The 144,179-nt window shown below is 38.0% G+C and overlaps 12 protein-coding genes and 1 long non-coding RNA gene across 15 annotated transcripts; 6 read left to right on the top strand and 7 right to left on the bottom strand.

Moving 5' to 3' along the window:
• Positions 1-41,878: 41,878 nt before the first annotated feature.
• On the bottom strand, positions 41,879-43,105 carry LOC117792289. The gene is made up of 2 exons (XR_004618155.1): positions 42,999-43,105; positions 41,879-42,948 (listed from the first exon to the last, which is right to left on the bottom strand). It is a non-coding gene; the product is annotated as an uncharacterized LOC117792289 (long non-coding RNA).
• A 19,720-nt stretch (positions 43,106-62,825) lies between these two features.
• On the top strand, positions 62,826-66,365 carry LOC117790299 (neuromedin-U receptor 1-like). The gene is given in 10 exon segments (XM_034629707.1): positions 62,826-62,845; positions 62,847-62,905; positions 62,964-63,129; positions 63,184-63,257; positions 63,260-63,315; positions 64,161-64,203; positions 64,206-64,358; positions 64,426-64,640; positions 65,127-65,237; positions 65,315-66,365. Coding segments are annotated over 10 exon segments (1,668 nt in total). The 5' UTR covers positions 62,826-62,840; the 3' UTR covers positions 66,101-66,365.
• Positions 66,366-77,710: 11,345 nt separating this feature from the next.
• On the bottom strand, positions 77,711-95,574 carry LOC117792548. Its single transcript, XM_034632728.1, has 23 exons — positions 94,329-95,574; positions 94,178-94,275; positions 93,795-94,112; positions 93,611-93,729; positions 93,460-93,545; positions 92,990-93,395; positions 91,702-92,341; positions 90,715-91,070; positions 90,497-90,644; positions 89,703-90,236; positions 88,572-89,509; positions 87,829-88,503; positions 87,354-87,421; positions 86,877-87,253; positions 85,799-86,169; positions 81,533-81,888; positions 80,586-81,075; positions 80,316-80,463; positions 79,735-80,256; positions 79,384-79,676; positions 79,170-79,313; positions 78,614-79,105; positions 77,711-78,553 (listed from the first exon to the last, which is right to left on the bottom strand). The coding sequence occupies exons 1-23, from the start codon at positions 95,512-95,514 to the stop codon at positions 77,878-77,880; spliced, it is 9,441 nt and encodes a 3,146-aa protein (XP_034488619.1). The 5' UTR covers positions 95,515-95,574; the 3' UTR covers positions 77,711-77,877.
• On the bottom strand, positions 86,252-87,386 carry LOC117789904 (leucine-rich repeat extensin-like protein 5). 2 transcript variants are annotated; one of them, XM_034629080.1, is made up of 3 exons: positions 86,877-86,937; positions 86,592-86,678; positions 86,252-86,533 (listed from the first exon to the last, which is right to left on the bottom strand). In XM_034629080.1, the coding sequence occupies exons 2-3, from the start codon at positions 86,617-86,619 to the stop codon at positions 86,331-86,333; spliced, it is 231 nt and encodes a 76-aa protein (XP_034484971.1). In that variant the 5' UTR covers positions 86,620-86,678; positions 86,877-86,937; the 3' UTR covers positions 86,252-86,330. The 2 variants fall into 2 exon arrangements, with proteins under 2 accessions (XP_034484971.1, XP_034484970.1); XM_034629079.1 differs by lacking the exon at positions 86,252-86,533 and adding an exon at positions 87,310-87,386 and having other exon boundaries at positions 86,658-86,678; positions 86,877-87,253.
• Positions 95,575-96,577: 1,003 nt separating the features above from the next.
• LOC117789901 (wnt inhibitor of Dorsal protein) lies at positions 96,578-98,164 on the top strand. The gene has a single exon (XM_034629075.1). It carries the CDS (start codon positions 97,089-97,091, stop codon positions 98,022-98,024), a length of 936 nt encoding a protein of 311 aa, XP_034484966.1. The 5' UTR covers positions 96,578-97,088; the 3' UTR covers positions 98,025-98,164.
• Positions 98,165-99,391: 1,227 nt separating this feature from the next.
• Positions 99,392-100,621, bottom strand: LOC117789900. The gene is made up of 2 exons (XM_034629074.1): positions 99,895-100,621; positions 99,392-99,825 (listed from the first exon to the last, which is right to left on the bottom strand). Exons 1-2 carry the CDS (start codon positions 100,619-100,621, stop codon positions 99,497-99,499), a joined length of 1,056 nt encoding a protein of 351 aa, XP_034484965.1. The 3' UTR covers positions 99,392-99,496.
• A 2,627-nt stretch (positions 100,622-103,248) lies between these two features.
• Positions 103,249-103,890, top strand: LOC117789903 (protein apnoia). The gene is made up of 2 exons (XM_034629078.1): positions 103,249-103,372; positions 103,447-103,890. Exons 1-2 carry the CDS (start codon positions 103,249-103,251, stop codon positions 103,731-103,733), a joined length of 411 nt encoding a protein of 136 aa, XP_034484969.1. The 3' UTR covers positions 103,734-103,890.
• A 1,231-nt stretch (positions 103,891-105,121) lies between these two features.
• On the top strand, positions 105,122-106,091 carry LOC117789902. Its single transcript, XM_034629076.1, has 2 exons — positions 105,122-105,483; positions 105,542-106,091. The coding sequence occupies exons 1-2, from the start codon at positions 105,123-105,125 to the stop codon at positions 106,009-106,011; spliced, it is 831 nt and encodes a 276-aa protein (XP_034484967.1). The 5' UTR covers position 105,122; the 3' UTR covers positions 106,012-106,091.
• A 639-nt stretch (positions 106,092-106,730) lies between these two features.
• On the bottom strand, positions 106,731-112,656 carry LOC117789898 (stearoyl-CoA desaturase 5). The gene is made up of 5 exons (XM_034629073.1): positions 112,284-112,656; positions 108,535-108,844; positions 108,131-108,467; positions 107,713-108,059; positions 106,731-107,644 (listed from the first exon to the last, which is right to left on the bottom strand). Exons 2-5 carry the CDS (start codon positions 108,842-108,844, stop codon positions 107,388-107,390), a joined length of 1,251 nt encoding a protein of 416 aa, XP_034484964.1. The 5' UTR covers positions 112,284-112,656; the 3' UTR covers positions 106,731-107,387.
• A 7,347-nt stretch (positions 112,657-120,003) lies between these two features.
• Positions 120,004-122,612, top strand: LOC117790114 (TBC1 domain family member 5). Its single transcript, XM_034629398.1, has 7 exons — positions 120,004-120,489; positions 120,555-120,959; positions 121,014-121,116; positions 121,178-121,323; positions 121,379-121,521; positions 121,575-121,948; positions 122,006-122,612. The coding sequence occupies exons 1-7, from the start codon at positions 120,143-120,145 to the stop codon at positions 122,513-122,515; spliced, it is 2,028 nt and encodes a 675-aa protein (XP_034485289.1). The 5' UTR covers positions 120,004-120,142; the 3' UTR covers positions 122,516-122,612.
• Positions 122,613-122,747: 135 nt separating this feature from the next.
• On the bottom strand, positions 122,748-127,531 carry LOC117790112 (protein suppressor of variegation 3-7). 2 transcript variants are annotated; one of them, XM_034629396.1, is made up of 5 exons: positions 126,676-127,531; positions 126,051-126,617; positions 125,655-125,993; positions 124,654-125,601; positions 122,748-124,607 (listed from the first exon to the last, which is right to left on the bottom strand). In XM_034629396.1, exons 1-5 carry the CDS (start codon positions 127,386-127,388, stop codon positions 123,233-123,235), a joined length of 3,942 nt encoding a protein of 1,313 aa, XP_034485287.1. In that variant the 5' UTR covers positions 127,389-127,531; the 3' UTR covers positions 122,748-123,232. The 2 variants fall into 2 exon arrangements, with proteins under 2 accessions (XP_034485287.1, XP_034485288.1); XM_034629397.1 differs by having other exon boundaries at positions 122,748-124,592.
• Positions 127,532-128,270: 739 nt separating this feature from the next.
• Positions 128,271-129,154, top strand: LOC117790404 (trafficking protein particle complex subunit 1). Its single transcript, XM_034629846.1, has 3 exons — positions 128,271-128,426; positions 128,505-128,647; positions 128,883-129,154. Exons 1-3 carry the CDS (start codon positions 128,328-128,330, stop codon positions 129,076-129,078), a joined length of 438 nt encoding a protein of 145 aa, XP_034485737.1. The 5' UTR covers positions 128,271-128,327; the 3' UTR covers positions 129,079-129,154.
• A 5,461-nt stretch (positions 129,155-134,615) lies between these two features.
• LOC117792365 (acyl-CoA Delta(11) desaturase) lies at positions 134,616-141,379 on the bottom strand. The gene is made up of 4 exons (XM_034632475.1): positions 140,506-141,379; positions 136,894-137,024; positions 135,666-136,057; positions 134,616-135,598 (listed from the first exon to the last, which is right to left on the bottom strand). Exons 1-4 carry the CDS (start codon positions 140,933-140,935, stop codon positions 135,160-135,162), a joined length of 1,392 nt encoding a protein of 463 aa, XP_034488366.1. The 5' UTR covers positions 140,936-141,379; the 3' UTR covers positions 134,616-135,159.
• Between the last annotated feature and the right edge of the window lie 2,800 nt (positions 141,380-144,179).

The following is a 144,179-nucleotide window of genomic DNA, read 5'->3' as shown; positions in this document are numbered from 1 at the left end:
TCGATGTTGATTCAGAAGAATTGGCATTCCCAAGCATATAAGCAGGTGTCAAAAAAAAAGTCTTCTGAAACATTTACAAAGATTGTTATAGGCTATTTTCACGACCACTCACATTTGCCACACTTGCTCACATTTGAATGTGCCTCATATTTGGCTTTTCACGACCAAATGTGAAGCTGTTAAGACACCCAAAGCAAATCAGCTGTTCGGCTTCTGTGCACAATTTATAAAAAGCAGACAATAACAACAGTTTAATATTTATTATGATATTATAATTGGCGCAAATTTAATGCCTACCGATTTTATTGATGAAAACAGCTGGTTAAGGTGATAATTGTTTTTTTTTTACGAGCTTATCGATAAAAAAATTACTGAAATTCACCGGGGCGAATGGCAAAAAATCGGCCCATTCATCATGAATGAGCCAAAATGATCATTCGGATTTTGTACTGAAATGAAGTCCACATTTGGGCCAAATGATGAAAATGGCGTCGAATGAGCCAAATGTGCTATCGTGGAAATAGGCTATTAGATCAGAGCTTCGCAATGCGTCTGCAGACGAGGTTGTAGAACAGACAAATTGTTCTTCAACTAAAAGAACTTAGAGCTGATTAAAATTCAAAATAATATTTCAACCTGCTTACGCAAGCGGAGCGCCTCCAGCTCAATCACAGCTGCTAATGTCTTAAATGAAGACTTTATGGGCAACTTAATTTGTCATGACGACGGATAAAGAGTGCTTCGAGATATTCTTTCATTGCCTGCTCATTGGGAAGAAGAAAAGAAGAAAGTTATGGCCATGATTTGGCAGTTTGGCCTACCGACTTTCTTCTTAACTCTATCTACTGCTGAAACCAAGTGGACAGAGCTCTTTGTATTGCTTAAGAAAAATGTAGATAGGATTACTATTACTGAAGACACAGCATCAGCCATGCAGTTTTCAGAAAAAGCCCGCTTAATTAGAACTGATCCAGTTACTTGCGCAAGGTACTTTGACTATAAGTATCGGGAGGTCTTAAAACATATGAAAAAGGAAGGTGGAGTCTTTGGATCCAATTGTGTTATTAAGTATTATTGGCGAGTTTAATTTCAACACAGAGGATCGCCTCATATACACGGTATGTTTTAGCTGAAAGATGCTCCGACAGTGGACTTGCACAATGATAAGTCTATTCAAACTGTAGTCACTTTCATTGATCAGTTTGTTACAGTGAATTCAACGGAAACTGAACTAGCTGATTATGTCGAATACCAAAAGCATAGGCACGGACATTCATGTTATAGACAAGTGCGAGGGGAGTCCATATGCCGATTTGGTATTGCATATCCGCCTATGCCTCATACCAATATTTTAATGCCACTGCCCGAAGAAACTCTAAATCTTCCTCTTCAAAAGGAATATTTAAAGAAAATTCGCAGCATATTAGCTCAAGAGCATTCAAATGAAACTATTACCAACTTAAGCATATTTGAAAACTTTCTATCACACGAACAAGTGAACCTCTCTTACGAGGAGTACACATTTGCTTTAAGATCTTGTTTGAAAAAACCTCAAATTTTTCTAAAGAGGACATTTGCAAAAATTAATGTGAATGCCTCCAATAAGCACCTTCTTTCTATGCAAAGGGCAAATATGGATATTCAATTTATAATGGATCCATATAATGTTATATAATCAATTATTATAACAAATCACAGAGGGGCATTTCAAAACTGATGCGTGAAGCCGTTAATGAAATTAAAAGAGGCAATTTGACCATCAGACAAAAACTTCAATTTATTGGTAATAAATTCATTTCTGGCCCTGAGATATCTGCTCAGGAAGCTGTTTATTGTTGCCTAGGAAGGGCTTTGTCTGAAAGCAGCAATAAATGCAAGCATATTAATACGTTTCCACCAGATCTACGTGTCCGTATGCTCTTACCGCTTATATCCTTCAAAATATGCCTCAGGACTCAACTGACATATTTTTAAAAGGATTACACGAAAAATATATACAAGGACCAGATTTCCTTGAAAGTCTGTGCTTAGCCGTAGGCTGTAGTTGATGAGGAATTTAGGGCATTGGCAATACCAGAGATATCTTTGCAAGTGAATGTTGTTAATTTAGTTGACAACAATCAAATTGAAGAACCGGATGGTAATCTCCGAATTGTGAAGATGCCGCCAATTGTTTCTCCTGAAACTCAAGCAAATTAAGTTACATCTTTAAATTTAAAGCAAAAAACTTTTTAAGCCCATGTCCTTCATAATGTAAGAAATATCCATAATTTTTATGAGTTCGTAAGCGGTGGAGCAGGGGTCGGTAAAAGTATACTTATAGCGCCATTATATCAGTCTCTTTCATTAGAATATAATCGTAATCAAGCTGGATCGGCGTTTAAGAGCTTTGCTCCGGATTTGTTAAACAACATTCGTTTTAGATTAATGGATCTCAAAGTTCTAATAATCGACGAAATTTTTATGTTCGGAGCGAAAATGTTTTCCCATTTGGATTGTCGCCTTAAACAAATATTATCCAATAATGACATTGCATTTAGAGGCATTTCTATAATCGTGTCTGGCGATCTCAGACAACTGCGACCAGTTGGTGATCGATGGATTTTTCAATCCATCACAGCATCCCATAATCCATATAGTGCTATTGTTGGGTCTACTTTGTGGGATAATTTTAGATACTTTGAACTGACAGAAATAATGCGCCAGCGAGATGACCAACCATTTGCAATTGCACTCAATAACATGGCATCCGGTCAAGTGTCGTCAGACGACATTGTTCTACTTAGAACCCGCATTTGCGACGCAAGTCAAGTTCCAGGTGATGCAATTCCCCTATTTTCAAGTAATCAGGAGACTGATTCTTATAATAGAGAAAAACTATCATAAATTCCTACTGAGAAATATATGTCGGAAGCAATAGATTCTGATAAAGCCACTCATCTTAACTCAGAGACTAGGAACAGATGTCTAGCGTCTGCTAAGAATTTCAAAACATCTGATACACAAGGATTGTGTACTTCATTGATTTTGAAAACCACAGCCAAATATATGGTAACTGTGAATACAGACACTTCCGATGGCCTTGTGAATGGAGCTTCTGGCGTTCTAAAAGAGATTGGATTCAGTTCAACTAATACTCCAGATGTTCTATGGATCTCTTTTCTTGATGATAGCGTAGGTGTTAGTGCACGGGCTCAGTGCAGTCATCGAGTGGAAAACTTATGGACCCCTATTCATAAAACTATTAAAAGTTTTCAATTTCGCTCCAACGAGCAGATTACGATCGATCGAAAGCAGTTTCCGGTTGTACCAGCCGAGGCAATAACGATCCACAAGAGTCAAGGAGCTACATATAGCCAAGTTGTGGTTCACACTAGTCCGGAATGCGAAGAGAAGCATTATATGTGGCCTGTAATAGAGCGACAAGTGCTTCTGGTCTTTTTATAGTTGGACAATTCAATCCACCAAGATCTAATCAGCAATCAGCTTCGGAAAGAGCGCTTCGAGAACTACGATCCGAATAATTACTTCAAACGCACTTCAACTGTTTATTTAATACTTCAAGTTTGAATATTTTCTTTCATAATACTGAAAGTTTGCACTGCCACATAAACGATGTGTGTGCAGATCTGCTAATGCTCCAATCTTCTATTTTGTGTTTTGTTGAGGCTTCTACATACTCAAACGAAACATACAATATTCCTGGCTTAAATACAGCAGTGCGACTAGATGGCCAGTTTTTAGCTCACGGAAATCGACCAAAGAGAGGCGTTCTCATATTTAATCAAACTGATCTCTTAGAGAATATTAGTTTTTCTACTAGTGATCGCATTTATGCTAATAGTAGGAACTTGACTTCTCCAGTGTTTGAACATGCCATTTTCAAATACAGGTCATTTGGATTTCTTATAGTCTACAAAAGTCCAAACTATCCGTGACTTAAACTCGAAAGGGAGTTTAAAGAGCTATTTGAAACGCATTCCCTTTTAAACACAGACATATTAGTGTTAGGAGATTTCAATTTATGTCTTCACTCGATTACAGGTTGTTGTGAAAGAATTTTTGATTTCTTAGTGAATTCCAAAGGCTGTACTTCGTTGTTAGACATTGCAACATCCACAACAAATGGTAATTCAAATACCTCCGACAGCAGTGCCCGCACTTTTGAAACTACATATAGTTATCATAGCGGAATTATAGTCACTGCAACTGAGCAAGTACAATACGTATTCATATACATCTGAATAATTTTCTCGACGGTGTATTTATTATTATTAGATGGTTATTTTTGGGCAAACTTTTTTATTTATTATTATTAGATGGTTATTTTATTAAGAGGAAGGATGGGGAATATCATACAAGGTAAAATGACTTAGTGCATTTGACTTGGTTAATGCCACATGATTATTGTCCCTGCTATTCTCAAGTCAACGCACTACCTCCACGTGTTTCCTCCTGGATTGTCACCTAGTACTCGCTGGGTGGCAAACAAAAGCGCGCGGAGAGGAAGCAAATTGAACATAAAAGCCATGCCCCAATAGGCGATTTAGACAATATAAAATAATAACAATATCCTTTTTCTGAAAAAAAAATCTTAAAAAAATACTTTTATACATATTTTAGTTTAGTAACGGGTATCCTATAGTCGGAATCTCGACTATAGCCTTTCCCACTTGTTTTTTATTATTACTATCTGTCTATTTTTTAAGTTTGGACTGTCCTTTTTCAACTTGAATCGTTGTTGCAACTTTACCGGGTATTCATCTTTCCATTTTCGCCAGAATTGATTTTTCATAGGTGTCAGTATTTTTGTCAGCTCATTGCCATTATCGATTGAATATAATGGTCTCGAATTTAATACTGCTTCAACTTTTGACAGTAACGTACTTATGTCTTCAAAGGTTAATGTACTATCCCCTATAACTCTTTTCAAATGGTACTTTACCGATTTTACCCCAGCTTCCCATATTCCTCCGAAGTAAGGACTTGCCGGGGGAATAAAATGCCATTGAACACCTTCATTAGCCCATACGTCGTTTGTGCTATTGTTGTAAAGTGCTTTCAGAAAATCAGCATGAAGCTTTCTTTCAGCACCCACGAAATTTGTACCATTATCCGATCATGCGTGCAAGCATTTTCTTCTTCTTGCTACAAATCTTTTAAATGCTGCAAGAATTTTTTAACGTTTCCCTGTGCGACTTGTTTAAAACAACTGGATGCTTCTGGTTATAACTTATGTCGGCATATTTTAGTCTACCTCCTATTCTTAGTATACCCTTGTCATCTGGGGATGGATAAAGTTAAGCTAACTTGCTTTTTGAGCTAAAATTTCGGTCGTTCTGCAAGTCGCAGGTCTCCTGGGCAAACTTAGACCGTTGGTGTATTTTAAAAAAAATATTCACTGCTTCGTCTATTTCCTCTTTTCCTAATTTTCTTCATGTGAGTTTTCTTTGACAATATTTTGAAAATAATAAAATATATCCTATTATTCGCGTTAGTTTTCCAAAAGAGCTACACTCCTCCACTAACTCTTGAATTAAGTCTTCCCTTACTTCTATCTGCAAGCTAATGTGGCTATCTAGCTTATCCCCTATTGTCCATTTTACTTTACTATTTACCAACCATTCTGGCCCATTCCACCATAACTGATTTTCCTTGAGTTTGTCTGCTGAGAATCCTATAGAGTCTATGTCGGCATGATTATCTTTTGACCCTACATGTCTCCAGTTTATAGCAGGTCCCATCTTGTTTATATAATCGACCCTTGCTCTCACAAATCTATCCTTACTTTTGTTGTTCTTAATCCAACATAAAGTTATTGTTGAATCACTCCACGCATATATTGATGCGCTTTTTTCTATTGTTGCACTAATTTTTTCTAAAAGACTTGCTAACAAATGAGCTGCACAAAGTTCTAGTTTTGGTAGTGTTTTTCTGTTCTTTATTGGATTTACTTTAGTTTTGCTCGCTAATATTATTACTCCTTTCGATGTTTTTGCGTACACTACTGCTGCGTAAGCTAATTCTGATGCTACAGCAAACCCATGAATTTCTAATTGTTCGTCCTCAGTTGCGTTGACCCATCTGGGAATTTGTATTTGTATTTGAAGATCGGGTAATTTTCCGAGAATCCCGTTCTACTCACCAATTGTGCACTAAGATTTTCGTCCCATTTGTATTCCGTTGCCAAATTCGTTGAATAAATAACTTTCCCACCACAGTTACAGGGTAGAGCCAACCCAATGGATCAAAAATTTTTGCTAATGCTGACAATGCTTTTCGCTTCGTTGCATTGGCCATTTCGCTTGCATTTATCTGAAAACTGAACTCATCTCTTAGTGGATTCCATTTCAGCCCAAGAGTCTTTACCGATTCTTCGTCGTTGGTTTCAAGCAACTTATATTCTGCCAATGGTAATGCGGCTTTAATTAATTTGTTGTTAGATGTTCATTTTCGCAAGTGTAGCCCGTATTTTTCTAGCTCATTACCTATCTCTTTTTCTATTTGTATACATTGGCTTAAGTCATCGGCATCCGTCATAAAATCGTCCATACAGCGCCGTTGCGAAAACTTATAACATGATAATTAGCTCGTTACATAAAAATGGGTATACCATGGTGCCCCAGTGATAGTCCTCAGGATTTTTGATTGTGCTCGTTGAATGACATCAATATTGCTACTGCACGCGTTTCCCCAAAGCTGCGAGCCGTAGGTCCACACTGGTTTTATGGTGGAATTGTAGAGTAGAACCTTGTAGTCTAAGCTGAGAGGAGATCAGATTCAAAAGCCAATAGAGGTTGTTGGCTTTCAGTTTAATCTGCGTTTTTTTTGCTTCAAGGTGCCGACGCCAGGTGAGCCGCCTATCAAGATGAACGCCAAGGTACGTTACTTCTTTGGCTTGTGGGAGTTGTGTATTAGACAGTGCTAACGGAGGACATGTTTGCATGTTGAGAGTAAACGTGATATGCTTACACTTTGTTCATTTATTTTAATACGCCAGTCGGCTAGCCATTCTCTACTACCGCCAAATGTTCAGCTAGACGTGCTGATGCTTCAATGGGGCATCTGGAACGACTAAGAATTGCGGTGTCGTCGGCAAACGTAGATGTTGTTAGCCGCTCGTTTATGGGGATGTCCGCTGTGTAAATTACGTATAGTGTTGGTCCCAATACACTTCCCTGGGGAACTCCAGCTTCTATAATATGATCATCGGATGTAGTGGTGTTGCATCTCACTGCGAAGACTCTATTGTAGAGGTACGACTCGAGAAGCCTATGAGTGTACACTGGGAGCGTCGATTTGATTTTATGCATGAGACCTTCAAGCCACACTCGATCGAAGGCCTGGGAGACGTCGAGGAATATTGCGCTGCAGTATTCCCGATGTTCGTATACTACGTATTTCTGATGTTATTCGGTTAACTTGCTCGATAGTTCCATGCTTTTCTCGGAAGCCAAATTGATGTGTTGGGATTGTGTTGTGTGTTCTGAGATGAGGAATTATGCGCGTCAAGAGGCATTTTTCAAAAAGCTTAGACAAGCACGGTAGTAGGCTAATTGGTCTGTACGATGATGGTATTGTATGGTCTTTTCCTGGTTTGGGAATCATTATAATGACCGATTTCTTCCATTTTTTGGGAAGTAGCCGATGGTTGTAATCGCGTTGAAAAGTTTACAGATGAGGAAATAGCACAGTTTGGAAGCTCAATGATCATTTTTGAGTTATTAGATCGCTGCCTGGAGCTTTCTTTGGTTTCATCTGTTCTTTTATGACTTTTACAATTTCATTTGGACGAAATTCAGGTGGTTCGCCAGGACTATCAGATACACAGGATGATAGTAAAAACGAATTTGTTGCGGGATTTGGTTGGAATACATGACGTAGGTGAGCAGCAAATGTGTTAGCTCTGTCTTTGTCGCTACGGGCCCAGCAGCCTGAGGAGTTTCTTATAGGCGTTACTGTTTCGATCGGCGCACTTAGCGTAGGGTGAGCCCTCCACAAAGGATGCTTGGTACTGGTTGGTGATAATTGCTCTATGTAGCGGCGTTGGGCATCTGCTTCTTCATGCTTAAGAGCTTTGCTGAGTCTGCGTGAAGCATCTTTAAAGTGTTGTTTTGTAGATGGCGACCGTTGAGACTGCCATTCACGTCGCGATCGCCGCTTTTCCAGAACAAGTTGTTCTATTTGATGATTAGTTTGGCGTTGATTGGTCTGCATATGCGCGCGTTGTGGAGTAGAGCTCTTAGCTGCTGCAACAAGTACTGATTCTAATAAGTCCGCAGAGCAGTCGATGTCCGCTTCGATGTTGAACTGCGGAGCAAGATCGAGGTGAGAGCTAACGTATTTCTTGTACTTGAGCCAGTTGGTTCTGTGTGTTGTGAGTCTATTAGAATATTCCACATATTCCGGGATTGGAGTAGATTTAATAACACGGGGGAGTGGTCGGATGAAAGATCCGAAAGTTCTACGGCGCTTATCAGATTGCGTGGGATGTTTTTTGTCACAGCAAAATCTATTAAGTCTGGTTGTTTGTTGGGGTCTGCTGGCCAGCATGTAGGACTACCCGGGGAAACATAGTTGAGTTTGTTGCTTGGCTTTATGATTGCGTTGTATAGCTGCCTTCCTTTTGCGGTCACAAGGCGAGAGCCCCAGTGCGGGTGTTTCGCATTATAGTCTCCTGCTGCTATAAATCGCTGTCCCAGTGAATTGTAGAATTGCATGAATTGATCTTCAGAGATTGAAAAGCGGGGAGGACAATATACAGCGGCGATAGTAAGATTGCTGATGTCCGATTGTACAATTATAGATGTGGCTTGTAGATAGTTTGCCGCAAACCTTTTGTGGAATTCGTGTTTGATGCGGTTTCTTATTAGAATACCGGTTCCGCCGTGTGCTTTTCCATCCGGATGATCTGTGCCGTAGAATATGTATCCACGTATTTGAAAGTTATATTTGTTAGTAAGGTGCGTCTCAGACAGCAGCATTACATCAATGTGATTGTCGTATAGGAATTGGGTAAGTTCAAGTTTATGCCGTGAAACACCTTTTGCGTTCCACAGAGATATTCGTAGAGGCGCCATTGATTATTTGGATTGTTGAGATGCAAGCATCTGTATCAAGGTGTTTTGATTTTGCATAAGATTTTGCATAGTTGATCTCATAAACGACATGAACTCCATCATACTTTGTTGTAGGGTGAAAATCATCGTTTCAATAGGGCTTTGTGACTGCTGCATGGGCTGCTGCGTTATTCATACTGAATCTTCTTGTATTACCCTTGGGGGCACTGCTGAGGAGCTGATTTTGAAGGCCAGATTTTAAAACATTGGCGAAAGATATGCCGTTGACAGTGTTTGCGGGACCAAATGAGGACCTGGCTGCTTTGGCGAAGAAGACGTCGGGTGTAGTTTGGGAAGCTATAGTTGCACCTGGCAGGTGCGGATGGCGTGCTGTTGGTACACGTCGGATGCGGCTTTTTAGTTCCTTGTACACTGGACAGCCTCTGTAATTAGTGATTTCCACCGCAGTTTCCGCACTTTTTGTACTAGGGTCATTCTTGTTGACTTGGCAGGAATCAGGGCCATGGGAGTCTCCACAAGCTACACATACCGAACGCAGCGTGCAGTACGTCCTGGTATGTCCATATTCCTGGCAGTTTGAGCATTGAACTGGACCCTTCCGTTTGTGTGGTTCCTCAACAGTGATCCGGCGATGCAGCAGGAGCTGTAGTTTGTAGATCGGGTGCACTTCATTTTTCTTTGGAGCTTTACTATCTGGCTCCAGCTCAACTTTGAAGAGAGGTTGCGGTATTTTGCTTTTGTTTAAAATATTTGTAACTCTCTTAGCGAGAAAGCCCTTCTCTTTTAACGCACTTGCGACCTCGGAAGGGGTTACATCCGGTTCAATACCTTTAAGTACAACCTGCAGGCCCTTGCTGCTTTTTAGTTGATAAGTGTAGAAGTTTTTCTTAGCTTCATTTAGATACTTAGAGATTTTACGGAAATGCTCCTCGTCTTTTGATTGAAGCTTGACTTCGTGAATGTTCCCTTTAATTAAAGGAACGACATGAAAATTGTTGTTTCCAACTAGGTCAACGATCTTGTTCACCAATGCGTTGGATATCTTTTCTCGAATGAATATTGGTGGGGGCTTTGGTTTTTTTGGTCCATTTCCAGCTTCGGTAGGCTGATCGTTGACAGTATCAGCCAGCGGTGCAAATCTATTGATGGTGTTTACTGGGTCCCCAGCAGTTTGGTTTGAGTTACCGCGGTTAATTTTTGATTTATTTTCCCGTGTTTTTTGTGGGCTAAGTTTTCGCTTTATTTGAATGTAGCGATCCATTCCGGTCTGCCTAGCCGGACCCGTTGCTTTTGACGCTGCGCTTGCAATCGAAGCAGTAGTTGAAAGAGCTTGCGCTTGGTCAGCAAAAGATGGTACGACGACTGTTGACACAGTTAACGTTGTTGTTGCCGTAGCGTTAGCAGCAGCGACTTGTACGGGCAAGTTTGGTGGTGATAGTGGATTCCGCGGTGAGGGAGTCGGTAATGGAGAGGCACACTCTTCGCTCCAGGTTTTTGGAGTTGTAGTTGGTAAAATCGGAGAGCAAGAACGCGCTCTCACATCTTCTACGGCTAAGAGGTTCTGCTTTGATTTTTCGGCTGTTGTGTGTTGCGTTGGTGGTTTTGCTTCTGAGACAAAGCTAAAGTAAGCGTTATTTTTGGCCAAAGAGAGTCGCCGCTCGTTTCGCGCTGACGTTGGGCACGGGTATCGTAGTGACTCATTGAAGTTAACACTTGCTCAATTCAAATTCTATTTGATTTGCTTAAAGTTTATATATTTGTTTAATTACACTTTCAAAACTGATGATCGTTAGTGGTTCAAATTTATTTGAAGTTTGCTAAATAAACGGTGTGCTAATGCTGATGTGATGTAAAGGATGTGATGTGAATCGTTAAAACATCGTTGTCAAATTCATTGTATGCTTATCAAGTTCACTGTCCAATTTGGATTTAGTGTTAAAGTCCTGTTTATAAGTTCAAATCATCAGAAAGAATAAAAAGTGCCTCAAATATCAATTTTAGTTGCTAAATGATGGGGTCGATTGATTCTTAAAATGGAATTCTGAAATGTAGTTTCTGGTATGTTTTTGCTATCATCTGCAGCCACATATTAAAATTGTTTTCGCACTTTTCGCTGTTTGACTTATTTAATCTCAGGCTCAACCCTTTAAAATATTTTCTAAGCTCAAACTCTTTTTGAAATATCGGCGCCCCTAATATCTTAGTTTAAGATTTGGGTTTATTAATCTAGCTAAAATTAACAAAAATGAGATAAGAATTTGACTGTTTACAGAGGACTAAAGTTGTGTGAGTTAAAAACAATCTTAAATCAGAACTCCTATCAACAGTGCCTCTAAAACTGTCTTAAAAGTAGTTCAAGGGAGATAAGAATTTAAACTGGTTGCAATGAAATTAGATTTGTGTGAGTTGAAAAACCATCAAACCTATCAACTGTCCCTCTAAAACTGTGCTAAGAGTAGTTAAAATGAGATGAGAATTTAATTCATTGATTTTGAAAACCACAGCCAAATATATGGTAACTGTGAATACAGACACTTCCGATGGCCTTGTGAATGGAGCTTCTGGCGTTCTAAAGAGATTGATTCAGTTCAACTAATACTCCAGATGTTCTATGGATCTCTTTTCTTGATGATAGCGTAGGTGTTAGTGCACGGGCTCAGTGCAGTCATCGAGTGGAAAACTTATGGACCCCTATTCATAAAACTATTAAAAGTTTTCAATTTCGCTCCAACGAGCAGATTACAATCGATCGAAAGCAGCTTCCGGTTGTACCAGCCGAGGCAATAACGATCCACAAGAGTCAAGGAGCTACATATAGCCAAGTTGTGGTTCACACTAGTCCGGAATGAGAAGAGAAGCATTATATGTGGCCTGTAATAGAGCGACAAGTGCTTCTGGTCTTTTATAGTTGGACAATTCAATCCACCAAGATCTAATCAGCAATCAGCTTCGGAAAGAGCGCTTCGAGAACTACGATCCGAATAATTACTTCAAACGCACTTCAACTGTTTATTTAATACTTCAAGTTTGAATATTTTCTTTCATAATACTGAAAGTTTGCACTGCCACATAAACGATGTGTGTGCAGATCTGCTAATGCTCCAATCTTCTATTTTGTGTTTTGTTGAGGCTTCTACATACTCAAACGAAACATACAATATTCCTGGCTTAAATACAGCGACTAGATGGCCAGTTTTTAGCTCACGGAAATCGACCAAGAGAGGCGTTCTCATATTTAATCAAACTGATCTCTTAGAGAATATTAGTTTTCTACTAGTGATCGCATTTATGCTAATAGTAGGAACTTGACTTCTCCAGTGTTTGAACATGCCATTTTCAAATACAGGTCATTTGGATTTCTTATAGTCTACAAAAGTCCAAACTATCCGTGACTTAAACTCGAAAGGAGTTTAAAGAGCTATTTGAAACGCATTCCCTTTTAAACACAGACATATTAGTGTTAGGAGATTTCAATTTATGTCTTCACTCGATTACAGGTTGTTGTGAAAGAATTTTTGATTTCTTAGTGAATTCCAAAGGCTGTACTTCGTTGTTAGACATTGCAACATCCACAACAAATGGTAATTCAAATACCTCCGACAGCAGTGCCCGCACTTTTGAAACTACATATAGTTATCATAGCGGAATTATAGTCACTGCAACTGAGCAAGTACAATACGTATTCATATACATCTGAATAATTTTCTCGACGGTGTATTTATTATTATTAGATGGTTATTTTTGGGCAAACTTTTTTATTTATTATTATTAGATGGTTATTTTATTAAGAGGAAGGATGGGGAATATCATACAAGGTAAAATGACTTAGTGCATTTGACTTGGTTAATGCCACATGATTATTGTCCCTGCTATTCTCAAGTCAACGCACTACCTCCACGTGTTTCCTCCTGGATTGTCACCTAGTACTCGCTGGGTGGCAAACAAAAGCGCGCGGAGAGGAAGCAAATTGAACATAAAGCCATGCCCCAATAGGGATTTAGACAATATAAAATAATAACAATATCCTTTTTCTGAAAAAAAAAATCTTAAAAAAATACTTTTATACATATTTTAGTTTAGTAACGGGTATCCTATAGTCGGAATCTCGACTATAGCCTTTCCCACTTGTTTTTTATTATTACTATCTGTCTATTTTTTAAGTTTGGACTGTCCTTTTTCAATTTGAATCGTTGTTGCAACGTTACCGGGTATTCATCTTTCCATTTTCGCCAGAATTGATTTTTCATAGGTGTCAGTATTTTTCACCTGTCCAGCGATGATTCTGCTCTGTCGTCAATTGGTTCAGGTATATCTAACATTGGTTTGCCAATTAAAATGTCCTGGTGTCAGTATGTCGTCGAGCTCATTGCCATTATCGATTGAATATAATGGTCTCGAATTTAATACTGCTTCAACTTTTGACAGTAACGTACTTATGTCTTCAAAGGTTAATGTACTATCCCCTATAACTCTTTTCAAATGGTACTTTACCGATTTTACCCAGCTTCCCATATTCCTCCAGTAAGGACTTGCCGGGGAATAAAATGCCATTGAACACCTTCATTAGCCCATACGTCGTTTGTGCTATTGTTGTAAAGTGCTTTCAGAAAATCAGCATGAAGCTTTCTTTCAGCACCCACGAAATTTGTACCATTATCCGATCATGCGTGCAAGCATTTTCTTCTTCTTGCTACAAATCTTTTAAATGCTGCAAGAATTTTTTAACGTTTCCCTGTGCGACTTGTTTAAAACAACTGGATGCTTCTGGTTATAACTTATGTCGGCATATTTTAGTCTACCTCCTATTCTTAGTATACCCTTGTCATCTGGGGATGGATAAAGTTAAGCTAACTTGCTTTTTGAGCTAAAATTTCGGTCGTTCTGCAAGTCGCAGGTCTCCTGGGCAAACTTAGACCGTTGGTGTATTTTAAAAAAAATATTCACTGCTTCGTCTATTTCCTCTTTTCCTAATTTTCTTCATGTGAGTTTTCTTTGACAATATTTTGAAAATAATAAAATATATCCTATTATTCGCGTTAGTTTTCCAAAGAGCTACACTTCTCCACTAACTCTTGAATTAAGTCTTCCTTACTTCTATCTGCAAGCTAATGTGGCTATCTAGCTTATCCCTATTGTCCATTTTACTTTACTATTTACCAACCATTCTGGCCCATTCCACCATAACTGATTTTCCTTGAGTTTGTCTGCTGAGAATCCTATAGAGTCTATGTCGGCATGATTATCTTTTGACCCTACATGTCTCCAGTTTATAGCAGGTCCCATCTTGTTTATATAATCGACCCTTGCTCTCACAAATCTATCCTTACTTTTGTTGTTCTTAATCCAACATAAAGCTATTGTTGAATCACCACGCATATATTGATGCGCTTTTTCTATTGTTGCACTAATTTTTTCTAAAAGACTTGCTAACAAATGAGCTGCACAAAGTTCTAGTTTTGGTAGTGTTTTTCTGTTCTTTATTGGATTTACTTTAGTTTTGCTCGCTAATATTATTACTCCTTTCGATGTTTTTGCACTACTGCTGCGTAAGCTAATTCTGATGCTACAGCAAACCCATGAATTTCTAATTGTTCGTCCTCAGTTGCGTTGACCCATCTGGGAATTTGTATTTGTATTTGAAGATCGGGTAATTTTCCGAGAATCCCGTTCTACTCACCAATTGTGCACTAAGATTTTCGTCCCATTTGTATTCCGTTGCCAAATTCGTTGAATAAATAACTTTCCCACCACAGTTACAGGGTAGAGCCAACCCAATGGATCAAAAATTTTTGCTAATGCTGACAATGCTTTTCGCTTCGTTGCATTGGCCATTTCGCTTGCATTTATCTGAAAACTGAACTCATCTCTTAGTGGATTCCATTTCAGCCCAAGAGTCTTTACCGATTCTTCGTCGTTGGTTTCAAGCAACTTATATTCTGCCAATGGTAATGCGGCTTTAATTAATTTGTTGTTAGATGTTCATTTTCGCAAGTGTAGCCCGTATTTTCTAGCTCATTACCTATCTCTTTTCTATTTGTATACATTGGCTTAAGTCATCGGCATCCGTCATAAAATCGTCCATACAGCGCCGTTGCGAAAACTTATAACATGATAATTAGCTCGTTACATAAAAATGGGTATTATTAGATTCGTGACAGATTATGGTATACCAGTTTGAACACTTTTATCTCCGAGACTATTCAAGTTAGAGGAACCAAATTGGGTGACAATACTCTTAGGATGTTAACCTACCGGAAGTTAATTTTAAAATTTGGCCAGACCCACGTCAGCCCATGTTATTTTTAGTTAAATCAAATATTTTAGACGTCTTAGATTTTTAAAATGCTGAGTCGTTGCCATTTTGTCCGCATATTGTCTGAATTTAACAATACATACTTTAAAAATACATGGTAAAATAAAGAATTTTAAACTTTAATTTTATAATGGTTTGTTATTTCTAAAATTGTAAATTTAAGGTCCCCCAAATTGAGGTGTTAATTGTTAGCTTTTATGAAAGCAAACTCATAAATTACTTTGCCCATATTTGGAGATATTCGATTGATAGCAAACGGAGACTGCTCAGTTATCTTGTCCAATTGATGATCGTTAGTGGTTCAAATTTATTTGAAGTTTGCTAAATAAACGGTGTGCTAATGCTGATGTGATGTAAAGGATGTGATGTGAATCGTTAAAACATCGTTGTCAAATTCATTGTATGCTTATCAAGTTCACTGTCCAATTTGGATTTAGTGTTAAAGTCCTGTTTATAAGTTCAAATCATCAGAAACAATAAAAAGTGCCTCAAATATCAATTTTAGTTGCTAAATGATGGGGTCGATTGATTCTTAAAATGGAATTCGAAATGTAGCAGTTTCTGGTATGTTTTTGCTATCATCTGCAGCCACATATTAAAATTGTTTTCGCACTTTTCGCTGTTTGACTTATTTAATATCAGGCTCAACCCTTTAAAATATTTTCTAAGCTCAAACTCTTTTTGAAATATCGGCGCCCCTAATATCTTAGTTTAAGATTTGGGTTTATTAATCTAGCTAAAATTAACAAAAATGAGATAAGAATTTGACTGGTTACAGAGGACTAAAGTTGTGTGAGTTAAAAACAATCTTAAATCAGAACTCCTATCAACAGTGCCTCTAAAACTGTCTTAAAAGTAGTTCAAGGGAGATGAGAATTTAAACTGGTTGCAATGAAATTAGATTTGTGTGAGTTGAAAAACCATCAAACCTATCAACTGTCCCTCTAAAACTGTGCTAAGAGTAGTTAAAATGAGATGAGAATTTAACTGGTTACAAAGGACTAGATTTGTGTGGCCTAACAAACATCCCAAGCCGGAACTCTTGTCAATTGTCATTCTAAAACTGTCTTTAAAGTAGTTAAAATGATATGACAATTCAACTGGTTGCAATGCAACCAGTACCGGATTGATTAGAAAAGCCAGTATGGCAACTAGTAATAAAAAGGGAGCATATATTTCTGTAATCAACTAGTTCCGATCTATAAAATTTTCAATTAGTTAACACAAAGAAAAAAGACCGAAAAATATCAAGCAACATTTGGTTATGATTCGTGACCGAATTGCTCTTATATTTTATTTGACAAAACAACTACATTTGTTTTCAAACGGTGACCCCATTATCTAAATACATAAAATAAGATTCATGAAGCATAATATTCGTTAGATATTTAACAACATTACATTGACATAAAAAACGAATGATGCTCCAACGGCTCTCTGGGTAGAGTCACTGCTTCAGTTTCGGAGAACCCGGGTCGTTTCCCACTGTGGTCAAGGACAGTTTTTAAAATTAATAACTAAAATTTGTGAGTACAAACAATTTAATTTTTTATAATTCTTACATTATTCGCTATTATTTCATTTAAGATGCTATCTCTGATTAAGTCTTATTAATTCGGACCACCAGAGCAGAAGCTTGCGTAAATGGGGCTTGGCCGTCGTTCAACTGCTGGACATGATTGAAAGCTCTTAAAAAGCTTTATTTTTCATTTTGAATGTTATTTCGTTCTTAGAACAAACAAAACAATACCCATAGGTTCAAAAAATTTCAATTTGTACAACCGTTCATGAACTATGAGCAAAAGATGTCACGCTGTTTTTGACTACGTTTGGGATCGATTTTCGACCGTTTAGACTGGATTTTTTAGACCCCGTACTTAAAAAAAAGTACAGGGGTCTATTGGGTTTGTTTTAACGAATATGTGCGTAACAGGCAGAAGGAGGCGGGGCAGACCCTATAAAGTATATATATTCTTGATCAGCATCAATAGCCAAGTCGATATATCAATGTCCGTCCGTCTGTATGAACACCTATATCTCAGAGACTATAAGAGCTAGAAACGCCAAACTTGTTATGTAGGTTCCTTTATATTGCAAGCAGATCAAGTTTATTTCAAAATTCGGCCACGCCCCATTTACCGCCCACAAATCGAAAAAAAAATTTTATATCCAAATTGTAAGAAGAATTTAAAAGCTAGTGACACCAAATTTGGTAATTTGGTCGAAAATCAAGTTTTGGTTTGAAAAACTTTTTTGTTTAATGAGATATTGTAACCAAACTGATGCAATAAGCATATAACTTGGTTTTATATATCCTTTCCAAAGCTGGTTCAAATCAGATCACTATATCATATAGCTGTAATAGGACCGATCGGACGTAAATCAAGTCGTAGTAAGAAAAACTTTTTTGTTTTTTAGGATATCGTAACCAAACTAATAGAATATGCATTAAACTTGGTTTTATATATTCTCTCCAAAGTTGGTTCGAATCGGACCACTATATCATAAAGCGCCCACAGGAACAATCGGGCGAAAAGCAAGTCTTAGTATGAAAATCGTTTATGTTTTATGAGACATCGTAACCAATCTAATAGAATATGGATTTAAGTTAACTAAATATTTTTAATTTTTCCATTATTAGTTTTGCCATAGTAAGTACGAAGAAGCAACTACTTCAGGCCCATAAAACATGTTGAGAATCTAGTTGAGAATGGACTAGTTGGAGGCCCAGGACAAGCCTTTGTTAAATGGACGACTCCAGTACATGGGTTTGGATTAGATAGTTAACCAGTTGCTCACCCTTCCCCAACTAGTTTTGTACTAGTAAAAAAACTGGTCGTTTAGACTGCAGAATTGATAAAACTATTACCCAATGCACCTCGAACCTTAGAGAAAATATCACTTGCACAAATAATTTCCAAATAAAAAAAAAACTGAAAAATCTACTACAGGAATTTTACTTGGAAGAAGTTTTACCTTATTTAGATGGTAAGTACAATAACGAAAATTAATATGTATAAAATAGTTGAAGTGGTATGAAGAGAGGAGACCAATACCGCTCCGGTAGTACGGCGATAAGGCCGATGAAATCTCTTAAAGAAAAAATTCACAATGGAGATGTGCAAAAAAATTTCCTTGTACATTTTGATTTTGATTAATACATCCAGCTGCTGAGGTTACATATCGGAGATAAAGTACATGAATGCCGATGATATAAAAGAAGCAATCCCGGCTCTTGGACTGTGCATGGAATTTCGAGAAAAATTGTTTCTGGGGAAAAAGCCAGAAGTATTTTTTTTGAGACATGAAATATAGAAAAATATTGACAAATTTTAACTACATTGAAATAAACAGTTTGGAGAAGACGTTAATGCTACATCAGCTTCAACAAAGTTTGTTAGCCTAATTGATTCAACTCAGCAAGCATACTGTAGACAGCAAGTTCTTAAACAAAGCTTAATATTCTTACTTAATGCATCATACAAAGGTAAAAAAATAATTGAGTACGAGAAGAAAGCTAAGACGCTGACCCAAGTTCTTAGAGATAATTTGATAAATATTATTGAAGAAGTGTTGGCCCGAAACATTGTGATAAGCGTCCCTGATTTTTCACTATTGGTAGATGAAATTTGTTTTGTGTTTCCTGCTGAGGCAAACGTAAAGGTAATTATGGATTTTAGTATTATAAAACTTTTTTCAAAATATAAAAATCGGCGAAGCAAATAAGCTAAATTTAACAACTCAGAAGCAGTGTGCCAAAATTATGAACAAAATGATGCTTCTGCAGCAAGTCAAGGAGTAGAAATTGATGAATCGGTCTCCTATGCTTATAAATTGTCGCTTAATCGAGATGGTGCCGACTGGAACGACGTTCTAGAAAAGTTGCTGATAACTTTTCATTTGAGACAAAAGGAATTGAAACCTTCCGACAGTGTGGAATTTCTTCGCTCCTGGTCAAAGCTTGCACATGCAAAAGCATATGAATTGGTAAGAAAAAAAAAGCCCTGTTTTTATTTGGTTTAAGAAAAATTATATTAATATTTTTATCATTTAAATTTAATTAATGATTTAAATAGATTTTAATTTTCTATATCCTGGAAAAAGTCTGCTACTCTTAGCAAAATGAAAAATTTTTAAGAAGAAAATTTTTAACTTTTATGAACATAATAGCACATAGCTTACGCTTCGACCTAATGCATGATGTATTTGAAGGAGTTTGTAAATATGACATTTGCAATGTACTCCTAGCGTTAGTGAACAAAAAGTTGTATCTCTTAATCAGATCAATAGTCGCAAAGATTTGTTTCAATATGGTGAAAATTAAATTGGAAATCAATCAAACTCTTTAGACTTAGTTCGTATTAGAAATTATGATTAAAAATGACAGCAAGTGAAATTAGCTGTCTTACTCATTTTTTGACCTTGATTATTGGTGACTTAATTCCGACTAATGATCCTGATTGTGAATTATTTTTAATTTTATTCGATTTAATTGATTTTCTTTATAAGGGTGCTTATACGTATACTGACTTAGACGAGTTTCAAGAAATGGTGAAAATCACCATACAATATTGTATGGTCAATTCAAGCCAAATCACCACTTTCTTGTTCACTATGCTACCGCAATTTAAAGATGTGGGCCACTTAAATATTTGTGGAGTATGCGGTTTGATTCAAAAATACGAGAGTCTAAATTATACAAACACAATATGGATTCTAGAAAAAACCCATCATATTCTATAGCTATAAGAGCAAGCTTAAAATTTTCTAATTTTTTAATTGACCATGTCGATTCAATTGAACCAACTTTTACTTTCTCATCTGCATCATTCGAAAATCTTACGAATGAAATATATTTTTCCAAAATTATTAATGCTGACGAAATTGATATTAATTTCAATAGGAGCCAAGTTTCTAATAAAATTTTATTCAAGGGAACACAATATAAAATACATAATTATTTGGCAACATTTTGCGGGAGTTTTGCATTACATAAAATTTTAAAATTTTTGATTTATAACGAAAATATATATATTATAAGTCGACAGATCTTCATATCAGCTTTTGACAAACATTTTCTTTCTTATGTTGTTGGATGTCCTATTGAAAACATATACTTAAAGAAAATTGAAGACTTCGCCAGCCCACCACTACACTTATACCCACTAAATAATGGTAAAACTTATGTACGCCCAAAATATATATAAAAATTATGTATACTAATAAATAATAATAATAAATAAAAACACACCTAATAAAAAATATTACAAAATGTATTAATTTAAAGTATTATATTTGGCTTGATTTGGGAACGATTTGGGATTTCGCTGAAAACGATTTGGGATTGTGGTGAGATCGCATTTGGCTTGATTTGGGATTGTGATGAGAATGATTTGGGATTGTGCTGAGAATGATTTGGGATTGTGTTGAGAACGTATTGGGTTTGATTTGGGATTGTGCTGAGAATGATTTGGGATTGTGCTGAGAATGCATTGGAATTAATGCAAGACCAAATTGGGATTGATTTGAGAAGAAATGGGGACTGGCTTGAGAATGATTTGGGATTGCATTGAGATTTGGGATTGCTTAAAGAACATTTTGGGTATATCTGAAATCGAGTCGGGATAGCTTTAAGAAATAGATCGGGATTGTTTTAAGATGGTATCAGGTTTTTTCCGATAACGAATTGGGATTTATTTGTTTAAATTATGATCTTACTTTAACCCTATTTTGTACATATTTTGAGTATGAACGTTCTTAATAATTTTAAGAATAAATATAGAATGAAACACGCTTCAAATAAGTACAAAATCTTTTTCAACTTTTCCCAAAAGTATTTAAAAGAGTCTAGAATCAAGTATTTTGGGATTAATTAAATAATACTTTATGTGAGAATTTTGTACTTGACTCAAGAATTTACGGGATAGGCGCGATTCTGACATCGATCGTACTTGATTTGAGTACGGAATACTTGATTTTTTTCTGAGTGAACCATATGACTTTTATTTATATACTCGTCCATAAACTCTGTAAATTATTCTTTAAGAGTTTTATTTGCTGCTAACCGTTTCTCTAGACTTAGCATTCAAGTCATTGCTCGATTTTTTGACGATACCAATGATTTGTCGTCCACAAATGGCATTTTAATCACAAATCGTCCTTCTTGGTCCCTGGTCTTCTAACTCACAAAATTTTTCTAGATTCACTGGTAGTGCAGTACAAATTTTCTTCTTATCCGGAATTTGAATTGGCCCAGACTAAATCCAGCCTAGTTTTGTGTACTTTGCCCTGATCAAGAATTTTAGGTATCACATTTCCCCCGATTAGAATATCTATTCTATTTCTTTCATTAAACCGGGGATCCGCCAACTCCTTACCATTCCACTTATCTTTGTTATAAGGAAATGAATAAAAGGGTTGCGGGCCTATTATTTTTGGTAAAACAATTGCGCTACTTTGAATGCGAATTTCGCTTGGGTATCTTGGTTTTATTTCTAATTGCAGCATGGACTTCGATATCCCTCAGTTCTCTTCTTCTGTCTAGGGAGTTTTAATTATTGAGCTGCTTCTTCTGAAATCACTGTTGACTGTGAACCTTGATCAATAAGCGCACGTAATGTGATCTATTCACCCGATTTGGCTTTCACTTCTACTATTGCAGTAGCTAGCAAAATAATTGGTGCTGAACGTGTTGTCAGGGAAGCTTGGTGGTCCCAATGTATTATGCTTTCCCTTGCATATGTTGCATACTGGATTGAAATTGTTACATTTCTCCATATATTGCAGTAGCTAGCAAAATAATTGGTGCTGAACGTGTTGTCAGGGAAGCTTGGTGGTCCTTTTTATTATGAAGCAATGTATTATGCTTTCCCTTGCATATGTTGCATACTGGATTGAAATTGTTACATTTCTCCATATATGGGTGGCTTAGACACCTGAAACACAAGCTGGAAATTGTTACAAATTCCTTATGGGTGTCGTCATGGATGAAACACTTTCGACAACTCTTCAATAATGTGCCCTGCTTTTTTGTCGTCCAAAGTTATGGATGAAAACTTTCGACAACTCTTAATAACGTGCCCTGGAAATTTGCAGTATGCACAGCTTTGTACCTGCGCAGTAATTACAAATTTTGTTTATCTTTTTTATGAGGCTGAAGAGTTTTTATACCCTGAGCCCATTGAAAATGGGCAAAAAAGGGTATAATGTGTTTGGCAGAATGTATGTAACAGGCAGAAGGAGGGGTGGCAGACCCCATAAAGTATATATATTCTTGATCAGGATCAACAGCCGAGTCGATCTAGCCCTGTCCGTCTGTCTGTCCGTCTGTCCGTCCGTCTGTCCGTCTGTTTGAACGCGTCGATCTCAGATACTGTAAGTGCTAGAGACTTCAAACTTGGAGTGCAGGTTTGTGAATACCATACGCAGGTCAAGTTTGTTTCCAATTTTTGATAGCACGCATCCTTATCCCACAAATTGCACAAATTGATTTACAGGCGCAATTTTTGACATAGCACTCCCTAACTGAACAATCAGTTGAGAAGTATGCGTATTAAACGACCCTGAAAATTTCAAAGCGATTGACCCATAAATAAAGAATTTATTTCGGAATTACATTTAATTCAATAATTACATTTGCATGGCAAATCAAACGTGCGAGCGAGACAGCATGTTCACGTTTGTATGCAAGGCGCGCACAAAGACAGTACAAAATAGTACCAATTTTCTTTTGGGTTTCGATTTCAAGTACTATATAACCTAGAGACTTCAAATTTGTTATGTAGGTTCCTGGATACCATACGTAGGTCAAGTTTGTTTCCAATTTTAGGTGCCACGCCCTCTTCGTCTACAAATTGCACAAAAAGATTTACAGGCGCAATTTTTGACAAAGCACTCCCTAACTGAACAATCAGTTGAGAAGTATGCGTATTAAACGACCCTGAAAATTTCAAAGCGATTGACCCATAAATAAAGAATTTATTTCGGAATTACATTTAATTCAATAATTACATTTGCATGGCAAATCAAACGAGCGAGCGAGACAGCATGTTCACGTTTGTATGCAAGGCGCGCACAAAGACAGAACGAATTAGTACCCATTTTCTTTTGGGTACCAAATAAGAATCAAGCGATAAGCAAAAATATTATCGATATCATGTAATGAAAATGATAATGTATAATTTATGTATATACAAATATACAATTTGATAAAAATATAATTGTGTTAATATATAAATATGTATTTTTGCATGGCAAAATCAGCAGAAGCTGATAGCTATGCATGAAATTGCATGAGAGAAATAGCGATCATTTTGCAGCACTACTTGCATCTTTGCGAGCACTGAAAACTGCAAAATAATAATTTTAATAATTAATATTTTCGATTCCTTACACATATATAATAAGTATCTGCTTATTATCGTTGTAAAAAAAACTTAGCATTTTCCGCTTTAAGAATCTCATAAAATTAGACATTGCCTTTTATTTCAAATTTCTCGCGCACTGCAGCAGCCTTTGGCAGGCTTGAATTTGTTGCGTAAGAGAGAGAGAGAGTGAGAGAGGAAAATTGGTGCTGCCAGATTGCAGGCTGAGCAAAGTTGTAGTTTGTGGCTACTCTTGACACACGCTACGATTAAAGTGATGATTAGACTTGCGATTTACCAGTTTATCAATTTCTAATTAATTTTAAATAAGTTTATTATATTAAAGTTTAATTTTAAATAAGTTTATTATATTAAAGTTTATTATATTAAACTTATTTAAAATTAATTGGAAATTGATAAATTGGTAAATCGCAAGTCGTAATCGTAATCGAGTGATGTATTAGTTCAGTGAGGCATTAATAACGTAGTCTGCAGTGATAAGCACAGTGATTTAAGAAAACCGAAAGTTGTTCATAGTTTCATGTGTGTAATTTTTTGATACCCTGGGCCCATTGAAAATAAGCAACAATCAACTATTTTATAAAAGAGTACATGGGCTCAGGGTATCCTACTGTCGAGCGTGCTCGACTGTAGCCGCACCGCGAGCCGAGAGCGTAGCGATGAAAGAGCAGCGGAGCCCCAGATGGCTCTAAAACTCGGTCCAGTTTTTGGATTTCTTTTGTTTTACGAACTGTTTGTTCGAACTGTTGCAGTCCGTTTCTGTCAAACTTTCTTAAAATAATTCTTGCTAGAAACGGATCTGCGTTGCCTACTTCAATTCTCATGCCTTTTAATGCATGTAAGCATTGTCCAACATCTGTCTCACGCTTTTCTCAGACTCGCTATTCATTAAAGGCTGATCCAATAAAGTATCAAGATGATTTGTGAATAGTTGTCTCCTGTTTGCAAGTCTTTCTTTCAAGATTTTAATGCCATTTCATAATATTCTTCGGAGACCACTAAGTGTCTGACTAGATACTAAGCTGTTTCTTTAACCAATTCTTTTAAGCGGATAAGCTTTTGTTTTCTGCTTAGATTGTGGTTATTGTCAACTAAATTGCTAAACAAATCATAAAATGCAACCCAAGTCGCAAGATCTCCATTGAAGGGAGGAATCTCGATTTGTTTCAATTTTAGTTGTTTTTGGGAAACATTATTCCTTGAAATTCATTTCAATTGGAATTGGTAAAGACCCATTACCTCTTTAAGCTCACGCTCAATTGCCTTTTCTTCGTCAATTTTTAGCTTCAACTTCCTTAACTCTTTGAAGTTATCTCGAATCAGATCAAACTCATCTTCGAGAAATTTCTTCTCTAGATCTGCATCCTCGGTGGTCATGCCGAAATCAATTGATCTTCGAAAATCGCATGTACCTCGGAAAAATCTTTGAATCTGCCTTTCCCATTGTGAAACTTCAACTGGATCAACTGCCTCACTAGCAATGTTCATTAGTATTTTTTCTTTAATGTCAAATTCTTTTTTATACGTTTCGTGCTCAAAATAATTACATTCTGGAACTATTTCCTGATTTTCCTCCATTACCCTATACTGTGCTTCGAAGGACGCCCAAAGCCTGATAATTTCGGCTGTGGCCTTTATTTGATCTCTTGTGAGAGCCATATTGATTCTGTTATAAATGCTTAAAACTCAATTTGTTTATATATATTTTAGTGCTTTTTATATTTTATTTTTTTTAAATGAATAAATTTGAATTTTACTTCAATAAAAAATATTGTTTTAAAATATTTAAGTAAAAATATTGTGTTATAAAAATACCTGGTAAATGATTGAATTCGTTTTTATTTAAAAACAATTTTTTTTTTAAATTATTGTGTAAACATTATTATAGAAACAACTGGAACACATTTTTTTTTTTTCTATAGGTTGATTTTTTTTAATGTATAATTCAAATTGTATTGTTTATAACTTTTATTTTAATTTCTTAATATTAAAATTTGTTTTTGTTCTTATTTTTATTGTTTGCTTTAGCATGAGTATTTAATTGTTTTAATTCATTTATAATTATTGTTGAAGTTCTCCTGTAGAGATTGTTATTAATCTATGCAGCTCTTTTCTCTGCTATCTTTTTTTCTTCTTTATTCCCGATCCTCTCTTCCGTTTTTCTTTATTTGGGAAGGAGGGGGACTGTTTTTAATTGTCTTTGTTTAAACTGTTCTATAGTTAGTGGTTGAGGGCCAGCACCTGGTAAAGCTGCTGCCCTCAAAAATTCTTTATTATTCAGTTTGGAGTTCCTCTGCACCATTTACAGCCAATCAAAGACAAATAGTACCAAGAAATTTGATTTAACATGTTTTCTTGTTTTTTTTTAATTATTGTTAATTTATTGATTGAATACAAAAAAAAAAAATGAATTTATTCAAATGAATTTATTCATTTTTTTTTTGTTGTTCAATCAATATTTAACGCAATAATTTCAGAAATAAAAAAAAAACTTAAGAAAATTTGTATTTAAGTCTGTTGTTTTTGATGCCTTTTCTTTCTGCGTTGCTCAGCCGTTGTGTATTGCTCAGAGTTGGGTCCATAAGCATTATCATTACTTTTTAATTAGTAGTGCTAGTGAAATCGTCATTTCACTAGCATTGAAAAAAGTAGTGCTAGTGAAAAATTATTTAATTGGAATTAAATTAAAAATTTGTCGTTGGCATTAAGTAATGCCAATGAAAACCCATTTTAATTAGCATTGAAAATAATTTTTTTGCGGTCCACAGATGTCGTAAGTATCCTTCTGCGTTGCCCAGATGTTGTTAATATCTAGGTTCTCTCCTGCTTCCTTCTGCGTTGCCCAGATGATGTAAGTATCTGGGTTTTCTCCTGCTTCCTTCTGCGTTGCCCAGATGTTGTAAGTATCTGGGCTCTCTCCATCTTCCTTCTGCGATGACCAGATGTCGTAAATATCTGCTTGCTGTTGCTGTGAATTTTGATGTTGATCGCAATTCGGCTTTTTCTTTATTTTTGCCGTTGCTATCAACCCAAAATTTCTCTTTTTATTTGCCGGTGCTACGTGCCACTCGGACTTCGAACAACAATGTTTGATGTGGCTCCAAGATCTGGTACTCCAGACAATATAATATTATCGCCGGCGCCATTATACACTTCAAATCGGTAAGCAAATCCATTTGAATCGCAAAGTACAAAAAGTTTGACTCCCCACTTATGGGGCTTATTAGGCATGTATTGTCGAAGATGATTCTTTGTCTTAGTGCTGCACATTTGTTCATCGACACACAGTCTTGCCGACTTAGGAATTGAATCAAATCTATCATTGAGCTTGTTAGACAAAGACCGAATCCGAAATAAGGGATCATATCCTGGCTCCCCTTTCTTTTTTCGCTCCGATTCATCTTGGAATGATAAATATTTTTTTATCGTTAAGAATCGCTTCAGTGGCATACAGCTTTGAATTGGAGCGAACGCAATCTTGCTCCAGTAGCTCTCCAAATTTGGATAGCTATATACTGACATATTCATCAGTATTCCGATGTAATTCAAAATCTCGGTGGATGTTGTCTTGAATTTTGAATTTATGTTTTCCTGCAAGGCACATCGGTTTGTCTCTTCGCAGATAATCTTCAATTTGTCTTCTGTGAAAAAGTATTTAAAGAATTCCAGTGGGGTCTCAAGCTTTTTTACTTCATCTGGTAGGATGAGTCACCACGAAAACCACTGTTTACATGCAATGCATGGATCGTTTGCGCCACAACAAGTTCGCCTTAACAGAGATTTCATTCAAAGCTGGGGATAAATAAATAAACACAATGAATGTTTGTTTAAAAAGTACTAGAATTTAGGTAATACCTTTTCCAGTAAAGCCACCCGAAGAAGGCTGGATATGAGGACCAGTTGCTTCAACTACTGGCAATGGAGATCGCACTCGTTTTGATGGCTTGAAGCGTGCAGTCGATGTGGAAGGCTCTGCATCATCAATTGGTGAAGGTGAAACTTCTGCTTGCTCGAGCTCGGAGCCAATAAACGAGAAGCTAAAATCTTGAATGCATGCATCCGTTGTTTCAGCTTTTACAAATTGATCAATATATGCATCAATTGTTTCCAAATGATCTTGGCATTCCGGTGCAATGTTGTCAACAACGTAATCGGTGTCATCCTGACTTTCATCACTGCTGAACTCGACGTCTGTTTCCACCGAATCGATCAGCTCGAGCAATTGTTCGTCCGACAATGCTTCTAGATTGATCTTTTTTTTGTATAAAATTTTTTTGCTTAGCATATTGGCAAAAGTTCACAAAAGGGGATTCAATGTATATTAACTTGCCAGTTTACAGTTATAGTAGTGTTTACCATCTCCAAGCAACTTTACCACCAAAAAATCCCAAGAATAATAGCCAAAAGTGGCGCGCGATATTTCCTAGTGATGCAAGCGAACGGCCACATTTTTTTCCGCTCAAACCGACAAGACCGTCTACAGACGGTCTTCAGTTTTTCGGTACTTAAGAATACTTCTAATTGCATTTTAATATTTATTTTTACATTAAGCAAAAGAAAATAATATTATCTACTCTCAGTGCAATTCCCAATTCGATAACTTTAATAGATATATTTTTATTGGTGATTGAAATTGCAATTTACTTCGTCATATTTAAATTTGAAATTTTTCACAATTTCAATATTTAACAAAATTCTGTAAAAAAACGGTTACTGGGAAAATAATCATAATAATTTTTGAACGTCAGAATTTAAATTCTGAATACATAATAAAAATTCTCGAAAATAAATATTTATTAGTTTTCCATTTAAATTTTATAAACGGATGACCGTCTACAGACGGTCTTACCCGTTAGAGGGTTAACTTATATTGCGGCCTCAGCTTCCAGTGTGAGAGCGCAAGAGATTATTCAGTTACATAAAAGAGAGCGAAAGAATGCGAGCATTAACAACATGAGTGAAAGGCATTTGTTTTCGAACTTGTTTGTCATCTTCAGTGTGTACCTCAGTGACGCGGCCAAGCGCCCATTTCAGCGGCGGTAAATTTGGCTCTTTGATGACAACAAGAGGGCCAATCTGAAAATTAGGCCCTTGAGGATGTCACTTGTTGCGCACTTGTAGTAAAGTGGTGCCATCGCTTCCAAAAACCCTGCACTATCGCTTGCAGCTGCTTCCAGCGATCATCTCCAAGAGGGAAGGCTCGGGGGCAGCGGTGTATGGTTCGCCAATGAGAAAATGTGCTGGCGTGAGTGGGTCCAGGCTTCTGTCGTCGGCTGACGAGAGTGGACGGGGATTCAAAATGCGTTCGATTTGTGCTAATACGGTTGAATATTCCTCATAAGTTAATATGACACTACCAACAACAACAGTTTAATAGATTTCACACCTACCTCCCAGAGTCCGCCAAAGTGTGTTTGGATGGGGGTATGAAATGCCAGTTGATTTCTTCGTGCGCCAGTGTATTGGGCAATTGTTCATTCTCGCTGGTTAACAAAAGCCAGCCGACTTTTGCGCCTCTATGTGACACGTAGTTCACCTTCGAAGAATTTAAAATAATTAGTTAATTTTATTATCAAAGTTTACATACCGATGTATTTTAGTATCAAATTTACAAATTCAGTGGCGTACGGAAGTAAACTTATATATAATTTTGTACAATCAACGAAATTTTTGCCACTAGATCTTCGAGAAATTGTAAACAAAACGATTCAAAACAATGCATTTTTCGCACATACAGAAAATATTCTGTTGGCAATGCTTTTCGATGAAAGAAAATCTGTCCGCGAAAGTGAAATTCAAAAAATTATCCATTATCGCGAACATTTATATGACCCCACTAAACTTAGAGCCTATAAGAATCGCATTAATTTTGGAGTGCACAGATTATATGGATTTATTCGACTTAAATAATGATGAACCTCCATTTACTGCTAGCATTCCACACGAACATCTACTTGAGTACATAAGCTTTCCTGAAATACCACTACCAGATCCAGCAATTCCATCGCACATTCAGGGAACCGAGCAATGTGTGCAGTTTATAACACAAGTCGCAAAACGCGAAATTTCAAAAAATCGAGATGATGTTATGGCAGTGACTCTTGAAAGTCTCAAAAGTTGTTCTCAAATGGAGAGTAAAAAAGACTTAAAATTCAAAAATTGTATGCTTTTATACATATGTTCTTAATTTTTCTTTAAGCGCATTTGTTGTTTGTTTTTACAAAATAAATCATATTGTTATTTTGTTATTACATATTGTGTTATTACTATCTTTTCGATCATAATACAAGCCATTTTAGATTATGGGGGCGTGAGTGGGTGGGCAATAAGATAAAGCTGTTCAATTGCGATACTAGAGCAGTTGACTTGTTAAATTTGAAAGCTCTAGTTTTTATAGTCACTGAGATATAGACAAATGGGCATGGTTTATTCGGCTCATTTGTCGAAAGAAAAATTTTTTTTCGCTTTTCCAAAAAAAAAATAATTTTATAAAATTCGTTATAAGCCGCTGGAATAGAATTATGCTCAAAATCATTGAAAAATATGGTATTTTATTTATTATTTCTTTTTAAACATCGCATTTTATTAATATACCCCATACTGAAATCTTTATGCTTGTCAGCGGGATCTAGGAATTCATTTAAGACCCATAGTTTCTTGGTGAAAAATTCTTAGAATTCATCGTAGTTTCCGTTTTTGGGGTACGATTTTCGACGAAAATATTTGACCCGCCCTACCGTATACTGTTGCTTTAGCGCAGGATATTTGCGGAACCGTTTCTCCAGCAAATGTAGTCGATTCACAGCTTGCTGCATCATCGAGCCGAGCGGTGGAATTTGATCCTTGAAAGGGTATTTAATTTTCATTTTCAGTCCATTTCCATAAATGAAGGAACCAAAACATCGAGATCAGCCATAGCATGGTTTGTATGGCAGGTAAGATCTAGATACTTCAAACTTGGTATGTAGGTTCCTGGATAAAGTTTTTTTTTTTTTTTGGATTGGACCTTTATATCATATATGTATCTGCCATAGGAATGATAGATCGAAAATGAAGTTTTAGTACAAAAAACTTCTTGGTTTTTTCAGATATCTCGACCAATCTCACACTATATACATTTGGGCTGGTATTATACATACATATATACATATGGCAAAATTTGTTTAAAATCGGACCACTATATCATATAGCTACCATAGAGACGCTCAGTCGAAAATCAAATTTTAGTATGAAAAGTTTTTTGTTTTTTGAGATATCTTAACTAACTGATACAATATACATTAAGTTTGGAGTTATACATTCTGGTCAAATTTGGTTAATATCGGCTCATATCATATAGCTGCCATAGGAACAATCGGTCGAAAATCAACTTTAAGTAGAGTACCTGGGCCCAGAAGTTGCTCACTTGTTATTCTCGTTTTAAAAGTCTGGGAGGTTATAGGACGAAAACTGATGCAACCTCGCAAAAAATGGTGATAGAAGAGAAAGAGCGCAGTACAATTACATACGTTTTCGGTATGCGAGGGCATCATACAAGATTTATCAAAAAAAACTAAATTTTTTTTTGTTAAATAAACGTAATTAAACTTTTTTTTTATATTAAACGATGATGTTTAAAGAATAAAAAAGATTGAAATTTATATTTCGAACAAAAAATAAATAATTAATTTTTTAATTTTACATGTAAAATATGCACTGAAAATATTTTTCAACTTTGACCGAAAGCCCTGAATCAGTAGGCCCAGTAGGCCTATTAATGAGTGAAAACACTCATTTTAAAGCTTATAAAGTTTTCTATCAAATGCTTTTTAAATTTTTGAAATATCTTTATTGGTTCAAAAGATATGATTTTTGCAACGCAAAATGAGGATCTGCCCCACTGTGCGTCGCCGCAAATCGAGAAAAACCACCACTTTTCCAGATAATCAGGCCTGTTCCGAATTCCGAACGTTTTCAAAAAGTAAAAACGAAACGAAAACGAACGTTTTACTATTTGTTGTTCCCAATTCCGACCGAAATGGACTTGTTTACTTTTCGAACTCGGTTTCGAAAACGTTTCGATAGCAGTAAGTCATCGGCCGTATCAGCTTATTTATCCAATTAAGAAGTAGTAATTGATAAAATAATAAAAGTTGCTAATTTAATTCTGCAAAATGCCGGTAATTATGGTTATTGGTTGCTTGCACTTTTGCATTAAATTTTTTTGTCACCAGCTGATTGCCTGGCTTGTGCATATCAACATGAACCAGAGTTGTCAGGAATTCAAAAATAAAAACATTCAATCTTTAATATTTTTCTTAAATCCGATTAAAATTACTTAAAACTATTTTTGAAAATTAATTTTAAATATTTCATGTTAAATATATCTAAACTGGACTAAAATTTCGTTCTTCGAATTTTAATTATCAATTGAAGTAACTCTAGCAACTTTCGATTGCAAGAGCTAGTATCGATAGCAAAAAGTAAAGTGAAATTCAGAACAGCTCGGTTTAGTCATTGCCGCTCAAATTTCTTTTGTATGCAATATTTTATAGATGTTTATAAAAAATTTCTTTTAAAATATACTTCAGCTTTATACAGTTGAAGTAGTGATGTTAAACGATTCTAAAAATGTTCAAGGTTATTTGAATTTTCAGTTAATTGTTTAAGGGAATTATTTTAATGCTTAATGTAGCATTTAAGCAGCTATGGCGAATTAATGTTTTCAAAGTAATACAAGTAATTTCTTTAAAGTAATTTTATATATATTGAAATAAGTAACGGGTATCCTATGGTCTGCATCTCGACTATAACCTTACGGAATTGTTTCTTATTACAATAAAGACATTTTCTATGTCATTGAAATAGCTTATTCCCAGGGACTGTAATTATTAAAATCATTTATTATAAAACTCAAGAAATAATCATTATTCTTTTTATTATTATTTTACTAATGGGGACAATTGAACCTGCGACCTATAAGAGCTATTGTAGCCCCTTTTGAGCTTAGAGCTCTTCCATCAGCCCTATATCTGTAATGATTGCTTCCTTGCTTACGATGTCTCATGACCTGTTTGATATCTCGATCAGTTCGTTGATCTTGATATCGCTCACGCAGCTTGTTGCACAATTCAAACCAATTATGACCGGTGGTTCTATGAACTCGCCATAAAATGTAGAGCGGATCCAGAGAAGAGTAAATTTGCAAACTGATACAATAAGTCGAAATTGCTGTTAAAATATTGAGAAGTAAGACAATTAACACGATATATAAAATCTTCTATTGGAAGGTCACTAGCTGAACCTGAGAATATTACCTTCCAGTTGGAAATAACGTTAGAGATTCTATCAGGACGATCAGTGGAATAATCGATAGTGTTAGCCCGAGCACCAGAGGGTCTACGTCTCTGATTGGAGTCATGCTCAACGTGTTCGCTCGGCACATTCAAATGAATTTCATTATCCCATTTGAGTTGTGGCTCGTCTCGGGACTCTCGTCGCAAAGCGGACAAACTTAAATTTCGTAAGGCAGTACTGATCTGATCAGATACTGTCGCGGCAATACTTGCTCTATAGCTTTCCAAAGAACTTGCTATTATTTGCTGAATGCGATCATCAGAATTGACGATATAATTGTCGGAAGCACTTCTTCCTGAGTCACGTCTGGTGGCGACACTGGCTGGCGGACGCATGTTTTGGGAACTATTTTACCATTAGATCTAGTTGCTGGTCGAGTTCTTGGGATAGTTCCTGTGGGATTATTTCCCGTGGCACCCCGAGGTCTACCTATTGTATTTCTAGTATTGGTCGGCTGCACTTGCCAAGTTCTCAGAGCTCTGTGCAAGACTGCATGGCTGTCTACAATTTGGACATGTGGTATTATTGTTTTAACCACTCAGATAAACAGGCCCTGTGAAACTTATGCCAACACACTGTTTCTTGAAGACGGTTTCTGAACTGGAATCATTGCAAATTTACAGGACACTGAGTTATCTGCACATTTGCTAACGCAGATAGATCTTCTGTACTGCTGCACTACTGGCGATCGCTAAAGGTTTTAGTATACTTAACGAAAATGTCTTTAAGGATTTGAAATCTGAGCAGATTATTTATTCCAAAAGTTAAACGATATATATTTGCGATAAACAATAAATTTTCATTAGTAAATTTGGGACTTATCCATTCATAAGATTGTTGCATTGTATAAAGATATATCATTCGAGCCTCAGTGACCAAAATGAATCTAATAAAATAAGGTGAAGAATTGTTTTGGGAAAAGAGGAACTTGACGAAGACGTCCACCAAGAGCAATCTCATTTTCATAAAAAACAAAATAGGGATATGCTGGATATTAGAAGTCTATCATCTGGTTTAGATCAACGTAAAGTCAATACTAAATTCCAAAATGAAGTGAAATCAAATTAATGTTTAACTAACGGTTGTTAGCTAAAATTCTTGTGAAATGTTTGTTTATTGGTCAGTCTGCGTAAATCTAACAGAAAACCTGCAGTTCCTTATAATCAAACATACGCTCTGATCTAATACAAAATTTGGATGGTGGTTGTGGAAGGAAGTGGGAATTAGAGGAAGGTAATCGGAAGGTAACTCAACGAAAGTGTTACTTGTTTTAATTTCTATGATCTCGGGCCCCACACGTTTGGGCCATTTAATTATGTAACGAACACGTGATGTGTGCAGCAATCTGGAGGCGTACTCTGCCTACGGGTGCCGACTTGAGCTAGGAAAATGGGGTTCTTTGCCACCTAGAAAGCCACCGTGTCACATATAACTAAAACTTGTAGGACAGAGTTATACTAGGAATGGATAACAAACCGAATAAGCAAGAAAAGAGAAAGCAAAAATGATATATCTACATGTGAAGAACTCAGATGTTACAGCTCTTCTTCTTTACCCACCCAACCATGTAAAGACTCTTAATTCTATGCCTTTACCCTAAATCAATGCAACAAATCTTATTTCAGGTGCCCATTTAACAATTTAGTTTAATTCATATTTTGTCGTTTCGATATTAATACATTTCATATTTTTACCCCCATTTGAGGATTTTATTACAATTCAAGAATTATATAAGTATCTTCACAAACAATACTGAGATACGTGAATGCTCATAAATTTAATTCTGAGTGGTAGGTATATGTTACGATAATACTTCAAAATTCGCTGTTATATAGACTTACATATTGTTATTATTCGGCCATGCCGTACTCACATACTTTAATTCAGCATTTCAATATTCCCACGATGTCGACAGGCCTGAAGACGAAGGGTTTGCTGTGTGAACTTCAAAACGGATTAGAATATATAACAGCTAAGGTTTCTGCACTATATACATACCATACCACAGAATATATTTATCTTACTTGGCTACAAATTGTTTCAATACGTTCGTTTTTCTTGTGAGAATTTATGTCATCAGTATTTAAATATTTCAAATAAAAAGGTTTAAAGTAATTTAAATTGAATAATATATATCATTTACGTTACGTTAAGTGCCATTGGGTGAAATTCAATAGACACGCAAAATCAAAAGCAAAATCAAAAGAAAAATCAAAATCAGCATACTCGCTTCCAAAGCGATATTATATCATCAGGGTCATCTTTTCAGGTTAGGTCTTTGAAGAGGTTAGTTCCACATCCTTGTTGTCAAAACAACAAGAGCCATGAGGCCACAGGTATAGCAACTGCGGGTATAGCAGGTTGTATGCCACGTCGTTGTTGTGTGTGTCGGCTGCAGCGCTTGAGCACGCAACAGCGGCAGCGACTCCAATAGGGGTGGTGCACAGTGTCTCGCCACGAGAGTGTGCACACCGTGTCGACAACAGGAACAGCGTGACTGCCCAACAGCAGTGAGTCTCGCCAACTTATCCAAATGAAAGCGCGTCTGCGCAAGCAAGCAACAGCAAATTGAATGCACTCTTTGAAGTGCAAAAAGAACTGAATTTATGTTCACTCAGGTGGATGTTTCAAGATTTATAATTCAATTCGATGCCAACTGCACTTGTCCACTTGTTCATCAAAAAAGAGACAGATCGACGGAAATGCTTGGCGTCCTTACCGATAAAAGATGCCTGCACTTGAACGATTTGTCGAATTTATCGATATATCGCATACGGTGAATGCATTTGCAAGTCCTGCCAACGCATTGCAAATGTTATGTTAACATACTGGATATTACATTTTTTTTCTTACAGCTGTTAATGATCTAAACAGTAGCGTCCAAAATAATGCAATAACAACAAACAAATGTGCAAATAGCAAAATTGAGTTGCGCGACATGCTCATCCCACACCCATCAGATTTAAACTAAGCCTCTACGGCGAAGTTTAGAGCTGAAAACAGACGGTGAGCATGGATTTACCATATATCCTTCACATGAAACTCACCCTTGCCATTGAGATCTTCTAAAAGATACAACGTATTACCACACCTTTCTTAATTCGGGCTTTTATTCCAACTGGCGCAAGCTTTGAATTAAAATTTGCAGCTGCATTAATACAAAGATTCGCTTAACAACTTTGGCCAACCTCAAATGAACGATGCCTAGTACGCAAATTGTGTCTGCATTTTTTTCATATGCTTTCGTGAGGTGTTTTTTAATATTTGAGCGAAGCTTATGAAATTCATCGATCCTGGATAACCCTTCAGTACCATCGCTGAGCAGGTTAAGATTTCGCAACAGTTTGTAATCGAGCGTGCGTAATCATGTGTTGACCAAATACAATAAAGTATGGTGACATTCCTACGGATTGATGAATACAATTTCGTATTGCAGAATTTATACTGGCAAATAGATGTCCCATAGACGCTGATCGCTACGAACGTATGCTCTAAGGCTGCGTTAATAGATCGATTAACTCTTTCGGCTGTGTTGACTGAGGAGCATATGCACCTGTGCACATATGATTGATACCATGCTTGAAATGAAATTAGCGAACTCATGGCTTTAAACTGAGCCATTACTAACAACAATTTCGGGTACTCCAAAGCATGCAAAAGACCTCATCCCTCAAGTACTTAATGACAATCTGTGACGTGAATTTCTTCAGCTTTGAGAAATGTAAACATTGAAAAATGATCCAATACAATAAAAAAATTCCAACGTTGCCTTGCTTCGTGTGAGGAAAGGGACCAATAAAATCTATATACAACCTTGGAAGGTTCTGTCACTGACACCTTACTACCCATGGGTGGTTTTTAATGCGCATGTAGGATATTTCGTTGTCTTATGTATCACAATTTCTTATATAGTTACGCACGTCGATAACCATTTTAGGCCAGAAGAATCGTCGTCTTAATCTTTCTAAGCATTTAGCGACGCCGCAATGGCTGGAAATTGATCATGAGCGGCTTTGATGACTGGTATGCGCCTCTGGAATAAACAACTCCAACAATCATCAGAGTCCTCATTAAAATTACAACGACGATAGATATATTTGTCCAGAACTTCAAAATCTGGTAAGTCTGCGGCTTGATAGTTATGTCTTAGCTACAATATTCTTCTGATTGAAATGCCTGAATCTAGATCAACTTCTGGGAACAATTCTACTTCTATTGCAGCAACTTCATCAACTTCTTCAAATGACCTCGAAAGAGCATCAGCTACCACATTTTCGCTTTTCTATTCTAGGTGAAAGAAAAGCCCTGCAGCTTAATTGCCCATCGAGCTAACCTGCCACTTAAATCTGCCTGATTCATTAACCAGCGAAGACTTGCGTGATCAGTCACGACTTAAAAGAATGTCCTTCGATATACATCCTGAACTTTTTTTATCGCTAGAACGACTGCTAAGCATTCAAGCTCTGTTATAATTCCTTTGCGCTTTATTTAGCTTTTTTACACATATGCAATGGGTCTCTCGCATCCAGAATCATCAGCTTGAGCTAGCACTGCACCAACACCATATGAAGAAGCATCGCATTGCACCACGAAAGGCTTTTCATAGTTCGATGGACAAGAAATGGAGCTGTACACAACCTACGTTTAATTTCTTCAAAAGCAACTTGCGCTGAATCGTTCAACTCGAACGACTTGCCTCTTCGCAATAGTTCTGTGAGCGGAAAATGACTGTGGAGTACTGAGAAAGAAACCTCTGGTACCATCCAGTCATGCCTAAAAATCTTCTTAGTTGCTTGCGCGACTTTGGAACAGGAAACTCATCCACAGCTTCAATCTTACAGTTGATTTGCAGCAATTCTCCTACAACATAACCGAGATAATCGACTTTGCTTAAGCCAAACTGACTCTGCTGACGTTTATTGTAAGTCAGTTTGCGCAATTGGGTAGCAACAGTGCCAAGATGCTCTAGATGCTCCTCAAAGCTAGAAGACATAACTAACAAATCATCAAGATATACGAATACATGAGATTTTAGCTGATACGGAATAACCTGATCCATCAACCTACACATGGTCTGAGGTGCGTTAGTCAAGCCGAATGGCATTCGTTTAAACTGGTATAATGGTCGATTGGGAATTGTAAAAGCGGTTTTAGGACGAGAATCGGGATCTAATCGAATTTGCCAGAAGGCATCTTTTAAATCGATTTTCGAAATGCAGTGCACTGTAGGAAGACGACTTAATAGCCCATCTAAGATCGGCATAGGATATGCATCCTTGACTGTGACAGCATTGAGTTTGCGTGCATCAAGACAGAACCTGACCTTTCCTGGCTTGACCACTAACGTCACTGGTGACGACCATGGCGATGTTGGAGCTTCTTCAATCACGCCTAGTTTAATCATCCGATCCACCTCTTCGCATAGCAGCTTTTCTCTGGCTGGGGAAAAGGATAGAATCTTTGCTTTATTGGCTTGGAATCGGCCGTATCGATATTATGCTCTACGAGAGATGTTTCTCCTAGACCGTTACGTTCTGAGGATGGAAAATAGTCTATTACAGAATTCAATTTCGCTTTCTGAGCTCCATTTAGCTTTAGCTCAGAAGAGTCACTAACGATGTCAGCTTTTACTTCATTAATTGAGAAAGAGGGTGATAAAATAGAAATACCAAAAGCTTTCCAAAAATCCATTCCACAAATCACATTTTGTTTAATTGATGGTACTAAAAGAAATTCAAAGTCTATACATTGAGAATTGTGCTTTATTGGTAAGCACACAGTACCTGCCACAGTTTGTTTGAAACCGTCTGCAGTATGAACAACGCCATTTACTTTGTTTAGATTTATCTTTTCTGATATCATACGTTTAGCAAGTGTTGATCCAATTACACTTTTATTGGCTCCACTATCTAAGAGTGCCAAATAGGACTCACTGAGGATCTCAATTTGTGTAAATGGACGAATATCATTGCCTTTGTGCACTATAGCAGATATAGTAAAGCAATTTAAGCGACGTTTGTCTTTCCAAAATTTTCGCATACGCAAAGATGAACGACTTCTTTGAATTGTCAAAGCGTCGGCATTGAAAATTGCAGCTCTGCGCAATCTATACTCCCGCAAGCGTTCATGATAGGGTTTGAAAGATCGGGGATTTGTCAAATCTGAGGAGTGAAGTGATGCGTCAGGTAAATGATATGGTAAGTCTGGTAATGGAGAAGTAGCTGAATTAAGATCCAAGGCTATCGTCGGACATCCCCTCTCTCAACTCTGAGGACATCCTGCGCTGAGTTTTCCGCAGTAGGTTTGCATTTAACACAATTTGGTTTATATATATCCGGTAAACCGCAGCCATAGCAGAAAATTCGGCGAGGTTTCAAGCAATCATGGTACCTATGACCTTGTTCGTCGCAGTTCCAGCACTTTAATTTATTATTTAGGCGCACTGCACAAACTTCGTCAATTACTTCGGACTCTGATTCAGAATCTTCATCAGATTCCTCTTCGTGACGGATTGCATTAACTATTCGTTTAGAAACATTTTCACGAAGTTTCGTTCGCGAATTACGAAAGAATTCTTCGTGTCTATGACACTCTTTACGCAATATTGCCAGACTTGGGATATCTACGTGAAGTAGTTCATGTCTTAATTCGGGTTTCAGGTTATGTCTAACTTCTGTGATAATGTCAGCTTCTGACATGGGATCTCTGAGAGAATCGGCAATCGCAACCATTGCGTCTAAGAATTCATCGAAAGATTCATTGCTTCCTTGCTTACGATGTCTCATGACCTGTTTGATATCTCGATCAGTTCGTTGATCTTGATATCGCTCACGCAGCTTGTTGCACAATTCAAACCAATTCATATGACCGGTGGTTCTATGAACTCGCCAATAAAATGTAAGAGCGGATCCAGAGAAGAGTAAATTTGCAAACTGATACAATAAGTCGAAATTGCTGTTAAAATATTGAGAAGTAAGACAATTAACACGATATATAAAGTCTTCTATTGGAAGGTCACTAGCTGAACCTGAGAATTTTACCTTCCAGTTGGAAATAACGTTAAAGATTCTATCAGGACGATCAGTGGAATAATCGATAGTGTTAGCCCGAGCACCAGAGGGTCTACGTCTCTGATTGGAGTCATGCTCAACGTTCGCTCGCGGCACATTCAAATGAATTTCATTATCCCATTCGAGTTGTGACTCGTCTCTGGACTCTCGTCGCAAAGCGGACAAACTTAAATTTCGTAAGGCAGTACTGATCTGATCAGATACTGTCGCGGCGATACTTGCTCTATAGCTTTCCAAAGAACTTGCTATTATTTGCTGAATGCGATCATCAGAATTGACGATATAATTGTCGGAAGCACTTCTTCCTGAGTCACGTCTGGTGGCGACACTGGCTGGCGGACGCATGTTTTGGGAACTATTTCTATTATTAGATCTAGTTGCTGGTCGAGTTCTTGGGATAGTTCCTGTGGGATTATTTCCCGTGGCACCCCGAGGTCTACCTATTGTATTTCTAGTATTGGTCGTGGCTGCACTTGCCAAGTTCTCAGAGCTCTGTGCAAGACTGCACGGTTGTCTACAATTTGGACATGTGGTATTATTGTTTAACCACTCAGATAAACAGGCCCTGTGAAACTTATGCCTACACACTGTTTCAGTGAAGACGGTTTCTGAACTGGAATCATTGCAAATTGTACAGGACACTGAGTTATCTGCGACATTTGCTAACGCAGATAGATCTTCTGTACTGCGCACTACTGCCATCGCTAACGGTTTTGAGTATACTTAACGAAAATGTCTTTAAGGATTTGAAATCCGAGCAGATTATTTATTCCAAAAGTTAAACGATATATATTTGCGATAAACAATAAATTTTCATTAGTAAATTTGGGACTTATCCATTCATAAGATTGTTGCATTGTATAAAGATATATCATTCGAGCTTCTCTCAGTGACTAAAATGAATCTAATAAAAATAAGGTGAAGAATTGTTTTCGGAAAAGAGGAACTTGACGAAGACGTCCACCAAGAGCAATCTCATTTTCATAAAAACAAAATAGGGATATGCTGATATTAGAAGTCTATCATCTGGTTTAGATCAACGTAAAGTCAATACTAAATTCCAAAATGAAGTGAAATCAAATTAATGTTTAACTAACGGTTGTTAGCTAAAATTCTTGCGAAATGTTTGTTTATTGGTCAGGCTCCGCGTAAATCTAACAGAAAACCTGCAGTTCCTTATAATCAAACATACGCTCTGATCTAATACAAAATTTGGATGGTGGTTGTGGAAGGAAGTGGGAATTAGAGGAAGGTAATCGGAAGCGCGGGGTAACTCAACGAAAGTGTTACTTGTTTTAATTTCTACGATCTCGGGCCCCACACGTTTGGGCGCCATTTAATTATGTAACGAACACGTGATGTGTGCAGCAATCTGGAGGCGTACTCTGCCTACGGGTGCCGACTTGAGCTCAGGGAAAATGGGGGGGTTCTTTTGCCAACTAGAAAGCCACCGTGTCACATAACTAAAACTTGTAGGACAGAGTTATACTAGGAATGGATAACAACCGAATAAGCAAGAAAAGAGAAAGCAAAAATGATATATCTACATGTGAAGAACTCAGATGTTACAGCTCTTCTTCTTTACCCACCCAACCATGTAAAGACTCTTAATTCTATGCCTTTACCCTAAATCAATGCAACAAATCTTATTTCAGGTGCCCATTTAACAATTTAGTTTAATTCATATTTTGTCGTTTCGATATTAATACATTTCATATTTTTACCCCCATTTGAGGATTTTATTACAATTCAAGAATTATATAAGTATCTTCACAAACAATACTGAGATACGTGAATGCTCATAAATTTAATTCTGAGTGGTAGGTATATGTTACGATAATACTTCAAAATTCGCTGTTATATAGACTTACATATTGTTATTATTCGGCCATGCCGTACTCACATACTTTAATTCAGCATTTCAATATTCCCACGATGTCGACAGGCCTGAAGACGAAGGGTTTGCTGTGTGAACTTCAAAACGGATTAGAATATATAACAGCTAAGGTTTCTGCACTATATACATACCATACCAGAATATATTTATCTTACTTGGCTACAAATTGTTTCAATACGTTCGTTTTTCTTGTGACAATTTATGTCATCAGTATTTAAATATTTCAAATAAAAAGGTTTAAAGTAATTTAAATTGAATAATATATATCATTTACGTTACGTTAAGTGCCATTGGGTGAAATTCAATAGACACGCAAAATCAAAAGCAAAATCAAAATCAGCATACTCGCTTCCAAAGCGATATTATATCATCAGGGTCATCTTTTCAGGTTAGGTCTTCGAAGAGGTTAGTTCCACATCCTTGTTGTCAGAACAACAAGAGCCATGAGGCCACAGGTATAGCAACTGCGGGTATAGCAGGTTGTATGCCACGTCGTTGTTGACTGTGTGTGTCGGCTGCAGCGCTTGAGCACGCAACAGCGGCAGCGACTCAAATAGGGGTGGGTGCACAGTGTCTCTGCCACGAGAGTGTGCACACCGTGTCGACAACAGGAACAGCGTGACGTCTCAACAGCAGTGAGTTCTCGCCAACTTATCCAAATGAAAGCGCGTCTGCGCGCAAGCAACAGCTTCGCAATACCACAAAAGGAATGTGTGTGTGTGTGTCTGTACAATTGGTGGCGTATTGGCTACGAGTAACTGATCGCAGTGTCTCTGCGCTGGCGTCTCAGTAGCGTCGTTGCAACTAAGGATTGCTACAGAACGATGTTTAATATTTTCCCCGCCGAACGTAGCACAGACTCCAAGGCCTATACGAAAACTAATTAGACACAAGTCAACCACTTTATGTACAACGTACCTTTATTAAACAATAATCACACACTATGTGCACGTTTGCACGATACACAAATTGAATGCACTTTTAGTGCCGCAAAAAGAACTGAATTTATGTTCACTCAGGTGGATGTTTCATGATTTATAATTTAACTCGATGCCAACTGCACTTGTCCACTTGTTCATCAAAAAAGAGACAGATCGACGGAAATGCTTGCCGTCCTTACCGATAAAAGATGCATGCACTTGAACGATTTGTCGAATTTATCGATATATCGCATACGGTGAATGCAATTGCAAGTCCTGCCAACGCATTGCAAATGTTATGTTAACATACTGGATATTAACATTTTTTGTTTCTTACAGCTGTTAATGATCTAAACAGTAGCGTCCAAAATAATGCAATAACAACAAACAAATGTGCAAATAGCAAAAATTGAGTTGCGCGACATGCTCATCCCTACACCATTATTAACAAATGGCTACTGTACAAGAGCTAGCCCAAGTTGTTGGTGGGTAAATATCCTGGGCAGGACGGCCGAGGCCGCTTTGGCGTGGGAGATATTCACCTGGCCTAGCCCGGTGGTGATGAATTGAGTCATCATAGCTGCGGCTCCACTTGCTCTGGCGACTGAGGCGGGATGTGCCCGAGTCACCGCAGAGCGTTTTTTCCGCTTCTTCTTCCATGTTGAGATCTTCTTCGAGCTCCTGGGATGACATGGACACTTCGTCATCCATTGCCCCATCCGATAGCAACTCTAGCGTTACGTCTGCCAGATGCTCATCATCGGCTAGGTCTTCCAGCTCGTTGATGGACTCTGGCGTGCGACAGGTTGGGTCCCTATTGGGTGGGGTCGATGCTGCGGGGTCAGCTGGGGCGGGTGGAGCCCTCAGGTCAGCTGCCTGCTCTGTTGCGGCTGGTGCGTCTTGCCCGCCGACTTTCTCCTTCTTTTGCAATTCACAGACGGGTATTTTCCCGAAGCGGAAGAAGACTTGATGTCCCCTTGCTGCTATCTCCTCCTTGGACATCTCGTCGATTCCAATGACGAGAAGTGCACCGCCTCACTCGTTCCTTCTGGAGAGGACTGTCCATGCGTCGGTATCTAACTTGTTTTGGTTCCTCAGCAGAGCCAACAAGGAATCCGTCGATCGATCCGCGCTTCTATTTTTCGCAACGGTATGTCATCTCCCATCCTGGCGTCTACCGGTACACCCTTCCAGGACTGTAGTCTGGACGTCACGGTCATCAGCCAGTCTGCTGCATTCTCATCACTGCAATCAACCACCAGGTGCCCAACCCGGAAGTGTATGCCAGTAAAGAATAACGCGGTGTCCCATCCTCTAGGATGACCTCTTGCTGGGCGCTAGAGAGGAATACTTCTCTCTAATGGCCGCTGCTGCTGCTTGCGACGTGATTGGGCGCTCGTCTAGGGCGTCCTGCTGCCGCTCCCTCGTTCCACGGACTGCCACCGTTTTGGTCGTTGCCACAGCACACACCCTTTTCGGAGTGTCCGATGGGGGTGTTAGCGTGCTGCTTGACCTCTTTGGAGCCGGTGTTCTGCCCTGTGCCTCCGGTGCTGCACGTGGCTCCTTTGCCTAGGCATCCAGTGGCGCCATCCCCTGGGAGAGGTACCGTAGGTACCATCTGAACCTGGAGCCGCAAAGTTGGCGCCTGTTGGGATCATCCAACCCTCCCGGTTGCCCTCGCTCCGGCAAATATGCTTCCTTCTTTTTTGGATGCTGCTGCCTGGGCCTGTCAGCAGTTAGCGGAGGACGCATCGACCGGGATCGTCCAGCCGTGCTTCCTCGCGCGCTCACTGAGGCTGCTTGATGACGCAGCTGTTGCCGCATCGAAGGTTAACCACGTGAGTGGCCCCGCTGTGCTCTATGAGCACCTCTTCTTATTGCCTGGCTCTGGCGATGTGGAGGACGGTCTACCACATTGGGCCGTTCCCTCTCAAGGTTACGGTCTTCAAAGTGTCTTGCAACACTCGCTGCTGGGAGATCCAACGGATATTTTAAGGTATTGTTTGTCTTCATGCTTTTTGGACCCACGAGAAGCGGAGAAAGGAGCGGTCCGCCCGGGCAGAAATCCGCATACCCGGGTAAGGCTGGTTGGAACAGACGGTCGCCACTTGCCTGAGCCCATCAGTCACGACTGAGCTAGTTGTTAACCCGGGCCCCCAGCCAGGCTGACTATCGGCACGGTCCGAATTACACACTTAGTCCTTCCCGGGATAACATATGATTACTTTTGAGCAAAAAAATAACAATCCGGAATAATCATTATTTTTAGCAAAAAAATATAACTTATAGAATAATGACTATTTCTGGAGTTTTTTTTTTTTGGATCGATATAAAACTTAATTTGTTATTTTGACTTATAAGAAAACCAACTTGAGTTTTATTTTTGATTCAAATTAACTTTTTATTTTTAAATCCCATACTTAAAAGAAGTACAGTGGTCTATTACGTTTGTTTAAAATAAAATGTGCGTAACAGGCAGAAGGAGGCGTGGCAGACCGTATAAAGTAAATTTCTTCTTGATCACCATCAATAGCCAAGTCGATTTAGCAACGTCCGTCTGTCCTGACGTCTGTGTGAACACCTAGATCTCAGAGACTATAAGAGCAACACTGCAGTTACAGACCTCGAGGAAAAGTTGTGGAATCCATGTTTATTTGTCTCTAATCGATAGGGAAACTTTGTGGACATTGTATGAAAAACGTTGTGGACTTTAGCATTGTGTGTTCCTAGGAACGAGGACAGAGGAAACCTCCCTAGGTTTTCCCTTAGGTTTTCCTCACATAAAACATTAGGAACTCCTTGTGGCACTCTGAAATATTAAAAACTTTTGCTTTTTTTTTTCTATTTTATTTTTCGCTTTTTTATTTAAGAATTTAAAGCTACATGTACCTTTGACGAAGGGCGTATATTTATTTAATTTTTAGACCCCGTACTTAAAAAAAGTACAGGTGTCTATTGGGTTTGTTTTACCTAACATGTGCGTAACAGGCAGAAGGAGGCATGGCAGACCCTCTAAAGTACTTATATTCTTGATCAGCATCAATAGCCGAGTCGATATAGCAATGCCCGTCTGTCTGTCTGTCTGTCTGTATGAACACCTAGATCTCGGAGACTATAAGAGCTAGAGACCCCAAAATTGGTATGTGGGTTGCTCTATATTGCAAGCAGATCAAGTTAATTTCAAAATTTGGCCACGCCCCCTTAACCGCCTGCAAATCGACATATAAAATTTCCAGATTTTGCACAGACGAAGATATAATTGTCCTTGATTTTTGCTGAAAATTTCATTCCGATCACACAGTAAATACCGAAGATATTCAAATAATAGATTTTGCTGTTTAATTCGTTGATGGCGCGTTGGCAGTAATTAAAACTTAAGTAAATAACTTGATAAAATACAAAATTATATTAAAATATAATTTCACAAATTGGCGTCCAATCGGTCGTGGGCTTACGTGGCGCAGTGCTCTGAGTCGCGGAGTCGGACGGTGCTCGTGGGTTCGAGTCCTGCCGTGGGCGAAAGATTTTTAATTTATTTATGTTCGAATTTAATTTCATTTTATATTAAAACAAACTCAGTGCTTATTTAAAATGTAATATTAACATTAAATGTTAAAATATAATTTATTTCTTTTACTTTGTAATTGAGCACTAAAACAAGCAATATGGCCATTTGGGAGGTTGAACGCATAAGTGCGAGAGTGGCTCAACACGTTGAGCTTCTGTCAGTTAAAATTTTTTGCAACTTTGTTGCGGGTTCGATTCCCGTCGGGAACAACTTTTTTTTCCAGCTGATATTAAGCTATTTTTTTAATTTTTACAATTTATTGAAATTTTTTTTTATGAATGTTATATTGACATTAAATATTGAATACATGTTTAATCATTTCAATATATCATATAGCGCCCATAGGAACAATCGGTCAAAAATCAAGTTTTAGTATAAACAAATTTTTTGTTTTTGTTGATATATGAATAGCAAAGCAAACTGATACAATAAGCATACGACTTGGTTTTATATGTCCTGTCCAAAGTTGGTTCAAATCAGACCACTATATCATATAGCTGTCATAGGACCGATCGAGTGAAAATCAAGTCTTAGTATAAAAAACTTTTTTGTTTTATGAGATATTGTAACCAAACTGATAGAATATAAGTAAAACTTGGTTTTATATAACCTGTCCAAAGTTGGATCAAATTGGAGCACTATATCATGTAGCTGTCATAGGGCCGATCGGGCGAAAATCAAGTCTTAGTATGAAAATCTTTTATGTTTTATGAGACATTGTTACTAATATGATAGAATATGCATTTAAGTTAACTAAATATTTTTTAATTTTTTCCTTTATTAGTTTTTGCTATAGTAAGTACGGGGTCTCCAACAGTCGAGTATGCTCGACTGTAGCACCGGCCGACTAGTTTTTTATTCAGACTGTTCAGAGCGGGACTCGAACCCGGGAGCCCAAAACTGAATAGGTCTGCTTTTGAAAAGCCGGCGACTTTACAATAATGTACCAACTGACTAAAATTTTTAAGTGCGAACGAGCAACGGTCAGTTGACGCTGGCAGAATTATTACCAAACTAACAACAAAAGCAAAGAGAAATTTAGTTCTGCAAGGTAGAGACAACATACACTTGTATGTAGGTTCCTCTATGTTGCAGGCAGATCAGGTTTATTTCCTTTTTAGGACCACTATAACATATAGCTCCCATAGGACCGATCGGTCGTAAATCAATCTTTAATACAAAAAACTTTTTGATTTATGAGATATAGTGACGAAAGCAGCACAAAGTGTGCGAAAGGCGACTAGCAATTTAAAAGCTAATTTGGAAAATTTTCTTTGACTGTCCGATCAGACCGAGTTATATACCAATCGAAAAGTTAAGTCCTAACTTACAAAATGGCATGCTAAAACTTTCGCTGACTCACCTGGTTCATGAGCAAAGCGGGTGTAAGCGGGAGGAGCAAAATTTAAATATTAGCAGCTAATGGGGCCGTTGGGACTTTTCTGGTAAAATTTATTTTTTTTAATTCTTATCAAAAAAAACGCGTCGAGTAATACCTCGATCACCCAAATCCGACGACTGATTCAAAAGATAATTACATTTTTAAATTTTTAGTGGACACCTCAAAATGAAATGAAAATCAGTTTGTATGTTTGTTTGCATCAAAGCGCTGAAAAACCTTCGATGTAATGATGGGGATTTATTCCTTTCGAAAATTTAGAAATGTTTGTTCTACGACTTTTTGAAACAAACGCTATTTTAGCGGAAAAACGCTAAGTCCCGCTAATCCCAACAGCTTCCAAACTATAAAAGCTACCGTTATGTAATATAAATCGTTAGGCTTGAGCGCTGTTAGACGTGCTTTTAAGTTTTTATTCTAAAGATCTAATGTAAAATTTTACAGGTTAATTAAGGTTTATTTATTTTCAATATGTAATAGTACGTTTCGCGTGTTTTGGTATATGATACATAAATTTTGGCTGACGGGATCAGAAGATATAGCCTGTTAACTGAATAAATACATTTTATTTTGATATGAAAGAGAACAGCAACAAGAAAGCCAGGGTAGTAGACAGAGCTTGAGACTGTAACTGACAGCTGCTGCGTTGCGCAATAACCAGTGTTGCAAGATATTTTTTTTGTTTTCTGACAGTGCGGGCTTAAACTAGTTTAAATGAATTAAACTAGTTGTGTTTTTCTGCCACACATATTAAATTTATGTTTTCTTTTTCTCCTTATTGTTATAGAAAAGTTAGAATGTCAAAAGCAAAAGAAATTGCAAAAGCTTTTGTGTCACAAAAAAAAAACCTCTACAATAGGTAAAAGCGTAGTGACGAAAGCATTTTACAGCCCCAAATTTTCTGATATCCAATTTTGTGAAGAATAAAATAAAGTTTAATAGAAAAATTTTAAATAATAATATAAATTTCTAAATAAAACCCTAAAACTGGTATTCGGCACTGCGCAAAAGTAATTTATATGTTCGTGGTAGCTCACCCTTTTTGCGCACTGTGCAGAATTCCAATTTTAGGGTTTTATTAATTAATTAATATTTTTATTTAAAATTTTTATATTAATTTTTATTTTGTTCGTCACAAAATTGGATATCAGAAATTTTTGGGCTGGAATATGCTTTCGTCACTAGACTTTTACCTCGTGTAGTGGCTTTTTTGGCTCGTAACTAAACTAATAGAGAACGCAGTGAAGCTAGTCTTATACATCCTGAACGAAGTTGGTGCAAATCGGTCCACTATATCATATAGCTGTCATACGACCGATCGGTCAAAAATCAAGTTTTAGTATAAAACTAGAGGGCCGGTGCTATAGCTATAGCATACTCGACTGTCGGAGACCCCGTACTTACTATGGCAAGAATAATAATGGAAAAAACTAAGGAATATTTAGTTAGCTTAAATGCATATTCTATCAGATTGGTTACGATGTCTCATAAAACATAAAAGATTTTCATACTAAGACTTGATTTTCGCCCGATCGGTCATATGACAGCTATATGATATAGTGCTCTGATTTGAATATGATATGGTGGTCCGATTTGAACAAACTTTTGACAGGGTATATAAAACCAAGTTTTATGCTTATTGTGTCACTTTGGTTAGGATATCTCATTAAACAAAAAAGTTTTTCATACAAAAATATGATTTTCGACCGATTGTTCCTTTGGGCGCTATATGATATAGTGGTCAGATTAAAAAAAAACTTGATCTGCCTGCAAAATAGAGAATTCTACATACCAAATTTGGTGTCACTAGCTTTTAAATTGTTCTTATAATTAGGATATGAAATTTTCTGTGTCGATTTTTAGGCGGGAAAGGGGGCGTGGCCAACTTCTGAAACAAACTTGATCTGCTTGTAATATAGAGGAGCCTACATACCAAGTTTGGTGTCTCTAGCTCTTATAGTCTTTGAGATCTATTTGTTCATACAGACGGACGGACAGACAGACGGACATTGCTATATCGACTTGACTATTGATGCTGATCAAGAATATATATGCTTTATAGGGTCTGCCACGCCTCCTTCTGCCTGTTACTCACATATTCGTTAAAACAAACCCAATAAAACCCGTACTTTTTTTAAGTACAGGTTCTAATAACTTTTTTGATTTATGAGATATTGTTACTAAACTAATATATTTTGCATTAAGGCTGGTCTTATACATCCTGACCGAAGTTGGTGCAAATCGGTTCACTTTATCACAAAGCCGCCACAGGACCGATAGGGTAAAAGTCAAGTTTTAGTATGAATAACTATTTTGATTTATGTGATATCGTAACCAAACTGATAGAATTTTAATTTAATTTGGTCTTATACAATCAAGTGACTTAAATATTTTAAAATTATTCCATGTAGCAGTGCGAGTGGGGGCAGAGCCCTCTAGTTTTTGCTCAGAATTAATGATCATTTCATGAGTAAGATAATAAAAAGTGTACATATTGGGATCATTGTGAAATTGCATAGATTACCCTTAAAGAAAAGTTTTGGTATATTTCACGTTTATTTATAGTTACTAAAAGTAAAGAGTTTTTGCATTTGAAAAAAATCAAAATAATCATTAATTCCTAATTCCTTTTTTTTTTTGCAACAACACAAGATAAGACTCGAAGATTTTTTTTGGCCGATTTTCTATTTCGATATTCAACTCGATCTCAAATTTGTTTGGCTGTTGCCTTATTAAAATCCTTTATTAAAATCAATTAAGTGTGAACACCCGGAAAAGCAAAAAGCAGGAAAAGTGCACTTTATACAACTGATGCCTGAAAAATTGGCAGTTCAGTACTCAAATGAACTTTTACAGCCAACCAGGTGCGGGTGCGTCAAAATGAAAATTAATAAAGTGCAGGGGGAAAGCGCGAGAAGTTGAATAAGGAGAGTAAGTTGATGGGTTGGCCAGTGCAAATGGAAATTAGATTGCCTCCGCGCCAGTTTGCAAACAAAACTTGATACAAGTTCACTCCTTTATTTTTTTGTATTAACTACTGCCCTTTGGGGACAAAAAAAGGTGAACTTCAATTGCCAGCGTAACTAGTTCAAGTTGCTTACAGTAATTATTAATTTACCTAAGGAATTACGCAAGCTCGTCAAGTGCAGTTGATGGAGTTGTGCAGTGCAGGTGGCTGCGTAAACTTCCAACAGAGTGCAAGGAGCAACTAGCTAGTTAAGTGGTTGCCAAGTACTTGGCGGGAGGTAAAAGTAATAATATTATTGATAGATTAGAGTGCGTCATGAAGGTCTCTCAGCATCACAAGTGCAGTTATGTCTCTTAAGTCTAGGCATGCTCAAAGGTGTAGATTTTAATATTGGATATCTTTCGGTTAACGAAACATGAATGAACAGAGGAATAAGAAGCCCATAAGTACGAGTAAAACCCAAAACACAGAATCCATTTTGTATCTGAAAGCTATTTTTAGTCATTTGGCTACGAATTTCAAAAAGTTTCAAGTGGATGTTTTTATGCCCCTTTTTCGTCTTTTTTACCGATCATGCTTGCAAGATAAACTCTTCCCGTGGACATCACCAGAAATAAAGCCTTAATTGCAATAGGGATACCTTGCCTTATCTACGACTCGGCTATAAGTCCTGTAATGCCGGTCGCTCTGCTGCACCTAAACAGCTTTGCTAAGGCATTAACACATTTTACTTCAGTTTACCTCTTGCGTGTTTGTTTCATTGTTCTTATGTCTTCAATTCCATGCAAACTGACAACGTACAGAGGGCTTGAGTCATATTTTATTTTGAGCTATAGATTTTCTACACAGAATGAAACAGGTGGGCACTTCTTTTAATTCAATTTAATTCAATTGAATCAATTGAAATAAAACAAGATAAAGAATTACGTTACTGAATTTCAGCTATTAACTCTTTCGGTAAATACATACACAAAAAAAAACCTCTTCACGAGGTAAAAGTCTAGGGACGAATGCATATTCCAGCCCCGAAATTTCTGATATCCAATTTTGAAACGAACAAAATTGAGTTTAATACAAAAATTAAAAAGGTGAGCTTCTTCAAACATAAAAACTACTTTTTGCGCAAAAAAAATTTTTTTAAATAATAAACAGAAAAAGAACACAAAAATTTAACCCTCTAACAGGCAAAATCGAAATTGTCACTCAATCAAGTTGATATTTATTTTATAAGTAGATATAGGTTAAATAAGCTTAAGTCTTAAATTTCATAATTTTCCGTTGGTTGGAACGACCGCCAGGTGGAAAATACTGAAGACCGTAGACGGTCTTGTCGGCTTAAAATATATCAATTTATAAGCAGTTTTATATGAACAAATGCTTGAGTTGACCGTTACTATGTTATATATGGAAAATCCCTATTAACAGGTATTTTTTTAGGTTAGATGTCTTAAAATATATTTATTTTTGTAATGGTTGCCTCAAAAAAAATTTTGGGAGACTGATTTTTTATAAATGGAGCATTCACTTCTACCAAAATACTAAATATATGCATATTTATTCTTTTTATCCAGTCAAATTGATAATTGATTTGCATTATCGTATCTTTATCTGATATCAGATGAACAGCTCGTTTCCAGTGATTGCTAAGCCGGTCAAGTCATTGCATGCCATTTCCTTGAAGGAAACAAGTCCTGCTGATAGTTTTGTAAAACTCTGCATGCTATAGCTGCTCTCCAATCACATACTCTGATCCGGAAACTTTCTATACAAGAACCCACTTGTATAATATTTTTGCATGAGTGGTATTCATGTTCACGAAATGATAGAAAAGCCACTTATCAAATAGTAGAATAGCTTTCTTTATGTTTCCTATCTTCGTCGTTGAATTGTAACTGCCCATAAGGTCTTCCATTTGCAGGCAACTGATTTCTATATATAGCTTCTGCATCCTACCATAATGCAGTGCTTTAGCTCTTTCCTCATTGGGATTAGCTGTGAAAAGTGGTGCTATTCCAAAATATATAGATGCCAGCCTACCGCACTTGTTATCTACCCACAATACCGAATTTACGATAACTCCTTGAATCTTGGAGCAGAACTGGGCGGGAAGTAGACTGGATTTGGGGGACTAGTTGGTTCAAGTATGGGCAATGAAGATCGAATGCGTTAGAAAGACTTGAAGCATGCAGTTGTTAACAGGGATAGTTCTTCCCATCATTTTTATCACTGCTAAACTTATCATCGCTTCTACCGAAACTATCAACTCAAGCTAATGTTCATTTAAAATGACTTACAAATTAATATATTTTATAAATAATAGACACTTAAATTTAAGTAAATTACCTATTTATCGTTATAGTAGTGATTACCAACTCAAAAAGAACTTTAAAATCAAGAAATGACAAAACTTATCGTTAAAAGTCGCGTACGATATTCCCTTGTGATGCAAGCGAACGGCCATATTTTTTTTCGCTCAAACCAACAAGACCGTCAACAGACGAATTTTTTTATTTTTTAATATTACCTACTGGCAGTCTAATTCATAAATCGATAGACTTAGTCAATATATTTCTTTTGCCAATTGAAATTTCAATTTATTTGGTCATAATTAAATTTGGTATTTTCCACAATTTCAATGTTTAACAAAATTCTGTAAAATTACGGTTTATCGGAAAATAATCATATATTTTTTTAAACGTCAGAAAATCCATTGTTAATATATAATAAATATATTCGAAAAAAAATATTAATTAGTTTTCCATTTATATGTCAAAAACGGATGACCCTCAGACGATCTTACCCGTTAAAGGGTTAACATGCGTTGCAGAAACACACAACTAGTTTAATTAAATTAAACTAGTTTAAGCCCGCATTGTCAAAAAACAAAGCAGAATTGTCTGGCAACACTGGGTATTTCTGCAACGCAAAACAAAGCAAAACTTTCTTTCAACACTGGTGCAAGCTACAAAAGTGTTGTTTTGTTGCAACGAAATGAATTAAGCATTAACCAACACTGACACAAGCATTCTAATGCAGTAGTCAGTCATCACATAGAAGTTGCAAAGAGAAGTAGCTATTTGAAGTCGTCGATCACTGCGGACGGCAGTTCGCGTTAGTGACGAAAGCATCACGAAGGGTGCGAAAGGCGACTAACAATATATACAGCTAAGTTGGAAAATTTGCTACGACTGTCCGATCAGATCGAGTTACATACCGATCGAAGGCTTAGTCCTAACTTACAAAATGGCATACTAAATGACATACTTTTTTCTAACCAACCTGGGTCATGAGATACGGGGTGTTATTGGGAGCTGAAATATTTAAATGATTGCAGCTAATGGGGCTGTTGGGACCTTTTGGTAAAATCACCCTCAATCACCCCAATCCGGTTCAAAAGATAAATAAATTTGAAAATTTTAGTGGACTTCTCAAAATGAAATGAAAAGTCAGTTTGTTTGTCTGTTTGCATCAAAGCGCTAAAGAAGCTTAGATGAAATGATGGGGATTTATTCCTCTTCGAAAATCTAGAAATGTTTGATCTACGACTTTTTGAAAAAAAAACGCTAGTTTAGCGGGAAAACGCTAAATCCAGCTAAAATTGAAACCTCAACAGTTTCCAAACCATAGAAGCTACAGATATGTTCTATATATCATTAGAAAGGTGTGTTTAAGGGCTTTTAGGCGTACCTTTAACTTAAGTACTCAGGTAACATTTTACAAGTGAAATAAAGTTTTTTAGCTTTCATTTTGGCGATTTCTGACAAAACGGCTCTAACGAGCCGTTAAATTTTAATATGTTGTAATACGTACAATTTTGCGTTTTTTTTTGTATGAAACATCAATTTTGGTTGAGGGGCTTGGAAGATATTACCTGATAAGTGAATAAATACATTTTCCTATCGGTCGAAAATCACGTTTTAGTACGAAAAACTTTTTGGTTTTATGAGATATCTCAACCAAACTGATACATTTAATGTATTTAACTTGGATTTATATATCATGACCAAAGTTGGTTCAAATCGGTCCACTGTATCATATAGCTTGCATGGGACCGATCGGGTCAAAATTAGGTTTTAGTATGAAAAACTTTTTTGTTTGGTGAGATATTTTAACCAAATTGATAGCATATGCATTTAGGTTAGTTTTAAAAATCCTGACCAAAGTTAGTTCTTATTGCACCACTACATCATAAAGCTGTCATAGGACCAATCGGGCGAAAATCAAGTTCTACTGTGAAAAACTTTTTTGTTTTATGGGAAATCTTAACCAAACTAATACAATATGCATTTAACTTGGTTTTATATATCCTGACCAAAGTTGGTTCAAATCGGACCACTATATCATAACGCTGTCATAGGACCGATCGGGCGAAATCCAAATGAAATACTTTTTTTTTCATAGTAAGTACGGGGTCTCCGACAGTAGAGTATGCTCGACTGTAGCAACGCGAGCAAAGCGAGCAGGGGGCGGAGCCCTCTACTTTTTCTTTATAATTAAAGAAACATTTTTTTTACATATGAAATACGTTCAACAACTAAATTTATATATTTTACTATTTGCCTGCATTAATGATCCCACAAAAAAACCTCTACACGAGGTAAAAGTCTAGTGACGAAAGCAATTTCTAGCCCCAAAATTTCTGATATCCAATTTTGTGACGAACAAAATTCAGTATAATATAAACATTTTAAATAAAAAACGGAATAAAAAAATATAAATATAGATAGAAATTCATCAAAAAAAAAAAAACCAAAATTGGCATTCGGCACTGTGCAAAAATTATTTTTTATGTTCAGTGCACAATGCCAATTTTCTTTTTTTTGGGCAGATCAATTTGTTTCAAAATTCGGCCACGCCCTCTTTATCAGCCACAAATCGACAAAGAAAATTTTATATCCAAATTATAAGAACAATTTTAAAGCTAGTGACACCAAACTTTGTATTTAGATTCCTCTATATTGCTGATAGACCTAGTTTATTTCTTTTTTGGATCGGACCACTACATCATGTAGCGCCCATAGGAACAATCGATCGAAAAATAAGTCTTAGTATGAAAAACTTTTTGGTTTTACATCTGTAAACAGTTGTATCCAGATATGGTAATGTTCCATCCTTTTCTATTTCATATATAAATATAATTCGTTTATTGTAAGAGTTTAGTGCATTAAGTGTGTTTTTTATTTCCTTTTCCTTAGTTATTGCAAATACGAGGGCGGGCTGATAAGTAATCGGCCTTACCAAAAAAAAACATCTTAAACAACCCATAAATATTTTATTCGATTAGTGTTTTCTATCGGCTGATTGCTGGAAAAGTTTTAAGCGTTTTTCTCAACACTGGTAATTTTGGCGGGAGTTTTAGCATGGTCACTTTTGCATTGTCCCCAAAATGAGTAAAATAGAATATCGAGCTGTCATTAGATTTCTGTTTTTAAAAAAGAAATCCAACGATGAAATAAAAAATGAGTTAATCGAAGTTTATGGGGAATCAGCTCCATCGATTTCGACCATTAAATATTGGACTGCTGAGTATAGGCGCGGGCGGACAAGCATTTTGACGAGGACCGTCCGGGACGTCCCAGAGAGGTAACAACCCCAGAAATGGTAGATAAAGTCCACGGAATGATATTGGATGATCGCCGAATAAAGCTGAGAGAGATTGCTAAGGCCCTAAACATTTCTCGTGAACGTGTTGGAAACGTCTTACACGAATATTTAAATATGAGTAAGCTTTCGTCAAGGTGGGTGCCGCGATTGCTCTCAGCGGAACACAAACGCAACCGCTTGGTCATTGCGAAGGAGAGTTTGGCATTGTTAAACGCAAATAAGAATGAATTTTTGCGTCGTTTTGTGACTGTCGACGAAACTTGGATACATCACCATACACCAGAAAGCAAGGAACAGTCAAAGCAGTGGATTTCAACCGGAGAAACGGCGCCGAAAAAGGCAAAGATTGGTTTGTCGGCCAACAAGGTAATGGCAACGGTTTTCTGGGATGCCCGAGGCGTAATTCATGTGGATTATCTAGAAAAGGCAGAACAATTAATGGAGAATACTATTCTAGCCTTTGGGACAGTTCGATTCAGAACTAAAGGAAAAAGGCCGCACATGGCGAAGAAAAGTTCTGTTTCACCAGGACAACGCTCGGCTCACAAGAGCGTTGTTGCCATGATGAAATTGTGTGAACTACACTATGAAATTCTTCCACATCCCCTATTCTCCAGATTTAGCACCATGTGACTATTATTTATTTCCAAACTTAAAGAAATGGCTTGTTGGAAAGAAATTTCAGTCGAATGAACAGGTGATCTGTGAAACAAACGCCTATTTTGAGGACCTGGACCAGTCATATTTTATGGAAGGTATACAAAATTGGAGGACCGTTGGACTAAGTGCATACGTCTAAAGGAGATTATGTTGAAAAATAAAAAATAAAAATAAAAAAAAAACCGTGTTTTCTTTGGTAGGCCGACTATTTATCAGCCCACCCTCGTAAGTCATCTGTTTTGGTTTGTAATTACGCTTTTTCAAAGTTTTGTCTTAAAGATCTTCCATGAATATATCTGATATGACAGGAGAAGCAGGTGATCCCATAGGCATTCCTTTGATTTGGGTGAAAATCTTGTCATAATTTTTAAAATAGCGGTTTTCCGTTACGCAAAATTTGATGATGTCCATAAATAAGTGTTTCGGAATTTCTGTGTACTTTGTAATCTCCGTCCACTTTTTACTGATGATGTTTAAGGCTAAATCGGTGGGAATGCTCGGAAATAAAGATACAACATCGAATGAAATCAGTATTTCTTCATCGCATATGTATGTGTTGTTAATCCTTTCTTTGAAAGTAAGAAAGTTTCTTACATTGTAAGTCGATTGGTCCGTAACTTGTTTTAGTATAGCAACTATGTACTTGCATAATGCATATGAAGGGGAGCCCATAGAGGAGCATATTGGTCTCAACGGCATCCCTTCTTTGTGGATTTTTGGAAGTCCATAAATCCTGGCTGATAGTGCTGTGGTTGTTGTCATTTTATTTCGTTCCATTTTTGTGATAAGTTTCAGTTTGTAGAGTTTGTCAACTAAGTCGTTGTTTTTTGTTTGAAGTCTAAAAGTTGGATCCTGTCTTAAAATTCTGTACGTGTTTAAGTCTTGAAATATAGTCTTCATTTTGTCTTTATAGTCGTTTATATCCATAGCTACAGTCTTGTTTCCTTTGTCCGAAGTCAGAATTGAAGTGTGTTTGTTTTCGTTTAAAAATCTACGTGTCTGTCCCACTGTATCTAAAAGTGCGTGGTCCTTTGCACTTAGTTTTGTTGTTGTCTTGCTGTCTTTAAGAATCAGAGAGAATTCCGTGCGAGCAATTTCTTGCTTTTTAAAGAGCAAAATTTCTCTTTATCCACTGTTACGCTCGCTTCGGGCTTTTCGAAAGAAGTGCTTGTACGTTTGGTTTTCGCAGAAATAAAAACTAACAAGGACTACAGCAACTATAAACATATAATCAAACTAGTGAGCCGGTGTTACAGTCGAGCATACTCGACTGTCGGAGACCCCGTACTTACTATGGCAAAAACTAATAATGGAAAAAATTTAAAAATATTTAGCTAATTTAAATGTATATTTTGTCAGATTGGTTACGATGTCTCATAAAACATAAAGATTTTCATACCAGGACTTGATTTTCGGCCGATCGGTCCTAAGACAGCTATATGATACAGGATATATAAAACCAAGTTATATGTTTATTGTATCAATTTGATTAAGATATCTCATAAAACAAAAAGTTTTTTATACTAAAACTTGATTTTCGACCGATTGTTCCTATGGGCGCTATATGATACCTCAAAAAAAAACTTCTACACGAGATAAAAGTCTAGTGACAAAAGCAATTTCTAGCCCCAAAATTTCTGATATCCAATTTTGTGACAAACTAAATTCAGTTTAATCTAAAAATTTTAAATAAAAATATAAATTAACAAAAAAAAAAAAATTGGCATTCGGCACTGCGCAGAAAGTAATTTTTATGAACAAAGAAGCTTACCCTTTTTACTCGCTATGCTTTTATTAATTTATAATATATTTTTATTTAAAATTTTTAGATTAAACTGAACTTTGCTCGTCACAATATTGGATACCAGAAATTGTGGGGCTAGAAATTGCTTTCGTCACTAGACTTTTACCTCGTGTAGAGGTTTTTTTGTGGGTTAAAATATATAGCAGTAAAATAAAAAATTATATGTTTAATTGTAAATAACGTTTTAGTCTTATGTACGATAATGTAAACGAGAACGTTAAGGCTGCAAAGTAACCATTTAATTAATCTAAGGGGTGGTACATTTGAAAAATGGAACTTAATTTTGCTATAAAAAAAAACCGCTTGATATTTTTCAAAGTTTGAACATTTATTGGAAAGGTTGGTCCATGTCATTTATTTATAAAAAACATTTTCTGTAAAATGACCACCACGGCTGACTTGGCAGTAGCCCATTCAATCCACTTAATTTTTGAGAACATTTTCAATTTTTTCGGCACGTATGTCAGCAAAACTCGAATTTCGTTCTTTAATTCATCAATTTTTTCAGGATTGCTTGCATAACATTTGTCCTTGAACGCTTCCCAAGGATAATAGTCTAACGGTGTCAGATCACAACTTCTTGACGGCCTTTTCACATCTCCATTTTGCAGACTATTCGATTTTCGAAGATAGGGCGCAGAAGATCGATTGTGGCGTGCGCTGAATGGCACGTAGCGCCGCACAGTGGGGCAGATCCTCATTTTGCGTTGCAAAAATCATATCTTTTGAACCAGTGAAGATATTTTCAAAATTTAAAAAGCATTTGATAGAAAACTTAGCTTTAAAATGAGTGTTTTCACTGCGTAATAGGCCTTCTGGTTAACTCAGGGCTTTCGGTCAAAATTCATGTAAAATTAAAAAAAAATATTTATTTTTGTTCGAAATATAATTTCAATCTTTTTATTCTTTAAACAGCATCGTTTAATGTATAAAAAAGTTTTATTACGTTTATTTTCATTTTTTTTTTTTTTTTTAATTTATTTACATTTTTTTTGATAAAATTGTATGATGCCTTGCAAAACGAAACGTATGAAATTGCACTGCGCTCTTCTTCTTCTCACACTAGTAAATTGCGAGGTTGCTTCAGTTTTTCGACTAAAAGTGTGCTTAGGCGCACCAAGATGCATGAAAGACCGGGGCTATTTCGTTAGAGAATTGATTAACAAAGACTCCTGTGGTAGTGGATCGAGTCCAAATGAGTCAATTTTGTTCTATTCCATCAAAGTCAAAAATAGCCCAATTTTAGTGCTTTTTTAAACATCGCTGGGATAAAAGGTCAACAAGTGAAGAAACAAAATACTACGGCATTTAATTAGAAATGAATGTACTTTTCATATGAAAACAAAACATAAAGATCGGTCATATAACTTGTCATGAAATCAGCTTTAAAGCTTGCAATTTTTATACAACTTTCACATTTTTGCGCGCCCTGAAAAATGGGTCAACTTTGAGAGGCTGTCACGCCCACAATTTTTACCTGATTTCAAAAATTTTTTGGATTCGTAAATTGAAGTTTTCTCTATCGAATGCCTTACTTACTTTTATTACTTTTACGAACGCTTTCGTCAAAAAATGATTTTGCGCTTTTCGGCCTCCTGCCCCAGTGTTCGCCGTCTTGTTGAAACCATATATCGCTTCCTCTAAAACCAATCACTTAACATTTCTAGCGCTCACCATTAACGTTCACGGTGGCTCCTTCTTTATTTTCTAGTCAGCCGTGGTGGGCATTTGACCGAAATTGTTGTTCATAAATAAAAACATGAACCAAACTTTTCCTTTCAATCGAATATATAACAATTTGGACCATAAAAAATAATGCTAATTTAAAACGATTATTGTTGTGCTTACACAAGGCCATGCCAAAATAAATAATTACTACTCCTACTACTACTATTGAATTTTACAACCCAACTTTCGCCTTTGTGCTGCTTTCGTCATCTACATCTTCATCAAATGCCGTTCACAGTGACTCGATTTGGTACATAAAGTAAAAGGGCCTGGCATTTTTTGAGCATTGACATCCCACTCGACTGTTGACTGTCCGACTTGTTATCTCCATCTCTTTATAAATGCATATCGATCATTAGCTAATTAATATCTTCTTGTTCTATAAATACTTGAGCTTCCACTGTATTGCAAAGGGCTAGGTCATTAATCAAACTGCATTATCAGAGCTACTGGTCTTATTTTCAAGCTCAAGTTCAGATGGAAGTTGCGAGTTGCTGAGAACTCTTCGTAAATTACAATCACTTACAGCAGTTTAGCAGAATTAAAATTGAAAAAACATATTTAAATTAGTTAGCATAGCATAAAATATGGAGCATCTTCAAAAATGCTTTGGTGCAAATGGCACTAAGAGCCGTGCTTGCATTAAAAGTTGGCAATTTGCCCTTTAATTGTTTTGCCATGAGTAAGAGCGCTGCAAAACTTTCTTAACTTGCAGGTAGTTGTCATTTGGCATTCATATGTATTTGTGGCCAGAATGTTATCTGGTGATCAGTGAGACTCAGTCAGTCATCATTAGCCCAAATCGGTGCAAACTTGATGCCACTTAAGGTTAGTATAAAGTTCCCGAAATTTTTAAATAAACAAATATCAATTTTATACGCAAAAGTTGTTCAATATAAATATATATACACTTAACAAAAAACACGCACACTTTATGATCTTCGATGATCCATAATTTTGATTGCGACGTGCAAATGTGATTCCAATTCGATTCAAATCGAATTCTAGCCCATTGGCTATCACCTGATAGTCAAAGAGACGGCAACACAACAACACAAACATACACATAAACATACGAAATGATAATAGTTAATGAAAACGATACAAAGCTACAGAAGAGAAACCAGTTTCACATAATAATAAAACAAAATTCAACAACATTCTTGAAACGTGCATATTTTGTATAAATATTTATAACAACACAACACAATAATTTATATATATATAATATTATAATAATGTCATCTAAAGCTGTTATCGCTTTTTTACGACGATGCTCGTCTTGAATGAATAATTTTGTGTATATACTTATCTGAATATTAGGCACAATTATAAGCCCAAGGGTTCAGCAGCATCTCTTTTGACCTTGAGCCAAGCAAACAAACATACACCATAAAACCAAAGCTTATCCTGTCATGTCGATGTTTCTGATATTACGAATATTTCAATTAATTTCCACTTAGTAATGCAAATTAATTTCACAAGAATCTGTCAGGACATGCAACCTGACAGAATCTGCAGGTGGGCCCAACCACTAACAAGTGCCTGCCACTGAATCCTTAAATTGGCTAATGTTGATTTCTGGGCGGCAGGTTTAACAAACACGAGAGACAGAGACAGAGAGAGAAAGAGAGAGAGCTAGCTCCTCTAACGAAATATTGATGTGCAAAGTTTGTTTTAGAAATTCAGTCTTGTAAATTTGTCCTTTTTAATATTTTCATAGCTGTCTGTCCACTTGGACTTTCAAATGATATTTTAAACTGCGAGGATACACTTACACACACACACACGCACTCACACACACAGACACATGTCAGACGAGATGTGGGCAACAAATATGTCTGCGGGGCCACGCCCTTTGTCAGATCTGCAGATGCTTCACAGTGAGAAATTCTTTTTGAATATAACCCAAGTGTTGAACATATCAGCTGACAATTTGACCAGCCTTTGCAAGGATTGAAGGCGCAGGATCATCTGGAGCAGTCACAACCCACAATGGCCACCAGCATGGGCCTCTTGGCCACTCTGAGTGTGGGTTATGCCCTAATCTTTATTGCCGGCATTCTGGGGAATCTAATTACCTGCATTGTGATCTCACGCAACAATTTCATGCACGGCCACAAACTTCTATCTATTCAATTTGGCCATATCGGATCTGATACTTCTATGCTCGGGTATGTTTTGCCAACTAGAACATGCTTTGACCTTTATCTAAACATCGAACACTTACAGGCATGCCACAGGATCTGTATAATCTGTGGCAGCCCAACAACTATCCCTTCTCGGACAGCATTTGTATATTGGAGAGTGTGCTCTCCGAGACGGCAGCCAATGCCACCGTCCTCACCATCACCTCCTTCACCGTGGAGCGTTATATTGCCATCTGTCATCCGTTCAGGTAAGTGAGTCTTCTGGCCTTGCCATTGATTTGATTGATGTCGGTTCCCAATAGGCAACACACTATGTCGAAGCTGTCGCGTGCCATAAAATTCATCTTTGCCATTTGGATTGCCGCCCTCCTCTTGGCCTGCCACAGGCCATTCAATTCTCGGTCGTGACACAAGACGCTAGTTCATCGTGTACGGTAAATGTTGTTAGCCACTTGCCTTTGCCCTTATAGAAAATTCCATAAGGTTGCAAAACTTTTTGACGAGATTTATTATAGTTGAGGTATGCTAAAGTCGGTTAAACAGAAGTTATTCAGAAGTCAATTGGTTTAAAAGAATAAATAATGAAATTAGGTATAGTATACGTATAATATAAACAAAGGAATATTTAATTTCTAGCATTTATGCGAAAAAATATTTAATTTTGAAAATATCTTTAATTCATATTTTTATGTTTAACGTATTTTGTCATACTTTTATCAAAATTAGAAGAAAACTTTATAAGAAAACTATTTTGTTTTTAACATATATATTCATTTTACTCACAAGATCCAAGTAACATTTATCACCACATATTCAGATACATTTTGGTGTTATTAGCACATCTTTATCATATATCTCTCATAGGAATAATTAGCTGAAATCTCAGGATTATATCAACTTATTTTTGTTTTAAGCATATCTTCATTAAAATAGGATATTTACAGCTATTTAACACCTTTTTAAGACAGACCATTAGATTATAAGACTGTTACAGGAATGATTCTTTGAATAATGATGTTTTTTTGTAAGTTAATTTTAATTTTCAGCTATTTATTTTATTAAAGTTTTATTAATATTGAAGGCTTTTTGCTTTTGAAGATATCCTGATCACCAAATTGAACTTAAATGATCTTTTAGACCACTAAAATACATTCGATTACATTCATCATAATATCTACAACAAGATTCCGTAAGGGTATTAAATATTCGTCCTACCGATGTTCGAACATTTTTCTTGTTATTATTTATTTATATAAATTTTTTTATAAATTTTTGGCAGATGAATAATGACTTTTTTGCACATGTGTTCGCTGTTTCGGGCTTTTGTTTTTTGGCGGACCGATGACTGCCATCTGTGTACTCTACGTGCTGATTGGAATAAAACTGAAGCGGAGTCGATTGCTGCAGGCGTTGCCAAGGCGATCCTTCGATGTGAACCGTGGCATCAGCGCCCAAACGCGTGTTATACGGATGTTGGGTGAGTTACAGGGGGCGTGACTATGGGCGGCAAGTAGTTGACAAGTTATCAATTTGGACATGTGCAGTGGCTGTGGCTGTTGCCTTCTTCATTTGCTGGGCGCCCTTTCATGCCCAGCGCTTGATGGCGGTTTATGGGTCAACCTCTGGCATCGAGTCACAGTGGTTCAACGATGTCTTCAACATATTGAACTATACATCCGGCGTGCTCTACTTTCTCTCCACGTGCATCAATCCCCTGTTATATAACATTATGAGCCATAAGTTTCGCGAGGCCTTCAAGGTAAGTGTCGTGTGATTGATTGCTGTAATATGATTGATTGAATGTACACTGAAAAAAAGAAGAACTTCTAAAATCGAGAACATTCATCTTAAATATTTTGATCTGAAAATATGAACATCTTAAGACTATATTACAAATACTAACAATATTAATCTAAAAATCAATGTTCTTAATACAAGAATAAAAATCTTAAATTGTTAAATCCCACTCATGTAACAAATTAAAATAATTTTATAAAATAACCAAGACAAAATAAAACAATTTAAGATTTTTATATTTTATTTTAATTTTAAGAACATTTATTATTAAAATACGAACTTGGTTCTATTTAAATTGTTCTCAACACCAAGATGTGTTTTCTTAATCCAAGATTTTTATTTTCTTGACGCATTTTTTTGAACCAAAATTGTTAGTTTTGAGACCAAAATCTTGATTTTAGAAGATGTTTCTTATCGGTGTATGTATGTTTGTATGTTTGACCTGCAGGTCACATTGGCGCGACAGTTCCGTCTGTCGGGGAAGCATCAGGGTCAGGGATTACCGCACACCTACAGCGCCCTGCGACGCAATCAGACGGGTTCAATGCGCCTGCATACGGTGAATACTCGCAATTATATTCAATGTTCAAACACATACATAGTGATACGGGGCTCATATTCTAATCTTCTCTGCAGGACAGCGTACGTACGACCACCACGTTGACCACCTTAAATGGCAGCAGCATCAATGGAGCAGCAGGTGGCAACACAGTTGGCGGTGGGGCACGCGGCTCTCAGCGCTTGCAACATGGCAGCTCGCATGCCACATTGCTGAGTACACAGAGTCGCAGTCGACAAGATTTGTTTGCAACACGTGCCACCGGAGTTGAGGCAGCCATAGTGGCAGCCACAGCTGTGGCACATCCGTACTCGCATCCACATCCGCTTCCTCAGCCACATCGAACACTGCAAACACAAATATCGCAATTATCGTCAGTGGGAGATGCCCACTCACTGTTGGAGGCGGAATTGCAGTGGCCAGAGGAACAACACGAACTCCCCACTCGCCATAAATGCCAACATCCTGCGAGTCTGTCTCAGCCAGCAATGGGAGCCATTGATGAGCTGAGCTGTCAGTCAAGTGATGGCTTTGATGCTGCTGGCCTCTCTGGTCTCTCCCGATCACGTCTCAAGTTGACGCGCATCACGAGGCAGTCAGAGCCACAGACAAGTGGAGCACTTGCCGGCGAGGAAGGGGCAGCCACTGTGGCAGCAACGGCGAGGGGCGCCACAGGCAGTGGGAAAGTGCGTAAGGCAAAGACCAAAACGCTCAAGACATCGACTACGCTGAAAGGTCTAAGAGCCAAATTGAATTGGCGTAGCCGGCACAAAGACGATGCCAATGGAGCCATAGACCGTGGTGTTAATGTTGGCCAAAAGCCGCCATCAAGTGCGTTATCTACAGAACGTGCCCTTTATTGAAAGCACTTCAAGTTGGTCAATTCCAGAGTTCGGAATCTAGGGAAATGGGGTGGGGGGACAGGTACATAACTGTGATAAGAGCAGCAGAAGCATCTCGGCTGGTTCCAGCGCAAGCAAAAATAACAATTCCAAGTTGTGGTCAATTAATATAGCCGCTTCTATTCCTAGCATATATTTAGTCATAAATTTTCCTGCATGTACTCTTAATGTTATTACTGAGCTGCTAGAATATATATCTTGAATAAAGCAGACTTATTTCACTTGATTTCCATTTCTTCATCATTTTTTTTCTCTCTCTTTGGTACTGATTCAATAAAGTCCCGAGGCTAATGAATTCCATGTAAGTTTTAAGTACACCACGCGCACTGCCTCTAAACCATAATCCCCAGCAATTAAGATGTCTATCGGATGCATAAATTCCCATTTGGTCTAGACGTTGGCAACTCTCTGTCGAGTGGCTTAAAAGCCGGCTGCTAAAACTGCGAATAGTCTAACTGTAAAATGCGCATCAGTCATTTGCAAATGCGAATGTATTTGTGGGGGAGTGTATGTGTGTGAGTGTGTGTGTGAGTGTATATCTCTGCCCTTGACTAATTACAGCATGTAATTAAAGAAACACTTGCAATTGTCGACTTTGATATACCCTTACCCTGCATTGAACCATTGGCTTGAATAGAAATCTTAACAGTAACTCAGACACTTAAAGTAAAACTTTAGGTAACAGTTACAGTCACAGATTTGGAATATTTTCTGAAAACACAAGTATATCGAATCTTTCATATTTATTCGAATTATTTTTAGAGTCGAGACAATTTTTGATCCAGGAATAACGTAAATAAATCACTCACAATATCTTTCAATGTAATATTTATTTTTTATATTCATTTTTAATATTTATTCAGCATTGTGATCCGAAGTTAAAAATGCAGCTAGAAAGAATAACTATCATTTTGTGATGCCTTTTTGAAGCCTTAATATTCATTTATTTAAATTCAATTTTAGCAATGTAATTTATCATTGTTATATTTTATAAAATAAATTAATTAATTTTATGTGTATTTCATGTCTTTTTCACTTAAAATTTTATACAAACTCTAAAAAAACATTTGTTAAATAAATGGTTAGAAATAGTAAGGATTTTGACATTAGATCATGACAAAATAGACATACCCATGTGTGAAATGTGTTGCAACTATTTAAAATGCCAGCTGAGCACTTTTTGGCGCATTTAGTCTTAATTGTGCCCAGCGAAAAATTAATTAAGGGACAGAGTCAAATTTGTGGTTAAGGAAAAGCACACGGTCGTGTATGTTGGCCAATAATAAATGGTTTTGAATTCATAAAGATCGCAGCAGCATGTGTGAAAAAGTTGTCAGCATACATACAAAATGTTGCACTAATAGAAGGTGTAACTCTGACCACATTTGGGTAAATTAATGGGCATTTCTTAATGCACATTTAACAGATGGCAAAGCATATGGCCAAACATATAATGAGAGTTAAATTTTAGAAAAAGCTGATTTATAGTTATTCACTCGACTGAGTGAATAGAATCTGTTTTACATTTTTTTTATTATGCTAATGGTTTATGACCGGCGACAGAAAGAAATCCCTGAATGTCTGGACAAAAACATTTCATCAAATTTGCAGAGTTTTACTTATTATTATCGTTGGTCACATCAAAGCGAAAGAAAGGCTATGAAATAGTTCGGATGAACTTCATCAGTTTTATGCGCTGCCAAAAAGTCAGAGAAAAAAGAAAAATGAAGAACAAGCCAATATATTGCAGACATGAACGAACGTTATTTTGGCAACCACACAATAAATTTTTCTGTCCTTTTTGCCATTTACGAATTTACTATCACTTTACCCTCCATTCAACTTGTCTCGATGGGCAGACAACGGGAATTGTATCATTCAATTTACGGGCAAATAAAACCGACAGTTCTTTCTCATTTTTTTTTTAGTTCTTATATTTTTATTTTAAATTCACTAATACGTCTTTGTGTGCGTGTGGGTGGCCGTCATAACGCATAAATTGAATACAACAAACATTGGAGGCATCGTCCGGTTGCAACCACGAGTAGAGTGTCAGACTGGGCCAAGCAATAAACTCCCGATACCATTTATATGTATGAGTCCAGTTTGCATTGCAAATGTACTCTGGGCCTTATCAATTAGGAGGCGTAACGTTGTGGGCGTTATGGCCCAACGGCAATTAAGCCATAAAATATTGTTGCCTACTTTTCGCGGCACGGCGCAACGCAATGTGGCATCGCGTGGCACGGCAAGCGATAAACGTGAAAATTAAAATTATTTATTGGTTACTAAACTGGCTCACACTTTGTGCTGGCTTACATCGTGCTCAATTAATTAACACACTGAAATTAGAGCATCGTTTGGCGCTGTAATTTGGCATTATATAAGCAGCTTGTAGACAAACATTTGCATAGCAAATAACAAACAGCACATGGTCCACGTCTGAGTCGGAGTCGGAGTCGAAGTAGGAATCTGAATCTGAGTCTTGCATAAATGCGAAATTGAGATGCCAAACATGTTGGCCACGCACTGCGTTTCAACTGGTATTCGAAGTAGACAAAACTCCCTTCCATCCCTCCATTCGATTCCCTTGTAGTCATAAACTACGAAACACAATTCCTGATAGCGAAGTTTGAGTCTGAATTCCATTCAGCTAGCACGTAGGAATCATTGTTGTTGTGGGGATTTATGTTTAAGCCAAGCATACGCATCAAATCTTTAGCATTTGACTCTGGCCATAATGCCCTGTCTTGACTTGATGCCTGGCTGACGATCTTTATATTTGCTTTTGTCTAGTTTTCGACCCTGTACTTAGGAAATACAAAGGGTTTATTAGATCTGACCTAAGGCAGACATATGTAAGCGCTAGAGATACTGTATATTTCTACGTGCCTCATATCCCAAGCAGATTTAAAAAGATTTAGTAACACAAATAACAAGAGGCAGTTTTAAAACCACACTGAAAAAATATCATTCTGAAATTTAAGTTGAAAATTCTTAATTTTAGCATGTATTTTTAAAGTATTTAGTCAGAAAATTATTGTGTAATTAAGACACTTTTTGGATAAAATGGCAACATCTTAACATTAAGAAAGTCAAATAAGCCAAAAATATCTGACCTAACTAAAAAAATCTTACAAAACCGCGAAAATAAAAATGTTGCTCAGAAAAATCAAGCTTAAGTCAATTATTTTGTTCTTGGCTTAAGAAAATTCGAAATTAGCCTACTTCTGCCTCAGCATTGTATTGATTCTATCCTGTAATCGTGTACATTTTATGTGTATCAACTTAGTTTTGTTATACATAATAGGAATCATGCTCCTTAGAAGATAATAAACTCCAGATTTATTTAAAAATGCTAAAGAGAGAAGGAGATAACTCAAGCTTGTCAAGTGTTTGTCGTGTGTATTTGTAATTTTATTACAGATTTAGTACAAGGTCTTTTACAGTCGGGCTGTCTCGACTGTAGCCTATCCTACTGGTTTTGTAAGAGGCAGGGTACAACAGTTGTTTCATTGTGGTATTTTGCACATTGTTAGTGGCCCCTGGGAGAGTGTGTTGTAGTCGTAAAATAGAATTTGTTAGCCAACGACAACGACAACAACATGGCACGAGGCACACATACCATCAGATTGCCTAAATGCCAAATAAACTGCAATTCAATCACACACTCTTGCTGCCGCCTAGAGAAAAGGAGAAGAAAAATAACTAGAAAAAATTCTTTGAAAAAGACGTTGCCACAAATTGCTGATAGTCCCTTAGGTAATATTTATATAAAGTTGCTATGCAAATACGCTTGTATGTGTACATGGGAGTCACGTTGACAATAGTAAAGTGAATTTTTCCTGTGTCAATGTCAGTGTTGGCTTCCAAGAAAATCCATTTGACCCATTGCAAATTGTTGAATCCTTGTAAATAACAATTTAATGCAATGCCTCAATATCAATGTCTTCTTCATAGTGTACATTATATTCTCTTTTACAAAAATTCCAGATCTTATTGATATGTGTGTATGTGCAGAACATTTGACTTTTCGTTAAATTTAAACAGAAATTTAAATGGCTCAAAGCATTTCGGCCTAATACAGGTCTTACATAAGTTGTCTTTAACATGAACAAATTGAATTCATTAAAATCGAATGAAAAAAGCAAAACATTTTGGGAAGCTACCCAAAAGCACAGTTCGATCGATTAACTACACGTGTTATTGTTTATTTTATTTAGATATTATTAATTTATTCAACAAATTTATTGTCGCGCGACAAGCTGGTTTCATTTGAACCAAAACGACTTTTCGATTGATCCACATAAACAGATTGCTGTCTCAAGCTTAAAATGAGTAGTCTGACAGATTTATTTAAAGAATGTGTTTTTGTGGCTAATACCTAAGACGCGAACACTAAATACTCTTACAGATTTTCTGGTAACCTCTGTAAGATTTCTCAAATATCGTCTTAATTTATTGTTATATACTAGTTGTATACTTATTATTTACTAGTTATATACTTATACTAGACCTTAAGTTTTACCTATAAGTAATATTATTTATGAGTAATATTATTATTAAAGAATGAGCCAGTTTCAAGGCTTACATAATTCATAAAAAATATTCAATGCCCTTAGCAAGAGTATAAAATCAGAAGCTGTTGTGAATTAGCTAACTTTAAAGCAATTGAGCTGAAATTTATGAGAAAAGTAGGTTGTCTTGGTAGTTGGGTTATTATTGAGCCTGACAACGACAAGGACACTTTGGTAGACGTCAGAACTTCCAGATAAAAGAGCAACAAATACTTAACTTGGTTGTCCTGGGAAATTGACACAATTTCAAGGCAATTGTTTTCCATCTATAACGAGCAGATTTCACTTAATCCATAATCCTTTCTGGGAGAAAAGAATTTTTAAATGTAAAACGACAGAAACTGATGTTCAAACTAATTGGAAAGTATGTAAAATGAAAAACTGCGCCTCGAACGGAATGATTTCTGGTGAAAAGATAAAAGAAGCAAAGCTACTTAAAAATTAAACAGAAGAGAAATGCAATTATATTTGTGGCATTTAAACGGAAACGTTGTATTTATAGCGACTCATAAAAAATCGCATAGCACAAAGAAATGAAATGAAAGAAATGATTGAATTAAATTGCGACATAACAACCCTAATTAATTGTAAACAAGCCATGAAAAAACGCAATAGCAATCGCAATTCCAAAGGCAAATGTCAGAATTCAAAAGGAACATGGCTGCCTTCACATGAATTGGGAGGGACCAGACCCTCAATATCAATCTCAACCTCAGCTGATTCAGCTGTTTGTGCCACATTTTCATATGTGCCTCGTGTTTATGTCGAGTTGAAGCGGCTGCAACGCAACGTTAACTGCGTGTGAATAAAGAATGACGGCGTCGGCGACATTTGCCATTTGTATGCCAAACAATAATATTGTGATTGAATTTTCCGAGCAGCAGACAGCGGCATAAGTACGTGTACGGGGATTGTCACATCCCCAGCCGAGCCATACAACAAAGTGGCATTTTATTTATGTCAACACGGAAAACAAGTTGTTAAGTCAAAAGAGGCGTCATAATGATTGAGCACTACACTTTGAGGGCACTTTTAATCATCTATTCAAAATGTAAACAAATTTAAATATACTTCTATTAATTGTGTCATTAACCCTATCGTCAGATATTTATCCAAACAGATGCTTTGATCGTTTGCTTAAGAATCCGTAAAGAATTGCGGTCTGGAAATGGATTTAATACTTCTTAGCGTGTCTGTTTGTAAACACATTTTGCACAGATGCACCAAAATAATTCGATAAATAGCGGCTCTTTTTATACATGCGAGTATATGCTATATAGTACTTTTCCCTATAACGGCGCCGGCAATTCCATTCTTTCTACTTAAAATATATTTTTATTGTCATATTTATTTGCATGTTTTGAGTTGTTTTTGAGTAATGGAAGCGCCGGGTGAATGCTGACAACAAGCAATGCCAAATACCTCATTCGTCAATAAAATTATGATTCATTGTGACGTGTTTGTTGCAGCTTCACATTGCCGCAGATCAAAGTATGGCTATAAGCGCATTTTTTAAACATCTTAATTTGCAAATAAATAAGTAAGCGAGTAAACTGAATAATTTTGGTACTGCTAAAAAGTAAAAAAATACCCTTTGATAATAAGTCAGGCATAATGCACATTAAAAGACATTTTGCTCAGACTTTAAAAATTTTCTTAAAATTTTTAATTTGTCCAACAAAGTTATCTTAAAAGTCAATAGTAAGTTGGTATTTAATTAACAAAAAGAGTATCTCCAAGTCGAATACACTTATTGACATTAAATATTTAAGTAAGATTTATGCGACAGCCACGCAGTCAACGCATTATGTGTGCGTCTCGATTTATTAATAGCCATAGGCAAGTAGAGAGAAGGAGAGCGAGCTAAAAGGGGGAGAGAGAGGGGGAAGAGCCGCACTGATTTGTCAGTTCATTAAAAATGAAGCTGTGTAAATGTTAATGAATTTTATGAGCATGATACAGCAACCACAGCTGTCAGATGGCTTGGACATTTGGACAGCCCAACTCGACCAGAAGATGTCATCCGTGTGGTTCTTTAATTTATGTCCGTTATTTATGTGGGCGCGTGCAGCCGTAATCCTGTCGTGGGAAATGGAAAGCGGTGAATTGCATCGCTAATATTGCACTTTGAATTTAAATTAGAATGCGGTAGAGAAATCGAATACGAATAGTTTCTGCATCTTCGAGTTCGCGAACAATTTGTACAGAAGTAAATTTCAATAAATGCCAGCAATGTCCAATGTAGCAAACGCAATCGAAACTTTGCCAATAAAGGAGGCTTATCAGGAAAACGGCAGATGCAAATGCAAATGGAAATGGAAACTGAAAATGAGAACGGAGTTATCCGCACAAGATAAACGCACGGAGCATTACATAAACAAACGACAAAAGCAAGCAAACGAATCGGAAACCAAACTCAGCTCCAAATGCGAAATGCGTTAATGGAAATTGCTTACGCTTGACAGTCAAAAAATTTAACTCATTGCCATTACTTACTACATGCAAAATTAAGTATACGCAGTGTGCAAACAGTCGAAATCGTTTCGATTTTCGCTGCGTTTGCTGCAACGAATAATACGAAATGAAGCAAAATTAGAGAGATCACTTGCACTTTATGTAGTTTATTTTAACGCTTATATATCCGAACTTTGAATACCCTTGCCTGAAATGCAGATGTCCGCTAACAGTTAAAGAGTTTTTGTCCATTTGCCACATTTGGCATTTGTTGACCTTATATTTTTATTTTTCTATATTTATGACCCTGTTTGCTGAACGACAAACAAGCGGCTATAAATCAATTGTCATATTCTGTCTAAGCTAATTCTCTCCCTCCTTCCTCAGGCTGCAAAGAATAACAAGTCCAGACAGTTGGAACTTTAGATAAATATAAAGTCAAAACTTAGGCATTTAATTAAAAGGATAAAAACGCATTTTAAGGCGAATTCATTGAGCCTTCTTTTTCGGCTTTGGGTTCAATCACATCACGCATACGCCGCATATGCAAGAACACATGACTGCATATATGGATTCGAGAATTCTAATGTGAGTTGTGGGTTGTCTGGGTGGCATTTAATTACAGACAGTCGCGTCGTTAAAGACTTTTTATAGTACTTCTTTGGCAAGATTTTTATTGCTCACAACATCAGCAGCAGTTTTATGCCATTTTATGCATTTTTACATATAGAAAAATAACAACAACTGCCAACAGACAGGCAGATAACAGCTTCTCCTGTGCTCAGTCACCCAAATCATCAATCTACATACAAAATAAACAGTAAAACTAAGCATCAGCAGTTGAGTGTCCATCTAACAAATAATGTTCAATAAATATGTAGACCGTGTGTGTACTCAAAGGATAAAATTTAATTTGTATATAATGAAGCAGAAAAATATTATTATGTTTATATTTGATATTATTTAACAAATTTGAGATTATTGACAAAAATATCGCCTGGTAGATACCTTATGCTCGTGCTAACAATTTAGAATTTTTAAAATTTTAAATTATTATAAATTTTAAATGAAGCAAGTCATGTAAGTATTATATTTTTATTTTCGATATTTAGGGTCAGAGACCTCAATCTACCCATTACACGATTTTGCTCAACTTTAATCATATTTTCAGAAATTATTAATATCTACAGGGTATAGGTCGAATCAAATGTTATGAAATTCGAGTTTTCGTTTCTGATTTTTGTTTTATGAATTTAACATCTATGACTTCTATCGATTTGTTTGTTCTAGATTAATTTTATGTGCTTGTTCTTTAAAATCTTAAATATTTTAACATTCAGAGACGCGTATTAAATATTCAAAAAATAGCTTCAAAGTGAATAATACACTTCCATAGCAAACAAATAAAATACACACATGCATATACACTTATATATACATACATATACAATACTTTATTCGTTATGTTTGTTTATAAATTGGTGTGTACATATACAAACCAATCAATATGATAGAAATGATTTGATATGCGAAAACTTTCTCAATATTCTTGCGAATAACAAAGATATTAAGTGAATGTCTCCATTGTGATTCAAAATTGTTTTTAAGCCATGGCTTTAATGCTGCAAAAATTATTCGATGATTGCACGCTTGCATTTGCCACAGAAAGTTCTTTAAGTGCCGCACGGATGAGCTTAAATGCCACCAATTAGGCTACAGGCACAGCAGATGTCTTTTTTACTGTGTCTGTATCTCTGTCCGCAACTGACAATTTAATTTTTACGACGCGCTTAATGTGTCTTTAATTACAAGAAAGCAGCCATCAGGCTCTATTCGCTTGATTGAATATTTACACTGAATTAAGATTAATGGACAGGGCTCTATGGCCTATGGCAGACTTTGCTATTATTAACACAGCATAAATAAGGACAGCTGAAGCCTTCGCTTCCGCCTGCTGTGTTATCGATGGCGAATTGGCCAGGCCAATGAGAAGCCCCAGAGCCAATTTAATTCTGGCACTTGCTCTGCCCAGCAACAGCCGATTGATGTTCTAATAAAATAAAATATTAATCAATTGACGAGTGGCAAGCGGCAATTTGATAGTTTATGGCTTATGCCAATAGTTAACGAACGAATGTAATGCCAATTCAGTTAGCGGTTAATGAAGTAATTCCATTAGTTCGCAAAATTGGTTTATATACATTTCACATTCCAATAGATTACATTACATTTCACTACATTATCACCAACAGGTTTAAGGTCATAAAAATGTCACTGCAGTCAATTAAATCAAGGTTCAATGTTGTTGCCTGTGATACACCCACAACAAACTCACACACATAGTCAGCTTCACACACTTGTATACAATTAGGAACCCAGCATGAGCACCACTTCAGATGGACGATAACTTAAAATCAAAAGTCAACGACCGGTCAAGACAACGGGGCGTATGAGCAATACTAACTGCCGCAGAAGCTAGTTAAATAGCCAGCAAACGAGTTACATGACAATCCTTGGCTTTTCTTTATACATCCTACAAAATTATTATTTATTGCTATATATGTAAACAAAGGCAGACAAGATAGAAGATAGAAGGCAGATAGAACTCTATAGACACACAAGTGCGAGTACATTAAAGTGTAAATTTATTTTACTCTTGCCTAACCGAAAACTTGTGAAATGCTTAAATTTTTCTAGTTTATATTATTTATTTTAACGCATTAAGATTTATAACCATTAGTTATTTTTAGAATTTAAAGATCTTTTATGAGCTTTTTAAGGCATTTTAAAGTATGCCTATATATATTGAAGGCATTTTCTGTGTGTTTATAGACCCAAGATATTGAAAATATAGAAGAATTTTTCACAATGTTGAAACTATGTTTTGTTTTGATTAGCTAAAATGTGTGTTACAATTTATTATTTTTAATTGACTGAATCCAACAATCAATTATTGGATGAACTTATGATAATGTACATTTTTTTGTGACTACTGGTTTGATTTGTATAGTGGGGAAAAAATATGTCAAATCATTTTTAGCAGGTATTAAAAAAAGTTTAAAGAGATATTAGATAATAAGCAAAAGCATTTCTTTGAGTCGAAAACTTAAAAAGCTTCACATTGTTGTTCAAATTTAAAAATACATCTATTCTGAAAGTATTTTATTATTGCCAGCTTAAAGTCATTTAAAAATTCAGCTCCTGCCAAAACAAGTTGAAAACTGCGTCATATATGGGCGTCAATAGAGCTTTGGTCAATCTTATGTACGTTTATTACAAATTTATTTAAATACATATGTAGAAAGTGAGTTGTGCGCTCTATCAGCAGATATTTATTGTTGAATGTATATTTATAAATATATAAGCTACTCATTTGCAGACGATATGTTAATGTTAATGTCTGTCTTCAGCTCAGAAATTGCACTACTTACGAGCAACAACGACGTCAATCAGCCAACAATGCTGTAGACAAAGTGAAATGAGTTGTCTTGGCCGTGGGCCAATCAAGTATGTTTGTGCAAATTTCGGGAGAAAAGGGAATCTTTATGAGACACAGGGGTATAGCCAAATGAGCATTTTGCATTGGGAATTGACTGCCTCTTGCCTTTGTTGTGGTTGTTGTTGTTGCTGTTGGCCAATTTAAATGCCTGCAGCTGTTTCATTTACAGTCAGAGAAGTTGGTACTGTAGAGACTGTGTTTGATACACATTATCATGTCTCAATCGTTCCAAATAGTTGGAACTTTGTCTGGCCGGGTCGATGGGGAGTGACCTTGCCAGCGACGAGTACCTACACCTCTTACATACCCTCTGTCTCAGTCGTCCTGGGAAAATGTCAAACAACAATTCGACAATTTACGAGCAACATCAAATTCAAATAAAATCGAAATCAAATAAATCGCTCGCATCTCGGCGACAGATTATCAAGACCGTGCTGCAAAATATGGCCATTTATTTGTTGTTGTGGGAATGCTGGTGATAATTTAATGGGCCTTACCCAAAATTTATGCAGCTTCCTGCCGGCAGTGGCATTGAAATGTTGTCATCATTTCGCACATTGGTTACGCGCTATTTGAGTGATTGGCTTTTCAGTGCAGACCAAGCCAATCTCTATTCGCTTCAATGCTATGCTAGCTAAGAGATGGAAAACATCATAATCAGTTTGCGAATTCAATTCCGTTCAATTCGAGTCGTAAACAATTTCATTTAATGACATGCTGTCGCCATTGGCTTGGGTTATGTTCATCTTGGCCAAAAAGTGTCCACAAGTAAACAAACATCAATGTCCTTTGCCATAAACATTAAATCTGGCATAGTCATAAAAATGCCCAGCGTTCAAATTAAACAAACACGAGCACATTGTTGGCCATTTCCGTATCCGTTTCCGCAATTTCATTACAATATCAATACAAGACTAGACCAAAATAGTGGGTCATGTTCAAGATAATAAACAAATAAATTTTTCACACAAGTTATTACTAATTTCTTTAGCTATCTAGGCTAGTAGGCTAAATAAGGATGCGGTATACAAAAGCAAAATCGACTGTTCATTCAGTTGGAATTTTATTCAAAAAATATCATATTCACAAATCCTTAATTCACATATGCAATCCATTAGTTGGCTAAGACTATTCAAAAATCAGTTGGTAGTTTTTACATTAATTATATTTTACAGGAAGCTACAATTTGGATATCATTGCCCATTATTTCATGGAATGCGGTTGCTGGCAGTGGCCTGCTCCGCATATTTGGCCAACCAATCGCCCACTGACGACTTGTTGAGTTCCAGCCACTTGATGTTGGCCTTTATAGTTGCCAATGCCTGTTGGCGCGCCAAGTTACCAGCTCCGGCTTCCGGATACTTGGCAAAGAACTGCTGCATCTCTTCCAGCTTTGTTTGAGAGTCAAAGCGACCGGAAATACTTGGAATCAGACGGCCCAAATTGCGTTCGTTGATGCCAAAGCGTTCCACAAGCTGGGGCCAGTTCTCGCGCACATAATCCCATACAAGGCTCTGGCCCACGGGATTAGACGAAATGTAACTCATCAGAGTGAAGTAATCCTGCCTACGAACGTTGTTCTCATCCCAAGCCAAGTTGATATAGCGCTGCAGCAGCCATGGCACTTTAATAGCAGCCAGCGCATTCATCAGCTTAAGTTTCTCCTGGGCATCGGGTTCAGTCAGATACAGCTGCCAAACCTGATCCCAGGCGGCTTCGGTATTAACCTGCTGCAATCCAAAGTAGTACACAACATCACGGACATCGGGACTGGGTGGTGTGTCAGGACTGGCCAGCCACTGTTTGAACAGTGTGGCTGCCTGCTCCAAAGAACCCTCATGTCCAACGTTGCAGGCTGCACTCAGCACCTTGATGCGCAATTGACTAAAATATGAAAATATTAGAAATCATTTGATAGACAACATTTGCTATAGCAGTACATACTTCTCCAGATGATTATCGCCAACGGTGAATGTGACCTTCTCTACAATCGGTGCAAGCAGTTTGCGAGCGTATACTGTGAAGTTCTTATAAAGATTAGTATAGTAAACGCGATTTCTCAGGGATGAGAGCAATGATGTGCCCACACTCCAAGGCACATAATCCTGCTCGCTTTCCAAGTAAGTGCTCAGTTCAAGTGCAATGGTGTAGTCAAGTTGTCCAGCTTCCGCTAGAGCATTGGCATCATTCAATAGATGCGCACGGTCGGCAGTGCTGAAGGTTTCCCGTGAGCTCTTAAGCGCTGTACTGAGTGCTGTCCACTGCTCTGGGGCATAGTTGACACGATAGTAGCCCACTTGATCCTTGTTCAACTTAATCCAAGTGGCAGTGCTGGGCACAGAAATGCTGGCCTCATTGTCGTTATGATTGAAGATCATGGTCTTCACTGAGTCGTCAGCGCTGCTCGTATAGGTAATGGGAATGGACCAGCGATAGCTAAAAGGAGAAAAAAATCAGAATTAGAAAAGGGAATGAATGAGATGTTAATAGTCGCACATACTTAAAGGAGGACGGCTCGACCTCCACCTTATAATCATCTTGATTGGCAAGGAAGCGCTTCTGTGTTAACTTGTAGTTGTTGCCATCCTTAACAACTTCCACCACGGGCAGACCCATTTGCTCGGTCCATGTTTGCATAATTTGCCTGAGAGAAGAACATAATATTGTCAATGGAGTGGCCGTCATTAAGTGGCTGGAGCAGTTGATTAACTCACTTGACATCATAATCAAGACCCTCTTCCTCCTCAACAGCTGTCAAGTAATCTTCGGTGGTGGCCGTGGAATACATGTGCTTAACCAAATAGCGTGTAGTCGCATTCTTCAGTTTCTCTTCAGTCACAAGATTCTCCAGCATGCGCACCAAAGCGGCGCCCTTCGAGTAGGTAATGGTATCGAAGTATTCGGTTATTTCATCGGGACTTTCAATAGCTTTGATAATGGGATGCGACGCCAGCGTTGCGTCAATCTTCAACACGGGATGCAGCTCGGCAGTCACAAATTGGCTCATCTGTGGAGGCAGATAGAATGGTAAATGACACAATTTAATAAAGCAATTGTGTACTTACCATGTCCCAATCCTTATGCATGTGATCGACGCCTTTGTACTCAATAAATGAGGCGAATCCTTCGTTTAGCCACAGATCACTCCACCAGTTCATGGTGACCAAATTGCCGAACCATTGATGGGCCAACTCATGAGCAACAACGATAGCCACACGCTGCTTATTGACACTGGAGCTGGTGCTCTTGTCAAACAGTAGAGCCGTTTCACGGTAGGTCACAAGACCCCAGTTCTCCATGGCACCAGACACAAAGTCGGGAATGGCAACCATGTCCAACTTGGGCAACGGATACGATATATTGAAGTAATCAATATAATATGCAGTGACACCAGCACCCATCTCCAGTGCATATTGAGTCTTGGCTACTTGGGCAGGTGGAGCATAGACGCGCAGTTCAATATTGGTGCCCTTAACGGTAGTCGTTGTGTGGGCAAAGTCGGATATAACAAAGGCTGCAAGATATGTACTCATGGGAAGTGACTCCTCGAAGGTCACCTCTGTTATATCCCCATCAATCACCTCATTCTGGAATATATAAACTGCTATAAAATGGGATATTTATGGGGACTATTAACGACTCTTACAGCGACTGGCATGTTGGATAACACATGGTAATCAGTGCCACTTGGTTTGGCAATCGTAATGGCAAATTGTGCCTTCATGTGCGGCTCGTCGAAGCAGGGGAAGGCGAGGCGGGCATAGGTCGGCTCAAACTTGGTGCTGGCAATCCATCTACATAAAGAATACACTACAGATTAGCGATACACTGGTAAATAAAATTTATGGGCTTGAGTGCTAGGTTAATTGAATTGCATGCATTGGTGTTAGTTAGATAATGACACGACAGCGGCTACCTTGTACGATTCTTGAGCTTATCATAGTAAGAACTTTGGTATAGGCCCGTGATACGGTCGACAAGCGAGCCATTGAAGCTCAGATGTAGAGTATAATTGCCAACCTCCAGTGGCTGCTCAAATTCGGATACCCAGTACTCGTACTCCGGATAAGCAAACGTCAGCACAGGCTTGATATCGTTCAATGGCGCACCCGAATCATCCAATCTCTCCAGCTTCTCGTGACTCACGTTCAGCTGCTTTATGTGCACGGGTATAAATAAAATGGGATCCAACACTTGCAGGTTGATGCTTATGTTTCCCGTATAGTTCTTTTGCTTGAAGTCTGGCTTCAAAAGCAAATTGTACTTTTGCGGCTTCAATCCTTTTGGCAAACGGAAGCCAAGATTCTTCAATACTTTGCTGGCAGCACGAATTTCCGGCGAAATTGCAATCATTGCGCGCATTTTCTTTGTTGTCGGCACTTGGTGGGTGGAGAAAACTGGATTATCTGATGTTGAGTTTATCGATTAGTTTAAGTATAAGAGTTTTCGATTATATGTGAGCGAGTCCAACAGCTGTATCGCAGCCGCTATCGATAACGACGATGACACAGCAGCTTGCACAACAACACAAAGCTAACTGCTATGAGCCAAACGATAGTTTGCCGCGAAGTTACTTTTGAATTTGAATTTAAAATTTTTATATGGGCATTTTCACAGTGACGTTACTTGAATGTCGTAGGACAGATTTTGACAATAAAATGGGAAAAAGTTGAATTTTGAAAAGCTCTTATAACTGATTGCCTTTTATTACAATATTTTTAATAAGAATATAAGCTTGTCTTGGTTCGACTTGAACTTGTTAAAATGCAAATGTAAAATGTTTCCGGAGATAATTAGCCAAGATGTGAGTCTTTAATAAATTTAAATTAGAAATGCCCATATAATTTTAAATGTGACACAAACCTGATAACACGCTCAAAATCGGCTTTGTTGATAATAATTGATCACGATCCACATACACGGTGCGTATTGTTTCGTTTATGGCGATCAGACTTCCATTTGTCTGCTGCTTTTGATGCTCATCGGCAATATTTTTACCGACATAAACCAGGGCTCCTAGCAGAAAACCGCAGAGCACCAACAGAAATACACAGAACGCGACGAGAGTAAGCACCGTGTTACCCGTTTTCTTTTTGTTGGGTCGATTTGTGTCCTTGATGCGATGATTGTCATCTGTGGAGAGGCTACTGCGTGGTCGCACGTTTTTTGTTGCATACATGCCGCTTTTTTGTTTGTTTATTCTACTTTTATTTGGTTGTATATATAATATTTAACTGTTTTCTAACTAGGTTTATTTACACTGGTTTTGTTACATTTATTCTGACTTGGCGAGCTATAAAAATAATAAAAATGTAAATACATAGTCAAATCCATTCCATAGGTAATGATATAATCATGTCTAGCTTGATACTGTCATTTCATCTCAAAGAGTATCTCAAAACAAGCTTAAGCTTCAATCGACAAGTATTGTGTCATCGGTGTGAGTAATTTGAGCTCTAAATAAGAAGACCAAATTACACACGTTGCTATTATACATTTTTCGACAGTTATTCTCTATAAGCAGAGATATAACATTATTTGCTTTCATCGTGTTGACAGAGCGACTTCCGTCGCATTTGACTTGATTTCATGGCGACTTGATGCGATTGTGTCTCCATTGCAGATCAATCAAATATAATCTCCCCACGTCACGTTATGGAGTTGATGTTGGTCATTTTGCCTTATATGTATGTATGTGTGTGTAATTGTAACAATTTTAAGCCGAGCTTTTTTTTGCCATGAAGCTTACAAACCGCAAAGTTGTATTACAAATTTCCAGGTTTGTTGCAATTGCAATGATACGACCACAGGCCAGGCGGCCACTTTCTACAGAGGCGTCGGCGTCGTCGTCAGCATCGACTGTGTGATTGACTGCTGGCAGGAAGGTTGTTGCCTCTTTGTCTAATGATTTGCAATCTTGTCTCTTGTATGACTACACAAATCTCTGCTCATGGGTTCATCGCATGGGAAACATGGTTGCCACAAAATTAGCAATGGTAATGAATTGAATTGGCAGCACTAATGCGTGGCGATAGACAACAGCAAAGTGTCATCAAACAGCGAACGGAAACTATAAGCTAATGAGCGCAATGACACTTGGTATAAATTGAGAACAGATTGATTCAGGCCTCAGATTAATAGACAATTAATTAGGTCAAACATCAAATCAATAGTTTTTCTCCCACATTTTTCCTTGAAAAACAAAATTTTTGTATATAAATGTAAACAGTTAAAAAAAATAAATACTTGAAATATTTCAGTTGCTAAAAAAATTCTAAACTCTGTATGAATTAAAATTTTATGAAGCTTTAAATGAATGCAAAATAATAAGCTTAAGTTATTCAACTTCTTTTTAAGTTTGTTTCGACTTGAAGAGAATCTAAAATTATGCAACTCATTTTTGCGGTTAGAGTACTCATTTTTGCGTCTGTAAAATAATTATGATTCAAATGTAATACAATTCATATTCGTATTCATTCATTTGGCCAGTTGTGCGAATGTGAAATATGAATCTAAAACGTTGAATATGAGGAATATGCTAATTTCGAGATAGTTGCACAAATTGCCTGTGGCAGGAAAGCGGAGGCAGGCGCACTGATCAAGCTCATCATTGTGTCGCTGTGACGCCTCCGATGATGCAATGTTTTGGCGTTGACTCAATTAGGGTGCAGACAAAAGACAACAACAACAGCTTGCGTGACTACCTTATAAGTCAAACACTTGCAGCATACAATGGCAACAGCAAACTATCTGCAACTGCATAAATTTATACGCCCCATTGTATCTGTATCTACAAGTATTCTTAGGTTGGCACTAGGGGACTGGGGGTTGGTGGCTGGTTACTCATCAAGCTTGAGGAAATGTCAAAGCATAACTGTTTTGGATGCACTGCTAATGAATGAGACATTAACTCAAATATGAGTAAATTTAATTAAAGCCACGCTCTCGAGTTGAATGCACTGGCAGAATTAATTTTTTGTATGAAATTACAATTTATATGTTGTTAAAATCTTGGAAACGATCACTGGCATTTTAAGGTCAAAACTTTCACAAAATAAATGCAAAGTGCGCCCCAAAAAATTCCCAAAAAAAAAAAAATAACAAAAAGTGTGCAGACACACACATAACAATTACTCAGGCCCATTGCCAAGTTTTTGATTGGGTCACACAATACGTGACTGCAATTGGTAATTACCCGTAATACTTATTTACAAATGCACACCCAAAGCTGATAGTGTCAATAATAATGAAATACTTGTAATCATTTTTACGCTGTATACAATAATCACACAGTTTAATAAGGAAATTGCATAAGGATAAAATAAATAAAGTTTTATTATAAGAATATTAAGATCACTAGATGAAACATGCAGCTAAAAATTTAAAAATCACATTTTGCTCAGACGAAATTTTTGACAACATTCTAGCAAAATAAGGAAAAAACACAATAGGTTTTTTTGCAAAATAAAATTGGGGAATATTTTATATTGTAAAAACGATTACTTGACTAATGCCTGTATTTTTATTTTGTTTCATTTTGAGTTTATTAGAAGTTTTATATTTTCCATATAATTACAAAATAATTGGTTAATTTGTTTTGGCTTTAAAGCTAAAAAAACACATTTTCATATTCATAGGTTTAAATTTAGTGACAGTTGCCCAGAGGCACCAAAGAGAAATGGAAAAGAAAAGAAATCAGTGTCAATGAAAATGAAAAAGGTTCAAATAATGCGCGTTGGTTGAACTTATGAGAACAAAACAAGAAAATAAACCAAAAACTCAACAACTCAACAACAACAACAAAAAACCAAAACATCAAGAATCGACAACAACAATAATAACAAGTGGCCCGCAGCAAACAAACGGAAACAACATTAAAGCCAATGTCGATGTCGATGGCGATTTCGACCCATTTCGTTGGCGCTTTTGAAGAAAGTAATTTCTCAGCAATGAGTTGTAGCAGCTATTCAAGCGGATGGCCAAATGCTTGAGCCAGCTAGTAAAAAATGTAAACACAGGCCAAGAGCGAGTCCACGACGTGCTCGTGTATTGGCCGCTTTTAAGGCCAAGAACTTGCGCGGCAAGTGAACTATGCCTGAGAGAGGCTGAAGCCTGTTTGCCGGCTCAGATGAGAATGAAGCATAGGTGGGGAGAGGGGCATTGTGGCAACGTGTTGCAAGCGGGCGACGCATGCGCAGTTGCAACCTGTTTTGCGTGCGTGAATTTCTGCGGTTATTTATTGTGTTTATTGTTGAAAGTCAAAGTTGGCATAGAATTCAATGGCCGCATTTCAGACAGCAATGGTGTGTTATTGGTATTTTTTTAATTATTATTATTTTTGTCTCATTATTATGTTTTATTATTATTACGGTTACGTATTAAATAAAGTTCGCGCTTCAATGCGGTCAATTAGAACAGACAGTGGCCATAACGGCATTAGCTCTGCCGCCTCAATGAGAATGACAAAAATTGTTCAGTTCATAGGAGATTTAACGGTATTCATTCGGATTTTACAAATACCCGCAATACTCGTAGTTAATTCTCTTATTTACAGTTCATATTTCACACTTTTACAGTTTGCTGTCTAATTTTTGGCACTTGATCTTTGGGCAGCTCAGCATGAATTACAGTTAGTCATTGAACAATTCGGCAGGGGTGTGAAAAGAACAGCAATATATGGACCATTATTTAAATTAGTCTTTTTACTAGTTGTGTCTAAATACTGCTCTATTTGTTAAAGTCAGCTTTACTTAATTCAAATCGCACGTATCACATTCGTTCGAGTCGTTGTCGGTGATGGAGACGGAGATGGAGACGGAGACGGGCTATCGCGAAGTAACGAGAGAGACGAGATCTGAGATCCGAAGACAAAACGCGTCGCGCATTGACTAATAAACCGACGACAACCGTCGCTTTCAGCTTCCAATTCACAACTGAAAGCCACTGAAATTCAAAGCTGCAGTTGTGCTTAAGCTTTTTTTAAAGCTCTGCTCAGCTCATGAGACCGGCTTTTTGTACTGTGCCTTGCCGCTTCTCAGCAAACAAACACACACTCACACTAGCATGTCGTGCATTGGGGGTACACACTATCTGAAATGATTTTTAAACATATATAACTAATCGACTCACCTTTGTTTGCCTGTCTCGTCGGTGTAACTGCTTCTGTAGGAGCCTTGTAGACTATTCAAATTACAGTCGAAGCTAACTGATAGTGTATAAGCCTTGTTTGTGCTTAACAGCTGCTTCAATTCGATTATCAATAGCTGACGCTTTTCATCCATATAATATTTGTCAATTGGGATTCGCATGCGTGCCATCATATTGAGAATGCTAATGCCGTAAACATTCAGCTCATTGGCATGAAGCACAATTAGGTTAGTCGCGGCTATTAGCTCGAACTGTATGGATACAGTGCCATTGCAAGTACCTGTCTCCAGATCCGGATGTAAGAATAATCGATATCGAACTGGGATCACTTCACTCGGCAGGCGATACACAATCTAGTTGTAGTTATAAACATAAGTCAATATCCAGAAGTGGTAAGACGCAACTCATTACGAGTACAGACGATAAAAAGCCATATAAAGTGGTCAAGTCGTAAATAACTGAAAATATTCTTTATTGAGAGCCCATAACAGTATTACTTTCAACGCCAAAAATGTCAGAATTCGCTGTGCGAATGCTTTGCACTATCAGACAAGACTTTGTTCTGTATATAATCCTCCAGCACATCTAGTTTCTCTTTGGCCTCGGACAACTGCAGCAACAAATTGTCTCTGTGCACCACAACAACCACAAGTGCCACAACCAGAAGAGTCGTCACCAATCCAAAGAAGATTGCAACACGCTCCGCTGTCACTTTATCTAACAAAATATTATTTCAATTGTAGGCGATTTGTTCAAGCAAATAAATATTGCTCACCCTTTAAATTTTCCATTAATTTGCCCATTTAAGATATTAAACTTGTACGGTGTCTGTGAGTAAACTGACCACTGGCTATGGCTATGGCTAAAAAAAAACGCAACACCTTCTGATCAAGATAAAAGCAAAGGAAATAGCAAATACTCAAAGCCGATAATCAATAATCGAGCCAAAATAATAATACATGAATAGTAGAATTTACTTATACGAAAATGTGTGAATTGGAGGTGTTGCCGCTTTTACGATAGGCTGCGTATTCTTATTGGACATAAAGATAGCACTTACGTCTTCGGGCTTGGGAAGTCCAGTCGGGAGGGTGGGAAATATGGGATTTGGGCTGCTCGGCGATGCACCGGGTGAGGTGCCTGTGCTTGGCGTCGTTCCTCCACCAGGAGTAGTGCCACCACCAGGAGTAGTGCCTCCACTAGGAGTAGTGCCACCACTAGGAGTAGTGCCACCACCAGGAGTAGTGTCTGTTCCGTCACTAGGAGTAGTATTGGGATTACTCGTGGTTGTTGTTCCTGTGAGCACCTCTATCTTATCCCTCGCATCCTGTAGATCATTCTCTAGACTCGCTTTCTCCACAGCCAACACAATCGTAGCGACACAGAAAGCAGTTGCACTCAGACCCAAAAATATGGCCACCGCTTTGGCCGTTAGCCCTGAACACAAAAGTCATAATCATTCACAAAATCGAATTTGTTTCCAATTTACTTACAGGCAACCATTTTGCTGTAAAGTCCTTTCTTTAGATATTCGCACTCTTTTGGACACTTCCACTTCGCAACGAGTTTGAACTCGAACTAACTCTGAATACGGAATCTGACCAACTATTTTAACTTGATAAAAAGATTATAATCATAATAATAATTATTATCGATTATTGAGTAAATTAGCCGGCCAATTACCCACTGCACCAGTTCTCACATATCACGACCATATTCTTATAATGTGACTTTTACGAGTATATTTATGGAACCTCCATATTTATCCATAGTCATGACAAAAATTAGACGTTTATCACAGTTATCACAACTATTTTTTGCGTCTATAAAAATCGCCACTAGGATGTGTAAAATAAAATGCCTGGTTTAATTTATGACTTGATTTTGGTATTCTTTATTGTTATTTAGCAACAATCGTACATTTTTTCATTATGCAATTTCAATTAGAGTAATTATTGGACAATAGGTCGAGTCGCTATTTATTGATGCAATTGGATATTAAACAATTTTACAATGGGTTTTTGACGGTCAATGGGGATGGCGTACCGTCCAACCAACTGGCAATATCGGCGCTATTTTCCTTGAGCCAATTAATGTTGTACTTGATGGTTTCGATTGCCTGCTGTCGTGGACTTGCACCCGCCCCAGACTCTGGATACTTATTGAAGAAGTGCTGTACTTCCTCCAGCTTCACCTGGCTGGCAAAGCGACTCGTAATGCTGGCAATCAATCTGCCTAGAGTACGATCGCTCAGTCCAAAGCGCTCAACCAGCTGAGGCCACTGCTCACGGTAGTATTCCCAGACAATGGGCTCTCCCACAGGATTGGCGGCAATATTCTGCACACAGGTGAAGTAATCCTGGGAGCGAATAATACTCTCATCTGTGGCCAGTTCCAGGAAGCGATAGAGCAGCTGAGCATCCTGCACAGCCGACAGACCATACATCATCTTCGACTTCTCACTGGCATCGGTCTCCGCCTTGAAGAGCCCCAACAACTTCTCCCAGTTGGACTCGCTGCTCGTCTCTTGCATGCCATAGAAGTAGACAATCTCGCGAAGATCGGGAGCTGGTCGGTTGGCAGCAGTTGGATTCTTCAGCCAGGTAGTAAAGCGTTCAGCTGCCTGGTTCAGACAGTCGGGTAGACCCAAGGCACAAGCTGCAGTCAGAACCGAAACACGCAGGCGACTGCAAGAATCAAATGAATTGTGAGTGTGGAAAGTAGAAAAGTAGAGAAGATCTTCTTCCATGCTTACTTCCTTAAATGATTGTCGGCATCCACAGTCCAACCCACCTCTTTGTAGACATTCGTGAGGAGTTGGCGAGCATAGGTCAAGTAGGAGACATAGCTGTCGGTGTACATGAGGTTGCTCTTCAAGGTTTGCAGCTTGCCAGCTGCCACATACCACGGCACAAAGTCCGTCTCCTGTGCCAGGTATGCGGTCATCTCCAAAGGCACACTGTAGGACAGTTGACTGGCATCTGCCAAGGCAAAGGCATCGTTCAACAGATGAGCTCGATCGGCAATGTCAAAGCGAGCGGGTTTCTCGATAAGTTCCTGAATAATATGATCCCAAATACTCGACTCATAGTTGACACGATAGTAGCCCAATTGATGAACATTCAATTTGATCCATTTAACATCTGGGCTAACTGCCACGCCCACTGCATCTTCATTGTAGTTGAAGATCAAGCTGCTGACTTCATCGGCTTTAGAGGTGTCCAGGAAATAAGTGAGTGGAACACTCCACTTGTAGTTAAATTTACTTGGCTCTGCTTCCTCATTGTAACTGTCCTTGTTGGAGAGGAAACGCTGTTGGGTAATGGTGAAACCTCCATTGGAGGAACGCTTCACATTCAACACGGGATAGCCCATCTGCTCTGTCCAGGTGCCCATCAGTTGTTTCACATCAAAGTCTGTGACCACAGCAGCGACCTCCGTCAGGAAGTCATCGGTGACTGTGTTACCGTATGTGAACTTTTTCAAGTAGTTGGTAACAGCTTGCTCAAACTTCTCGGAACCCACAAGATTTTCCAGCATGCGCAGCACAGAACCAGCTTTCTCATAACTAATGGTATCGAAGATGGCCGTGATTTCAGACGGAGATTCCACTTTTTGTACAATGGGATGCGATGAGAGTTTGGCATCGAAAACCAAAACAGGATGCAACGCCATTATTTGGAATTGTTCCAACTGAAAGAGAGGGGAGATAAGGAAATAATGAAGTTATTACCAAAAGAAAGGTAAAGGAAACTTGGAATAAGATTTTTATAGATCAAAATAAGATTAAAAAAATGAAACAAATCCTAGGTAATAATATTTCCATTATTGCCCAATTTAAAAATGTTTAGTGAGAATCGGCTATAGTTATAAACGCGTAACTTACCATTCCCCAATCTGGATGAACTGCATGCACTCCTTTGTACTGCATGAACCTGGCAAATCCTTCGTTTAGCCACAAATCATTCCACCACTTCATGGTGACCAGATTACCAAACCATTGATGAGCTATCTCATGAGCCAGAACACCAGCTATAGACTGCTTGTTCAGTGTCGAGCTGTAGTTCTCATCGTAGAGCAGAGCAGTCTCTCGATATGTGACCAATCCCCAATGCTCCATGGCATTCGAGGCAAAGTCGGGTATGGCAGCCATGTCTAACTTGGGCAGGGGATAGGCCACCTTATAGTACTGTATGTAATACTCTGTGACAGCGGTTCCAAAATCCAAGGCAAACTGTACTTTGTTCAGCTGATGGGGCGTGGCAAAGGCCCTCATTGGGAAATCGACGCCAATGCCATTGGCCTTCACTACGCTGCTCTTTGAGTCAAAGTCTGAGACAATTATGCAGGCCAAATAGGTGCTCATGGGGACACTGAGGCCAAAAGTGGCCATGGTGTTCTCCCCGAGGTTCTGTGATTCCTGTAGAGAATATTTTATTGGAAGTCATGTGTTAATCATAAAATTTCTAATAAAGTTTCGAATGTGTTCAGTATCATAATTGGTTTTTACGATCGATAAATATAGATTGTTTGAAAAACGATATATGATAAGATTGATTAAATAAATAGTTATATGTAGTAGGCTGATATGTATAAAAAAGTATTATACAGGTTAGGATTGCTGATGGATTTATCACAAATATAGAACGATCTGTGGTTTTTTCTTAGGTTGAAACTTACAAGTTTATTCATGTTGGAGAGGGCATCGTAGGAGCCTTCGCTGGGATGAATAACAGTAATGTTATAGGTGGCCTTCATGGCAGGCTCATCAAAGCAAGGATACGCTTGACGTGCAAAAGTCGGTTCGAATTTTGTAGTGGCAATTTTCCTGAACAAAAATTGTGAAGCATACTTTTAGGCAGCTGCAAAAATTGGTTATTCCAATGAAAGTTTCTCACCTTTGTTGACCCGCCGGTGTCTGATAGGTGCTGCTGTACAAGCCGACCAATTTGTTCAGAGTTTGTCCTTCGAATAAGACGCCGAGAGTAATAACTTCATTTGCAGGCAACTGCTCAGTTAAATCGACGATGAGAAACTCGCGCACAGGATCCAATTCATATTTTTCCACTTCTTTGCTAAGCACATAAACCTGATTTATGGTTAGTTTATGGGAATGCAAAATAATTTGATTTGTAGGCTCGATGACTTTAATCGTTATCAGTTCCTGGCCTGTGAAGTTGCCAGTGTCTAGTTCCGGATGCAAGTACAGGTTATAATGCATGGGTGCCAATGCCGTGGGCAGACGATAATTAATCTGAATTGTAATACGAGTATGATATCAATTGATAAGCACTTTAACTCATTCAATTGACTTACCACTTCATCAGCAGCGGTTGTTGTATTAAGCACGGCAAATGCTGCCAAGGCCCAAAACAATGCCACCCTTAACCAAGAGTCCGTAAATAACATCTTTACCGTTCGAGCAGCGATAGGTAACTAACGGTATTGCACACCATTTGGGTATGACGATGGCAATTTTCGATGACCATAACATGATCAATAACTCATTTTGGTTATGGCCACTCGTATCACTTTATTGGCAACAAGTGCGATAATAACTACAAGTATTAGCACCCACACTTCTGTCAAGAGTCGGCTAATGGAGCAACAAAGTTGAATCCCGAAAATTTACTAAATAATTCGGAAACACCCAAAATCACTTATCTTTTTGGCTATTCATTGAGCTCTTTTCCATGTTGGACTGATAGACATGCTTTTCTATATAATATTTCTATTTTTTATAATTTATAGAGCTTTTTAATCTTCTTTTTGTATTGTACACTGGACTAATCTTTATTGTGTATGTTTATATGTTTATAATGGCAATTCGATGAGTACAAAACTATGACATTTATAGCGCCTTTCGGCCTGGTTTAGAGTCTCTACTGCCTGTCGAGCCATGAGTCCACTTCATCCAGATTTTTAGCCAACCAGACAATGTTGTTCTTTACCGTCTCTAAAGCACGGACTCGAGCAGCCGTGCCCGCTCCAGCCTCTGGATACTTGGCAAAGAATTGCTCCATCTCTTCGAGTTTCGTTTGGGTGTTGAAACGTGCCGTTATCGAGGGTATCAAGTTGCCCAAATAACGTTCGTTTAGGCCGAAACGTGCCACCAACTGCAGCCAATTCTCGCGCACATAATCCCAAACCAGAGACTCTCCCATGGGATTGGCAGAAATATAAGTGAGACAGGTGAAGTAGTCCTGACCACGCACATACTCCTCGTTCCAGGCCAGGCTAATATAGCGTTGCAACAACCAGGGCTCCTGCACAGCAGACAGACCATACATCAGTTTGCTCTTTTCACTGGCATCGGCCTCATTCACGAACAAGTCCCAAACGGTTTCCCAAATCTCCTGATTTCCCACCGACTGCATGCCAAAGAAATATACCGTGTCACGCACATCCGGATTGGGTCGCTTTGTGGGAGTGGTCAACCAAGTATTGAACTGCTCTCCCACCTCAGTTAGACAGGACTCGAGGCCTAGAGAACAAGCAGATCCTAAGACAGTTACGCGAAGGCGACTGAGAGAACAAAGATATAGAATATTTTAGTAAAATATTTAAATGTATTATTTTAAGATTAGGCAATGGCAATAGTTAACTTTAAAATAAATTGTAGTCTAAAGTAAGCCAAAGATCGATAAGAAGAAGGTACGCATCAATTTTGGAATTTTGATGAACCCATCGTTAAGTAAATGAGGGGAAAGTTGTAGAAGATATAAAAGCTCAAATCTGATGCAGATGTTTACGCTAGACAAGTAGAAAATATCAATAAAAAATGTCCTACTACCTTTCTAATTTATGTAGATAGTCTTTTTAAAACCATCTGCATTCCTTCTAAGCATAATTCTACGATTTTCAGTATTATTTTGATAAAGGAAAAGCAATACAAAATGAGTCTTATTTAGAATGACAAGATAATGACCGAAAATATATATTGATCAGGAAACATCTTTCTCTTCTTGTTTTTTCCTTTACTTGCTCACACGATCATTTATCTTCACTTACCTGTACCCTTCATAATCTTATCCCAGACCTAACGATACAATTAAGAAAGCCGAAAATTATCTCAAGTTGACTTATTGCACAACTGATAACTAAGATATCGATTAACACTTGTTTTCTACTGCATTTATGAAAAATTCCCCCTTTAATTCGCCCCAAACTTACTTGTTCAAATGATCGTCACCCACCGTCCAGGTGACAGTCTTGTAAATGGGTTCGATCAACGCGGTAGCATATTTCTTGTACTTGACATAGCTGCTGGTGTAGTACAAGGTGCGCTTCAGGGATGTCAGCTTGGAGGCAGCCACACTCCATGGCACGTAGTCAGCTTCCTTGGCCAGATACTTGGTCATTTCGAAGGCCACATCGTAGGGCAGCTGTGTAGAGTCGGCCAGGGCAAAGGCATCGTTTAGCAATGAGGCACGGTCGCCGGCACTGAAGGAGCTGGGAGTGGCAACCAGCTGATTGGCCAAAGCCTGCCACAAGGTCTCATCGTAGTTGACGCGATAGTAGCCAACCTGATCGTGATTAAACTTGATCCATTGCACAGCACTGGGCACCTTTATTGTGACTGTAAGATAAATCATATCACGATGAGTCCATCTCTCGGCCTGCATACTTATGTCCCCACTTACTTTCGCTTTGATCGTAATAAAACCAGTCCCGTTGCACTGTGGGACTCGCACTGGTCGTATATGTGATGGGGATCGACCAACGGTAGCTGCAATAAAATATAATAAATGTGAGAAATTCGCAATCAGATATGATGTCGATTCGCAAACATACTTGAATTCAGAAGCCTCGTGCACTGCGTTATAGTCATTGGGATTGGACAAGAAGCGCTTCTGTGTCAATTTGTATTCAGTGTTCGAGACCTTTTGGATCGTGACAACTGGTAAGCCCATCTACATAAATGGTCGTAAAATGGGTTAAATGTTGTGTGGATTTTAATACAGATCTTTGGATTTACCTGCACCGTCCATGTGAGCATTATATTAGTCACATTATAGTCCAGATCCAGTTTATCAATCTCAGTAAAGAAGTCACTGGTTACGGCGTTCTTGTATTTGTATTCATTCAGATAATTTGTTACTGCTGTGCGGAAGATTGTATCCCCCAGAAAGTCTTCCAACATGCGAACTAACGAGGAGCCTTTAGAATACGTAATAGAGTCGAAAATTTCGGTTATCTGATCGGGATTCTCGACTTTTTGAATGATCGGATGGGATCCCAAAGTGGCGTCCAATGTGAACACTCCATGCAAAGTGTTCACGATAAATTGATTGCGCTATAAAAGTCCAAAAATAGCAAGTGACTTTCAGATAAAGAATTATTTGAGATCATCAGACTTGCCATTTGCCAGTCGGGGAATACAGAGTCCACGCCAAGATTCTCAATGAAGCTGGCGAATCCCTCATTTAGCCACAAGTCATTCCACCAATCCATGGTAACTGAAAGTAGGAATATTATCAGATGAGTTTCAGTCAAAAGATCCACAGCTTACCCAAATTTCCGAACCACATGTGAGCGAATTCATGGGCAATGACGCTAGCGATGCGTTGTTTGTTAACCGTGGAACTGGTCTCCTTCTCGTAGAGCAGAGAAGTCTCTCGATAGGTGACCAGACCCCAGTGTTCCATGGCGCCCGAGACAAAGTCGGGAATGGCAGCCATATCAAGTTTGGGCAACGGATATTCGATTTGGAAATAGTCAATATAATATTCAATCACTCCCTTTCCCACTTCCACCGCAAAGTCGACCTTGTCAATCTGCTCTGGTGTCGCATAGACTCCCATTTGGAATGGTTTGCCAATACCTTTGGTGTCGATGGTCACCGATTTGGCCTCAAAGTCAGAGACTATGAAACAGGCCAGATAGGTGCTCATTGGAACACTCTTGGCGAACATCACCTCGGTGTAGGTGCCCTGATTCACCTCCACATCCTGATTCATGTTGGACAGAGCATGATAGTTCCCACCAGTTGGATGCACCAATGTTATCTCAAAGGTGGCCTTCAGAGCGGGCTCATCGAAGCAGGGGAATGCCTGACGGGCAAAAGTTGGCTCAAACTTCGATGTGGCTATCCATTTACGGGTCTCATCCGCCTTTACATACGAGGAACTGTACAGTCCAACAATTTTATTGGCCATGTTGCCGGAAAACTCGAGCATCAGCAATATGTAGGTGCCAGCTTTGAGCTGTCCACTCAGATTGATTATCAGGAACTCTTTAGCGATGTCAAAAGTGTAATCCTTCACCAGGACACCCGTGCCATCCGATTGTAGTACAGCCGGACCCTTAACGTCTAAATAAAGCGAGTGTAAGACAATCTTATCGGTGGCCTCGTTCACAGTTATGTTGATAATCTCATGGCCAGTGAACAGACCAGTCTCGATATTCGGATGCAGATAGAGATCATAGTTGGTTGGAGTCAATGCGGTGGGCAGCCGATAGTCGATCTTCTCCGGCGGAACTGTCGTGCCGGGTTCTGTCGTCGGAACTTGACTCGGACCAGCAGTTGTTGTCGTCGTGGATGCAAAGCCCGCTTCAAGTTGATCGATTTTCTCTTGGGCATCACGTAGATCATCCTTCAGATTGGCCTTTTGTACGGCAAGCACAATTGTGGCCACGGTGAAGGCCGTCAATGCCACGCCGAGGAAAATGCTAACCAATTTCGCAGTTATTATCATATTTAAGCCTTCAGTTTACCAATTCGGGCGGCGCCTAAAACGCAACTAAGCACCGACAATTTACGCCTGACGATAGGTAACCAGGCCGTGAGCAATATCTTAATTGGACTGTATGCGATAGTCGAGCATACTGATTGCTAATCTAATCGCAATCACAAGTCAATGTCGATGACGATGACTAAAAACGTACAAATCCCACACTTAAACTAGCTCGTAACCAACATGTGTGCATTTAATGATCCAGCCAATTTATGGGCCACTCCATTTCAGCTCAGATCGGATAGGATCGGATGGGATCGCAGTTTCGATTTTTACACATTGATTAAACTGCTGTATGAAAAGCCAAAAATCTGCGCGTTTTTCCTGCGCAACACGAATTCCCAAACTACAATAGAAACTCCCGGCGCCAGCACCCTAACTTTCCCTAGCGCCGGCGCCCATATGTGTCCGCAGACCAATTGATCAAAATTTTTACCCAGATCGCTTACCTGATCGTAACTATCCCGGATCGAGCAATCTTTGGCTTGGCTTGTGTATTACCCCGGCGCCTAGGTACTAAAAAACCCTTTCCGGTGCAATTCTCGGCCTAATTAGAGACAGAGAGGGAAATAGAGAGCTGGTATTTTCATTGTGCTAAAACCCAAACAAGAAAATTTCCGCGCATATTTTAATATGCCGGGAAAACAAAAGAATGACTTATCAGGCTATCCACTTAAATGTTTGACACGCTTTAAAGATACGTCAGTTGATAAGTAATCCAAATATCGGGTTGACAGGAAATTTGTACAACATACTCAGGTATACTTTGATTGTTTAGAATATGAAGTCACATTACGTTCCAGTTGTACAAGAAAAATGATTAATACATCGATAAATTGATATCTATGCTGTATATTAATCGAAAATATTTCGACTTAGGTGGGAAATACCTATACGGGGATTCACATAGGGCTTACCACTAAGCGCAATTAATTTCCCAAATGATATGCTCACTTTAGACATAATTTGTCATATGTTTTCTTATATAATTGGCTTTGCCAGTTTAGTTGGCCAAACACACACGTACACACAAACACACATACACACACATATCAGTCGGGACGATTAGGTATACGGTCAAGAAGGGTATCTGTCTGTCGGGCATTGATATTGTGCAGCGGGAAAAACCGTAGAGCTGAATGGAATCGATTGAGGTTCATTCATGAACATGTCACCCGCCACAGGGATTCTACCTGCCTAAGCGTGGGAAACTTGATCGCAGCCAGGATCGTCACATCAGGAGATCGGAGATCGGAGATCGATAGATTGACCGGCAGGTAGACTGGTAGGAATGGTAAACTGGGCTGCTCCGCAATTGCGTCGGCTTGGTCTGTTGGGTTATTTGTGCGATTGTTGGGAGTTTCTGTTCATGAAAAAGTCCCAAGTGGAAAACGACAAATTTCCGGTTTTTTGGTCATGCTCCTTGTATTTCCCACGGCCCAAGACGATTGGCCAACGTATAAAACCAGGCCACAGGCTCCGATCAGCAATCAGTCGATCCAACGACAGCACAGAGATCACACACACAGATCATTATGTTTCATATACTACAAATACTACTGAGCATTTCCAGCACGGCGATTGCAGCCAATATTGCGGAGCCCGGAAATTATTATCAATACACACAGTTCCAGGCTCCGCTCTCCTGGGAAACCATCATCTCCAGCAGCCTCGAAAGCGCCATCGACAGTTGTCAGCAGAGCTTCAAGTGGCAGCGTTGGAACTGCCCCAGTGGAGACTTCATCGAGCGGCGTTCTTCCCCAACTGAAACCCGTAAATTGGATCGCGAGGATGTCTATGTGGCCAGCATTTCCATGGCTGCCATAGTGCACACATTGACCAGGGATTGTGCGAATGGCGTCATCGCTGGATGTGGGTGCAGTGAGAATGCCATGAACGTTCCCTGTGACCACGAGCCAGCCAAGGCAATTGAGCTCTATGAACAGCGCTTTGGCATGGGAGCTGGTGTCATTGGCCACAATCAGCGGGTGGTTGCAGCTCTTCTAGAGCAATCCTTGGAGCATGAGTGCCATTGCAAGCAGCAGGGTCCACAGGGCAACTGCCTGAAGGAAGAATGCGTTAAGGTGTTGAAGCCCTTTGAATCCCTGGCACAGGATCTGCTGCTGATGTACGACGATGCCATTCAGCTGGACTCGACCACCAGAAATCTGAAGATCATGTGGCAGAACATTCCCCTCGACTCGCTCGTCTACATGGAGGACTCACCGAATTACTGCGAGCCCGAGTCCAGCGGACGCTGGGCGGGCACAAGGGGACGACAGTGCACCAAGTTGAGTGGCAGCTCCGTCGAGGAGCGTCTCTCCTGTCAGCAACTGTGCCGCGTCTGTGGCTTCCGCGTTCGCTCCCAACACGTGCGCCACGAGCGCAGATGCAACTGCAAGCTGGTCTGGGGATTCCGATTGCAATGCGATGTTTGCGTTCAACTGGAGCGACAACACAGCTGCTACTGAGAGAGAGCAGTCGAGAGAGTTACGAAGAGAGAAAGCGAGAGACTGACCAACTTGGGGCGCAGGTTGAGCCCGTAACATTTACTATTAGTTCTAAGTTTATTTATTTGTACCTATTTAAAATTTATTGCTTAAACAATAAGCGACTACAACAATAAACACGAATTCAAATTTATGACACTATATATGTACTTATTCCTCATAACAGATTGAAATTAATTTATTTTACCAAGTGTACAATGGTTTCTACTACAATTAGATAATACCTATGATCATTGTAGGACCTTATCTTATCAGCCACACGTACTCAAATCTACAATTACGACTAAGTATCGGCAATTAGTCACAGATTTATTAGAATTATCTCTGTTATCTATCAGATTAAATGAAAGTACAAAGTTCTCTTCCGATAATCGAATATCATATCGAATAAATAAGTTGAAAAATCTAATAATATAAGGTTAGGTTTTCTTCGGTTCAAGGTCGCAATTATACTTTACTTTAAATTAAGATTAACTACAGTAACAGAGTTGCCACCTTTCAGCAACACTTATAGCAACACCGAAGAATGTTTTCAATTATAAAACACTTTCAACAAGTTCATTTAGTTAATCGATGGCTGTTGCCAATTCTTTGCCACAATTAGCCAATGATAAGAAACTAATACTTTATTTCACTTCGCTTAAAATTTGTGAGCATTGGCGAGAGTGGTGTTATGAATAGTTTTAAGAAGTGTCTTAATGTAATCTGAGCCTATCACAGCTATATATAATAATATGTCAGCATAGTTCTATGCATATTCATGTTCACCAACAAATTAATCATAGTATTCTTAACAACCACTTCATCATCCAGTGTTGTGCTTTTTAATTTCCATTGATAAAAGTAATGATGGTGAAATTTCACTAGCATTAAAAAAGAAGTGCTAGTAAAAATTTTTAAATTAGTAATGCTTAAAAAATCAATTAATTATTTATGTTTTTAGCATTGAATATTGCTAATAATATCAAATGATAATTGGGATTAGCATTGAACTTTTCTAATAAAAAATTTTGGTACTTCAAAAAAATTTTTATACATGTAAAAAAAATGTTAAAAATTAATAAAAATGTTTATTAAAAAATGTTAATTTAGTTATTTTATTTTTACAAATTTTTCGAAAAAATTGTCCATAATGTGAAATGAATTTTCATTAGCACTACTTCTTTATCAATGCCAATAAAATGTCAATTTCATTAAATAAATAGTTAATTAGTCTCGTCTCTGCAACCATCTAACTGAACTATATTTATAAAATAAATATTTTTTCCAACCCAACTCAAAGTTCACGAAAACTGATTGTGAATTTGAACTGAAAAGACAAACTACTCACCCGATTTGTTTTTTATTCATTTCACATTTGTAACTTATAATGAAAACTTAGTACAATTTGTATTTTGTTGAACTAGCTGTCTGAAGACTCCACCCCGCACTCCTCAGTTGACCCAGGTGGTGGGCTTCCCCTCCACCCGATAGCCGTTGTATGCCGCAGCAGCTGATGAGGCAGCTGCCGCAAGCTCGGATCTTCTGCTCGGCTCGCCGGCCCAATATGAAGGTGCCACTTCGTATGATTGCATCATTTTGTTGCTGTTCTTGATGGCCGATAAGATCAAGAGGAATATGGCCAACTTGCCAACGAGTATGGACTTGACCAGCAGCAACTTCAACTTGGTGACCAGAAACGGAACAATTGCCGACTGGATGAGGAAGGGGAGTATGAAGAGGGGCAGCACTTTGGTGATCATGTCATACTTCTTGCCGCGACCTATTTGCGATTTGGATTTGTTAACCAGTTTAGAGATCTATGAGAAGAGTTATCATATTGGTAACTCACCCTCCTCGCTGTTGTCCGTGCTTAACCAATGGGCACCAATAATCTCCTTGAGATTCTCACCATCCAACTTGACGCGCACAATGTCGTTGGTCATGTCCAGAGTGACATTTAGACCAGGTCCCACATGGTAGCGTTGCACATCCTCCCGTTCCTCTCCATCGGCATCCAAAGATTGCTCAGCCTCAGCAAATTTATTGTTATTGTTGTTGTTGTTGCGATATTTGCGTTTGCGCTTGCGTCGTTTTTTACCGGATCCGGTTTCATTGTCATCATAGATGGGCGTATCGGTTTGTGCCTCCAGCAGAGCCTCGGCATTTGCCTCATTGCGCAATTCCAGAGCCAGTGCATCATCAATCGCCTGCTGCTCCAGCTGCTCTTGCTGCTCTTGCTCGACAGCCTCTGTGGCAGTTGCCTCATTGGTTGCCAGCTGTGTGGCACTCACTCGGTTGCGAAGTCGCTTTCTGTACTCACTTGTTGTCTTGTTGCCCAGATAGGTGCTCTTGTAGTTCTTATAGATGCCCATGAAGATGTGGGAATTCTTCTTCAACGCCTGCTTATCCTCCGGCTCATAGCTGCTGGCCAAGCCTCGAGCTGCCACTGTCGCAGATTCGAAGTCGGAGCCGGAGCCGGAGTCGGTGGCAACTCTAGTTGCCTCTCCGGTGTCCTGCGCATGGGTCAATGTTGCGCACAGCGCAACTAACAATAGGAATCTCACAAAGCAGTTCATCTTTGGCGCATGTCACTTGCTTGCTGATCTGTTTGCCTTGCTGGCTTGCCACAAAATGTGGCACGATCAGCAGCCGACGAGCGTTTTATCAACTAAGCTGCAGCCGTTGCAGTCGACGTCGCAGTTGTCGTTGCAACATCTGCTCAAAGAAAGCCAGCCGAGTTGGATCTTACAACTGGCAGCATTCTGCTAGAATTGGCATTGGAATTGGGAACAGCCAGATCCAGACTGTGCCTCAACTTCTTGGCCTGACTTGGCCAGGCATTGCCGTCAGCATTCTGGCAGCAACAAGTTGCCACAAGACTTGGAATAAAACACGATTCTCGCGCCTATATACTGAATCCTCTTTAATTATGTTGCCAGCAGTTGCTGTTTGTGGTTGTTGCTATTTGTTGGCCAAAACATTGTTAGCCAAATGCATGCATGAAAAATATCTGGAGTAGGCCTTCAATTTCTCATTGATCTCCTCAATGATTTCTTTTAGCTGTAATTGCCTCTCTGCCTTCCTTCTCTCTGCTCACGTTGCAGATGCAGCCCGAAGAAGCCATAAAAAATATATGGAATCGTTAAGTAGTCTGAGATCTGGTGCAGTCTGGACATGAGCTGGTTCGATTCTACAGACAATTAGCTTTGACGGCGATCGCATGAGAAAGTAGTTGACAGAATTTCTTTGCAATTGCTCTCAACTTGATCGCGATCTTCATCATCTCCTTCTTTCCACTTACTGCTTAAAGCGCGAGTTTTGTATAGTCTTCAACTGTATTCGAAATCCAGGCTAGAAAGTAAATTCTGTTTTGCAGATGACAGAGCAAAATATCCGTTTAACGTATTTGGTCTTTTATCCAACGACTTTCACATAACTGAATCTAACTCGGACCCGTTTTAATTAGATTCCTTGTAAATTTATGTGTAATGCTAATGTTTGTGTTGAGAAGATTTCGTAGCAGACAATTAGACTGGGGAGCTGGTTATCTCTATTTGCCCTATGAGTAGATTTATTATACTTTACTGACAAGATTTAAAACTTATTTTTAACTTATGTACATCTTTTTACTTTCTAAGATTACAAAAAGCTAAAAATAATCGGATTTCTTTCATTTTCTTTCCTATATTTCTCTGTCTTTCATTTTCCTTCATTTTAAATAACTTCCCAAGTTCACAAAACTTTCCTCAATTTTTTTTTTCGATATTTATTATAGAACTCTCCTCACTTAAAACGTTTCCACAGTAGATAATGAAAGTGAATTTCAGACTTGGGCGAGGCCTATACACTCGAGTAATCATATTGTACTCATATTTATCAATGAGTACCCGTTACATAGTCATCAGTCAAAAGTGCCGAATAGTTGAAGAAATTAAAATGCGTTAGACCAATGTGAAATACTGATAAATCATTATTGGTTAGCGACAAAAATGAAAGCGAATCGGGTTTAGAGGCGGGTCGAGTCTGCCCTCAATATATAGACACGCGTCGTGAAAGAATGCCCATGTCCATGTAGAAGCCCAAGACTAGCCACCAAGTGCAACCAAGTGGAAAAGACAGACCATAAGTGTTGGAGTGCGTGCCCCTTAAAGGGCAGCGAGTCGCCACAGAGGATGGCAGTGAAAATGTAATGACAAATTCAAAGTTTATGCATATTCAAACAAGTGGGCGGCTACAGACGGGCACGCTCGACAGTTGGATACCCTGCGCCCAGGTACTCTGTACTAAAAGTTGATATTCGACCTATTGTTCCTATGGCAGCTATATGATATAGAAAACTGATCTGTAGCAAATTTGGTCAGGATAAATAACACCAACTTAAATGCATATTCTATGAGTTTGGTTAAGATAGCTCAAAAAACAAAAAACTTTTTCATAGTAAAACTTGATTTTCGACTGCGCGACTCTATGGCAGCTATATGTTATAGTGGTTCGATTTGAACCAAATTTGGTCAGGATGTATAACACTAGCCCAGATGTATATTGTGTCAGATTGGTTTAGATATCTAAAAAAACCAAGAAGTTTTTCATACTAAAACTTCATTTTCGATTTATCGTTCCTATGGCAGCTATATGATATAGAAGCCAGATCCAAAAAGAAAAACACACTTGATCTGCTTGATAATCCAGGAACCTACTTACCAAGTTTGAAGTCCTTAGCTCTTATCGTCTCTGAGATCGATACTCTGATTCAAACAGACGGACGGACGGACAGACGGTCAAACAGACGGACATGTCTCAATCGACTCGGCTGTTGATTCTGATTAAGAATATATATACGTTGGGGGGCTTGCCACGCGCACATTATACCCTCTTTTGCGCATTTTCAATGGGCACAGTTTTTAAAAAATAAAGAAGATTGGGCATCGTCATCGAGCAGTCCACTGGTGTCAGAGTAGCGTTGAAGCATTCCACATAGCTGTGGCACGATTTGCTTGTTTTGGCGCACGTTCGTGCGACGTCCGGCTGTCGAATTTCAAGTAGCCAACAAATGGAGCTGGCCAATAGTTAAGTGAGCCCTGATAAAAGCCAATGTCAGTCTGAGCAGCACATTCAATTGTCAAACAGTGCTGGTGCAGTGTACAACCGAATCTCCAAACGGATTAAACCCAACGAAGGATTATAACGAATCTCATATCTAAAAATGGCTGTCAATCAGAAATTCGCCCTCGCGCTTCTTGGTCTTTGCCTTCTGTGCGATTTGGTCTTGTGTCAGCAACAGGTCAATAACTCCAACTCCAACTCCGATTCCGAATCCGATTTAACTGGTCAGTAGTTGCAGTTTACAGTGAAGTGACTATAACTAACAGTTTTTAATTGTGAATTGTTATTGCCATTACAGAGAGCCGCACTTTTGGCCATCATTTTATGCGTCGCATTAGCTTCGCTTTGGTGCCGGGCGCCTTTGTTGTGGGTGTGATTACCACATTGTTGGCCGCGCTTACGGTTGTCTCAATGAAGGGTCTGGGTGTTGGCGTCATCCTCCTGGTGCTGGCCATCGGTCAGATGTTGTCCCGCGCTCTGCCCGTTCAAGCCGCCGCCGCCTATGCAGCTGCCCCTGCTCCCGTTCCCGTTGTCTACTCCCACTCCCATACACAGCAGCCCGTCTGGCTGGAGAAGGAGTGGTAAATGACGAGGAAACTTACGACTCACGACTCACGTGGAGCGAGCTGGTAGCAGGCCTAATTATACCTCAGCGAGCATGCAACCAAATAATAATTTAAGACTAGTTTAAATTATTTATTTATTTATTTATTAAAATTAAATTATTTAATGCATCGATCAATATTTATAGATCTATTTTTACTCTTTCTACGCATATGAAAAGTGAAATTTATTTGTTAGCTCATTTGGTATGCACCTCAGAGCCTTGCACGATTTACGGTTCTTTCGATTGCTCTTCCGCCGCAGTTCCAGCTTTGGAAACGTGCAACGTGCTTCAAAGCATGGAAAGAAAGTCAGCTCTCCTCCAAAAATGGGTCACATTTAGACAAATACAGAAAAATTACTAGCTCTGTATGAATTTCTCTATTGATCGTAGGCAGTATTTACTTAGATCTCATTATGGTCGTCAACTAATTAATATAAACTCTCACTTGATTAACTGTCAGTTAATTAAAGAGAAGCCAACTGAACAATTGATAGACCACTTTAAGTCCGGCTTTAATTGTTCCACTTTGTGACATTTTAAAATTTCTGCACTTGAAAAATTTCTACTCTGTTGCCGTTGATGTTTCGCTTACTTTGTTGATCGACTGAAATATATATATATATATACAAACATACATACACAATAGGTTAGTAGGTAGCGATATCAAGTGTTGAGAAAGCAAAAGCGATAACATCAAGAACAATCTAAGAACGCTTATCGCCCAATTATATGATAATCCTATAATTTTGAATGGTGTCATTGAATAACTTATTGAATTTCACGGCCAACAAAATGGAACGGCTATAAGTCAGACAAATGGGGCAAAGACATCGAGAGCACCGGCTATTTGACCTGCTAAACTAAATCTTAGCGGCCGCCAACAGTTGGCAAGTGGAAAACCAGTTGACCGAAAGCGTCGAAGAAAAGTGCAGTCGAGAAAATTGAAGGCCAGGATGGTTGATGCTTTGATCTTGATGCTGCATTCAGTTTGGCGCTGTTGCTGCTCTCGTGCAGTCGTGCAGAAATCGAGACCAAAAGTTGGCAAATAAAGAAAAAAATATAAATAAAGAGAAACAGTAAAAACTTACATATAATGCGCATCACAATTATTTCTGTGTATGTCCTGCTGGGACTCTGCCTCAGCAATGCTCAAGACTCGGTAATAAGAATAAATTACTAAATTATATTAATAAAATGTACAACAAGTTTAATTATTATAACTGTATAAATCCATTTAATATTTGTTAAATATTTATAAATAAAATGAATAAATTTTGTCTGCTTGCGTTCAAATGAACATTGAATATTTTCCATTGCATACTTTGCAGCGCGCATTTAAATACAGTGATGACACAAACAAAAGCTACATGACACGAAAGTTCGGCGGCTCGATTCCCATGCGTATTTACGAATGCCTGAGTGACTTTAGCATGCTGCGTTGCACGAAGCTTTTTGTGTTGCAGAAGTTGGAGGAACGCAAACAGTTGCCACAGACTGGCAATCTGACCAAGGACTTTATGGATCAATTTTTCGGCGAGGAAACGCAGTTGGGCAGCCTTATAGGAGAGAGGTATCAGCGAATGTCGGAAAAGGAATTAAATCAACGACTAGTGCAGAATTTTCAACGCTTTTTCAAGCATCGCGATATTAAACTGCACTTTCTGCCTGGCATGCTGGTCAAGATTGTGCCCAGTAAGGAGAACAAGCTTAAGTTTACGCTGAAGAAGGGTGAGTACATCCTGATGAGTCTCTGCCGCTGACTCTCTCTCTGTGTGTCTGCTTTTAGCCATTAAATCCCGCATGGGTCGAGCTCGGCGACGCGACACTGAAGAGATGCAGCTGAATCTAATGAATATACCGTCCATGACTGGAGCTGTCGGTGGCACCAGCGCCAGCGTCGAGACATACGAACCAGAGGCCGAGGGTGACTCCAAGCAACAGGGATTAGGAGCAGGTTTACATGGCGGAGAGGGCGGCGGCGGCGGCGGACTGCTGAATAAACGTAAAAAAAAGCAATCCTATAAAACAACAATGCTGCAAGTGGCAGTGCCCATATTAGTCCTGCCCATTATCCTGCTGGGCAGTATCTTACCGTTTGTGTTGCCCACCCTCAAAATGGCCACCATCTTATCGCTTTTCATGAACAATGGCGCCTTCTTAGCTGCCATGCTCTATGCCTACGCCTCTGCCTCCGCCTCCAGCGCAGCCAACCAGCCTCAGCACATCAACTATGGCTATACCGACGGCTTTCATTGACCCAAACCACATTGATTTACAAATATTGTATGAATCAATTGCTTTCCCTAATAAATGCTGTCTCTTGTTCTATGACTTTAGTTTATAAAGCTGTATCAAATTGTTCTCTTAACTTTTCTGTACCCCGGTGCACAAAAGACTTTAATAAATATTGTAGATAATAGGAAATATTCTCAACTTTATATTTTTTATGAAAATTAACTGCCGAGCTGATCTATTCACTTTTTTGAGCAAAATTCTGAAACAAACTTTTTTTAATAAAATTTGGTGGCTTGAACTTTTAGAGTCGCTGAGATCTAGTTGATTTATACAGACGGACAGAATAGACCTACGTCAATTCTAAAAATAAATGTAGAAAATTCCATTAAGACACGACCACGATTTTTGGTAGACTTTTCTAAACCAATGTCAATAAAAAGTGCGTTTTTTTTCCAACTCATTAAAAATGTATGAGCGCGTGTGAGTTTGAACAAAAAATTATAATACAACAAGTTAGAAACGACACACGTAAACATGTGTTCCCAGACAGGGGATATAAAATCAAGGGTTGAGCTATTGAACCAAGTTTAACATAAATGATAATTAAATCGCTTGTGAGTTGAATTTAAGGTGTTTGAATAATCATTTCTAAAATGTCAACATTGTGTTTGTGAATATGTTGCAATTCTGTATCTGAATGAATTTAATTGTAAAATACTTTCAAGTAAATGCGCATAGTCTTTGATTGTTCAGGAAAAGTTTTATTCCATTTTCAGACCTGCCTAATTCCCGTATACTCGTATGTGATGAACGAAAGACAGTACATATATTTTATGGAATTTCAGTGATTTTTTTCTGATCATTTTTAACTGTTTTATGATTAAAGATACTTATATCTTAATATCCTACACACCTAATAACTAACAAATAAACAATTTACAAATTTTTAAGTATCTCGTCACTTAAAATTAATCCTTAGAAGTTAACATATCTAACGCTAGAACCTCTTGCGTCGTTATAGCATATGTTACACATTTATAGGGTCAAGTGTCCAATATTGTACGATATTTGTTACAAATTAACAATTTACATATATATTCTCTGTTCTCTATCAGAATTTTGTGAACAAATTGACACTATCTCGAATATAAATTTATTTTTGGAATTGAAGCAATTTATTTCATTGCCCTCGATGCGTCCTCAACAACCCATCAACATTTTGGTTAAAGCAGACTCTCTTTCAATATTGATTAATTTCGCCTTATACCAGATACCATTTGGAGTGTACGCGATTATTAAAGTATTATTAAATACTGCAGTCCCAATTATTTCTAACCAGAAAGAGGCTCGCATATTTAGTTAAGTATAGTACGCACTCGAGACGCAATCTTTGTAGTCTAATCCTGTTTACACTCTACTTCACTATTGACAATTGTGGCGAACTTGCGGTCCTCTTCGCTAATATCCTTATCATCCCAGCCCCAGACAACATTCTCCTCCTTTTCGTGATCCAGATGCATTACTAACTCATTGGTTGGGGCACTATTATTGTTATTGGCATCCAACTTGGCGGCAATGTGAGATCCGTCTCCGGTGCGCAAAACCCGCTTGTAGACCATCTCCTGGCTGACTGACTTCAGGTCATAGGCTTGTCCTGGTTGAGAATAAACTTAACTATTAACAACTGTTCTCAATTTCGAAGAATCTCTAAAATGCGCTTACCAATCTTAGCCATCATATCAATGAAGCCAGTAGTCCAATTGTGACTGTAGGTGCCCAGCTCAGCTGCTTTGTAATCCCAGGGGAAGACATGGTGATAGTTATGCCAACCCTCGCCAAAGGTAATGGAAGCAACCACTTTGGAGTTGACCGAGCTAATGCTCGTATCGTAGGGCTTCATGCCATAGAAGTGAGCAGCGCTGTTGACCAACCAGGTGCCATGCAGAGAGAGGGCATAACGCAACATGGAGCAGGTGAAGAAGCACACCTTGAGAGAGGTACCCATAAAGTAGTATGGTATCATCATGGGCACAACGAAACAGCAGATGGGCATCACCACAAAGTAGTATCTGCAATGGAGAGATTACCATTCAGTTTAAATTTGATGAACTGATATCATTCGATTCAAGATGTAACTCACTTCTTCTGGAACATGACGACGGGATCCTGCTCAATGTCGGTCATGTCAATCTGCTTGCCCTTAATGCCAACATCGGGATGCTTCTTGCACATCAACCAGCCCATGTGGGCGAAGAAGAAGCCACGACGAGAGTTATGCGGATCGGCGTGTGTGTCAGTGAACTTGTGATGCACACGATGATCACGGGTCCATTCCCAGATGCTGTTCTGGAAGGCCAGCGACTGGCACAGCATGAGGAAGATGCGAAGTGGCAGCTTTGCCTTGTAGGCCTTGTGCGACCAGAGACGATGGACACCAGCCGTGATACCCAAGCCGCCCAGGACTGAGAAGAAATATGCTAAAAAAAAACAAAAACAATTATTATGGATTGGTTCAGTGGAATCACATTTATAGGCCTGACTTACCAGTTATGAGCTCTAGATAAGCACTCTCCGCAAAGATCAGCCACAAGCCGTAAAATGCCATCGAATGCAAAATGATGAAGAGCACAACATTGTGCCACACAATGTCCGCTTTGTAGGGTGTGGAACCCGAAAATTTCTTGGTCTCCATCGATGGCGCAGCAGCTGCCACTGGCGTCATCTTCTTGGCCGGCGGCGCTGGTGCTTGCTTCACCGGGACAGGTGCGGCAGTTGGTGCCATCTTGTTGTTGTTGGCATCAGAAATGGCTGTCTCAGCCAATATAAAGGTGCTGCCTATTATATTCGGTGCCATCTGCAAATAGATGCAAACAAAACATTATGGCATCTCCCAGTTGTTGTGAACATTTCGCGTTATGTTTACGGAATTGAAATGAATCATGTCCATAGTTTAGTTGCTTCCTTATTAATTGCCTGTCAGAGCTCGTTTAGAGCTCTTGACTGCTCAATTATGTGTAGCTTTCAGATGCAAATCGAGCTCATTTCGTATGCTCATCATGTACTCTGGCTTTCTTCATACATGGCATCTCCCCCACAGCTGCAAGGCTAATTATGGACCAGCTTAAAGCAGTTGGCAAAGCAGCTTCTGCCACAATCGCCTCAATACCAACGACCTTCAGCTAATAGTTGAGCTACTTCAGCTACTCAAATTCGAGACAAAAAGACACCGAACCGGAAGTCATAGGCAAGCTAAACAAAACAACAACAACTACAACAAAAAGCAAACAAAAAAAATCAAACTCAAATTCTGTTCAATTCCAAGACAATTAATAATCGCTTTTGGTGTCAATATTCATAATATTTTGCATACTATTATTAATATTATTAATAATGACTTTTTAACAAATTATTTACTAACGAACAAAATAAGAAAGTTGCGCTCTGATTCTTGCGTCAAATGTTTTCAGATGCATATCAAGTATACGCTCTATGGATTGAGGTAGGTTCTAAAATCGAAATGTAGTTTATGTACATATGTTGAAATAAATTGTCGATTGATTTAATTCATTTAGCCGACCATGGACAATACGCAAAGAACAAAAGCAAAGTTCGCAAATGCATACATTAGAACTTCGATTTTCACAATCCGCATTACGCATACGCCAAGTGGGACGGTCTATGATACTTGACACTTTGACGCAGCACAGTTTGTGGCGACTCCAACGATGCATTGCGCCGTGCCGCTTTGTTGCACACTCTCTGACGTTGGCAGATGAAGATGCATCTGTTATGCCAAGCAAAAGCTTAACAGACACTTGGCCAAAAGCGACACTTGAAAATATATGTATGACTTGCATGCTGTGGCATTGGCCATGTGTGAATTTGTATGTTATCTCTATCTCATTGGTAATTGCGCTTGCAATTGCAGTTTCAGTGTACAACCAACAACAACAACAACAACAATTACCATAACTAGTTCTCTATAGCGCGTGTTCATGAGAATTTTCGGCTTGGCAAAACTGGCTAAAATAAATGACTGACTACTTGCCTGTTTGGCTGCTTGGCTCTATGTGTAACTGCTTGGGGGCTGGGGACTGGCAAACAGTTTGATTCTTTAGAATCGGCAACCGGTTGACCTCATAACATATGCATGTTGTTTATTGATATAAACAAAAAGTATTCTTATTGGTTGTTGAGAATTTTTTCGAAAATCGTAGATCGTGTTTTCTGCTCAGCTTCGTTCATGGACTTCAAGTCAATAACTTTGCACGGCTCAATGTCAAGTTAAAACCACAGTCGCAGCCACTTAATCGAAAATTGAATTACAGGTGTGCACACACCAACAACTACAACAACCAATTTCAATTTAATTCTATCGGAGCCCTTGACATTGACTCGCAAAGCAATTTGATATTCACGAAAATTAGCCAAACAACCATATACATTGAATGGACAAATCGAATCTATTCTATTCGGACATTCTATGTTACTTCCAACTTTGGCCCATTCGCATTAATTAATTCAATTATCCACGCAGCTGAGTTCACAAAGTGCAGCAAATGCAATTTATTCAAATGAGTCTCTTCGATATAAAAACCAATGTAAATAGGCTGTTTAAAGCCTATTTTTGTATATCGCAATATCGAGTAATGAATAAACTGAAATTAATTCTAACTGCCACGCGCTTCTCTGCATACATCAAACACGTTTTCCCGCTCCAAGACATATGCCAATAACCAGGTTCGATTTAGATGCGATGAGGCATAGTATGCGACCATCCTTACCGGAATTATTAGCATAGTTAAATAACCAACAAAGCCGAAAAGAAATATAAAATTATTCATAGAACTGCTTTTGTTTAGAATCTTATAATAGATATATATGTATATATATGTATGTACATCTATAAAGATACTCGTCTATATGTATGCTGTGAATCAAGGTTCTTTTGAATGGCAACAAGTTTTGCTCGCAGCACGAAGGTTTCCATCTACCTTTTTCACGACTCTGGCTTTAAAGTTGGGGTTTTTGGGCAGATGCGATGGCGTCTGAGATTCGATTGGGATTCGACTATGATCGCTGCCCGGCAACGAAGCACGTCACTGAGACAAACAGACAGACGGACAGACAGACGGACAGACAGACGGACAGACAGACAGACAGTTGAACAGAAAGACCGAATGGCAATAATAACAATAAATCTAATACAAACACAATCTGATGAGTGCGAGTCTCTTTATCTGCTGTGCTTAGTAAATGTATCTGTGAGTGAACTCATCTACATTCACATTCGTATTCACATTCACAACCACAACCACATTCGCATCCATTGATCGATTCGCAAAGCGCACGCAACAAACGACGCATGCGGCATAATAAAATGCGACTCGGACAGGGAGTGGGAACGTGACTTTGGATGGACACTGGGTTCTATGGCTACACATATGAGTACATTTCGAATTATGCGTGGCATCAATATTCATTATACCCGCACTGGTAGCATACCACTGATATATTGTCTCATCGCATTCATAATTACAGCGTGCGCTAAAGAAATTCCATTAAATTCAATTCCAATATAGTTAGGAACCGCATAGAACAATGGAGAACATAGATATGTATATAATGCTTATGTACACTATGTATCTATATGGATGAAACCACTTTGATATCAAAAGCTAGGCGCTTATCTGCATATTTTATACGTGTACTTTTATGCGATTACTCGAATATCAATTTAGTCAGTTGTGGTGCTTTTTAAGGCTAGCATAATTTTTGTTATTTCTTTATTATTATCTGTACGTGATCTAGCAAAGGGTTGGATAGATACGAGTAGATTGGAATATTCTGCGTGTTGTCTAATCACCGCTCCATAGTGCTCTCTGATTTGATTTCTGATTTCCTCTATATGGATGATTCACAACTATTTGTTTCGTGGTTCCTATTGACGTTTTCACTTCGATCGATCGATCGCTTGAATTTATTCAAATTTATTTATTGCGAACAATGGTTTAAATTTTATGACAGATTCTTGACGATATTTCTGACTTCCGCAATTCAAATGTTGTTTTTATTTTGTTATTTGCATTTTGAATCTTAATAACTAAATAAAATTTCGTCAGCTTATGAAATTAGTTTCAAACTATTAAGTCATGAAATTTAAGCTAACTAAGTATTTATGTACTAAGTTTTTTTTATGCATTCTGGTCGTAGTTCTAAATCCTTTAGTAGTTTTAGTACTATTAAAAAAAAAATTATACTTTATTGTAGGTAATTTTAGAAACTATTCTCACCTTAATTTCTTGCGCAACTGGAGTTTAGAATTTTAAATTTGAATTTTGTTCACTTCCTTTAGTATGTATTTGTTTTTTGAAGAGTTCTTTCGTTTGCTGACAAAAACTTTGTCAGTTTTGCAATTTGCACTTTACACCACACGCACAAGTTCGTATTGCATCCCTTAAAGGATGTTCGTTATCCCTATTGGCTTTCCCTGATTTGTGTACACTCACGGCACATCCACGATTCGCGAAGTATGTACGGCGTATGGAAGTACGGAACAAGTCGCAGATCTTTTTAAGCGGCTAGTTGAAAATATTCGCACAGACCCGAACTTAGACGAACTCTGAGCTGAGAGCTCGGCTTTTGTGCTCTTGAATTGAAACCGAACAGTGCCTCAAATAGTCATCAACGCCGAAATTTAAAGACGATTTCTGTTTGCCGAACACAAAGTCGGCTTTTCGCTCGGTTAGTTGGCGATTCTTAATCTCTGTCGACGACAGCTTGGGGTCGAGTTAAGGCTGAGGTTGGGGCTGCGGCAGAGACTGCGACTGCGACTGCGACGCGTTTATGTTTATGTTTTTGAAATGTACGGCGCGTGGCTGAACTGATTTTTGTTATGGCCAAGATATGAAGTTGTCGATTTGAATGTAACCAAGCTTAAATGCTTTGTTTTACCCACTGCGAAAATTGGGCGGGGAAAAACCTTTTGTAATATTAGCCTTTTGCCATGCACTCAAAGTCTTCTTAAGTCGTCTAGTTGACACATCTCACGTAGGCCCGGCACTCTTACGGAAAAGTTGCCCGACGACATTTAAATGCGCTTCTTAGCGGCTGTGACTTTGGCTTACTCAACAGGGTCGCCATGGGCTGCAGGTCATGCAAGTCCAACTATCGGTCAAGTTGAGCACGTTGTGGTATATCTTCTACAAAACGAATTTTTATTGAAAACTAGTTGTTAGCAGTATTAAGTTCATCTTTTCGCCCAAATGCTGTCAGTGTGAGTTCTCAGTTAATTTTTAACAGTTTGCTGTCGAATGTTCGAGTATTTTCCCACTCTGGTTTCAGTTCTAAAAAGCCTTTTCATGACCAAACTTAATTGCTGTTTAATCAGCGTCAATATTTGGGGCCACCACAAAGTGACAGTGAAACAGAAAGAGACTTCAGTTCTGTGGATAAATATGAGATTAGTACGCTGTTTAAGCCATTATCTATTGTATCAGTTAAGACTGTGCCTTTGCCCAATAATTATGTATTTGTACATAAAGTATTTCTTGCGGTTGTTTACAGTTTTTTTTTGTTTTTTGGTCATATGTTTATTGCTTTTCGCATGGAGCGCAGAGTTGAAATGAGTTGTGTCTAATTTTGTTTAGTGACGGCCACTAAAATTGTTTACTATCCAGACAGACATCCCCCAACGAGGAAAGCGGAGGGAAGTCTATATGTCAAAAGCCGCCATTACGAGGGCTTGACAACGTTTGTAGCCATTTGGCAATCTGTGAACAGCACTTGAAGGTCAAAATGTGGCAGCCAATGTTGCAGCTTACGCACTGTGCACTGTGGTGCAAGAACCACTGACCAAATATACCGTTAAGTGGAATATGCATGCATGTTAACATAAATCAAAGTTTTCATGCATTGACAACCGGTTTCAATGGGGCCTGAGGAACGACTACAATAAGCATTTATGAAACATTTACAAATTCACGCATGTGCGAATTTAATAGTGTAATCAACATTATAATAGCAACATTATTGTAGCACGTGCTCACGTGAATACGAGTAACACATGATTATATGCAAAAGACGCGATAATAAAGGAAGACATTCAACCTGTTTTTTGCATTCACTGAATGAAAATACTCGAACATGACATTAAACATTTTTTATGATATATAATCAAAAGAAATAATAAAATTAATGCTATAGTTTATAATATTTACATTATGTCAATTTTGCACCACTATGCGAGAGCCAAGTAATAACTTTTAATTATGTAAAAAGAACAGGTATGAAAAGTAATAAAAATGTTATAATTAGCAGTTGAGCTACAGAATAAATATTTTGTGCCAAATTTGTTTCATTGTGCAAGAGACAAAAATATTATTTTCCTGATTACATAGGTAAAAACATATTTCGAGTAAGATTTCAAAAATGAACTATATTTATATGTTCCCTGTGCGAAGCCCAAACGTATGACCAGGGACCGTAAGTTATAAGTTAAAGATTTTAATCCAAATATTTATTTCAAAGTTACGACTAAAATAACACTTATATTAAATTAAAATAATAAACGAAAAATAATAATTCATATTTTATTTAAAGTTACGAAATTACGAAGAAAAAATTGAATTTAATAGCAAATAGTAAGACTCTAAAAAATCGTTCTTGTTAAACATGACACTTGAAGAGTATTAAAATTTGTAATTTTATCAAAAAATATTAAAATTAACTTTAATTTTTAAAATTAAATTTACGGAATAACTCTTATTAATTAGTATTACTTGCAACTTTAACAATCAAAAATAACTCTTATTATTTTATTTCCTTGTACGTACTGTTATTTTTGATTAAGTAATTTATTTTAATAGTATAAGCAAAGATGATTTAAATATTTTATTAATAAGTCAATATACAGAATAATTTATTAATAGCTAGAATGACACTACAGTGTCAACTTTGCTCCACTGTATGAAGACACTACAATAAGAGACTAGTACTATGCAGAGTCAAGTATGTAACCCCTCACATATCTTTTAGCCTTCCTGAGCAATTGAAAGGCAGCAGCAACTGGCAGTTAGCAGCTAATGGCAATGTTGCTGCCAAAACACATAATGACTTGCAACACATTAAACTTTAAGTAAAAATTAAATAGCTTTAATAAACAAAACAAAAATCTTTAAGATGCACAAAGAATCGTGCTGATCGAGCAATAAGCCAAGGCAATTTCAAGAACATTGCAAGTTCTTGAACAAAGTCAATTACCCAGACAATTATGAAATTACTTGGTACTCTCGCAATGGGCTATTACTCGCAGGTTTGTTATTTAATTACCGAAACGGCATGCCCAACCTTTCGAATGGCATCAATTTCACAGGTGCAGATATTCATTTTTAAGGTATATTCATTTCAGTTTAGGTAAGAAAACTAAGGTTACATGTGATGCATGAACTATTTTAAAGCAAAGTTAATTGAAATGCGGCTCGCAAAACTTACAAAAGTGAAACTAAATAACAACACTTGAGTACTCGTTGATCAATGAGACGAGGCAAAAAAAAGTCAACGTTTTCAAGTCTAAAGTGCGTGAAAACCTAATTAAGGCTAACAAATCGCTAAAAACGCTGGGCTCCAGCCGTGAAACAAGTGCAATGATTCCTATCCGATCCGATCTGAGATCGCTTTAACCAAATCATTATGTAAATGCAAACTGCGAACTGCGAAACGCAGCCACAGGAAGAACACAATGCCACACGTCTGTCAACATGGCTCAAATGTGTCATGAAAATGGCAAATGGAAAACAAACAATAACAAAGCTTGCAACATGCCTGGAGTCATGGCTAACATGACATTCAAGGGACTGGATTGGCAATCTCAAAGTATCAACGTACTCAAAATTGAAATCTGTATTCTGTTAAAGAGTGTAGCAACATCATGTGCCATTTATCAAGCATACAATCATTGTAAACTCGCTTTTACGATCCTAAAAGTGCTTGACAACCACATGGTACAAATAAAATCCATTAGCTACAAATGTTGGCCAAGAGATAATGAAAACTATAAGTTTGTAACCACATAGACATAGTGCTTAAGCGGGGAATACCAGTAGATGATCGTTAAGGTTACTAGAAGAATATCTCTTGAGCTTAAGTCAAACTGGTTTTAAAAAATATTTAATGTACAATTTATAAAAAAAAATATTATTATTTGTTAGAAATATTTATGCTCATGTATGACGACAATTCATTGAGTTCTTTTAAGAATATAATGAAACTTGACCAGTGTCTTGAATGCAAAATCATTAATATGCCGGGGGCAAAAAATGGAGTAGCTATCCAGGTAAATTAATAAGTTGATCACGTGCCAATAAACCCGCCACATTTGAAGCTCTGAATCTGATTTTTTGCTTTCCATTTAGGTTTTTTGTTTTTTGCTTGGTTTCCGCGTTCTTTGCACCTGCACTCCGCCTTTGGTCCGTTTGCTGGGTGCTGTCCCAGAACTTGTTGCTAGATACTTCACTATTTTCATTAACAACATGATCATGATCAGCATCGATAAGCCCAAATGCCCCATGCTACTTAGAATTCTACAGAATATCGAAGACAAACTGCAAACCTGATTCGTGTTTTAAATATTTTCTGAAGCCTGCGCCTATGAGAGTGAGCTATGCTGCTTGATTTTTATTTCGGGGTTTCTATTATTAAATTCTTTTATAGCTTGTTAGCTAAAATATGCATGGGATATACACTCATACATACAAATAGGTTGAGCTACGTAGACGGGTTCTTTAATAAAATATAATTTTTTTAGAATTTGAATGATTAATATACGACATTCCGGTTATACGATAGCAATTAAACAATTCATCTGCAGTTCATCAGATCAGCTGTCATTATACATAGACTGGACTATATGGAAACGGTGTGGACTACACGTTTACGATAATATTGCAAATAGGATCATCCCCAGGCAGTTTTTTTTTTTCATTTTTAATCTATTTGATTAATAGCACAGAATTCCGGAATTCTTTTGATTAGAACGAGTTTTTCTTGAATTTGTACCTTGACTGAAATGTTGTACATACTTGAACTCTTGGCATGTCTCTGAACTCCAAATGTTTTGAATTATGATTTAGTATATTACAAAGAATGCTGACACTAAAATAAATAAATACGCTTAATATTACCCCATGCCATTGATAAAAGCATTTACATGCGAAGCACAAGATATACAACTTTATTTGAAGGTATGTAATTAAGACTTTGAAGAAGACATTACTTCCGCTTTTTTATCTTCCGCATAGAGCGAGACCCAAATGTAACTGTAAAGAATTGGAAAGAGAAACATAAGGACAAAGTTGAAACGGCAATAGACAATAATTAAAATATGTAAATGGATACAAAGTTATCGATAGGGGCCAAAGTCGCGCGAAATCGAAGTTCACCTCGACGCGTCATGAGGCTGCCTCAACAACCAAAATCCAAAGAACTGAGCAGCGAAGCAGCATTAAAATTTAAATCATCAATTCGGTTTGTTGCTGTCTGATTAAATATCAGGAAATACAAAATGCAAAGTAGCCAAAGCAAATTGTAACAGGGCACAACAAAACAAAGAAAAGAAAACCAAAACCAAAACTAGTTCCCAAGCCAAAAGCAATCGGTGTTGATAAGCGAGCAAATTGACCGTTGCACGAGAAACGAGTAAACAAAAACAGTCAAAAAAATTGGAAAATGAAAAAAAGACAACATCGAATGGATAAGGTCTGATAATTAATGCGTATTATTGGCAACCGTTGCGTCTCTATTCGGATTTGCATTGACATTGACTTTGACCGAGAAATCGAGATTGAAATCAAAGCCAATGCGGCGTATACTTGCTACACATACATAGACATACAAAAGTGTGTTTGTCACTGCGGAAAGGCAGAGCAACAACTGACATTGCACTGCATACATATACGAGTGTACGAGTATTTGTGAACGCATTTGTCCACATTGATTGATTCACGCATAAACTGAATGATAAGCATTCGGAAAATACCATTTATACATAGTAACTACCATGTCGGTGCAATATCTGAATACGAGTAGACTGCAAATGTATCTTGCATTTCATGGGCCAATGGCCTCAGAGTATCTTGGACTTGTTCATGTCTTGACCATGAAAAATTCATTCATAGTCGTACGCATACATACGCATATATACCAGTATATATACCATTGGGACGCACCATTAAGCAACGGCCACCCACCAATTGTTTTTGTGGTAGCAGCCGTAGTCATTGGGTCAAGTTTAATAAATACCCAAACAATATGCTAGAAATATTGCTCAAGACTAGATCAAAAAACGGCATTGACCGTTTTGTCTTCGCTAGCCAATGATCATACGAATAGCAGAAAACAGCAATGTTTTAAAGTCAATGGGTTATTTGCAATTTTTAGCATAGGGTCGATCTTCTGCCAAATCTAATGCTTATGCTAATACCGATCGTACCGGTGCGCCGGAACCGCCGCCGATGCGACATCGGTTATTGTTATTGTCTTCATTTCCTGGTTTGTCAGTTTCGTTGACGGTTAGGAGTTATAATCAATAATTTGCTGCGTATCTTGTGCCGAACTAACATTGGCCTCCATATCTTAGTGTTAACGTCACGCATTAATATTGCTTTTGGCCCACAAATTCTTATCACACTAACAAATTAGATGTTTTCAGATGTTTCACGCATGGCATACAAAAATAAAAATAAAATTTTAATTTAACTCTATTAGATTAGCTAACGACATTGTTTTATGACTTTATATGCAAAAGAAATTTCTTCTTTTCCTCTTCGCGGCTTCAACTGGGCTTCTGTTACAGACCTGCTCCATCATGAACTAATCGCACTATGTTGGTTGCTATGTATAACTTTATGTTACTTGATGGGAAATTTGACTTTTCTGTATTATTACGCAAAAAAAATTGTCGGTTCCTTCTACCTTTTTTTTTTTAATTTTTCTTAATTTTAGAGCAAATTTTAATGTTTATTTAAGGGGTTTGATAACTATACAACAGATATTCTGACGTAAAATGTATAGAAATCAATGTCAAATTTGAATTTATCTATTTTATAAAACTTAGGGAGACATTGAAAAACCGGCCCTAAATTACATAAAATTTAAATTCAACAGTTGTCAAACTGTTATCGTTATTTTTCGACTCAACTAAAATGTAAGCAATCCCACAATAGAGTAATATCGATAGCTTGCAGCGAAACAGCAAATAAGTTAATATGGCGCGCAATTTAAATTACAAATTAACTTTTTTAGGAGAAGACGGAGGAGGGGCCAAAACGACGCAGTTCTCCTTCTGGTGCAAGAAATATTAAAAATTCATGTTAAACTCCGTAAAGAACTGCAGAAAGTTAGGTAATAAATTTAATCTGCCCTATTTGTCATATTGTATATATATTGTAATATTGACATTCAGTGTTAATAAAAAAAAATAAAATTCGCAAAGAAATAAAAAAAAAAAACAACTGAAGAAAGTAATCACGGCTAAGTCGTTCGTTCTAGACTTGGTGAACATGTTTACTTGTTCCTTTTTTTTCCGAAGTGAGTCAACTCATTCAGTTCGATGTTTTTTCCCAGTTCATGAACAGCACATATTTATTTAAATGACTCTAATTTGTTTTAATTTTTAAACATAATATCACGTTATTTTAAATTTTATAAGCAAAATCAGATTCAAAAAACGTTATTTATAAGAATAAATGATTAATAAAAAAATAATTATAACTAATTATGTATTTTTAATTAATAATTCATAAAATTAATTAATAATTATTCTTAATTCTCTCATTTAATAGAAAAGCTTAGTAATAAATCTACAGAACCAATATGAATAAAATTGAACAACTGATTGAAATGGAACAAGTGAGCAAAAATTAAAAGATTAATTAAAGGAACAAGTTCACTCACTCATTTTAAAGAGCAACTGATTTTTGTTCACTCACTCATGAACCACTCAAGTCTATTATCTGAGAAGTGTCAGATTTAATCAGCTTTGTTTTGTAAACCACTCATTCTTACAATTATTGAAATACTTGTTTGTTTTTTGTGTACAGCAGGGAACTCGAAATATGATTGTAATTATATTTAGTGTAGAAGCAGCAACAAAGAAATGACTGTGCGCGGCATAGAAGCCATTAATTTGTACATGCCGACGTCGAAGGCAGATATAACAGCAGCCATAAAAACAGACATACGTGAAGAAAGGGGGCGGACCATTGAACCTGTTGTTGTTGCTGTTGGCAACGGCGACGCAATGACGTCTGTGGAACGATATAGGCAGGAATGGATACAGCTGCTGGACAATTTGGATGAGGACCCAGAATCGCTGCGTCTTGCCGCCTTCAATGGTCAGCTAAAAATGTCCAAGTTCCGGAGCATCCATTGGGCCTTGTTGTTGCGTGTTTTGAATGTTGATCATCGCAGCTGGCATATCCAGCGGACACAGCAGCGAAGCAGGTAAAAGGACACATGAAATATATAACGCAATCAATTATAATATATAATATGATCACTTATTTTAGATACGACAAGTTCCGCTTGGACTATGTGCGCAATCCTCATGAGCTTGCTGCATCCGACGATGATGATCCATTGTCGCAGTCTACGCAAAGTGTTTGGAATCAATACTTCAGTGATCAGGAGCTATTTGGGGTCATACGTCAAGATGTGGTTCGCACGTTTCCGGGTGTCGAATTCTTTCGCAAGGCATTGATCCAGAATGCCATGACCAATATATTGTTCTACTATGCACGGGAGCATCCTTATATGTGCTATCGTCAGGGCATGCACGAGATACTGGCGCCCATTATCTTTGTTCTGTATAGCGATCATCAGTCGCTGCTGCACTTTAGTGAAATTGCCAAGACGGACATAAACGAGACTCTGCTGAATGTCCTGGACACATCATATCTGGAAGCGGACACCTAGTAAGTTATTGACTGCCATAGTTGCCTGTCTGTAATATTCATTCGCAAGTGTAGCTCTATTTTCTCCCGTCTCATGGCATCGGTGGAGTCCTATTATCGCGTTTCAACTTTAGTGTCCACAGCTGGTGGATACATAGAAACGCACACATCGCATGAGGTAGGTTATTGCCCTCAGCAAATTAATATTATTTTGTATTTAATAATCACTCCGTTTATAGGCCTCGAGCGCTGACAATGAGCCGCAATCGGAGGTTGAGGTTATCAGTCAACTGAATTTCATTCGTGATAAAATTCTTGCCAAGCAGGATCAACATTTGCACCATTATCTGCTCAAAATGGAAATTCCATTGCATATATTTGGCATGTAAGTTCACTTAAATCTGAAGTGAATGGAAACTCCAATCTCTCTTTATTTTTAGCCGCTGGCTTCGCCTGCTCTTTGGGCGTGAATTCATGCTTCTGGATCTGCTGATGCTCTGGGATGCTATCTTTGCGGACAGCGATCGCTTTGACCTGCCCAACTACATCTTGGTGGCCATGCTCGTGCATATTCGAGAAAAGCGTGCGTATTGATCAAAGCCTTTGCCAGATGCTCTAATTGATCATCGTTTTCAGTACTTTTGAGTGACTACACGACATCGTTGACTTATCTCATGCGTTACCCGAGTGATGCGGACGTCAATTTGGTGCTGCGACATGCTCTACATATGCTGAATCCCAAACAATTTGAATACCCAACGAATGCCTTCAATTGTGTGTCATTCACAAATCATTTAACCACACAGACACACACACAACATCCACCCGCATCTGAGTCACAACCGGCTAATCATCGTGTGCGCACCAGCTCCGAAACATCAACAATCGGCAGTGGCATTCAAATCGACCGCCAGATCACCTACATGCAAGCAAGGAATGCAGCTGACTCCTCTGCACTGGCCAAGCTCTCAGATGTCCATCGCGTGGCCATGGATGGTTACTTGGAAGACGTAAGATATGATAAACGGATCTGAATTTTTTCTCCTTACTTTAAATTGTTTTTGTAGAGTCCTGAGCTATTACGTTTGGAGCTGAAGAACGCGCAGACTGTCATCAAAATCGCGCGTGGCAAACTGGTTAACTATTTAAGCACTGTTCGGCAACACATGGGAAAACAGCCTAACGAAGAACTAAATCGAACTTTGGATGGCATAGAGGAGCTTTGTAGTTTTCTGGATGTAAAGTTTGTCTTTCCTTTGCATGCCCGTTCCGCACCAATCGATCAGGCACATGAGGCCAACGAGCGGAAACAGCTGAACAGTGCCAAGATGAGCACAACAATGACAGCAAGCCCGCCAATTCCAATTGTGCCAAGTCACTCCACATTGCCATTGTCCGTTCCCGCTGCCAGTGGCTATGAAGTGCCTGAGAATGCCTTTATGCACAACTCGACGCGTCGTCTTCTTGGCGATAGGCGGGAAATTGAATTGTCGACCATCACTAGCGACGAAAGGCCAGAATCAATGGTGCTGCTAAATGGTTTGCCGGCGGCCGAGCCGCAACAGCGACCACAATGAAACATTGCTATTAATGGTGACTAACAACACGTATCCGTATCGACTGAATAAGTTAATTTTAAATTTAATAATAAAGAGAACAATGTCAAAAAGTGAACATAATTCTTATTTTAATGAATTTCATAAGAAATAAGTATGAGCAATTGATCAATTCTTGAAGTGCTGAAATGAGTAAATGTCAAATAATTTGCTTATAATAATAATAGTCTTGACATATATATATAAATATAAATCGGAATCAACAGTTGTAAATAACTATTTTGTTTTATTCTGTTTATTATGTCAAGTTTGAATAACATATATTGGCTTTTTTTTGTTTGTTGTGAAATATGGTCAACAATTTTATGGTATGATAATATGGGTGCTGTAAAAATGTATTTATTAATCTAGGATGCCGTAATATATTTTCATGGCAATAACAAGAAAAATGATTTGGGAATACATTTTAGAACACAAGTAAATAAAATATAAATTTCAAGTATAATAATCGTAATCTATCTGTTCGGGATATATTTTTGTATAAATAATAAGAATCCAATGCGTTCAATTAAACATCCAGCAAACTGGGAATATATAATAGGTATTTAATATAAAACTTACGAATAAATTCATGTGTGCATTAAGTTCACATTACTAATAAGCATTGAAAACCTATAACTTGTATACAGAAGGCAATGATGTATTATTTGAACCGGTTAAACGGTCGTGATGTGGATCTCATGGATGTGATGGTCTGCTGCCGGGCTCATTGCGCATCAATGGACGAGTATTCCTCAGCGCACGTAGCTGAGCCTGCGCCAGAACCTGTACTTGGGTGAGACCCTGGGGCTGACCCTGTGAAAAGTGTGCATTGTTTTTTGGCGAATTTCCTGCATTGGAATAACGAATTGGAAACTGTCGCTCATTCTCATGCTCGTACGGCTGCTGTGTGTTGTGGTGCTGTTGTTGTGCCATTGGCGGTGTTTGGAATGTGATTACCTTGGAGCTGGTCCCATTGCTAAGTCGAATTTTACGTAATACTCCTGTTGTTGCCGCATTGTTCTTGTGCGAATGATTGCTTGAATTGGAACTGGGCGGCGTGTTTACCACAATAGTGTTAGGAGACACCAATCTCTGTGACTGTCCATTGCGATTCAAAGGGGTCGTTGTGGGTGTCATTCCATTTACGTTGTTTCGTGATTGACTGTTGTGATATTGGTTTGGAGTTGTCAGCTTGTTGATGGGCACAACGCGCAATTGGTCAACAGATTCTGGCTTAGATGCTACCTGCTCTGTAGATGGCAAATTGCTACGCAAACTTGCTGGCACATTTTTGCCAGCTCCATTATTTATAGTTGGTGCTGTAGTTTTGACTGTCGTGTTTGAGTTTGTGTTTGTTGGTGGACTTGGACTTGACTTTGCATTACGTTGCGTGGTCGTCAATGTTATTTCAGATAGATGGCCAATATCTCTGCTGTTGTGGTTGTTGTTGTTGTTGAGTAGCAACTGCGACAGGTATTCATCAGATTGTTCTTCAAAGATTACGGAAGATGTCTCCGAGTCTGCATCGATAACCTCATCAGATGTCAAACTTTCTTGATTGGCATGGCTCCCGTCTTTTCTTGTTGGTGAAGACTCTTCAGTCGCCTCCTTTGTTTGAGTCTCCGTATGCACAGAAGTTGGCGTTGACGCTGTGCGTTGTATGCTGCGTAATTCTAAATTGCTAACGTATTGCATAATTTTGGCCTTTCCCTCGGCAGCGAGATCTGGAGGCAGACTTTTCATTGTCTGTGTTATGCTGTCGAAAAAGAGGTCAATGGTATCACGTGGCTGTGAAGGAGATGCGACCATGCCACACGGATGTTGCATGGACGACGATGGCAGCTCTCGTGACTCTAACTCAGTGTCGCGTTCAAGTGTGCGCAGACGTTTAACAATGTCAAAGGAGGAACAGATCATGTCTCTGGCCATATCGATTTGGCTGCGCTCCTCGTGACGCTTTCCCGCTGATTCGCGCAGAATGCGTAAAATCCGACGCAGCTCCATCGTACGACGCGAACGCTTCGACATCGTTTGCTCCTCGGTGCTGCACTCCGATCTAAAAGAATGCGGACTTTAATGAGTTAGGAGTAAATCAGTTGTCTACGCTTTAGACTTACTTGACGCTCAACGCCTCATCGCTATCCTGATCTACATCCATTCTGTTTGCTGGCTCTGGCTGCTCCAACGTTGTTGTGACTTTGCTGTTGTTTCCGATTCGCTCCAAGCTCTCAGCGTGTTTACGTGAACCATCGTGCTGGCGCAAATAGAAGACCTTTATGGGCAGCCGGGTATCGCATAGTTTACAATAACAGCGATTTTCATCGGTGGCATCCGGCTCCAACCATTTGTATTTTGCCTGCAGCTCAGCCATGGCTGCCTTCTGCTTCGCATCGCCCGTTGCCAAAGTAGCACTTCCAGCTGCTGTTGAAGTTATCGCCGCCGTTGCCGTTGCTGTTCCCTCCGAAGGCGGCTGTTCAATCGCTCGTTTACGCTCGAGTCGCAGTCGTGTATGACGAGAGCTGCGCTGATGCCTGGCGGCAAACTTGCAGCTGGGCATGAAGACGGACACATCGCACAACTTGCACCAGCCGTAATTCTTACGCTTCTCCTTGCGTTTATACGAGATCCACGGAAAGCGCGACCTCCATACATTCACCTTGCCCTGCATTGTGGTCGGTACTTGTTTAAAGGCTATCTTGGCAGTGGCTTTATTTGTAGGATTTGGTGTTCTGGACGCTTTCTCGGCGTCGTTGGCAGCATCTTCAGCCGCTATGGATTCAGAATTACTCTGCTCTTCCTCGTTCTCATCCTCGTCCTCCTCTTCGTTATCCTGGCTACTTTGCTCTTGGACTTTCTTAGACTTTTTGCCTTTCCGCGCTTTCAGTTGTTGCATTGTCTTCTTGTGTTGTTCACTTTGATCGTGCTGTAATTTGCTCGACTCATTGCTGAATCGCACCTTACAATATTTGCACATCTGTTTCTTGCGATCCTTGGAGTACCGTAGCCATGAGTAATGACGCACAGTACGCTTAGCCTTAGTCGCCTTAGGAGCTACTTCAGAGCGTCTATAAAAGAAATCTGAATAAAAAATTCAACTAATTACGTATCTTACACTTACTCATCCGAACTCTTCTGCGAAGTGGACAGTCTGTCGTCTTCTTCGACGTAGCTGTCATCGCTGCCATCACTCTCGCTCTGTGCCTCGGACTCTTCCGGTTCGCTTTGCGTCACCTTGTCGTCAGTTGCAGATTTCTTTTCTTTAGCAGTTTGTGAGGCTGCTAGATTTCCTTGATGTCTCTCTGATTTCTCATGAATTAAGCGTTTGATTTCCGAGTGGCCGTATGTGAAGCGCATGCTGCATACCTGGCAATATGCCCAAGCCGGATCCGTGGGATCTGCAACAAGCCAAGGATGCATATCCGCGTACTGAGCCCAAATACCGAGCTCCATTGTATTTCTGAAATAAACATAAAGTTATCAAGTTATGCTTCATAAGGTTAATGATTTAACATACTCTGTATTCTTCTTATGGTCATTTACATTGCTACAGTGCACCTTGGTACCTAGATGTCGCGTAAAGTTGTTTAAGTGCATACGAACATTGCAAACCGTGCAGCGACATTGTTGTGGACTTGTATTTGGCAGCAACTCCAACCAATCACTGCGATCCCCGGTTTCAGCACTGGAGCCACTGGCAGTGACAACAGTTGAGTCTTCAGCATGCTTCTTTGAGCTACTTTTTTTCTCAGACACATTATCGCCGGATGTTTCAACGGGGCTTTCACTGCGCTTGCGTTTACGTGAAGACTTATCCGGTTGTTGTCGCTGTCTCTCCGCTTCGCAGTGACCTTTGCTAGATTCATGCCGCTTCCGCAGATAAACAAACTCCACATTCATGCGGATGTTGCAACATTTGCACAGACCAATCGTGCCCGCTGGCTGCAGGCGTTCCAGCCATGAATGCCACTTTAACCAACGCTCCCAGTTAAAGTCGTTTAATGTATCTACTTCGTTGGCGCGTCTTTGTTTCATGGCGGCCACATAATCATTGCTCCCAAACTCATGCTTGACTTCATTGTCACTGTGGAGAAAGAAAGTATTAAAAATTATGTTTTAGACTACAACAAATAGATCCTCACGATTCGGATGCTTGGCTCTCGTGTTCCTTGAATGCCAGGTAATTATTCTCACGCTCCTGGTGGTAGAGTGACAAATTGTGTTGTTGTATGTATTTTGATTGCCTATTCACATTGATAACGACGTTGCAATAAAGACAAAACGCAAAGTCGCCATCGGATTGCTCGTGGAGCAACCAGGGCCAGCGCTTCATCCAAATTTGCCAACGATGGATTCGATTGTTGCGACGGGATCCAGTGCTGCTGCCCTCGTCCACACTCTCCTCTTCCCCGTCATCGTCATCATCATCGATCTCTTGCGTTGAGTCAATGCGCTCTAGGAGACCCATTGGGTCGGGACCACTGTAAGAACCAATGCTCTCAACATCGCTGCTTGGCTCCGTCTTGGCGGCAATCCTCTCGTCCACAAGCGGATCTCGGTTTTCAAGGTTTTCCGCTTTGCCAAGGAGTGCCGTCTGCCGATAGTCGACGTCTGATTCCTTTGGCACACTGTCGACATCGACATCGACATCGACTTGGACTTCATCGTCATGCAGCTCAATTGTTGCTGATGGCTCTGACGTTACTGCCCCCTCAACTTCCATTATTTTCAGTTCATGCTCTACTGTCTTTATCCTATTCAAAGTTACAGACGGAGACGCCATTTTGTTGGCATCGCCGGCATCACTCGTTTTTGATGTGCAAAATTCACTAGATTCTCTGTTTTTCGAGTCCATTTCAAATCGTACTCGTTTTACCCGGTACTTATGAAACGCACTGTGATAAACATGCACACTATTCGATTTAAAACTATGTGAATATTACTTAAAATTCAATTTGAAAAATGTGCAACAACAAATTGCATGCTTTTTTGTGTAGTTTTTTGGAAAGACGTTGCCAGCTGGCAACGAACGCTTTGAACGCTGCCAGACCTAGAAAACTGATCTAGATCATTTCACATTTCAATGCCTTTTCCAAAATTGCTATTTTGGTAGTTTTTAAATTTTAAAAGCTAGAATTTTGAAGATTTGTGCAGAATTTTGTTAGAATTTTGTTGAACATTGGATTTTTTTCTTAAAAATAACTCTGTTACTTTTACTGACGGACTTTCAACATTCTCAAAATCATTCACCATTACTTTATCTATTTTTAATTAAAAATTGTCATCAAAATCTTAAGGTATTGCAAAATTAATGCTTAGTGAACTAAAAATAAATTCACATTTGAATTATGCGCACGCCCGCGAAGCCGTCGTTGATCAATTCGTTTAGATTTTTCTTGGGTGCAACCAAAATTTGCAATTTGATTAAAATGGTTCACTTTGCCAGATCGGTAAATTCTGTAGGGTGCCAGCCTTTGGACAGGGTGGCAGTCTTCCTCACCAGTGTTGGCAAGTCTTGGGGGAACAATAGCTGTTTCTGTCTAGAAACCATCTAAATTTGTTTTGTTGCACCGTTTTACCAAAAATATTAATAGCAAAACTTAGCTGAAAATATATTTAAAATAGCAAGACTCCCAGCTTATAGCAATTTTGAGATTTTGTTTAGCACACTAACTCTGAAAATAGCCAGATCTAGCTATAAAATAGCTTAGTTGGCAACAGTGGTGTAGCGATTGTTTTTGTTAATTTTATTGTTGTCATTTATTTGTTGAGGATTTGCCACATTTTGGACAAAATGACGATATTTAATCTATATATATTTGACAAGATGGGAACGCTAATGCATTATGCCGAGTGGAATCGTACCAAGAAATCCGGCATTACCCGTGAGGAGGTTGGTGCTGATGAACGACATGACAACATACAGGAAGACACTATTAAAACTTGTATAATTTCTTATTTTATTCCTTAGGAAGCCAAGCTAACATACGGCATGCTTTTTTCCATCAAATCCTTTGTCAGTAAGATATCTCCGCATGATCCGCGCGAAGGATTTCTCTACTACAAAACAAATCGCTATGCACTGCATTATCTGGAGACGCCCTCGGGATTAAAGTGAGTAATGCTGGGTTCACACTGCGTCACCGAATGTCACAGCGTCACACTGTCCCTGTGAAAGCCAAATACATTATCACAGAAATGAATAATCTTCAATGTGAACACCAGTATTCACATAGTCGGATATTACCTGTGACAGCAGCTGGCACGTTTGTGACACGCTGTGAACGTAGCTAAATACGGTGTATGATCTTATTTTCCATTGATTGAATATCGTATTTTAATTATTTAGATTTGTACTCAACACTGATACATCGGCCATCAACGTGAAAGAACTGCTGCAGCAACTTTACGCCAAAGTTTGGGTGGAGTATGTAGTGCGTGATCCACTGTGGATGCCCGGTTCGGTGGTTACCTCAGAGCTGTTCCAAAGCAAGCTCGATGAGTTTGTCAAGCAATCGCCCATCTTTGGCATTAGAAATATTTAAACATAGCTTACCGCATAGTTAATACATATTGTACATAAAACGCCCAAATTATGTGTCATAAGCGTCACAGCCTCTCGAAATTGCAGTTGTTTTCAGCTCATAAAGCAGTGATTATGCTCGGCACTTAAATATGTACATGGTACAGGTATGTGCTTATCTGTACCACAACGGAAACAGCGAAATGTCGTATGACAACGGCATTTCAAAAGTGCCGCCTTCACTTGCGCAAGGGCAGCTGGATGATTACATGGCGTACACTGTACATGCAGTTAGTTTTTAAGCGCAAAATTCGTCAGCATTCGCATATGAAAACAACAAAATAAATAATTTTCGATGCTACGGGTGTTTAATACTCTTTCAAAAAATTCACCAATGACAACTATACATTAGAAGACTTTGACTTTTACCAAATTTGGTCAGAATTTGGAAGAGAACCAATAAAAAAAATGATCAATTAAATTTTTTTTTTTAATGAACATACATTTTTTTTTTATTTTAATATTGTTTTTCTATTTAATTATATTTTAATATAGTGATAAAGTCTGACCCGACTCTTTTATTGCGTTTTTGACAAAATTATAATAACCTCTGCAAGGGTATTAAAATGGTTGCTATTACCTCACACGATTTAATCGGTGCGAGATTCGCCCCCATACCAGTTACTTTTATGCTAGCTCAACTCGCATCAAGGGTTTTGCGCAACTATCATAACTATGGAAAATGATTTGCAAAATGCCACAAATTGTGCTTTAAAAAAAACAACTCTCCATGTATGAGAGGGCAGAGGAGGCCAGATAAAGTGAGATAGCATGAATAGCCTAAACTCTTCTGCTTTGTCTTGAAAACCAGTCGGTGCTGTACCGTTACCTACAATAGTATGGGAATGCTAATTCATACATACGAACATATATCATACAGCGTTTATATATGTGCTTATATACAAATCTATGCAAACACATGTATAAACCTATACATATGTATTTAGATTTCTGCTTGTTTACTTACTTATTTTTTTGGTTTTTGTTTTGACGATGTCTCACTTATACAAAAATCATGCAAGTCATCTGCAGTTTTTGGTCTAAATATCTTTTTACTTTGTCGCTTTGTCGCTTGTGACAAATATGAAACCCGGTTTCAAAAACTATGTTGCAAAGCCGCAAAGGCAATGAAAATCTAAGTAAAATGCGGGTTTTGTGATTCGTAACGAATTTTCAAGGCACTCGTCCAAATATGGAAAAAAGTTATAAATATTACGAATGTATATTACGGCCTGGCGATTGATCTGTCTATCGAAAGCATCTAAAAATATACATACTGAGCATGCAAATTACAAAACTTAACTCCCTTTCACAATCTGCATTCATAATTGCAAGCATAGGTATATGTTATAATATAGGTATTCCGATTTTGGGATACCAAAAACCGGTTAGAGTCGGAGTGAGTCCGGTAACTTTTCCTTGTACGGCTTTCAATTTGCTTGTTTGCCTATTCGAAGTTTGTTTTGCTTTTGTTTATCGATGACACGATCACGATTATCAGCGCTCAGATGCCAATTAGTTGACGGGTGGGTTTTGGGCCCAATATTTGGACACTGGCCCCATCTCGATGTTACGCTCTTGTGAATTTCATATTGCCCAAACTTTCTGCGTCGGTTTCCCTTTGCAAATGTTACGCAAATTATAAACAAGTCAATAATTTTCAATCACTTGACAAGGTTATTAACAGTTGGGAAAATTATTATGAAAACAAGGAAAATTTATTGAGTATAATAAGCGTCTCTCTGAATACGAGTTCAACGATCGAGATTACTAATTTTTGTACCTATAAATTGTATTTGTATTACATAAATTATCAGCCCAGTTCCGGTTATCACTTTTGGCAAGATTTGTCTGAAGTAAAACTCTTTAGCCTGTTCTTATTTCAATCTGGAAATATTTTGCGTACTGAATTCACTTTGCGTTGGTGAATTTAAGTCCAATAATGTGATAAAATATAATTTTATAGTAAAATGTTAAACCCAAATGAAACGTAAGGAATTACATATTTTGAAATCCGATAAAATAGGAAGTGAAAACCGGAACACGCCTGAATATTAAATCCTTATTTTAACTTTTAATTAATTTTATTTTTGTCAAATAAATACCTCACGATTATCAGTTTATTTATAGTTGAATCTTTTTTAATACGATAACTTTTTAATTATCAAGAAAGAGTATTGTGAATTGTTTTTATTTTATGCCTGGGAATTTACTATTTTCAGAGACAATTGCAAACTTTCCTGAGCAATTGTTCAGTTTATTTTTTAGAGTTTTTAACGATAAGTTAATTAAAAGTGAGAGAAAAGCGCCATTGTTTAGCTTAGTTGTCAACTAAGTCTAAATGACAGCTGAGATACGATCTATGGAGTCACCCACGCGGCTGTTGAAAGGGCATTGAATAACCATTTATCATTATTACTATATTTCACTTTAATGATGTCAACTTTTTGTTGATTATGTAAATGCGTTGAAATTTTACATGCATGTTGTTAGGCCCAAATATAATGGAGAAGAATTCTAGACTCGAAAATAATCATTATGTATAAAGTTTGGGCAACATGTGCCGTTGAAATTTGCCGTATAACATTTTCCTCTCATGTAGAGGTCAAAATACGATTCTTGTCTAACCAAATTTAGAACAAACACCTACGATAAACCTTGGACGCCATATGATATTCTATGCTTTAAAACATTCTATTGTATTAAAACACGTTTAATCGGTAAATTAATATGCAAATATGCCACAGTACGCTTATGTAGTATTGCCTCTAGCTCTTCTTTCGATTTAACTCTCAATTCTTTACACATATGTTCTGGAATATCTGCTTTCTTTATTATGCAGTAATTATTGAATTTGATTAGTTATTTAGATGTCTATGTAATGAATACATGAATTTAGCTCCACATACATTAAAATTATGCTTGACTTATTATTTTACCATATAGAAGATGCCAAAGATATTTGTTTATCAGTGTTTAGTTAATAGAGGACTCGATTGGAAATAAAAAAAAATCGTTGACAACTTATTGTATTTAATAAAATTATAATAGAAATAATTTGAAACGTCAAAGGTAATATTTGTGAAACTCTTGGGCCGAATTTTTAGAGTTATATTGCGTTCGTTTGAGTTTACTGGGTTGTCACTAATGAAGAGGCTCAGTAAACTACTTATAACAGGGCCCAAGATCCGTCATCTGTAATAAGATGACACTATTCGCTAATTAGATGACGATGACAGACTTAAAAAAAAAAAAAATATTGGTATTGGCAATGATTTCGACCTTTTTGCGCATAGCAGCCGTAACTTTATGAGTGTACTCATAGTAATTATGTCCACGGGACGTTTCATAGGCCTGACTGCACAATACTTGTTAAAAAATGCATAAAAATTAACGAGGCATGAGCTGGCTGATGAATTGTGCGTCTTGGGCGGCAAGTAGGCGGTGGCAGAATCGAAGTCAACAGTAACAGTGTCTCTCAACAATGGTGCATCAGGAATTCCCCTTCTTGGCGTACGTAAGGCAGACACAGAACCTTTTCAAGGTTTTCGATCTGGCCTACGTGCAGTTGGCACGTATGCCAACTTGTTGGGAAAACTCAGCTTGGCTTGGTTATCGATTAGGAAGCAATTAACTAGCTGCTCCTTGCGTCAGTTGTTCTTGTGTCGACTGTACAGCAGAAAAAGCTCATCTTGCACTTGCAGTTCAATATAAAGATGGTCTTGGAGTTGGTCACATGCCCTTTTGGTCACGTAGGCAATAGTCTAACAAAACCAGTTAACTGATTGTCAATTAGCCTTAAAGCGGGCGTTCAAAACAGTTTGGCGGTTGCACTGAAAATGTAGCCAAAGTCGGCTTTTAAATAGTCTGATGCATTTAATCATTTGCATTTTCCTCAATTTAATCGAAGCGTGAAGCGAACAATTGCGCCACAAATACAATTTTATTCGTAGGCGACAACAGAGAAGTCGTTTTAAATACTTGCTCAGATTGTATGGTTGTAAGGGTCAGTGGGTGTCTGAGCTTAACTCTATACAGTTTACTACATGTAATAGTATCAGAGATACTCAGAGATATATTCATGATATTACGTATGTATAAGTAAACGTAGGCTTGGTATGTAAGTAGCTCCAATATCTAAGTCTGCTGTGCATGGGAATATTTTCCAGACGTTTCCGTTTCTGAAACTTTCCTATTGCCTGCCAGAAACTATCGTGACTTTGAACATTGAGATTGTGCTATATTTATGGTCTGTATAATTTCTCCGTTAACCAGTGATTAGGAAATGATTGTTTGGACTTGTTATTGTTACTTATTTTGTACTTTGTTTTGTTGTTTGGAATTTCTAATTATTATTTTGCTCTTAAAACAACATCTTTTAGAAATTACAGAATTCCATCTTTATAGCAAATTCCCCGAGAGACTATTCAACAGTAACTCCCTTAAAAGTAGATTTAGGTCTGTTGACGAAATTTCTGTAAAATGTTTGCTGTAGATCCACAAATTCTTTAATTTTTCAGAACTTCAAAGTTCCAGAAATACTGCCAATATTAAAGAAAGACATCTGCATCATGCCGAATATTTAATACCCTTGCAGACATTCTTAGATTAAAATTTTTTTTTTTGTTATATGAAGTAACATTAAGTAACCATTTACAACACAATTCATGCTTTATTTAATTCAGTAAAGGTACCTCAAATATAGTTTAGTCGATAAGAAAAACAGGATGGACGGACTCTGAAAAAATGACAAATATAGGACAAATATTTTAAAAAGGGACAGGAAAAAAGGGACAAATCTCAAAATTGCACCTTTTCAATAGTTTTTAAGTACACACGAATAATACCCTACATACGTTTTTGTGTTATTGCTGTTTTTGCCGCGATGTTGTCAATTTTTAACCGTTGAAAATATTAAAATTGGAAAAGAGTCTTATAAATAATCTATGTTAAAAAATAAAAACAAAGAGTAAGAACCCAAAACAATGAAAATATATGATTTAATTTTTTTCGATACTTTTAAAAACTTGTAAATAGATATGAAAATAAGGCTAAATTGACAATGGAGATTTGTAATATTCGTTACTGCAATTGTTAACATGGCAACCAGCCCTATAAAGCACGATTCTCGAATTTGGGAAAACTTTTTTGATTCGCTTACAAGTAAATCGAGTCAACTTTAACATGGATGCCACTCACTTATTTTCTTTTTAATGTTAAATAAATATTTAATTTAAAAAAGGACAGATTTCCGGATAGGGGATGTTTCAGAAAAATTCAGGCAAATTCATTTTAAAAAGGGACAAATTTGTCCGGAAAAGGATAATATGGCAGCACTGATCCTCATCAAGAACGTATCTAACTTTTTTTTAATATTTCATTTTTTGAAAATTTTAAATTTTCATAAGTAATAAAAAACGATTTTTTGAGTTTTGTAAATTATTTATTTTACACATTTTTTAAATTTATTTTATTACATTCACAATCTTATTTAATGTCAATTTGTAAATTGTAGATTGTAAATTGTTTCTTAAATAATGACGTATCAATCTAGAATACCTAAACCTACACAAATGAATATATGGAGTACATGGATATCGATAGGGATGTTTGGGAGGGGAAGTATAGGTGTAGGAAAATGTGCGTGTGTGCGGGTTTTTTTAGTACCTGTCCTGACGCGCGTTTGCACTTTGAAGTGTGATTTCGAAATAAGAATAAGTAAGAATAATAACAATTATGCAATTAGAAATAAAATATTAATGAATAATATAAAATTATTGACCATGACCCGCCCACGCCCAAGACGCTCAAGATGCGGATACTTGGCTATACAGATATATATGTATATGTATATATATATATATATAAGTATATATAGAACAGCCATTCGTGGCCTGCTCTTTGTATGACAAGACCACGCATTTAATATAAGATGAGTTAAGTGTTAGAATTAGAAAAACATCAATCGTGTTGGTATTGCTGTTGTACATTTCAGAGTTCTACCCTTAAGTAAACCTTGGCAACATCCAGTTGCAATCCCATTTTAGATTGCCAACTTCTTTTTCTTCTGTCGCTCGCTTTCGTTATCATTCTCATCCAGTTTGGCACTCTCAGTGCTGCTTGACTCTGCATCGTATTCCAGTTCAGGATCAGGAACCTCGGAATAATGCAGATGTCCGACCTTCTGATTGGTGCTGTTGATGACTTTGTCAGCAGTCGGTGTTGCAGCTCCCAATTGAGAATCGTGTGTGCCGTCCCCGTATTTTTCGAGGGTGCGACGAACCAGCTCCTTGGATGGTTGCTTCATGTCCCAAGCCCAGCCCAGTTTTTGGCATGTATCGAGAATCATGGTAGTGAAGTTGACCTTGTAGTTGCCCAGCTCAGCTGCTTTGTAGTCCCAGGGGAAGACATGATGATAGTTGTGCCAGCCCTCGCCCATGGCCATGATCGAGACATAGATATTCTCACTGGGCATGATGCGTCTAAGCACGGAAGACAGAATGAAATTGTAACAACTATTTAGTTAGCCATTTAGCCAGGTCCACTTACTTGTCATATGGCCTGGATCCCCAGAGATGAGCAGCACTGTTCACCGACCAGGTAAAGTTCAAGCTGAATACATAACGGAAGAGGCACTGTTGGACAAAGGCATTGTACCAGGTCTCGTCCCAGAAGTAGACGGGTATTATGGTGGGCAGGAGAAAGCAAAGCAGGACCTTCAGCAAAATAAAATACTTTTGATGGAATTGCACTACAGGATCGGCCAAAATGTCTGACATATCGATCTGTCTGCCGCGTCGCAGGACATCCGGATGCTTGAGCATCATCAGCCAACCGACGTGGGAGAAGAAGAAGCCGCGATTTGCATTATGAGGATCTGCATCCGTTTCCGAATACTTATGATGCACACGATGATCACGCACCCAATCATACAAAGTGTTCTGCAAAAAGTTACAAAAATATAAAATTGTCCATAGTTATTACAAAAGTTGGTAGTAAATATCAAAGTTTATGACGGCCAGCGTCGCCCAGTCATTAAATAAGATAAATGAATATGTCAGATACATCCACAAGGCATCTATTGTGCTGCCGCCGTAATTGACATAGCGCCTTTTCTCCATTTACAGCTTTGGCTCAAGTCGAGCACCAACAAAGCGGCATAAAGGCATTAAGTTGTTGTACTTAATGATGCAATTAATGTTAATTTCATGACAGCAAATTTATTTTGTAGCTGACACAAAAATAAAAAGAAGCATGGAAGGCACAACTTGCAAATACTCTGTATGTAGCTCTTCGTTTATTCACTCAAACTCGGAAAATGAGACGCTCCTTAAGTTTTTAAAAACATGCTTTGATTTGTAGCATCATCAATGTCCGCTTTTGTATAAGTTCACAATACCCTATTTGTGTATTAAATGCTTGCAGGGTATCAAAAACGAAACCTTTGCCGCAGGTGACAAAAAATTGTAGCAAAAGACATAAATTAAATAAGTTGGCTGAAAAGCCGAAATGCAAAAGTAACTGCAAAATTATATCTAAAGGCTTAAAAATAAAAAAAAAAATTTTGGATGGTATAAGATTTTAGATTATATAAATTATGCTTATTATGTTAAAGAAAATATTTTTAACTTATTTGATATTTCTTATGGAAAGTATTTGTACTGATATTTTAATTTTTTAGTTTTCGAATTTTATTTGATACCAATTTATAAATTGTATTTTTCCAAGGACAAATATTTAAAAATTTTGATTGCTTACTTTATCGAAGTAAAATTACCTGGCCAGCCACTGAATAGCTGAGTATCAGAAGAGTCCGTAGAAGGGAGTTCGCTTTGTAGCTGCGATGTGTCCAAAAACGATGTGCGCCTGCTGTGACTCCAAAGCCCGCCACGCCGCCCATAAAGAAGGCTGAAATTATAAAGAAAAACTTATAAGCTTTGACACATAATAGATAAATATTTAAAACATCGATGATTACTATCGTTGACAAACAAATAAAAAAAACCCCCCAACAATGTGGTGCTAATTAAATAAGAAAAATAAATAAAATTTTAATAGAGGTAAAAATACCAAATTACATTTTGCGGAAATGGAGCCATTTGTGTTATAGTGTTAATTTGTTGGTCAAATTAACGTACAATGAGGGCAGAGCAGATCGAAAGATAAAAGTCCCTGTACCTCGTACAAGGTCGAAAGTCTGAGAAACTGACTGAAAATTTTGATTAGCTTAAGGCGTGAGAAATGCATGTAGCTATGAGATAAATCTGTAGTATGCAGCTAATTGCTGGCTATTGCTATAGGCACGTCTCAATAAAGATCGTGACGTTGATGCTAGCATAGTGAACATGTGACTTTGACTACGATTGGGCTTGGTATTTGAGGTTGTTATTGTGGCAGTGACAGTTAATAGAAAGCTGTCACTGGATTTGCATTTACTAGGGCTGGGATTCCCCAGTTAATTAAATGGTTAAGTAAATTGCTCGGTAATTTGTTCACTTCTTACTAGTCAATGTATCTATGGGATACACAAATTTCTAAGTACTAACGCCTACAAGCTGCGAGCTGGCAACTTCAATTATCATCAAGAAACAATATTTGCATATGATGAAGATTGAGATTGAGTATTTTTCCGCAACAACAGCGCCTAATGACAACGACAATACTTAGGCAGTGACAATTGCAATAGAAGAAACATCAATGAGATAACAAAAAACTCGCAACAATGGCCAAGACGAAAACGAATAGACAGGTGTACTAGTGCTCGAAAAAACTAAAATTCGTTTCTCAATTTTACTGATGAAAAATTAACGATTTCGTTGCTTCCCTCCTTCCCTTCCTTGATCCCAATCGCAGAGGCGCTACACGCAGTCCGGTTGAATGAAAGATTAACCTTCAAAAGTTTGTTGCTTGGCTTGTTGCGACAATCCAAACCAGTTTCAAGCCAAATCGCTAGAAATGGTCAAAAACTAAAAAGCTTCAAATTAATTGCCATACCCATACGAGTACAAACAACCTATCTATCCATTTAACTTTCAAACCATCCAATATTATACAATAAAAATATACGTAGGTAATCATTATAAAAACAGGCGTCAATCGAATCATTAATCCACAAAATTAAATCAGATTATTTGAATCCCTAAATGCTGCACCTTTGGTTATTGGGGGTTAATCCAAGCTAGGAGGTTAAGTATGCCCAACTGCAACGACACGGTTGATTTTAATCAAATTAGAATCGAGGAATAGCATTCGGTACGTATTCTGCCACTTTCCTAAGTGTATAATTTAAAAGTCAAATAAAGAGTGCAAGTTGTATAACCAGAGTTTACCGAGTCCATGGCCAATTTAACAAATGGTTCACTGTTCCATTCAAGGCTATTGTCATGGTTATTTAAATTCCATTTGAAGCTCGATTAAATAGATGCGTATAATCTCAATAAAATGGCCAATTCTACATACAATCTACTACCTACTCTTATCAGGAAAGACATTAGCTATGCCTACAGCTTTCTGCATATTTTATTAGCATCAATATTGCCACACAGATGGTAAGGCTTCATTAGCGCCACACAGTATTATTAAAACGTGGCTAGTGAAGCGAAACATCTTGTATAACATCAACGCCCAAGAAATTAATTAATATCATTACACTTGCTTCTTTGTGCTAAACACGACAAAAAACCAAACTAAAAATGGTAAGTTCAGCTTCAGAGACTCGTAAATACCCTTTAACCAAGTTTAAAGTTTCTTCGGTTCAGAGAAGACAATTTAAAAATAAAATCACAAAAAAATTAAAACTCTCTCAATACTTAACAAAAATTTACAGGGTATAAAAAAACTAAAGATAATTATATATGGTCATTGAGTAAACGCTGCACGTCAACCTGCAATTTGCCAAAATATTTACGAGCGCAACGCCGCCCTAAAAAGGGACTTACAATGTCTAGACAAGGAGCCATCATCTCAGGGTCCAGTACGTACTTGTAAGTAATAAATATACAAAAATACAATACTTGCTTGATCAAGAAGCTTTAAATTACAATCGACCAGGCATCGTCCTGGAAATTCCAATGATACGCCAAAGACATAAAGAAAACGAAATCTGAAGATGCCCCAATGTGGGGCCAGAAATCTCAATGTCAAGCTTCGCCGATGTCGACGGCGATGTCGATGTCGTCGTCATCGTCTGGTCTCTGTTTAATTTTTGGTTTTTCGCATGTGGGGAATAGTCATAAATCGTGCGTATTGAGACGCGACCATGGCTCAGACGCAAATGGTTACGGGGAACGAAGAGGGAGTGGGAAGTCGGAGATGGTGCCGAGACTCTGAGCTCATGTGGAAGATGGTGTTTGTTAATTTTGTGTATCTCTGTTGTATTTGTACTATATTTGCATTTGTATTTGTATTTGCTGCGGAACCTTGAGGGAGTTCAGAATATTCTAGCTAAAGTCAAATATGTACAAGTACGATTCACGGGTTTACAAGCAGCCTTGAATAATACGAATACGAGTATAATATTATATTTTGGTTATATTCGACTCGTACTCGTGGTCTCGTAAGCCCCAATTAAATATGTGTCAACTGATTTTTCAGTGTTTTTCTTTGTTCGTTTCGTTTTCATAGTACACCTGTGTCAGTAAATTTTATGCTGAAATTGCAAAGCCACCAAATTTTATGAAAATACGGGTACAATACCAACAAAACCCTATAACACCGAAACCATATGAAATTTCAACATGGCGAAGGCGAACTTAAAGCCAACAGAGACGTCGACGCTAACGGCGATGTCGATGCCGACGCTGACTGAGATGGAGTTGGAAGAAAAGCATGTTTAGTAGCAATTAATTAAGTTCAATAATAGGGTCGATTGCCATCGAAATGTAACTATGAAATGTAAGCGAAATTATGAAATACTTGAGATGACAGAAAAAAAAAGAAATAAAAAAAAAATCAAGAGTGTGGAGTGTAAAATGCTTTCTGCTCTCTTTTCGTTACATGCGACCGCACTAAATTGCAAATAATGACTGTAGGTGTGCCAAAGAGAGAGAGTAAGAGTGAGAGTCCCAGAGACGAGCTTTGAGAGATGGGCGATGAGAGATTGGAGATCGGAGATGGAAGATACATATAAGTAAGTAAGACACACAATGTAACACAACAAAACAAAAAACCAAAATCATCAGTGATTTCCAAAATGCTCGATGCGGTTTCGGTTTCTGTTTTCGTTGTTGTGTATTTTGTATTTTGTGGTTGTTATTGATGGACTAAATGGGTAGATGGCTGAAGAGGGCGGGGGACAGGTGGGCGACTCTTTTCGACACCTTTCTCAAATCGAAATCATTATGTAAGTCGTATTGAGACATCATCTTGCTAAGGTTATTCGTATGCTTACAAAAGAGGACTGTGGGCAACCTCAGCTCGACCAGCGGATAAGTGATCAAACAGATTCCGGCAGCGATATGGAGCAGTGATATCTGAATGACTTTGTCCCATTTGAGAGGCGCATTGAATTGCCAGCCGAGGATATTGTCGCCCTTAAAATTGCGCGTGTATTTCTCCATATCGATTTGATCCTTGGGTATGTAATCGACTAAATGCTGTGGAATATTCCTTGACGCCGGTGGCCCCATTATATTATTCTGTACCGGCGGCGGCTGTTGCTTGGCGCGTGGCATCGATTCCGGAGAAGAATCCTCGCCGCGACGAGCCTGCGACTCGCTGCTCAGCTTGGCACGGCGAGTCATCAACGGCGGACTTCCGTCGCCTGTGCTGGACACTGGCGTCGTGCTGCACACACGCTCCGATGTAGCGAGATGACCCATTATCAATTGGTTTGTGCTTGGGATCTGTTGGGTTTTTGTTTTCGTTTCGTTTCGGTTTCACTTCACACACAAAACGAACTTTTGCTGGCGGAAAGCCAAGTTTCGTAATTGCCACTCCAAATCCGAACTTTCTTCACAGATTTACACACAAAACAAATTTAATTGCAGCTGGAAGTACTATTTGTTGGCTTTGTCGCCTTTCTTTTGCCTTTTGCCGTCGTGAAACGCGCACTCAACACTTGTCTTGGTCGCGGCCCTTTCGGCTCTGATGTGTTTGATGTGTGGTCTCTGGTGCAAGACCGCAGTTTAATTTCTTTATATTGGTTTTTTTTTTATATTAAACCCTGACTTATTGTCGAGTTTATGCGCTGCAACTATCTAACGAACTCAACGCGACGCTGTTCCGTAGACAAATGATCGTAGCCAAAAGTAAAAATTCATACCCTATGCCGGCGTCAGCGTTGACGTTGGCTTTGCAGTCAGCGTCGCTGCTGCTGCTGCTGCTGGGCTGACACAAAAAAAAAAAAAAAGTATAATAAAAAGAAAAGAAAAAACTGACTGATTGACCGACTGACTGAATGCTAGTCGTATTGTTGTTGTTTTGCTTTTGATGTTGTTGTTGCTGTTGTTTTTGTTTTTGTTGCTGTTGTTGTTGTTGCTTTTGCTGTATGTGCGCACTGTGGACTCAGGAAAGGTAAAGCAGAGACAGAAACAAAACTTAAGGCCAAGATTATGCGACCAAAGACACAGACATACGCACACACACACGCACACACACACACTCACTCACTTGAACACAATGTTAGGTGGCACCTGTAACAGCGCACTGAGCTTCGTTACGACTTCGGCAGGGCTTGGGCTTCGGCTTCTGCTTTGACTTCGGTTTGCCGACGCTCACAGCATCAGCCACATTAGCGGTTGATTTTACGTTGCCATCGCTGTTGTTGTTGCTCTTGTTGCTATTGCTTGTAGTTTTTGCGGCAAAGACAATCGACAAGAAGTCTGCTGCTTGTGTCGCCGATTACTCATCTCAGTTGCTTCCTGTTTTGTTATCGATTTTATTGTCAAAGCTCAGCTGAGAGAATCGCCGCTCCCCAAATGTTGGAGAAACTTATTTGCATGTTTAGAAGCTTGGATGCCGTTGTTGCCAACTGGCCAAAGAATTAAATAGAATAAGCCAGCTATTTGTTAATGCGAAATGATTTATAAATAAAATAAAAACTATTTATATATGTTTTATGTAAATCTATGTAAAGATTAAGCCGATTTCTATTTGCTACGAGTATAATATACATATAAATTTGGCTCAGTTGAAAAATAGTGTGCAAAACTTGGGCCTTTCCATAAGGAGGCCCACGGATGGCCCAGCGACTAATTCTGTCAGTTGATTATATTTGCATATTATGTATGTATGAGACAATTTCTCAATCAATCTCTCCTATAAAATCTCAAAATCGCGGCATGCACACAAACATACATATTACATATGAACAAAGGTATAGATGTGTGTCTTTTATTTAAATTTGGGCTCCCCTCGCAGACGTAGTTCGCTTCGTTTTGTGGCCTTCTCCACTTTGGCTTTTTTGTTGACCAAAGTCAAAAACCGTTCGATAATCATGAAGTTCAGCAACAACAACAACAACAATGACAACAATATTGCGACTGCGTTGCTTTCTCTTTACATAACGACAAAAGACAAAACCAAAATTAATTAAAGAAAAACAGCGAACTAAAATAAAAAGCGAGCACTAAAAGGAATCTCCCGCCCCGTTACGATCTTTTAAACGTAACGTAAACGAAACCCCGAAAATACTTATGTACTGCTCTCACCCGATCACTTAACAATTTCGGCTACCCAAGCACTTTAAAGACACCCGTGTTGTCGTGTTTATGTTGCAAGCTTCGCACATTAACAAATTGTCAAAAAAATAAATAAAATAAAATAAAATAGTGTATAAGCTTAAGGCAATTTATTTTTATTTTTTAGTTTAAATTTCTGAAATCCAAACTCCAGGTACTCCGAAATTCGTATCCCCATTATGTCTTAACACTGATAAATCAAAACCGTTTCAATACCAAGAATATTCGTTCTATTTAGTTATTTAAATTACAATTTTATTGAAATTTAAAAATCTTTTTTTCTAATAATAATCCATATAAAGCTTTACTTATTTTAAAATAATTACAAAATAAAATCAGGCCGCTTTAATGAGTAAAATATTCTTAATGTTGTACTTTATGAGGTGTACTTCTTTGACAGCTTTAGGACTTACCGATGAGAGACCTTGAAGACTTGGAGAGGGTGGTAATAAGAATTTGACAATTTATAGTATTTGCTCAGTCAAAAAGTAGACAATTTGCTGATTGTTGATTTATTGAGACTCACATGTTTACGACACTCAACACTCACAATCAGTCAAAAGCAACTTGTGATTTATTGCGCAGCTTCACTTAACCAACTTTACGCAAAGTCAGCGTTTTTTATGAGCCCCAAAACATTCAGAATTCTTGGCGAAATATGAACAAAGCTGTTAACTATTATAAGAGTGTATCGTAAGCCGGTAAGTACTCGACACAAAATACTAATTCTGAGAACTAATGATTTCCCGCTTTTAGGCCATGCCCACAATCAAATAACATTCATTCATTCATTCATTCACACACCATTTGACGACGATTAGTTTTTTAGGTTTCTTTTGATTTTTTGAATGTAAAGGCGTCATTTGTGTTTGGTCAAAAACGAACCAAACTGTGGCTCAGGGTTACAAGTACTCATCTGGTCACATCAGTAGAGGCAGCATCCAGTGCGTTCCGGTACCGAATGCTCTGCATTAGCCAAAAGCATTACTTGTAAATATTAAACATTACACAATGCACGTTGAAGCAGTCAACAATAAATTGCGTATCTGAGCAACCTTCAACTGTCGCCCAGCTGGCTATATCTATGTGAAAACAAAAAAAACCGAAAAATAAAAATAAATAAATAAAAAGAAAAACGTAAATTAACATAACAAAACGCAAAAGTAGGCATAACGCAAGTGCAATTTGCAACAAACTCCATGTTTAAGCGAGGCGTGAACAAAAAACAAACTATCCACAATACACACATATCGACTTTTATATATGTATAAATGTATACATACTTCGATAGTATGGGTCTTATTCATAGACTGTTTTGTGCCTGCCACAGCCACAGCCGCAGCTTGAAGTTGTACGTCGTCACAGCTCTTAACTGGCAAATTCA

Source organism: Drosophila innubila (genome assembly GCF_004354385.1).
Source record: "Drosophila innubila isolate TH190305 chromosome 3R unlocalized genomic scaffold, UK_Dinn_1.0 2_E_3R, whole genome shotgun sequence".
In the NCBI taxonomy this organism is placed as follows: domain Eukaryota; kingdom Metazoa; phylum Arthropoda; class Insecta; order Diptera; family Drosophilidae; genus Drosophila; species Drosophila innubila.
Note: the sequence above shows the minus strand (reverse complement) of the source record. Positions and strands in the feature narration are given on the sequence as shown.

Bases quoted from the DNA above. Each gene is read 5' to 3' on its own strand.
- LOC117792548 (XM_034632728.1), bottom strand. From the start codon at position 95,514: ATGATAATAACTGCGAAATTGGTTAGCATTTTCCTCGGCGTGGCATTG. The intron at 94,276-94,328 runs GTAAGCTGTGGA...TCCTACTTTCAG, and splicing joins CATGTGGTTCGGAAATTTGG to TTACCATGGATTGGTGGAAT. The intron at 93,396-93,459 runs GTAAGTGGGGAC...TTTATCTTACAG, and splicing joins TTATTACGATCAAAGCGAAA to TCACAATAAAGGTGCCCAGT.
- LOC117792365 (XM_034632475.1), bottom strand. From the start codon at position 140,935: ATGGGTCATCTCGCTACATCGGAGCGTGTGTGCAGCACGACGCCAGTG. The intron at 137,025-140,505 runs GTAAGCATACGA...TTATAATTTCAG, and splicing joins GTTGCCCACAGTCCTCTTTT to CCTTCTTTATGGGCGGCGTG. The intron at 135,599-135,665 runs GTAAGTGGACCT...TTCCGTGCTTAG, and splicing joins GGATCCAGGCCATATGACAA to ACGCATCATGCCCAGTGAGA.
- LOC117789902 (XM_034629076.1), top strand. From the start codon at position 105,123: ATGACACGAAAGTTCGGCGGCTCGATTCCCATGCGTATTTACGAATGC. The intron at 105,484-105,541 runs GTGAGTACATCC...GTCTGCTTTTAG, and splicing joins TAAGTTTACGCTGAAGAAGG to CCATTAAATCCCGCATGGGT.
- LOC117789901 (XM_034629075.1), top strand. From the start codon at position 97,089: ATGTTTCATATACTACAAATACTACTGAGCATTTCCAGCACGGCGATT.
- LOC117789898 (XM_034629073.1), bottom strand. From the start codon at position 108,844: ATGGCACCGAATATAATAGGCAGCACCTTTATATTGGCTGAGACAGCC. The intron at 108,468-108,534 runs GTAAGTCAGGCC...GTTTTTTTTTAG, and splicing joins TTATCTAGAGCTCATAACTG to CATATTTCTTCTCAGTCCTG. The intron at 108,060-108,130 runs GTGAGTTACATC...TCTCCATTGCAG, and splicing joins GTCGTCATGTTCCAGAAGAA to ATACTACTTTGTGGTGATGC.
- LOC117790404 (XM_034629846.1), top strand. From the start codon at position 128,328: ATGACGATATTTAATCTATATATATTTGACAAGATGGGAACGCTAATG. The intron at 128,427-128,504 runs GTTGGTGCTGAT...TTTATTCCTTAG, and splicing joins CCGGCATTACCCGTGAGGAG to GAAGCCAAGCTAACATACGG. The intron at 128,648-128,882 runs GTGAGTAATGCT...TTAATTATTTAG, and splicing joins GAGACGCCCTCGGGATTAAA to ATTTGTACTCAACACTGATA.
- LOC117789900 (XM_034629074.1), bottom strand. From the start codon at position 100,621: ATGAACTGCTTTGTGAGATTCCTATTGTTAGTTGCGCTGTGCGCAACA. The intron at 99,826-99,894 runs GTGAGTTACCAA...AATCGCAAATAG, and splicing joins CACGGACAACAGCGAGGAGG to GTCGCGGCAAGAAGTATGAC.
- LOC117789903 (XM_034629078.1), top strand. From the start codon at position 103,249: ATGGCTGTCAATCAGAAATTCGCCCTCGCGCTTCTTGGTCTTTGCCTT. The intron at 103,373-103,446 runs GTCAGTAGTTGC...TTGCCATTACAG, and splicing joins TTCCGAATCCGATTTAACTG to AGAGCCGCACTTTTGGCCAT.
- LOC117790114 (XM_034629398.1), top strand. From the start codon at position 120,143: ATGACTGTGCGCGGCATAGAAGCCATTAATTTGTACATGCCGACGTCG. The intron at 121,117-121,177 runs GTAGGTTATTGC...CTCCGTTTATAG, and splicing joins AAACGCACACATCGCATGAG to GCCTCGAGCGCTGACAATGA. The intron at 121,522-121,574 runs GTGCGTATTGAT...CATCGTTTTCAG, and splicing joins CGTGCATATTCGAGAAAAGC to TACTTTTGAGTGACTACACG.
- LOC117790112 (XM_034629396.1), bottom strand. From the start codon at position 127,388: ATGGACTCGAAAAACAGAGAATCTAGTGAATTTTGCACATCAAAAACG. The intron at 125,994-126,050 runs GTATGTTAAATC...TGTTTATTTCAG, and splicing joins GACCATAAGAAGAATACAGA to AAATACAATGGAGCTCGGTA. The intron at 125,602-125,654 runs GTAAGTGTAAGA...TTTCTTTTATAG, and splicing joins TCGCAGAAGAGTTCGGATGA to ACGCTCTGAAGTAGCTCCTA.